We start from the raw sequence: 144,179 nt of genomic DNA, 5'->3' as shown, positions 1-144,179 counted from the left end.
TTTAATCACCCATTGAAATACACGGAGAGACAAATTATCCATTTGTTCATGGTAGGACAGGATGGCATGTAAGATTTCGGCTATTCCCAGAGGTAGTACAGAGAGCTCAGCTAGTTCCTGCAGCACATGTTGTGGGTTTACATTACAACGGACACAGGGTGCTTGCATCCCAGGGGTGGGAAGCAGTATTCGTGCTCCTCTGGAGAATCATCTTTTAAAGGAAAGGTTATTTTCAGTTTTGTGAATAAAAATAATTTGTTAACTTAGGTACTGTGAGCATTAATAGCAATATCTAATGAGTATTTGGATGAAAGATTCAATCAGTGGATTCTAAGCTGCATAGTCAGACACAGTATATCACGCGGATGTCAAGGTAGAAGGCTGGGATATTCTACTAGCCAATGCTTCCTTTAATAAAGCACCCTTTCTGTGTGTTGCAAAATGTGTGCACTCAAAGACCAAATTGATGTTGTACAATCAGTCAACTAGGTGGAGTGAATTGTCATGGTCATTAAAATTAACTCCAGGTGGTCACAGAACGGATTATTATTTTCTAAGATGATCTAATACTTACATCTCATTTTGATACTGCAGTTTTTGCTCTTTCTAAAAGGTGTTACTATTACCTAAAATAATGGTACTCAGAGGGTTGAAATGGCTAGCTGGCCTTGCTGGTATTAGAAGCCGTGACTGAGGGTGTGATATAGGCTCTAATTTTGAGTGTCCCGTTAAAATTCCTACTGTGCAGTTTTTACCATCCATACCTTCTTGTGGGTCTGGCTTTGCGACATTTGGCCCAGATTGCACAGCCTGTAGAGCATCAGACTGTTAATCTGAGGGCCCAGTGTTCAGGTCCCTATTCAGACGCCACATAAGCAATGGCCATTCATCAGCCGGCTTTGGTTTGGGCCCTGGTAAAAGTACTCAGCATACGGTGCTTGATGCTTTACTTAATAATAACCTCAGGCTTCAGAAATTACCTCCATTCCTGTCACCATCTACATTCCCTGGTAATTATGCTGTATATCCAGCTCAAAGCGGTACAAAAGGGGGTGGTGATGGACGGAGCATCAGAACCAATCAAACACTCACACCCAGTCAACAGATCTGGGTTTGATCCATCACCGTTCTTTAGCCCACTCTGCCACCCCAGTTCAGACATGGCCATATGCAAATCAGTCTGACCCTGTGCCTCATGGGAACAGTCCAGCCCGAACTGCCAAGCCATGCCTTCCCTGGACCGGAAACAAGCTTCCTAGGACCGGTTTCTGGCATTTCAGCCGTCTTCAGCCAGGCTTGTTTGAATCCAGTGGCAAAGTGAGCAATTGACTCACGTCTGAGCATACCCTGCCAACTTATGGCAAACAAAGCGGTACAAAAGGGGGTGGTGATGGACGGAGCATCAGAACCAATCAAACACTCACACCCAGTCAACAGATCTGGGTTTGATCCATCACCGTTCTTTAGCCCACTCTGCCACCCCACTTCAGACATGGCCATATGCAAATCAGTCTGACCCTGTGCCTCATGGGAACAGTCCAGCCCGAACTGCCAAGCCATGCCTTCCCGGGACCGGAAACAAGCTTCCTAGGACCGGTTTCTGGCATTTCAGCCGTCTTCAGCCAAGCTTTGGTATCGTATATCCAGCTCAGCCTGAGGACAAGGCCTCTCATTGTGGCCTACTGCAATTCCCACTGTTAGGAGAGGAGGAAGTGGCTGACCTATTGTTAAAAATCAAATCAGGCTCTCCTCTAGATCCCTGTCCACCGCATATATCACATTTGGTTTCAGGTGAGATAAGTATCCCACTGTCTTCCATATTAAACTAAATTATAGTTTCAGGAGTCTTCCCAACTATTTGGAAAAAAGCTTGTATCCGCCCTCTTCTAAAAAAACATACGTTGGATCCCTCAGACAAGAAAAACTACCGTCCCATCTCCTGTCTGCCGCTACCTGCCAAGGTTCTCGAGCAGGCTATGAACTCAGAATTAACAACATATCTAGAGACCAATGATATCCTTGATTCTACCCAACATGGCTTTAGATCATTACATTCTACTGAGTCAGCCTTAATTATGGCAGCAGAGGAAATACATAAGGTGATGGATGGTGGAGGAAGGGCTGTATTGGTCCTGCTTGATTTAACAGCAGCCTTCGACACCATGACACCATGAACACGGTATTAGTTCGAAGGCTACAGGAAGTAGGTATCAGTGAGTGGTACAGCTCTCGCCCTCCTCACCTCTTTCCTATCATCCAGGGAACAGATGATTCTTTGGGATGGCTATCAGTCTGAAGAGTTCATACTCCCCGGTGGAGTGCCACAAGGCTCGGCCTTGTCCCCTATGCTGTTTAATATATATGTAGCCCCTTTGGCTAGATTGAGAAAAAGCTACGGCTTTACGCTGGTGTCATATGCTGATGACACGCAGCTGGATGATACGGCAGCCCAATTTTGCAATTGCATTTCTGCCTTGATGGCCTGGAAGAGCTCTAATTTTTTTTAACTCAACGTAGATAAAACTTAGGTGGTAGAGTTTGGACAGAAAATCTCGGTCTGGAACCAACTATGGTGGCCAACTGCAGCTGGCATCTGTCCGACTCCGGTTAAAAAAGCTAGGAACCTCGGTCTTATGTTTGACAAAGACCTTACTTGGACTCCTCAGATTAATCAAGTCTCATCAGCCTGCTTCTTCATGTTAAAAGGCCTTCGGAAGATTCTTCCATTTATCCCTCTCTCTATGAGAAAAACAGTGGTAGGAGCCATGGTCCTATCTAGAATTGACTATTGCAATGCCCTCTATTTGGGAGCAGGTGCAGCTTAACTCTCCAAACTCCAGTCAATTCAAAACGCGGCAGCAAGAGTCCTGCTGGAACTACCTAAACACTATCCTACATCCACCAGCATAAAACAGCTTCATTGGCTTCCAGTGAGACGACGCATTGACTGCAAAACACTCTGCCTGGTGCACAAAGCCCTGTTTGGTGGCGGGCGAAGGATGTGCAATCCTTGTTTGCTCGATATGTACCATCACGATCTTTAACCCCTTCGCTGCGGCGCGAATTCCGCCGCAGCGCTGGGGGGGTTTGGGGTGAGCGCGGCGCCGCCATGCTCATGACGGAACCACGCCGTCATGAGTCACGGGCGAGCTGTGCTCATGACGGCGTGGTTCCGTCATGACTCCACCCACTTGCGCTGATCGCCCGCACAGGCGGGGAAACAGCGCTGCGTGGGCGGAGCGGCCGCCAACGGCCGCAGCATGACGGAACCACTCCGTCATGAGCACACGGCGCCCGTGGCTAATGACGGAGTGGTTCCGTCATGAGCATGCAAGGGGTTAAGATCGTCTTCCCTTGGTCTAGTACAACTTCCAAAGAAAAAGAAAGCAAGGTGTGGAGGAAAGCGCTTCTCCTTCTTAGCAGCTAAACTATGGAATTCACTGCCCACACGTCTAAGACTTCAACCCAGCAGATATGTGTTAGAAAGGAAATCAAAACATGGCTTTTTTCCCAACCCTGAACATGTTGGTCACTGTCTCTGCACATCACTTAGAGCCAAGACGCCTCAGCAGTAGTGCGCTCTGTAAATACACTCAGTCAGTCAGTTAGATGCTGCTCAAACAGGAATGAACCTCGTTCACCCCCTCTTATGATTAGCGGGGGTTCTGTGTATGTATTCTCTTTCTTGATTGGGCACTATGGTGCTCTTGGTGCATTTCCTATTTGGCATCAAGTTTGATCTGTTGTGGTTTCTGTGACTACTTACTGCTGCTGGCCAGGTTCAACCATCGGCTAAACCTAGAGGGGGTCAGTGGGTCCTGCTTCTCGATTTTCCTTATCGATGTCCCAAGTCTTTCAAGTAAGCTCTTTAGGACCTCATTCTGAAGTTGCCATAGAACTGAGAATCATCAGCCTGTGTGTCTCACAGGTGGCGGGCGGTGCCAGAGGTATGCCCTCCTGAGCGCAAGATCCTGGGCAGTTCAGTCCCAAACATCTGATTGGGCACCTTCAAAATAAGAGGAGGCCTTTCTGCAGTGGCTCCTTGACACACAGCTTATGATGGTGCCTGACAACATGGTTCTTGATACTCTCTAAAGTGCTCAAAGACTTCTTTGTAGGGGCTCCCAGTGCTTAATTTGTAAAAGAATAAGTTCCGAAGCTCAAAGCTTAGCTCAGCAGAAGTGCAATGTTCTCTGTCTGTGGCTCTGGACGGAAATTTGTTGAGGAAAAATACGACCGTCCCCACAATGAGTGCTGGTGGGTGTGGACTACTTCTGCAACCACCGGCTCAAATTAGGCACTGGCAACACAGTTTGTTGCCTTCTGCTAGGGCTCTAATTGAGTTTCGGGTTATCACTTTGAGGAATGAGTTCTGGCCTCAGCATTCAACCCCTTTATGAAAGTAGAGCGGTTGGCATATGCCACGATCCAACCCACCAGCTGCACAGGGTTTAGGTCAAAACAGAAAAGCAGTTCACAGAAATAAATGTATGGCTCCCAAACCAAACTACAAGTAATGTTTGTATTTAAATGTGTTTTATATTGCAGGGCACATATGTGATATTTTCAATGCACATTTTATTTTTCCTAAAACAAAATTTACATATCCTTTTGAAAATTAAATGAATGTGTTGAAGAACATTTTACCTGTAAAGCTATTAAAGACTGCCTCAGCTTTATAGCTACTTAATTAAAATAAAAACCAGTCCTGCATTTCCATTTTTTCATTGTTTTGGGATTGAAACATGGAAAACCAAAAGGTTCCGATTTCGATATCTTTACCCTTTTGGAAGATGGTACAAATGGCTTATTGTCTGTTATGATGTGCCTTTTATGAAAATACAGAGTACATTGGTCTTTCTCATCACAGCAGGTGGGTTTGTAAGCTAAAGCTTGGTTCCCCCAAACAGAAGGACCCCTGTGAAAGCCTGAATCACCCTCAGATTCCCTTGGACTAGTGGCACTAGAACCCTGCACACTTCAGGTAAAAAAACAACCACCCAGAACCAAAGGATTGCTGGCCATTGGGCTCTCCGAGGTACCATCCAAAGGTATATTGTCCAGTGCACTGTGGGAAACCGAGTCCTGCGTTCCGCAAGGTTTCTGGCCAGTGCTGTGTTCCCAAGGACATCCAAAAATCGAAGTACCTTTCTGCTGATCTAACTGCTACCAACGCTTGTTGGTGGCTAGCACAGCTACCTCCTAGTGGCGGTTCCTCCTATAGGGTGGAGGACTATCACCCACCTGCTGTGAGCGCTGTAGATACATGTAAATAAAAATTGGGCACTATGTAACTAAGGTGCATCCCATGGCTATGGTATCCTTAGAATGAGGAGGGGTTACTGGCCAGAAACAGGTAGTGGTCTCTTCTGAAATCCCAGTTGAATATCTGCCAGAGAATGATCTCGACAACTCAGCATGAGCTGAGGTAGAACTGAAAACCCATGCAGCCATGCTGGGAATCCCTGAGGTGGTGTGTATAAAAACCAAGCACAGGGTGAAAAATAAGTGTCGGAGTCTGGAAAAATGGCCCAACCTCCCAAGAGGAAAGGTAAGAAGACTAGGGAACCAGCTTCTGTACAAAAAAAAGCCCAGGACCCTCTCTTACGAGAGAGGAGGAGGGGAGGGGACTTGTCATCCCCAGAGGTAACTGAGCCTATGGAAACTTGAGCCTTAACAGGTTAAGCCTCTGGGCCAAGGGGTATGCTCTTGGGAAGAGCTGTGCTAAGGACAGAGGACCTGTCCTACTCTTGAAACCCTGCGACAGCAAGCTGCTGCACAGGAAAACAGAGACGTCAGCAGCTCCCACAGGACCTATTGAGAGGAGAGTAATCTCTCACGGTATTCTGCATCTTCATGTGTAATCCCTAGGCGGCATAATTATGAAAGAGTGGCACATGCAGCACAGCGAGCCGCCTTGCTGTGCTGCAGTGCATCACTGGGAAAGAGCAGGAATGTACTGTTTTTAAGACATAAGGCGCATTCCTGACTTTTGCCCCTAGGCTGGTGACAATGGGCTGCCTGGCACCAATGCAAGCACCCTTGCACCATGGGACAAGGGGGCCTGCGCTGCAGACAGGATGGTTTTGTGTACAAAGGGGAACCTTCCACATTTTTGTGCAGGAAGGGACAACCCTGAGAGGATTTTTCCTCTTTCTATGTGTGCTGCAGAATCTAGCACACATAGAAAGTGGAAAAAATGAAGAGAAATAAAGGTATTTCTCTTTGTTACACCTCTCCTAGGGAGGCTTACCTTTTTGGCACATTCCCAGGTATACCTGTTCTGGTAAATCTGGGAAAGCGTCAAAATCCATGGATGTTGCATGCGAACACTCAAGCAATAACCATGGAAATGCATCTCTGCTGCAGAGTAATGCAACGCAGCAATTTGCGCTACTCCCTATCAGCATCAGGAAGACAGTAACGCAGTCCCTGATCACCATCTGACTGAACTACGGTAGCGCACTCTATGCAGGTACATCACCGAACTCATGCAAAGATTCCAGAAGATGCAGAATGCAGCCGCCAGACTGATCCTCGACAGGCCCAAGAGAACCCACATCACCCAGCACCTAAAAGATCTCCACTGGCTCCCGGTCAAAAAGAGATGCCTTTTTAAGCTACAAAGCCCTCCACAACCAAGGACGAGCCCATATGAATCACCACCTGCATTTCCACCGACCCCCCATGAACCTCCACTTGGCGCACCTCCCCCTCGCACAGATCCCTCGTATACACCGCTGCCACGCCAGGGGATGCTCCTTCTCCCACCTCGCCGCCAAGGCCTGGAACACCCTCCCCCTCTGCACTGCACCCTCGCTGACCGACTTCAGACGGGGACTCAAGACCTGGGTCTTCGACTAAGACCTGCAGCTAGTGCCTGGATACCTCTCAGGTGACACGCCACGCTCTACAAGTACGACTTGATTGCTTGATTAAATTACTGAAGATTTATGAAGCCACGCAGGGCCTGCAAGGTGGCCTTGAATTACTTCATGAATCTGAGTTTCCATTTGCGCTGCTCTTGCACCACATTGCATAGTTTCAAAGCGTGGCACCCTGCCCGCTGGGCTATCCACAGCCTGCCCTAGGGGAGACTTATATGTATTAAAAAGGAAGATTTGGGCCTAGCAAAAGGTTTCTTTCCCCAGTGTGAAATGGCAGTTTAAAACTGCACACACTGGCTGCAAAGCCAGGCCTGAGACATGTTCAAAGTGCTACTCAAGTGGGTGGCACAAACACAGGCAATGGGGACAGGTAGCACTACTTTACTAGGGGCTAACAAGTAAATTAAATATGCCAGTTGGTTACGAGACAATTCTACCATTTTTTAAGGAGGGAGTACAAGCACTCTAGCACTGGCTAGCGATGGTAACGTTTGCAGAGTCCTAAAGCTAGCAAAAACGAAGTCAGCAAACAGGAGGGTTGAAGGCAAACAGTTAGGGTTGAACCAGGCCGAGGATGCCAGCTCTATTGCAAGTCTCGAGCTGTGTGACTCTCATGTCATGTGCACTGGAGTTTGGCGGAGATTCCGGCCGTGTCCATTAGATAAGTACTTGTAATCTTGGGTGACCTACCTGCTCTACTATTTCACTCAGAAATGTCAAGAAATGCATCTCATCCTACACTTAATTCACATATTTACATGAGTTGAGAGTGCTATAAAACAAGAGGATTTACAAAGATTACTGAGACGGAGCAATCAATCATGAAATGGTTACACAAAGCCAAAAAAGCAACAAAAAATGAAATGCTCAACAATAGAGAAACCATGGTCACAAGTATGATGGGAGAAACGTTTACAAAAGAAAATATGCAACAATCATAATAGTAGAACTATTTTAATTGCAAAGATAAACAAAATTAGAAAAGAGACTCATCTAATGTCCACAATCAGACATTATGGGTCTGATTCTGATGCGGTGAGGAAGGCCTCCTAACAGCATTTGACCGTCCAAATCGGATCGGGAACGTCTTTCCGACCTACTCGGAAAGGTTTCCGACCGACCGAGTACGATGCGAGTTAGGCATTAGGAATATCCCAATCCGAACCTGACGGCATTTGGAGTGGCCGAGCAGTACACAGCAGAATCGTACGTCTCTACGGGCCGTGTTTCCGAGTGACCGAGTACAATGCTGAATTTGGACAGCCTCTCTGAATCGTGCCGTCTGACTCAAATCGGCAGTCGGAATCAGACTGCACCTGGAGCCTTCCCAATTGGGCCCCTCGGGGTACCCATAGGTCCCCCTCACCAGCCGTGCACAGTGTGGCAAGCACCAGGGGGTGCCCGCCACATGGTGCCTGATTATCCCCAGCCACCCCTTTCTTCAATGGGACCCTATGTATTCGGTCGGAACAAAGGCTCCCATTGAAGTCAATGGGAGTCCAACCAAATCGTATCTGGAAGCATCCAGATGCATCGTTCTCGGTCGGTCGGTCAGAAACCATTCCCAAACCCCTTCGTTCAGGAAGCTTTCCAAACCGCATCAAAATCAGGCCCTCAGTGTGAAGGCATAGAGGAGGCGAATGACATGAGTAAAATCACTAACAATCATAATATTAGGCCTATTTTAATTTCAAAGATGAACAAAATTAGAAAAGAGACTCATCTAATTTCCATGATCAGACATTAAATGTTGAGGCACAGAGAAAGCAAATCACATGAGTAAAATCAGGAACAAATGAAACAAAGCAACGATTTCCTTAGAAGAAGCTGGCAGCTCAAGGAGGTCACGGCACTCAAATCGACACTAACATCAAAGGAGAAGACTTATCAGAACAATTGGCATAGATGGTCATGGTGGGGTCGACCCAGAATCCAAAGTCTCAGTTGCAACAAAGAAATATTTTTTTCTCTTCTGTCAAAGAGAGACAAGGGGGTATATTCACAAGGATGTGTGATAACTACCGCAAGAGTAGCATAACACAACTTCCAAAATCGCAGCCCATCGCAGGAAAATAACCCTGTGTCAACGTGGAATTCAGAACAAGGCGGTACCATGCGATGGGCCAAAGCGCGATGAGGAAATCAGCGATAAGCAGCGCCAGGCCTGCAACACACAACTGGCAGGCCGAAAAAATCACCATAAAAATAGAAAAAACACCCACACCCAAACTGACCTACACCTAAGCACCATGGAGTCAGCCGGAGCAGGCGCAGAGCACGAGCGCAACCCCACAAGCTACCCGGACAACCAGCCCGGGACATCAGGGACAGGGAAGGGCAAGGACAAGAAGACGAAGTTGAGTCTGCAGGCGAACAGGATCATAGTCACGGAGGTGATGGAACACCATCAACAACTCTTCGTCACCTCCAACGTGTCATTGGGCACCAAAAATGGAATATGACCGGACGTCGTCGACAAGTTGAATGCCGTCGGAGAGCACAAGCGTACAGTGGACGAGGTCAACAGGCGATGGAATGACATCAAGCGGAAGACCAAGGAGAAACTCTCCACAACCAAAAGGCAGCAACGCAGACCGGAGGTGGGGGCCCAGCGCCACAGCTCGTGCTGGATGACATGGAGGAGCTGGTGTTGACAGTCATTAGTGTGGATACTGTGGCCGGAGTCGGGGGACCGGACACTGCTCGACAGGACACAACACGATCACAACAGGGTGAGTGACCACCAGGTACTGGGGGGACGGGTGGAGATGGGCACGATGGCACACATGCACAATCAAGCAGGGCACAGTACACACCCACAATGACCCTGGCTCCTCGTCCAGACCCACAGACTGTCACAATGTACAATGCCATGATGTCAGAATGTCAACCTGTACCATGTGGCTACATACATGTGGACACATTGTAATACACCATCTCCCCTTCACATCGCGGGGGCATCGTCAACACCACATGCAGAGCAGTCCCAGCCACTCTTCACTGATGACGAGGAGGACAACACCAGCATCGATACACAAGCCCTCCTAGACATCATTGACCTCATCTGCAACTCACTTACAGGATCAGGGCAGCCCAGCTACATCGAGGAGACCCCACCCACCACCCAAACCACCCAGCAGGAGGCCCCCACAGCCCCGGCACCCTCCCAAGTTCCCAAGGAACAACAAATGGCCTTCCAACGCCATGTGCTGGAGGGCCAGAGGGAGACGGCTGAGCAGGTGCGGGTGGGGTTCAAACTCATGGCTGCCAAACTGGATGCCATCCTTGGGTGTATATTATGCCTCATGGTCTCCAAAGAGCCCTGACTGACATCGCTGGAGTCAGGAGGCGGAGAGTAGAACAGCTGTCCACTCAGAGGGGCTCCAGCGATACCAGCCATGAGCTGGCACACATGCGGAGGCTCATGGAGAACATGGTGCGTATGGAGGCGGAAAGGATGGCAGCCACCGCTGCACATCATCGAAATGCAGCTTGGATCTGTCATGCCCTGCAGACCTCCATCATGGCATTGCCTCCACAAGGCGTGGCGCTGATGAATGCTGCTGCCCCCACACCATCCACATCTCCGCCCCCTGGTGTGTCAGTGCCTCACAGTGCGGCAGACGTATCCACTCAGGCCCCTGATGTGTCAGTGGCACACAGTGCCGCAGCCGGTACTGCAATTCCCACAGGGGGGGGGGGGCAGGGCACACATCTGGGGACAAGGACGTGGATGGGTTTGTGATCAGGAGGTACTAGCATTCATTTCCGCCACCTGGCCAGTTTCTGCTTGGTGCCGCACATGGTCTCATGACCTTCCACTGACCCCCGATGCACTCACCTTGGACAGCGACATGGACTGCCACATCCTGTTCGACGACCAATGACACGGCGGACAGACTGTGGAATGTACCCTTCCTCTTCCACAGTACATGTGAACCCCGGATGGACTCTGGCTGGCCCTCCATGGGCCCATATTGTGTAGTGTGCTCGGCATTGCCTGTACCGCTCCAGCTGCATAAATGCACTGGATGTGCAAATTAACATCCAGTGACGCACTGCTGTGTCATGTCTTACATCATTCAGGTATGGATGAATGTGGGGATAGTGCCTTCCCTTGCATCAATGATGTTCATCCTGTTGGATGCGAGTCAGAGGGTGCCACATTGCATTTTGTGTACCTGGTCCCGTGAACACTACAACAGGGACACACCCAGCAGTCACTTCCTTGTCCGGACATGGACTGGACCATGCCCCAAGCCCACGAGTCATTGTGGCAAGCCCTGCGCTGGTCCGGCTTACGGCAGGCCAGACCACTCCGATGACGCACCGAGGGGGGGGTCATCATTGCTACCCTTCGCAGGCGTACTCGCTGGTGGTGTGCAGGTCACTGGTCTAGTCGTCAGCATGTCACAGAGGGCAGGTTTGCACACACACCACATCCATCCGACACAGACGTCACTGGCCATGTGACTCCGCCAACATAAGGGGCCGTCAACATCACATTACCTTCTTCCGGTGGTGACTGGATGACAGCCGCTCCACGCTTCTCATTCATAAAGGTACCATCAGTTGTTGCGCACAGGGTTGGTGGCATCCGAGGCCTGGCGCATGACACGGGCCTACCTCCACGTGGCGCAGACTGGGGTTGCACAGAGTTAGTGGCATCCGAGGCCTTGCGGACGGTACAGGCACCCCGCCATGGGACGGTGACTTTTGGTGCACTGAGTCAGTGGCACCTTAAGCTGCTGAGCGGGTGTGCAGCCTGCAATGATGCCCCGTCCCGGCGGTCCGGGTACCTCAGGTTTAGTGTGCCCTGCTGGACCGCAGTGTAGGCCAGAGCCAATGGGCAGCGCGGGCCTACCACCACGTGGCGTTGCTTCCGGGATCCCAAAGTTAATGGCACCCATTGGGCTGAGCAGGTGTGCAGCCCGCGATGGTGCTGGGTGCACTGGTATGTCCTCTGCCATGGAGTAATCAAGACCCAGCACCAAGCAGAGCGTGGCTGCATGGTGTGGAGGGTGCCATGTCCTCGGGCCCCGGGCTTGTGGCTTGAAGCGGCACGTGGTGGGACCTCCTGTCTACGCACTGGTGGCAGAAGGTAAGCAGTGAGGCCTGGGTGTGCATGGGTGAGCATGCTCCAATGGGCGGCAGGAGGGTTTGGGGTGCCTCTGCCTAGGTGTGCATGGGCGGGCAGGCGATGTTGTCTTGTGCAGGAGTGTGTACTGTGCCAGTCATGTATCTGGACTCTGTTTCAGCTGACAGCTCTGACTCAGATGTGTGACCTGGTGAACTGCGATACATACCGGCAAGTGGTTGGAGACACACCGGTGGCAGCAGGTGAGCAGTGTGGCCTGGGTGAGCAGCGGCGGCACTCTCTCTCTTTCTCCCCCTCTCTATCTCTCTCCCCCTCTCTTCTTCTCTCTCTCCCCCTCTCTTCTTCTCTCTCTCTCTCCCCCTCTCTCTCCCCTTCACTCTCTCTCTGCCCTTTGATGTGCGTAGGACACACCTTCTCATCATGTTTTTTGTCTTGCAGGCTGGGACCTACGGATTGTCCCGAGGGGAGCGGCCATGTGTCTTCATTTCATTTCAGTGCTCAGTTTAATAAAGTTGCATTTGTTGCTTCGAAAGTGAATGGGTGCTGCTCATTTCTGTGTCGACACATGCATGTTACCAGTTGTTATTGTGCGATGTCAGGCGGATTATTTTGTGCATGTTTAGGTGTAGCTGATGTGGCATGTCTTTGGTCGGGGGGTGCCAGGGACGGGTGGTGCTGGGGGTGGTGTCAGGGGCGTAACACAGGCCCCTGCAGCCCCCGCGTTGCGGGGGGGCCCCCTCACTCAGCAAGCAAGCCTCTTAGTCATGAATTAAATGGTGCGCATGACCAGCCCCTATTAAGAGGTCGGGCGTGCGCACCATTTAATTCATGAAGAGCCTCTAAGGCCCGGCCGGGGCCCAGGTGTGCGTGCGCACCATTTAATTCATGAAGAGCCTCTGAGGCCCGGCCGGGGCCCAGGCGTGCGTGCGCACCATTTAAATTATTAATAAATTAAATGGTGCACACGCCATTAATTAAATGGTGGGTGGGTGCGCGCCACGCGGAGTTGTCACTCTCTGCGTCTTCAGGGTGGGGCTGGTGACCAATGTCATTGAATTTACAGTCATGCGCACTGCAGAGCGCTTGCAATTAAAAGTGCGCGTGAGACTTGTGAGGTGATCCCAGCCACGCCAGACTGTCACAGGGAGCGGAGGCTGTGCTGCTGGCAGCTGGCACAGATGAGCAGTGGCAGAACTCAAAAGGGTGATTTTTTTCGGGTAAGCATTATCATTAGAATAGAGACGGTTGTGGGGGTGGTCGCTAAGTTGAATCGAGTGGCAGTAGTTGCCAAACTTGTGGGTAGAAGGCAAGGGGAGAGAGTAGAGGGTGTTTTTACTTTTTTCTTTGGTGACTACGCCTAATGAATGATTAAAAAAAACAAGGACATCACATGTTGAAAATTATTGGATATAAATTAGTCATTATTTTCAGAACAGAGAGCACCCATGCGTAAATCCTAAGAGTGCTCAAAAGATCGTGTTTTATTATGATTTATAAGAGTACGTTGACATTTTTTGCTGGTGTTCAAGTGCAGTCCGCTACCGATTTCCCTTCCCGTTCAGAAAAGATATTTCATTTACCATCATTTAGAATTGTGTACATTTAGAAGTGAAAATGATTGGGGAAGAGAGGATTTAGGCTGCCACCGGTGTGTGCCTTTGTAAGTGTTAAAGTAAACTGCAGTTCTGTTCGTTCATGCCTCACAGACAGGCACTACATCAAAGCTGATTACAACAGTTGGTAAGTTTATTTTCTATTTAGTGGAAAGGGTATGATCTTAAACATACCATCTTGTTCCTCTTTCAAGCTAAGTAGAACTCTAAGTGCAGTAGAATAGCCAGGCGAGTAAGGCAGCGAGTTTTCCTGAGAAGATCCTACAACAGACAGAGTCGCAGGTGCTTTTTGCTTTCAACTCAACCAGGAGGGAATCTTTTGGCCAGCTTCCAAAGGGATTGTGTGTTTTTTTCTTTTCTATCATATCCTGGAATCTCCTATGATTTCCCTAACTTAGTAAAACAAAGTCACTGGTTTTTCCAACAATACCCACATTTCTTCCTTTAGCATTTCTTTTTCAGGAGCTGTATGCTGGTAGCCGGCAGACACAGAGAGTGGACTGTCATGGTGGGCATCATTGGGATCCAGTTGGCGAGCCGTGTGTGTTATATGATACTGGATCTTTGAGAGGCACCTGGAAATGCACTCCGAACCATGTTCTTTGCGGTGTTGTTTCGTGCACACCACATTGTTGTGAACACATGTAGCATCGATCCCATGATCCCCAAAGCTCATGGGTGATAATGCTTGTCCCATGTATGTTAGCACAGATCATCTTACCCTCATTGGATGTAAGACGGCTGTTGGGAAGAGGGAGCGGTGACCCTGTGGCATAGCAAGCATAAGTGTGAGAGCAAGGGCCCAAGTTGTCTTATTGGAGTCCTTGTGTGGTAGTCAACCTGCTCCTGTGTTATTCTTACAGAGATCTTTTCCCTTTATCTTCTGCAAGAAAGTGGTTATTGCTTGTGGCATGCCAGACGAAGCTGTGCCTGGTGTAGGTCTTCCGTGGAGCTGATCCAAGTGCTTAATTTGTAAACCAATGAGTGCCGGGCCCACAGTTTTCCTCAGAAGCCTACAAATGGCGTGATCGAATGTTGGGGTATCGATTACCAAGGCTGCCTAGTCTTGATTCCATCTCATCCCGCTTTTATCCACCACTAAACACCATTGGCCCCTTTGTCTCACTGTAGTAGGATTTTTTTCATCGCTGTTTTCCCCCTTTGTCACTGTTTTTCTGTCTTTATCTAATTTCTTTCTTCGTTTTGTGTTTTTATCTCTCTTGCTCTGGGTGGAACTCTGATTAGGAAAAATAAGTGGCGGTCCCCAAAAAGGATTGCCGGCGAGCCCAATCTGCATCCACTGGCTCGAATTAAGCACTGGATGTTTCTGATACAACAACCCAAATCACAGTGGCTTCACCTAAGCCCTACAGCCCCTCCGTGGTGCGGGTGGCCCCCCTCAGCAAAAGTGGTATGTGGTGGGCCGGGGAGCAGGCCCCCCTCCATGTACTTTGCCCGGGGGACCCCTATAAGTTGTTTTACGCCACTGCCAAATCATGCCACTTGTCATTTACTATAATATTTTTCATACTACAATTTCAAGGTGTTCAGCCTTACCTACACCATGGAGTGTGTTCCAGGTGGAAAGTTCCCTGGGAATGTATCTCTGATCTTGCTATGTCAATTATGCCAGACCAACCACATACAATGTTGATTTCAAGTAACAATTTTTTTTATTGCTTGTGGCACTGGTTCCACTACATGTGAAACTACTATGAACTTGATTTAATACTCTTGATTGTAAAGCAGATAAAAAGCAGATTCGTTGTGATATGAAACATCAGTGTTTGATCCCAAACAACGCTGCAGGCCAAGAGAGTTAAAGCAAGTTTAGTTTGGTACAGACTTCTCAAGCATGTACAACAAGGGGCTTATGGGGCAAATGGGCAGGTGGTCCCCACTCATCAATCAATAACAACAAACACAGACTTCACAAGCACAATGAATGTTATTATTCTGCTGTATATTTATCAATATACAGGATATTTTGGGAAAAGGGAAACCTTTCCTACACAGAATAATTTCTTCTTCGAGGCTCGCATTAATCATATTGATGTCCATTTCTACAGTGAATAAAAGTGAGCTACCAAATATTGAAGCTGATAAAAAGTATTGTTTGGGCTTGGGTATATTCAGTGTCAAAAGAAACAAAAAAATAGAGTGGGAATCAGGAGGGGCCCCTCTTGATCCCTGACCCCAGAGTAATTAAACCTGACTTTGAAACGGCTTCCTACCTTGCCCTTCTCTACCTGGCCCTATTTTCATGTCCCTTGCAGCGAAAAAGCGGACCAATTTCTCCACAGCCATATTAAAAAAATAATTGGCAAAACCATTAAGGTAATCCATGTCAGTGAGGTAACTCTTGTTTCCATGTCACATGTTTTACTTCATTCACATTCTAGGACCATTTGTTGTTTCCAAGATTCTGTTCTTCTTTAGGGTTTTTTCATGTAGTGTATTAATATTGCATTACGCTTGCTTTGAACGGGGTAATCTTTTGGGGTCTGTGCAAGCTGAGGTTGTAGGTGAGTTTTTATAACGGGCCACGTTTGAGAGCCCTGGAGCAGAGGCGATCGAGAGATGAGGTGTGGAATATACGGTAAGATGTGGGAAGGAAAAGGGTGTAAGCTGCTCACAGAGGCTGCGGAGGTAAGTGACGCGAAGTGGAAAACAGGAGTGATTGGGACATTCTTAAGACTATCAGTCATTTTTAACTCACAGTCACATATTTTGGGAATTGAAAAGTTTGAAGATGTCGTTTGTCATATCCGTAACATTGGTACTCATGTATCTGATACCCCTAAGAAGCATTGGCAAGGCTTGTTTCAGGCACGTGTCTGCTTTGTGTGCCGAGTCTGGTGCAGTAACAGTGAGCTCTATGAGATGCATCTGAATACTAGGCAGATGTAGACCGTGCGAAGCACAGGATTTTAGTTTACATGTTTTAAGCAACACCCATAATTACATAGGCTGTACCTCTCAGAAAGGGCTCATAGTTATGCTTCTTTGGCCTTACCACATTTAGAGGTCCCCCCCAAACCTTTACCACCCCACATAAAGCCATGGTGGAAATCAAAATGATGTCTTGTCAAAGTGAGACAAACAATGCATGATCAGGGTAAGACAAATATTTTCAAGGTTGCTGGAATCGATGTTGTTTTCCATATGCTGATTACATACATGATTAGGAATACTTTGTTCCCAAAGACATGAGGGCATGATTACAATGTCAGGCGGACTATTGCGGTCTCAGGACCGACCGACCACCAGTTGCGGTCCCGATACCACAATTACAATGCGACCGCACATGGTGCATTCGCACACTCCCATTTCTCTATGTGAGCTTCCGAAAACCGGCCGTAGCACAAAGTCCCATGGAGCAATGTGAGCCTGTGTAAATCCCCACACCATCTGGCAGGCACCTCACGGTGTCTGCCACACAGTGCAGGGATTAACAGGGGGACACCAAAGGTGCCCTCAACCGGAGGGCCAAAGGGAAAGGGGGCCCTGCTAAGGGCCCCCAAAGGCACTTTCCGACAGCAAATCCCTGTCAGAAAGGCCGACATGGATTTGCTCTTAGAAACAGGGGCGTAATACGGTCCCCCACATCCCCCACAGTGTGGGGGGGCCCGAGTTGCAGGGGGCCCCCTCAGCACTGTAATCACGCCAGGGCGCTCCAGATTAAATCCGGAGCGGGGCCCCTCTGTGTACCTTGCAGGGGGGACCCTTCAACTTTCGTTACGCCACTGTGCTGCTGTTTATGGGCTGTGAGATCTTGCTTCAGTTCTGGGTGGACTGAACAATCGACATTGATGCACAGGAACCACACAGGAGAGGAAAGCAGGCAGAACAGGAAACAGAGCTGAATATGGTACAGGCGCTCCTGCTTGCCAAGCTTCAAGGATCAACCCAGCCTCAATAAATGGCAACAGTATCACATACACATTGATAAATTGTGTTTAATCATAAAGCAGGGAACGCAAAGGGTGGCTAGTTTGATTTTTTCTACAATAAGGGTGCATTCTACTGTTGATGCATCACTTTCGAGAAGAAATCAGATATTGGCAATTAAACTTTTACTCAAATCTGAGATGGGGGGAAGATGTGCCCTCGAGGCACAATGATGAAATGCACTCATTAAAAAGATTTCCAGGGATATAGGCGATCTCATAACAGATAATTCAGTCCCAGTCCGCTTGGCTTAAGATGACGTTATTTTTTTGTTCATCTTCACATATTTGGTTATTTTGACACCCTTAAGGTATTCCTGCAGCTTCACAGTTTCACTGTGAGATTTGGACCATATGTCAAGAGCTGTGTCTATTGCCCTTAGGAACAAATCCACCATTTCTTCTATTGTCATTACATTTCCTCCACTGCAAGGCAGCTCCTGAGATCTTCTAGTTCCTCCTTCGTGGCCCTTGTTTCTGGATCTTGTATTTCCCCAGCAGTTGTATGTGTTGTAGCTGGCCTAGCAAATGTTATTCCATTCTAAGAAGTTTACTGCTTGAAGGTGCTGTGTTGGACTATGTTGTCCTCTCTATTTTCTGCTCACATGATTTCTTGATCTTAGGAACATTTCCATAATGGTACATTTTGGAAACTGGTAAACCTGCCGTTCTTTCTAGATTTTGAAAATTAGTTCAAAGAGCAAAAAAATATTGTGAGGTAACATTTGATGCCTAGCATTTTTAAGGGAAACACAAACAGAGAAATGGCTGACAAAACAAAAAGAAAACACAGTGGTGGTCTAGAGTGTTTTGAAAATCAAGACTGGTGACCAATCTTTGAAATGAAAAAAAATGTCATGTTGTTTTCAAAAAACAATGTAGACAAAGGCAATGGTGTGATTCCAGTGCATAATGCCATTCGAATCATATTTTGTTTTGTAAATTTCAATGTATGAAATTTTCTTCAAAAGTGCATCTAATATTGCCTGCTCAATTTATAACTATCTAAATTATTAACTAAAATGCCTCATTCCAACTTAAATTTAAAAGTATCCTCTTTCCTGTAAACATCTTATAAAGAATATTATACAATGCGTATTAGATCTGTTTAAGGCTTCTAATCAGTTTCATAGTTACTTTTCACATATTCTTTCCATGTTTCCAGATGATGACTTTCACTATCAATAACTCGGAAATCTCAAAGAGTTTGGCTCAAATCATGATGCCACTTTCTATATAATCGTCCACCTGGTAAAACACGCCTTTGTTTGTAGTAAGGCGTGCACTGCAAGAATTTAGCAAAACATGATTTCATATAATTTGCAAACAATATAAATGATTTTGTTTTTGAGTAAGGTAATATCAAGGAATCTATAGTTAGAAGACTCATGTACAGGGAATTTTCCACAAACGGTTTAAATATTTCCTGAGGAATGTTTGCTTTCATCCATCTTGAAAGAGAAGAGTCCTTGTTTTGATAAGGTAAAGTGTGAAATTAGTAAACCCTCCTGATGCAGAACTAATTGTTTTATTAAGAATCTATTCAAGAAATGTAAACATAAACATTCTAACAGTTATCTGTGCCCATTGTTATCTGAACCTTGCATAGAACAACTTCACCAATCTCTCCCTAACATAGACAGGATATGTTAGTTCCACTGTGCAAATGATGATTTTTTTACTATATACTTAACTACATAATTGAGGGCACCATTACGATGCCGGTTGGACGAGCGTCCAACAGGAATCTTTCCGAAACAGGATCGCCTGACAAGGAGTCGGCAGTCATGATTCCCTAATTAGGATGCGACCGCCTTCACGGCAGTCAGAAAGTGTAGCATTCCTATTGCAGCTTACTCCCCACCATGTTTTCCTACACAGCCTTTTTAAATACACAATTGGTTAAGGTAAGCACTGGGCACGGCGAGGATATGAGTACCCCACCATCCTTTGTTTTTGTGTTTTTAGAGCCTTAAGTAACTTTTAACAGTTTTTTCAGTGAATATTCAGTTTTTTGTTTAATTATTTCCTGAATGAATCTGCTCTGTACCCATTCTGCACCGCTCGTGGACTCTGACACTGCGTAGGGTCGAACCTGTACCAAGGCCCTGCGGCCAGCAAACTGAGGATTGTACCTGGAAATGTATCCAAGCAAAGCTTCAATGGTTTTACCTATTTTAAAATAAATATCAACATTTTCAAGAAAATTGACAATTTCAGAACCCACAGTTTTTCTTAGAAATCCCAAATTTGGCAAGATGCTGCTGGCTTCTGAATCAAATTGGTAGTTCTGTTCAGATTTTTTTTTTTCCATTTTAGACTTAAATATTTGTTGTTATTTATCTAGTTGTTTTTTATCCTCATTTTATTTTTTGCCTGTCCAGCTGTAGAGCCCCTGGGGTTAGATCCCTTTCTTGGTGCTTCTTGGATACTGGGGAACCTTTGCCTAGCGCTGCACTCACGTTTGTGTCCAAAGTCAAGATATTTCGGATGGCAGCCGGTCTCATCTTAAATATTCAAATGACACTGACAGAAAATGCCATGTTTGGATATTGCAACTTTGATCATCAACAGAAATGTTGGTGCAAATCCATGTGGATCAAAGGTCTTGCAAATAAACCAGAGAACCTCCCAAATCCAAACAGGCCTCTTCAATAGAGAGTGCCGCTGAGCCATAAGTGCACAGTGGCAGCTGCCCCTGTACAAGATATATCCACTTACACAACAAGGTCACATTGAAGTCATGGCTAGCTCTGGCCTATCCCTTTAACAATCACAGTAAATGTGCAGTTATGGTTATGAATAAACCCCTATCCAGCAGGTATGGTTGGCTCCGCAATCCTTCCTCCCAGAGTAGCGCCACAAACCATAACTTGAACACTAAATGTAATGCCAGGCCCTGCACCCAAACCCTAGGCGACTGCTTGTAACCCGCTCCAACCGAGCCCTGCTCAGCATGCCTTTCTAGGGGCTGCACCCCCTTCCTCCATATATCACGAGACACTCTACGAAAAGACACAGTGACAACAGCCGGACGGTCCAAGAGCACAAGAGATGTACGCGGATTCTTGGGTGGGTTTGCAATAGTGTGGTGTGTGCAGGAAGGGTTGATAAGGGCTGTTGGAAATGGTTGGCCCCCAAGGGGCACACAGCCTGAATCAGACACCATGGGGTTCCTCCCAGGTCTGATGCAGAAGGGAGCAGGGTGCTGTCACGTGCTCCAGGGCGCTATTAACGGAGCGCTCTTGACCAAGACTTGGGCAGGCATCAGACAGAGGAGGACTCTGCAGAGGCCAGTGTCTGTGCTCCTTCTGGGATTCCTTCAGGGAAAGTGACCCACTGAGCCCTGGGGAGGAAATACTCGTTAGTTTCTTCTTGTGGCCATGTCTCGGGCTCATTGACTCCCTGGCCAATCCACTCGCCACTGCCTCCAGCTCGGGGGTATGCTTGGCTCCACGTGAGGGGTGAGCAGCTGACAGGAATGGGATGGGGCATGCCAGGTTGGGACCATATTTGAGGGGGCACACAAGATAAGCTTCCTTAGTACAGCCCCTCCAAAAACAGATGGAAATGGGTCCCCTAACTCATGTCCAGGGAGGAAAGCCCGCTCGTCTCCTCAGTGTAAAGGGTTAGCAGGGCTCGCCCTGGAAGGAGAACCCAGCCTGAACCCAAAGTGCAAAGCCAGCTTCAGACCTCTGTGCCCAGACCGGATGATGGACTCACTCTGATATTATGACAGCTTGATTACAATTCAGAGGACTGCGGCACAAGCTTCCTAACTATACGAAATGAGTACGAAAGTAAAAAGCATCAGTAAAAAACTGCACCAGCCACAGCCTTATTGGAAGCTGCCGACCAAATAAAATAAATAGGGCCCGATTATAGCGATGAGCAAAGAACAGGAAATAAGTGCAAGCTATGCATTGCAGGCGGCTTATGCTGCGGTGTTTGTACAAAATATTGAGTTTTAAATATGGAGATACCGAAATATCGGCAAAACTAAATTGTGATACAAAATATCGTAATGCAGAAATGTTGACAAGAATATGGATTTTCTAGGTTAGTAATATTGTTTTCAAGAATATCTGTGTTATTAATATCATTTTCAATAATGTAGTTGTAAAAAATATAGTTTTCTAATTATCTTATTTTTAGGTCATATATTAATTGTATATGTTATTTATTATTTGTATAATTGTTGACAATATTTTTTAATGTAGTTTGTAATTTTATCATTTTTTTTGTCAAACATCTGTTTATTGAAATTTTTTCCATCTTCATACATTCAGGCACTCGGCCTCACAAATTATCCCGCAAGCTTCCCCCCCAGCTAAAGAATGCACAGTGCCTTAAGAAGCGAGAATCAGAGAATACCTTTGCATTTTGCAGGCCAATGTCCTGTCAAAATTATATTTTCATAACTATGAAAACTCCCTCCCTTCCCTCCCCCCTCCCCTGTGGTGGAGAAGCTGTGATTAACGTAACCTTGCTCCTTGCTGAGCCCTGGTGCGCGAAGTGGAATCTTCCCACGTGCCCCCTAAACCATCCATTGCCAGCCATTGACGAGAGTGCAGCGGGAATATCCCTCCAAGTGTCCTAAAACTGAAATAGGTGTAGACCCCTCAATGCGGGAGGTCAGACCGCCAGCAGGAGGCCCCCTGTGAGGTATACCACCAAGGGTCCCCATTTATACTCAAAGTTCTTATAGTCATCTCTGAAGATGTCTGCCATCCATTCCAACGTAATTATTCTCCACAAACGGGAGTACCATTGTGCCAGCCGTGGTGCCTCCTTCTTCTTCCAATTTGCCGCTATAGCCTTCTTAGCCGCCCCTGTACATGCTCACATAATTGCCTTGTCTACCCTGGATTGGTGTTCTAGAGTGGCGTCTCTTAGACCTAGGCGGGTCACTCCTATTGAGCTCGGTAAGGGGTACTCCGGAATCTCTTTTATCTGGGCCAGAATCTCCTCCCAGAATGATTTAATGGATGGGCAATCCCACCAGATGTGGCAGAAGTCCCCCAACAGGCCACACCCCTCCAGCAAAGGTCTGAGGTGTGGGGAAAGATCCTTTTGAGTTTAGTAGGGTATAGATACCAATCAAACACCATTTTGTAGTGGGCTTCCCTTAGTTCTAGTGAGTGGTTATGTTAAGCGATATCAGACCATTAGTGTTTCCACTCTCCTTCCATCACTTCTCTACCCAGGGTCTGCTTCCAAAGGTGAATGTACCGCGGCCTCAGTGCAATCACTGTGGAGACCAGAAGGCCGTACAGATATGAGATTACCCCTCTTGTGGTGCCTTCCTTCCTCACAAGGGATTCTATAGGGGTCAGCTCTTGAGTTGCCGCCTCCCTTACTGGTGGATGGAGTGCCCAGCGCTTCAGCTGAAGGTAGCAGAAGAGTTCCATTGGTGGAATGGTAAAATCCCGCTGGCACTTTTCAAATGTAAGAATGTTGTAGTTATGAAACCGGTCTGAGAGAACCAAGCATCCCCCCTCCCATCCCCCCTCCCTCCAAGCATCAAAGCGGCCCGCCTTCGGCGGAGGTGGGAATTCTAGGTTAAAATGTATGGGGGTGTAGGGAGATGGGAAAGAGGTCCACCCCTGGCCTCGAGTCACCTCGTCCCATATCTTGAGAGTAGTTCTGGTGGGGGTACTTGAATAAGCATTGGGGGGGGGTCTGGTTTTTTTGGGCTTCCAAAGGACATCCCAGATTGTCCTACCCAAGATAGCCCGGTCCATGTGGAGCCAGTGCTTGTCTGATTCCCTCATGGACCATTCCAACACCACTCTCAATTGTGCCGCCTTATAGTAAAGCCCAAAGTCTGGTAGTGCCGCTACCCCTCTGTCAGTGGCTTCCATAGCACCTGAAAGGGTAAACGAGCTCTCCCATCTTGCCAGATGTAACGTAGGATCGTGGAGCATACCCCCGGCAAGAAGTCTTTTTCAAGGTCTATCGGGAGTGCTTGAAACAGATATAGCAGTGTCAGGAGGATGGTAATTTTGACGGCATTTATCTGCCCCAGCCAGGAAATGAACAGTGGTTTCCATGGCTTAAGCTCCTGCTGTACCAGGGTGAGTAAGGGTGGAAAATTCGCTTTAAACAGCCTGTCTATGCGGGGGGTGATCTGAATCCCCAAGTACGTTAGAGTATGCTTGGCCCAAGTCAACGGGGACTCTCCCTGAATCAATAACCTCTCCCCTTCTGGCAATGTCAGATTTAACACAGAGGATTTGGTCAAATCCACTCGGAAGCCCGTGGCGGCTTCAAATTTCTACAGTTCCCCCTTAAGTGTTCACAGTGAGGATCTGGGGGATGTAAGCGTCAATAGGACGTCGTCAGCAAAAAGCGAGACTTTATGTTCTTCTCCCTCATATCGAATCCCCTGGATGTCGGGTGTTGCCCGGAGCAGAGCCGCCAGCGGCTCGATGCTCAGGGCAAACAGTAATGGGGGTAAGAGGGCATCCCTGTCATCTGCCCCGGCCTAGTTCGAAAGGGCTCGAGCTCACTCCATTCACCTGGGCTTGCGTAGTTAGCTCTAATCATATTGATAAACTTGTCCCCGAAGCCAAAACGTTCCAGAGTGAGAAACAGAAAGCGCCAGTCCACCCGGTCGAATGCTTTCTCTGCATCCAGCCCTACTAATACTGCTGGGATTTTCAACTTGGACACCTTTTCTATAAGATGCAATGTCCTGAGTATATTGTTGTGTGTTTGTCTCCCTTTTATGAATCCGGATTGGTCTGGGCGAATTATGTTGGGCATTACATTTTCTAAGCGAGACGCCAGGATTGCCGAATAGAGTTTGGCATCTAGATTTAGTAGCGCTATTGGTCTGTAGGATGCACATTGTTGGGGATTCTTCTCGGGTTTTGGTATCACCGTGATTAGTGTCTCCACCATGGACAGTGTCACCTTTTGTCCAGACGCTTTGTCATTAAGTAATGCCGTAATATGTGGCATCAGGTCTGGTGCGTATGTCTTCTAGAAGTGTGCAGTCACAGTCCGTCAGACCCTGGTGACATATGGGGCTTTAAGGCCACGATGGCTTGTCCCTCCTCCTCAGATATTGGGGCATCTAACTGTTCCTTCCAGGCGGCCGAGATCTGTGGAAGTGCAAGTGGGGCCAGGAAGTCTGTCTGGGCTTTAGTGTCGGGGGGGGAGGGGGGCAGCCCTATAGAGCTCTTGGTAGAAGTTACCAAAGATGTTGGCCTTGGACTGGTCGTCATGTTCTGTCTCCCCGGCGCTCTGTTGATGCCCCCGATATACTCCTGTTCCCTTTTTTCCCAGAGCTGTCGCACCAGGTGGGTGCCTACTTTGTTGACCTGGGCATATGCATTGCACCAAAGCCGTAGAAGTGTGAATTCAGCTCCAATGGTGTATTTTGCAACTAGTTTCCCTTTCAATGCACTCAAAAGGTGCTTCAAAAGTTGTATCATTTTTATTTTAATTGTTAATAGTAATCTATAGTGTCTTAGGGGGTTGTGAGGTTTCTAGGGGTACAGGGTGTGAAGTTAATTAAGTAATAATGAATCATTATTAACATTTGTTTAATTGAATATTAATTATGTAAATTGTGTAATTATTATATTTTTTAGGTATATATTAGGTGCAGATTGTTGGGTTTATAGGGTAATAGGATGGGAGGTTAATTAAGTAATAACTGATTAATAATTAATTATTAATTTATTATTAACTAATTGGTTGCTAATTATTTAAATAGTGTAATAATTATATTTTTTAAATTATACATTAGATGCAGGTTGTTGGGTTTGCAGGGGTATAGGGTGGGAAGTTTATTTAATGATAATTAATGAACAAGTATTTATTAATTTATTAATTCATTATTGATTATGAATAGTGTTAATTGTGTTATTATTATATTTTTAAGCTATCTTAGGTATGGGCTGTTGATCTTGTTGGTAAGTTATGTAAGTAATAATTAAATAACAATTCATTATGTAATAATAATTATTTAATTGATTATTACATATGTGAATTGTGTCATCCTTATTTATTTTAGTTATATTTCAGGTGTGGGTTGCTCAGCTTGTGGTATTATAGTGTTGGAACATAATTAAATAATACATTAATAATATGTTTTAATTCATAATGAATTATTAAAGTTTAATAATCTTGTCAATGGTTTAATTACTTTTAACAAGTAATAGGTTTTTTAAAATATGTTATGTGTCTGTGCAACAGTAGTGAAAGTACTATATTTCAGACTGGAGTGGGAATAGTATATTTGAATACGTTCAACAAAAGGAAGGAGAGTAAAAAGTGGTGGGCTATTTTTAACGAGGTCCTACACATAGGCCCTAAGTAACTGTGTCAACAAGAGATGTGTAGTTCCTGCAGGACAGGAAGTCGACAGGGAATAAAGTATTCCAATTCAGACTTCAACCTAACGAAAGAAAGTGCACAAGGGAAGGGAATCCCTTCAGGGTGGAACTAAAACCCTCACACACCCAGCAAGCTAGGTGTCATGCTTCATCATCTGGGTTCTGCTCCTCGTCGGGTCGGCGGTGCAATACCCGACGGGCACCCATACAGGGGCTCTTTGTCGGAGATCTTTTGTTCCCTGCCGTATGGTGCATGCGTGTGAGGGCCCGGGAGTGTAGATGTAGGTGATTAAAAAGGTTGGTTAATCTGAAATTGAAGTTTATTGGCTCAGTCAACCACCTAGTTAAAAAGGGGAGTGAGTGGCGTAAAAGCTATATGTGCTCGTGGCGCTTCGTCAGGACACTATAGGTCCTGACGAAGCGCCACGAGATCCTCCTGACTCAATGCGCGTGAAACATGTTGACCATAAGAGTTGAGCGTAGCTAGCCACTCATCCGTTGTGAGCACATATAGCTTTTACGCCACTCACTCCCCTTTTTAACTAGGTGGTTGACTGAGCCAATAAACTTCAATTTCAGATTAACCAACCTTTTTAATCACCTACATCTACACTCCCGGGCCCTCACACGCATGCACCATACGGCAGGGAACAAAAGATCTCCGACAAAGAGCCCCTGTATGGGTGCCCGTCGGGTATTGCACCGCCGACCCGACGAGGAGCAGAACCCAGATGATGAAGCATGACACCTAGCTTGCTGGGTGTGTGAGGGTTTTAGTTCCACCCTGAAGGGATTCCCTTCCCTTGTGCACTTTCTTTCGTTAGGTTGAAGTCTGAATTGGAATACTTTATTCCCTGTCGACTTCCTGTCCTGCAGGAACTACACATCTCTTGTTGACACAATAGTATATTTGAACCCTTCGAAGTCCAACGCTTTCCCTACTGTAGAGCAGACTGGAGTGTGAATAGTAATTTTAAGCCCTCCAAAGTCTAACGCTTTCCTTACTGTTGTACAGACTGGAGTGGGAATGGTCAATTTTACTTCTCCGAAGTCTCATGGTTTCCCTACTGTTGTACAGACTGGAGTGGGAATAGTAAGTCTTATCGCTCCAAAGTTTAACGCTTTACCTACTGTTGCACAGACCGGAGTGGAAATAGTACATTTTACCGCTGCAAATTCCAGTGCTTTCCCTACTGGTTCACAGACTTCAGTGGGAATAGTGAATTTAATGCCTCTGAAGTCCAACACTTTCTCAACTGTTGCACAGACTCGAGTGGGAATAGTAAAATGTACCCCTCCGAATTACAATGCTTTCCCTACTGTTGTGCAGACTGGAGTGGGAATAGTACATTTTACCCCCTCTGAATTCCAACACTTTCCCAGCTGTTGTACAGGCTGGACTGGGAATTCTAAATGTTACCCCTTCAAAGTCCAACACTTTCCTTACTGTTACACAGACTGGAGTGGGAAAAGTAAATTATAACCCTTCGAAGTCCAACACTTTCCCTACTGTAGAGCAGAATGGAGTGGAAATAGTACATTTTAACCCTCTGAATTACAATGCTTTCACTAAAGACTAGAGTGGGAATAGGAAATCTTTACCCTTCAAAGTCTAACGCTTTCCCTACTGCAGAGCAGTCTGGAGTAGTAATAGTAAATGTAACCCCTCCAAAGTCTAACGCTTTCTCTATTGTTGTACAGGCTGTAGTGGGAATGGCAAATTTTACCTCTGAAGTCTGACGGTTTCTCTACTATTGCACAGACTGGAGTGGCAATAGTAAATTTTAACGCTCTGAATTCCTATGCTTTCCCTACTGTTGTGCAGACTGGACTGGGAATTCAAAATGTTACCCCTTCAAAGTCCAGCGCTTTCCCTACTGTAGAGCAGACTGGAGTGTGAATAGTGAATTTTAACCCTCTGAAGTCCAACGGGCTCCATAGTGTTGCACAGGCTGGAGTGGAAATAGTAAATTTTACTACTCTGGATTGCAATGCTTTCCCCACTGTTGTGCAGACTGGAGTAGGAATAGTACATTTTACCACACCGAAATCCAGCGGTTTTTCAACTGTTGCACAGAGTGGAGTGGGAATGGTAAATGTTACCCCTCTGAATTCCAACACTTTCCCAACTGTTGTACAGGCTGGACTGGGAATTATAAATTCTACCCTCCAATGTCCAATGCTTCCCCTACTGTTAAACAGCCTGGAGAGGAATAGTACATTTTAACCTACTAAAGTTCAATGCTTTCCCTACTGTAGAGCAGACTGGAGTGTGAATAGAAAATGTAAACCCTCCGAACTTTAATGCTTTCCCTACTGTTGCACAGATTGGAGTAGAAATTGTATATCTATCATTCCCAGACTTTAATACTTTTTTAATATTGTTTAAATATATGTAATATTATTTAAGTTTATATATATATATATATTCACTTAAAAAACCATAGGTTTCACACATGTTATAGTTAGGTGGATATTTCACTCGTAAAAAACCAATGAAATTCCACCGTTATAGTTAGTTCAGATAACTATAACTCGCGCACCCGCAATCCTCTGCTCATGACGTCACATATTACATCACTCATGACATGGTCAGTGGCATCACTCTTGACATCACTGATGACATCATCCTTGTGATAGAGTGGCGGTCGCGCGAGTTATAGTTATCTGAACTAACTATAACGGTGGAATTTCATTGATTTTTTACGAGTGAAATATCCACCTAACTATAACATGTGTGAAACCTATGTTTTTTTAAGTGAATTTGCAAGGTTTTTTAAATGCTAATTCCTAACTATAACGTGTGTGAAACCTATGGTTTTTTCAGTGAATTTGTACATTTTTTTAAATGGTAAGTTATGTATGTATTATTATTTTTTATATATATTTATTTTTCAATAAACTACGTATTAAATTTTTTTTTTAATGGTTTTTCACCATGCGCGCAAATTTAAATATTTTTTTCTGCCTTCGGGGTCCTTCAGGGACCCCCTGACAAAGGCTAGGGGGTCAGGAACTCTCTACCCTGCCCCCTTTTCACGTTCGCCACCTTCCTTTTCCACTCTTGCACTGAAAACAAACAAAATGGCGGCCGACACTTCCTGATTTCTACTGATTCAAACGTTGACTGACATGTAACAACCAATCAGAATTACACTCGCGCACGTTAGGGTGCGCGCACGGTGCACGCACGGTGCGCGGCTATAGATATGTATGTGCTTTTAACTGCAATTTTCTCAGGAACTACTGAACAGATTGACTCCATATATTCAAAAGGCACATCCCTGACCTGAGGACTACCTCTCTGCCAAATTTCAAGTAATTCTGTTCAGCCGTTTGGGCTGTACCTTCGACTAAAGGTCCTATGGGAAAATGCATGGGGAAAACGCGTTTTGGGACCCCCCTTTTTTCTCGCCCCCCACTTGACGAATTCCCCCGAGGCTTTCAGGGTAGGAGCTGAGCGGAGCGCCCCATTTGTTTTGAAAATTTCGCGAAGATTCGTCAACCGGCGCCAAAGTTATTCAAAATAAAATTTTCAGATTTCCTATGGAAACACGGTCCTAACTATAACTATCTACTGGCGACCGCCAGTAGATTATATCTATATATATATATATATATATATATTACCTACTGGCGGTCGCCAGTAGGTAGTTATAGTTAGGACCCCTTTTCCATAGGAAATCCGCAACATTCTATTTTGAATAACTTTGGCGCCGGTCGACGAATCCTCGCGAATTTCTCAAAATAGGTGGGGCGCTACGCTCCGCTCCTACCCTGAAAGTCTCGGGAGGATTCGTCAAGCGGGGGCTGAGATAAAAGGGGGGTCCCAAAACGCGTTTTTCCCATGCATTTTTCCATAGGACCTTTAGACAGGGCTACAGCCTGAACGGCTGAACAGAATTACTTGAAATTTGGCAGAGAGGTAGTCCTCAGGTCAAGGAAGTGCCTTTTGTAGGTTTGGTGTAAATCTGTTCAGTAGATTCTGAGAAAATAGCCTTTAAATCAATATATATATCTGAGCCAGCTTACGGTACGCTTACCGTAAGCTTACCGTACGCGTACGGTGGCGTGCGCGAGCGCGATTCTGATTGGCTCTTAGATCTTAGTAAACATTCGAATCGGCCGAAACCAGGAAGCGGCGGCCGCCATTTTCTCTCTCGCACTGAGAGTTAGCTTGTTAAATTAAACCAATACACATGTAAAGGAGCTGTTTTGACAGCTCACACACACATAGCCATGATGAGGGAGTCCCCCTAGACCCCCCAAGACCAAAAATGAAATTTTTATTTTTTCGCTAATTTCGCCGATTACGCTTACCGTACGCGTACGGTTAAAAATGAAAAAAAAAAACCACTATCCACACTCTCCCCACCCCCTGTGCTTTCGGTGGCCGCAGGCCACCAAATGTGCAAGGCTTATCAGTGCTGTGAAAAACCACAATATTTTTACCAAAAATCATAAAAGAAAAAATTATCCACACTCTCTCCACCCCGTGTGCAAATGGTGCCCAAAGGGCACCATTTGTGCATGGCTTATAAGCACCGTAAGCACAGTAAGCACCGCGTGCTTACTATGCGCGCACGGTGCGCGAAGCGCACCGTGCGCGCACGGAACGAACTGCGTTAAGTGGGCGCGCACGCCACGAATGGCGTAAAGTAACTTAGCATTTAAAAAACCGTACAAATTCACTGAAAAAACCATAGGTTTCACACACGTTATAGTTAGGAATTAGCATTTAAAAAATCTTGCAAATTCACTGAAAAAACCATAGGTTTCACACATGTTATAGTTAGCGGAAATTTTACTGATAAAAAACCAGTGAAATTCCCCCGTTATAGTTAGTGCAGGCAACTATAACTCACGCGACCGCAATCTTCTGCTGATGACATATGTGTCTTTATGAAAAAAAAATATTTGTAATATATGTATAGCTAAAAATGTATGGAAGAAGACATGGGCAAATAAGTGTCTAAATACAGTATTAGCATCAGCAGAGGATTGCGGTCGCGTGAGTTATAGTTGTCTGCACTAACTATAACGGGGGAATTTCACTGGTTTTTTATCAGTAAAATTTCCGCTAACTATAACATGTGTGAAACCTATGGTTTTTTCAGTGAATTATATATATATATATATATATATATATATATATATATATATATATATATATATATATTTTATATATATATATATATTCACTGAAAAAAACATAGGTTTCAGGGGCGTTATAGTTAGCTGGATTTTTCACTCGTACAAAACCATTGGAATTCGCCCGTTATACTTAGTTCAGCTAACTATAACTCGCGCGCCCGCAATGCACTGCTGATGACGTCACATATTACATCACTCATGACATGGTCAGTGACATCACTCATAACATCTCAAATGACATCACTGATGACATCACTGATGACATCATCCAGTGAATGTGTGTTTTTCTGAAAATTACATATGTTTTATATATGTATATCTCAAGGTCGATGGAAGAATAAATGAGTATATCAGTGTCTAAATGGATGATTTGTTTTTGAAAAATTGATTGGCTAACTGACTGATTAAGTGTATCTTAGTGAATACATGGCTTAGTGAGTAATGTTTAAATATGTAAATATCTGTATCAGTCTCTCACTTTGTGTATAAGTGGCTGCATGGGTTGGTGAGTAGCTACATGAGTGTCTATATAGGTTATTAGTTGGTTTTTTATTGAGTATCAGTATGAGGGTCTGAGTGTCTGTATTGTTCGGTGGGGGGTATTACGTAGTGCATAGGTGCATGAATGAGTGACTCACTGTTTGTATGTGTTGAAGAAAGCATGTGTGCAGGACTGTATGGGTGGATGAGAGTGTGCATGGGTGTGTTAGTGAGTGAATGACTGTCTCAATAGGGTCTTTATTAGTAACTACATATGTTTTAAACTAGTATATGTGACTATTGTTGTATATAAGTGAGTATATGTGAGAGTGAGAGATTGAAAGAGTTCCTGTATGAATAAGTATGTGTTTCTATAAGTGATTGTTTAAAAGACTAAGTATGTGTACGTTTCTGTAGAAGTTAGTGTGGTGGTGTGTGTATAACTATATATGCAAGTAAATGGATGTTTGATTCTTTATTAGCATGAGTGACTATGTGTGTGAGTAACTCTATGGATGAGTGGCGTTGAATAACTGGATGAATAGGTGTATGAGTACATATGATAAGTGAGTACATGTATGAGTGATTGTATAGGACTGTTGGTGAATGAGTGGATGTGTATGTGGATCTTAGAATACTGGATAGGTTGTTGTAACTGGTATTGGTATGTCCATTGTTTTGAAAATTTTAGTTTCTATTTTTGAATGTGTGTATCAAAGGTTATATTAGGGGGAGAGGATGTCTGCCACTCTATCACAAGGATGATGTCATCAGTGATGCCATCAGTGATGTAATTTGAGATGTCATCAGTGATGTCATGAGTGATGTCAATGACCATGTCATGAGTGATGTAATATGTGATGTCATCAGCAGTGCATTGTGGGAGCGCGAGTTATAGTTAGCTGAACTAACTATAATGGGGAATTTCAATGGTTTTGTACGAGTGAAAAGTCCAGCTAACTATAACGCCCCTGAAACCTATGTTTTTTTCAGTGAATTTCTAAGGTTTTTGAAATGCTAATTCCTAACTATAACATGCCTGAAACCTATGGTTTTTTCAGTGAATTTCAAAGGTTTTTAAAATGCTAATTTTTAACTATGCCTACAGAGATAGGACATGTGAAGAAAGAAGAAAAAACGCACAGAAAGAAAAAAAAGAAATGCAGAAAGAAGCAACAGAAGTCCTCAAAGACGAAGAAAAGTGCAGGAAGAAGGATAACGTGCAGAAAGAACAAACAGAAGAACAGAAAGAAGCCTTGTTGCAAAATCATCCTGTACCCTCAACGTTTTCAGACGGATACTGGTGTTAACTGAGTCTGACTAACCAGTCCTAGAGCCAGTGCTATGTTAAAAGACACTCAGAATACAGTGAAAACACCTACATACACTAGGGAACACTATGCGTTGGGGTCCCCCTGTGATTAGCATGACCTCCTCTGTAAGCTCCTAGTATGTAATAGGGTAGGGGATTAAAACTACCTCTTAAAAGGCGCCACAGGGCGTGTTTGCACACGTCACCTCAGGCCCCGTCCCCTCCCTACTGTGGAAACACGCCCTGTGGCTGTTTTTAGGTCTCACCTAGGTAGCGCTTGCGCTGTCTCATTGAGACATGCAGTATACACTATAGTGTATACAAGCTCCACCCACTCTCCACCCACTCTCCACCAATCATTTTTCTCCACCAATCATTTTCATTGGTTGGTGTCGTAAATGGTGCCTTCCAATTGGCTGTAGGCTTGTTAGTCCTTCCTTTGTGTCCTTCCACGGCTATTGGCCTGTTTACTGCACAGACTACTTTCTTACGATGCCTTCTCACCCCCATATGATTGCATTGCCAATGCTTGTTTTATTAGTTTCTCCCGTCCCCACTCTCATCTGATTTGCCAATGATTGTATTGCATTGCCAATGCTTGTTTTACTTGGTTCTCCCCACAATGCTTGTTTTATTTGTCTCTCGCAACTCTCATCTGAGATCTCTGTTTAATTATTTCTGATTAATACAGCCCACGCCGCGGACCTTTTTATTTATAATTAATACAGCACAAGCCGAGGATCGAACTCTGCTCTTCAGCTCCAACGTCGGCAGCCTTATGTGATACGCCACCTCTCCTGGCTTCAAGACAAGCCCCTTAAAGGGGTTTATCTCTGTTTCCATTGCGTGCACTTTACAGTGCCCCTGGGGCACAAGCAGGGACCTACTACAGTGCTTCTCTATCAGAATGCACTTTGCGCGGTCCCCCCGGGGCACAAGCAGGCATCCACTTCAGCATGCCTAAGCAAGCGTGTGATGAGTGGAAGCGTGTGTGTGTGTGTGTGAGTGCGCACGCGAGGCTGCAGGAGTGGACGGATGTCGAATTTCACAATCGCAAGGCAACCCAGGATGTTTTACTTTTCTGCTGTCCGGGGGTCAGACACCAGAGCCGGGGGCCCTGACGTCAGCCAGGAATGAGGGAGATAGCCAGGGAGGGGGCAGTAAGTAGGGAACCCAGTTCGAGTCTCGCATCGGCTCAGCATCCTAAAGTCCTGGGCAATTTATTTAATATCACAATGCCTAAAAATACACACAAATGAATTTGTTCTTGTGTGATGCAAGCAAGTAGTGCTCATATAAATTTCCAAACCTCCAGGTCGAGTTCGCGCTACATAGCCTAGCCCTTCCTTTATTTCTTTTACCAATTAAATTTATTTTCCCAGAACGAGGCGTGGAACGCACTTCTCCTCCCGTGTAACGTGTCTGCCAGCTAGCTACAAGAGCATGCACTGCGGGTCTTTTTGCTTATGCGCAATTGTAGGGCCATTTGGAGCGTTAATATTGGACAACATCTAACATTATCTTCAAAACAAGAAAGTGCCGCTGGTGTACTTTGAACGAGACTGTCCGAACATAATGCAAGCAGCTTATTGCAAACCCAGAGACTGTAAGTAATGTTTTTTTTCCCACAGCTGCTATAGTCTACAACAGATGTGGATTCAGTGTGCCTAAATGTGTTATTTTTCAGTCACGTTTTAATGTATTCATTCAAAAATATGGAACTGTTGTTTAGAAACAGAGCAGGGCAGGCACTCCCCAGATCTACACTTCAAAAGTTATATTGTTCGTAATTTGCTCTGCCAATCCATGCCTGCGTCTGATGTTGCAGTGTGGCTTTTATCATTTCCATGTTCTGTCTTTTTGTGTGACTACACGGTGTGCCTTTTTCTGGCGTTTGAGAAGATTCGCACTCATGGGACCCGTGCTAAGGAGTCGAACGGACCTAAGTACTTCAGAGATGGCATTGCTACAAATGGCCATGCTGGGATACTGAGCTGGACAGCTAGGGGCTATTTTTGGGAGCGTGGGCTTACCGGGGCTGGGTGGTGCTGTATGGCAGTGGTATGAGGCACCTACGAAAAGGAAGGGGATTAAACCGAGTTAAAACTTCACAGGGGCTCCTGTTCGGTTGTTATCACATGTTATATGTATGCAAAGAATGCGTTACGTAAGGGAAAAAGGCAGACACTTTCCCAGAGGAATACACACTTGGGCTGGTGTGTGTCATTTGCTGCAGCCCTCTGACACCGGTGTCATTGCTGTTCGTGGTTTTATTATGTCTTGCTATACACTTAAACATGACGCCGGTGTGAGACCAGATTGGCGAAATTCTGAACCCATTGTAAAAACCTTTGAAGGAAGAATCCGAAAATTACTCGATAGCGTCTCAAAAGGGACTGCGTGACATTCTGCGCTCCTGAGAATTTCCCTGGTGCCCTTTGGGAGTTCCATTTAAAAGTGCATGTATTTTAAATACACTTAGGTTCGCACAGTGTAATATGCTAATAATTAACTAAAACCAGGATGCAAGCCCTTACATGTGCAGCTTGGTACAATCATAGCGAAGAGAACTCAGTAGTTTCCTTATATAAAGCAATTGTTACATGCAGTTTCTGAGGCAGTAAAGTGTTTTTCTGGCAAATTTCAGTGGTTTGAGCCAGACCATAGCTCTGTTTTTAAAAATAATTTCCAGTGAGAGCGAGAGAGAGGTTGGAAGCCGTTGGTTTAAATCCACTCGGCCATCTCAACCTCTCACCCCTTTGTGGCAGATGGAAAGTGTCCCACTCAGTTTGTGGCGCTGTAATTAAATGTTTAGGGGGGCATTCATTTCGTGGTGTGCAGTAGCAACTGCAGGTATTATGGTTGCACTTATTTACAGGTTTGTAGAGAGATGATGTGCACAGACCATAGAAACACGTAACAGAGAAACCTGGGTTGGATACTTTGCCCACCTGTCGGGCCGAGGTAGGGTGTTATGCAGGGCTTTAGATAGGATAAAAAACTGGGGGGGTGTCTCTCAAAGGGGCGTGGTCGATGTAATTAAGGACGTGGCTTGAAAACCTATATTTAGCTTAGTGTGGCGCCTGACTGGTATTTTTCTGCTTCTGTCATTGTATCCAGATATATGATACAACAAGTGACATTACACCTACAACAAGCCAGGGATTTGGCTTTGCCAATGGTTGTTAGTTGCATAAGATAAATAAGCAACCACTATGGCTTCATTGTATAGCATATTGAAAACGCTTCCGTTTTTAAATGGTGAGACTGTGAAAGAACTGTAACGAGTCTCTCTGGGTCTAAGTGTTCTCGTTTATTTGGAAACTTTTCATCTGTGCGAGCTAAAATTAGTTTTTGTTGACATTTTCAAGTTAGTAAATGGAGGGTTATGTGTCAATGTGGTAAATCCATTATCCATAATTATGCGGAAAATGCTGCATTTACAAAATTACATAATTCCATTGGCGCTGGTTGTAACCTACTTGTTTTTGGCTTTTCTTGCCGCATAATTTAGTCAACCCTGATGCATGCTTTGTTGCTCATAATGAAGGCAAAAGTAGGATGTCCCGTCTGGAGCAGCATTCGCCCTATGCAGCTCATTAACACTACATGCCAACCCAGCTACACAGTGGCACACCAACATCCCAACTGAGTTATTTACAGTGGCTTTGCATGGGTGTTCTAATGGCGCAAAGCGACAAAAAGCATTTAGTCGATTTACTGACCATTAAAAAGGCCTAAAAATGCAGCGTTCGTTGTGTATCAGCCCACAAGTGCTTGCGCAATCCTAGTAAATCTAGGCGCATGACCTAAGAAGCTTGGCCGAGCAGAACAAGAAAGGCATGGGAGGGACAGGTGATTATACTGCACCTACTCACCTGTGAACGGACAGCTTTGCAATTAGGAATGCAAACCTGTTTGCTATATGGTAGTAAGACATCACAGCTTTAGTCTTCTAACGTGACTGATGACGGACTGTGTTCTTTCATAGCACCATGTTGTATGTTTAAGGCTTTCAATGGTCTTAAGCACATAGCTACGTGTGAGGTTATGTCAGCACTGTGGACGTCAGTGTAATAACCTAGTGTTGAATTTTCAGCAGTGGCATAGCAAGGGGTCAATGGGTCCTCCTGCAACAGGGAAAATACTCCCTCCAACCACCCGCTCTGCACAGTTTGTAGTAACACAGCCCTAGTTGGGCTCAATATCCAACATTCCTGGTCTCCGGTGCCACTGCACCTGCTGCACTGTTCGTAGATGCGCCCCAGATTCTTAGCTCAATCAAGGTAAGAATGGTGGAAGGGAAGCTAAGCCGGACATTTCAAGCACAAAAATTGGATCAAATTAGTGAGTGAGTATTAAAACCCAGCCCTGTCACTATGCTGCATAGTTAAATACGTATAAGATCCTAATGGCGAGACCGATTGGCATTGCCAATGCTTGTTTAAGTTGGGAGATTAAGTCCCCTTGAATCCTGAGGGTCCCTAGGGGCAAAATAGCCCACTAGGTACGTCCAGTAAGCGCCATTGCAGAGAGGTGTAAAAAGGGGCACGGCCTGCACCACCTCTCTGCAACGCAGAGCAGTGGCGCTTACTGGAAGCACCTGGTGGGCTAGTTGGCCCCCAGGGTTCCTCAGGATTGAAAGGGAATTATTTCCCCAACTTAAAACGCGCAACAGGGTGTGTTTGCACACGCCACCTCAGGCCCCGGCCCCTCCCTTCACCACTGTGTAAACGCGCCCTGTGGCCGTTCTAAGTTGAGAGATTAAGTCCCCTTGAATCCTAAGGGTCCCTAGGGTCAAACTAGCCCACTAGGTACCTCCAGTAAGCACCACAGAGCTGCGTTGCATAGAGGTGTAAAAAGGGGCGTGGCCTCAGAACACCTGTCTGCAACGCAGCTCCCTGGAGCATACTGGAGATACCTGTTGGGCTAGTTGGCCCTCAGGGACCCTCAGTATTGAAGGGAAATTAATTCCCCAACTTACAACTGGCCAGGGGGCGCATTTGCAGAGTGCTGCAAGGTGGGGGCGTGGCCTCCGGCGCGATGCCGGTCTTTTACTTTTTTTATTTTTTTAAGAAGGAGGGCTGTGTGGCCCCCCTTGTTTTTCTAATTTATTGGCCCTGGGGACCCCATCCCCCAGGGCCTGTACCCTCATTTGTTTTGTTGAAAAAAATGAATTTGGCCCTCCCAAGGACTTAATCGGCCCTGGGGACCCCAACCCCCGGGTCATGGCCTTTTTTTTTTTTATTCTTTAGGAGGTTGGCTGCGTTGCCCCCCTCCTCAGGCCACTTATGACCCCGGGGGACCCCATCCCCCAGGGCCGGCCTTTGTTTTTTATTATTTAAAAAAATATATATATTGATAGAAATACTTAGGACATGCTGGACTGACCGTATGTACCTATAATCATGACGATTTGCGGGATATTCATTAAAAGGCTACTATGCATACAATGAATCCACGTGGAATGTATTTACACCGCTAGTGAAGCTCTGACGTGTCTGACGCCCTACCGTGCCTAATCCCGGCGCCCCCTCCGGTGGGTACTCTCCAATTAGACACCCTTGTCGTTTATTTATACAAACATGGGTAGCTATTGACGGGCACATTTAATACACACGCACACCAAGCCATTCAAAGGGCATTCGACAAAAATTCGACCAAACTATGCAGGAAACCCCCCTCACGGTTAATAAAACACACATCCACCGCCGGATGTGTAATACTTTTTATTTTACTCTCTGGAAAGGAGACAAACCTCACTTGAGAGTCACAGCGTGCTCCTGGCTGAGCCCAATGCTGTGTTACACCCAGCAGTGCCCGCCGAGTGCCACACACCTCTGTGTTGTATTCCACCAGCTAGTGCGTATGCTATGACACTCTCTAGCCCATGTGCACTGTAACACCACCCCGTGAATATGTCATGCCACACTTGCCTTCGCACGGGTTATATTGCCCCATCTAACGTGCCTTCCTCGATGCCTATGTTATAACGCACAGCGAAATGCCATACATATTACAATCTGCGATCCATATCTTTGTCACAGTGCATATGCAACGTTACACTCCCCAGCACATATTTTATATTACAACTTTAGAGACTAGTTAGGTTACACAGCACTGCCCTGTGCATATTACACTCCAAGGCGCATATCGCATAGCACGCGCTAGTGCCTGTGCTATCTCGCGCTCTCCAATGAATCTGTCATTGCGCACAATGTATTGCATATTATATTTCACGCCCCGGTTCATCTTATATCACACTTTTTGGTGCATAGTTTATACCATATACTACATCTAGTTTTCATTTTCAATCGTGCTCTCAGGACTATGTTCTATATAACACTGCGTCCAACTACCCTTTTCACGGGCATTACATTTTGCGATGGGGGTGGAGGGTCAGGGTTTTTTTCTGCCAAGTGAGCCCGGAGTCACAGTCACAAACGTCCTCTTCTTCCTGAATAAAAGTGAGATTATGCTGTATACTTGTTCATATTTTAAGTAGTTCGCACAGACACGAATTTTAAAAACAATAAAGTTCCTAATACCCACCTTCTCTGAACAGTTAGCTTGCTGCCCCAATCACCTCCTCCCTATCCTCTGTTTTCTGAATCCATGGACTAGCCTCCTCCCTCCTGCAATGCATGGTCTGATGTGCTGCCATTACCCTCCATTTAGCATGATGTACCAGTCCACTCCTCCTGCCCTCCATTGCCCAATTCTATGGCCCATCATTGACCTCCTGCTTAGCCTCTGTGCTTAGCTTGCTGCCCCTATTCTCCTTCCCCCTGCCCTCCGATGTCTTTGTGCATGCCCCTGCTCCATCCATTTTTCCAACCATGTTCCATGGACCTGCCACTCCTATCTACTCTGAGTGTTCTGTTGAGCTGCCTCTCCCCTCCCACCTGCCTTGCATTGTCAGATGACTGTAACCTGTCCCTGCCACCTCCACCCTGCCTGTCCACATGCCATGCCCCTATCCCCTTCCTCCTGTCCTCCATGGTCCATTTTACTGCCACACCCTTCTGCCCTCCCTGGTTTGTTGTGCTGCAACTGCTCCTCCTGCCTGCCCCGCGCGGTCTGTTGTGAGGCCCCTTCCCATGAACTCTCTTGTCTGTGCCCAGGTCCTGACCCTCCCTTCTATCCTCCATGGTCCTTTGTGCATGCCCCTGCACCCTCCTTCTTGCCCATCATAGCCATTGTGCTGCCACTAACCCTCCCGCTTGCCATGCATGGTCTTCTGTGCTGCCATGGCCCCTCCCACCTTCCCTGTGTGGTCAGCTAGCTGCCACTGACCCCCTCCCACCTTCCCTCCATGGTCTATGTGTATTCCATCATAGTCTCACTGTTGCTCTCCATGGTGTGTCTTGTTTCTAGTGCCCATCCTGCCTGACCTCCATGGTCATCTTGCTGCTCCTGCCCTGCCCCATTGCCCCCAGCCCTCTGTTTCCATGTGCAGACCCCTATTCCCTCCCTCCTGGCTTGTCTGTTCCATTGTAATGCCCCTGATCCGTCCCTCCTGCTCTTTATGGTCTGTTATGCTGCAGCTTTCTCTCCTGTCTGTCCATTATGGTCAGCTAGCTACCATTGCCTCTTTCCCCTCTGTTGTCTGTTGTCCATGTGCAGGGTCCTGTCCCCTCCCTATTGCTTTCTATGGATTGTTGTGCTACACTCCCGTCCCGCATGCCCTGTGTGATGTATTGTGCTGCTGCAAACCCTGATGCCTGCCCTGCAGGGTCAGTTTGGTGCACCTCTCCATGTCCCTCCTGTCCTCTGTTATCCGAGTCCATGTCCCTACCCCAATTCCTCCTGCCTACCATGATCCAATGTACCATACTTGCGAACATTTTGAACTTGGTAAGAGGGAGATTTTGAAAAAAACTGGGGTATTGATTTTCCCCTTTGAGTTACATTGAAAAAGAGGAGATTGTAGACAGGAGACAGATCAAATAAAGCCCATTTGAGCTTAAAAAATTGGACGTTTCCTGGCTGAAACGGGTCTGTTGGCATGTATGGTTGTACTACCACTGCCTCTTCCTTCTGCCCACAATGGTCTATTATATTGCCACAGCCTCTCTTGCCAGTCCTGTATCGTTGGTTTGTTGCCCCTGCCCCCCTTTCCACTGCCCTCCATAGTCTGTTGTGCTGCCACTGCCCTTCCTGCCTGCCCAGTGTGGTCAAATTTGTTGCCTCTGCACTCTCCTACCTGCCTTCAATTTTCAGAATCCGTGCCCCTGGCCTCTGCCTCTCAACAGTATCCCAATGAACAACTAGATTGCTAACATTCTATATTTATTACAAAAGTGTGGAACGCCTGATGTCATCTTGATGTAATCAAAACTGTAATACCTAGAGCATTTCCTTTAGAAATTACATACATGAGAGGGTCTTATTTGCATCAAAATTATGGTTAGTGCTCTAAAAAACTAAAATGAGGACATATTTTCTGAGTTTTCAAATAGCGACAAAGAACTTTTAAATTATTTGTAATCTTTATGTTTTTTTATCCAGTTGACCACTTGATTAAATGTTGCACCTTGGCGAGAGGATGTGGTGTTACTTCCAGAGCTGCAGATTTTGCAACTGGGGAACCAGGTTGGAGTTTCTGCTTCAGCTCAACATTCTGTGATTGTGGTCAAATCACTTAATCTCCCCATGTCTACCACCAAAATGAATTTGATCTTGTGTGATGTAACCAATGCTCATGTAAAGCATTCCAATACCTGACAAGTCTGCACTATATAAAACTGCAAATACACAAAAAATAAGTGTTTTGCACACTTCTGTCATTGGGCTACATGTGGGCTACATCTGGGTGATATTTGTGCTGCATTTAGGCTCTTTTGTGTCTGGTGGCCATCTTGGGAGATTTATTTGTTATGAAGTTTCCTAATTTCCTCATTTACTGCAGTCTCCTCAGTAGGAAATGCTTTCAGTTTTTTACTTTGATTCCATCAAGAAGGTATTCAGATATGTCACACATTTGCCATAAATTCTGAATGTTAGCACTCTAGTTGCTCATTAGATCACTGTAGTAAAGCTACTGCTCACCACGGAAGTCTGCTGCTGGTATTAAAAGTGCATGTTTCAGTCTGCATATCAGAATTTTTTAATGAAATAGAAGAGGATTTGAGAAGTCACTCAAAATGTGCCCTAATTTTTCTTTCTTCAGCACTAATGATAATTTCTATGGCAAAATGAACCCCCTCATTTTGTTCCTTTTTAAATTAAATGTTTTAAGAATTACCACTTTATTCCAACCAAGATGGCTTCAGGTGTGCCACACGTTTGTCATAAGTAAGACTGTTAGCGCTCTAGTTGTTCGTTAGAACACTCTGGGACATTCTGTCATTGGGCTATACTTGGGCTACATCTGGGTGATATTTGGGCTACATTTGGGCTCTTTTGTCTCTGGTGGCCATCTTGGGAGATTTATTTGTTATGAAGTTTCCTAATTTCCTCATTTACTGCAGTCTCCTCAGTAGGAAATGCTTTCAGTTTTTTACTTGGTTCCATCAAGAAGGCATTCAGATGTGTCACACATTTGCCATAAATTCTGAATGTTAGCACTGTAGTTGCTCATTAGATCACCGTAGTAAAGCTACTGCTCACCAGGGAAGTCTGCTGCTGGTATTCAAAGTGCATGTTTCAGTCTGCATGTCAGAATTTTTTTATGACATAGAGGATTTGAGAAGTCAAAATGTGCCCTAATTTTTCTTTCTGCAGCACTAATCATAATTTCTATGGCAAAATGAATCCCCTCATTGTGTTCCTTTGTAAATTAAATGTTTTAAGTGTTACCACTTTATTCCATTCAAGATGGCTTCAGGTGTGCCATACTTTTGTCATAAGTAAGACTGTTAGCGCTCTAGTGGTTCGTTAGAACACTCTGGGACATTCTGTCATTGGGCTATACTTGGGCTACACCTGGGTGATATTTGGGCTACATTTGGGCTCTTTTGTCTCTGGTGGCCATTTTGTAAGACTTATTTGTTATGATGTTTCCTAATTTCCTCATTTACTACAGTCTCCTCAGTAGGAAATACTTTCAGTTTTTTACTTTGATTCCATCAAGAAGGCATTCAGATGTGTAACAAATTTGCCATAAATTCAGAATGTTAGCACTCTAGTTGCTTATTAGATCACTTTAGTAAAGCTACTGCTCACCAGGGAAGTCTGCTGCTGGTATTGAAAGTGCATGTTTCAGTCTGCATGTCAGAATTTTTTAATGAAATAGAAGAGGATTTGAGAAGTCACTCAAAATGTGCCCTAATTTTTCTTTCTGCAGCACTAATCATACTTTCTATGGCAAAATGAACCCCCTCATTTTGTTCCTTTTTAAATTAAATGTTTTAAGAATTACCACTTTATTCCAACCAAGATGACTTCAGGTGTGCCATACGTCATAAGTAGGACTGTTAGCGCTCTAGTTGTTCTTTAAAACACTCTGGGAAGCTGCAGTAGTCACAAAGGAATCAACTGACAGTCGCTGCCCTTGTTGGATGTACATGTTTTACTGAGAATGTCAGACTTCATTCTCACATGACTGAGAAAGATAATGTGAATTTACAGAAAATATGCTCTCAGTTAGCTTATAGATCACCTCTGTGGGAAAAGCATGAGAAAATAGTTTTCTCTCAAACATGATTCATGATATCACAGCAGAAGGCTTTTTCACATGGTAAAATCACCTTAGAACACACCACAATTCCTAAAATGAGTATGGTACCATCAACAAATGATTTATAATGTAACTAAAGTCTTAAAACCTTCTATTAACTGCAATGCTTTCTAATGAGGTGCTATCATGTATATTGGTCCCAAGATGGCTGCCAACACTTCTTGGATGAAGTGCTGACAGCCAATCAGATCTCACGATGAGATGTGTGGTTAGGCTGCGCCCAGATATATTTGTGATTTTACTTTTGATTTTCTCAGGAACTACTGAACGGATTTACACCATTTAAGCAAAAGGCACATGCCTGACCTGAGGACTACATCTTTGCCAAATTTCAAGTAATTCTGTTCAGCCGTTCGGGCTGTACCTTCGACTAAAGGTCCTATGGGAAAATGCATGGGGAAAACGCGTTTTGGGGCCCCCCTTTTTTCTCAGACCCCGCTTGACGAATCTCCCCGAGACTTTCAGGGTAGGAGCTGAGCGGAGCGCCCCATTAGTTTTGAAAATTTCACGAAGATAAGTCAACCGGTGCCAAAGTTATTCAAAATAGAATTTTCAGATTTCCTATGGGAACTCGGTCCTAACTATAACTATCTACTGGCGACCGCCAGTAGATAATATATATATATCAACAAGGTGCCTTGGAGCATTCGGGAGGGCACACAACTTGAAGTCCACCATCCGGTCTGCATTTCTGGCTCCCCAGTGTCCCTCAGTTACCTATTGTGCCTGACGCGTTTCAATGCATGGCGCATCTCATCAGAGGCTTGCTTGTCACATTAGCAGTGGAATCGGCCCTCTTTTATTTTTATTATCGGCACACAGGTGGTTTCATCTACCCGAAGTGGGTGTATGCTTTATGCAAAGTTTCTGTTGCATGCTGGGAACTGGAGTTCCTGTGAAGGGACACTGAAGTTCCTTAGAGAACCAAAACAATATTCCCTGAGTGGGTTTCCACTGAAAATGTCATTAAAAATCTTTCAGTTGTCCTTGGTAGGATTCGGGACACCATGGAGAGTTAGCACAGTGCAAAATAGCCTAGCGTAGCGTAGCTGGCATTTTTTGCTCGCTCGCGGTCCTCAATGTCAAGTTGGCGACCGCGAACGAGCAAAATGACATCCCGGCGAGACTTTTTCCTCGCTCGCAATCAGCAACATCAAGTTGCCGATCGCGAGTGTGGAAAATAAACCTCCCGGCGAGATTCTCAACGCGGGGAGGTCAGGTTTCTCATTGTGAGTGGTCATGTATGCTTGCGACCCCTCATGATGAGAAACTACCAGTCCGCGTTGAGAAAGCTGCCGCACGAGTAAAAATCTACTCGAGCGGCAGAAAACGTCAGCTCGCACAGTGCAAGATGCCGTTTTCAATGATTGCAAAGTGCGGACAAGCATCCGGCACTGTGCAATCATCGCAAACAGCGCACTACGCAGTTTGCGTAATGCTACGCTTATCTCGCATAGTGCAAAGTGCACTTCGCGTAGCTACACGTAGCGCTACTACGTGAACTATGACCAGGGTTAGTTTCATCTACCCTGAGTGGGTGTATGCTTTATGTAAAGTTTCTGTTGTATGGGGGAACTGGAGTTCCTTTGAAGGGACACTGAAGTTCCTTAGAGAGCCAAAACAATATTTCCTGAGTGGGTTTCCACTGAAAATGTCATTAAAAAGCTTTCGGTTGTCCTTGGTAGGATTCGGGACACCATGGAGAGCTATATGATCCGTACTTCAACCGCTGTCATGCCAAACACCAGTTCGATGGCACAGCCTCTCTTTAATCCATCGTAGACATGGTGCTACTTCCACGACGGGGCCGCCACTAGAAATACAAATCAACAAGGTGCCTTGGAGCATTCGGGAGGGCACACGACTTGAAGTCCACCATCCGGTCTGCATTTCTGGCTCCCTCAGTTACCTATTGTACCTGACGCATTTCTATCCATAGCGCATCTCATCAGAGGCTTGCTTGTCACATTAGCAGTGGAATCGGCCCTCTTATTATCGGCACACAGGTGGTTTCATCTACCCTAAGTGGGTGTATGCTTTATTAATATACAAATATTCATTTGAGATGTCATCAGTGATGTTACTGACCATGTCAAGAAAGATGTAATATGTGACATCATCAGCAGTACATTGTGGGGTGCGAGTTATAGTTAGATGAACTAACTATAACGGCTGAATTTCTCTGGTTTTGTATGTCCAACTAACTATAACATCCCTGTGGTTTTTTCAGTGAATTTCTAAGGTTTTTAAAATGCTAATTTCTAACTATAACGTCCCTGAACCCTGTGGTGTTTTCAGTGAATTTCAAAGGTTTTTTAAATGCTAATTCTAACTAAGCCTACAAAGGTAGGACGTGCAGAAAGAGGAAGAAAGGCGCAGAAAGATGCAAGAGAAATGCAGAAAGAGGCAACAGAAGTCCAGAAAGTGGAAGAAAGGTGCAGAAAGAAGAAAGAGATGTGCACAAAGTACCAACAGAGGAGCAGAAAGAGGCCTTGTCACAAAGTCATCCTGTGCCCCCAACTTTTTGCTGACTGGTACTGGTGGTAACTGACTCTGACTAACCAGGCACGACCAAGTGCTATGCTGAAAGACACTTAGAATACAGTGAAAACACCTACATACACTAGGGAACACTATGGGTTGGGGTACCCCTGTGATTGGCATGATCTCCCCTGTATGGCCCTAGCACATCATAATAGGGAAGGGGGATTAAAACTACCTCTACCTAGGTAGTGCTGAAAAAGGCAAGAGAGGTGCAGAAAAAAGCAAGTGAAGTGCAGAAAGAGGCAAGTGAGGTGCAGAAAGAAGCAAGAGCAGTGCAGAAAGAACCGACAGATGTGTAAAAAGAGGCAAAAGGGGTACAGAAAGGGATAGGAGAGGCGCACCAAGAGGCAAGAGAAGTACAGAAAGAGGCAGGAGGGGTGCAAAAAGAAGGAAGAGAAGTACAGAAAGAGGCAAGAGAATTGCTGAATGAAGCAACAGAGGTGTAGAAAGAAGCAAGAGAAGTGCAGAAAGAGGCAAGTAAGGTGCAGAAAGAAGCAAGAGCCGTGCAGAAAGAACCAACAGAGGGGCAGAAAGAGGGAAGAGGGATGGAGAGAGAGGCAAGAGGGATGGAGAAAAGGTAGGATGGGTGCACAAAGAGGCAAGAGAGGTACAGAATAAGGCAGAGGGGGTGCAGAAAGAAGGAAGAGAAGTGCAGAAAAAGCCAAGAAAAGTGCAGAAATAGGCAAAAGAGGCACATAAAGAGACAACAGGGATGCAGAAAGAAGCAAGACTGGTGCAGAAAGAAGCATGAAAAGTGCAGAATGAAGCAACAGGGGTGGAGAAAGAGACAAGAGAAGTGTAGAAAGGAGCAAGTGAGGTGCAGAAAGATCCAACAGAGGGGCAAAAAGAAGCAAGAGAGGTGCAAAAACAGGCAAGAGAAGTGCAGAAAGAGGCAAGAGAATTGCAGAAAGAAGCAACAGAGGTATAGAAAGAAGCAAGAAAAGTGCAGAAAGAGGCAAGTGAGATGCAAAAACAGGCAGGAAAGGAACAGAAAGAGGGAAGACAAGTGCAGAAAGAGACAACAGGAGTGCAGAAAGAAGCACATGAGGTGCAGAAAGAGACAACAATTGTGCAGAAAGAGGGAAGAAAACTGCAGAAAAAGGCATGAAAAGTACAGAAAGAGGCAAAAGAGGTACATAAAGAGACAACAGGGGTGCAGAAAGAAGCAAGACAGGTGCAGAAAGAAGCATGGAAAGTGCAGAATGAAGCAACAGGGACGCAGAAAGAGGCAAGAGGAGTGTAGAAAGGAGAAAGTGAGGTGCAGAAAGAGCCAACAGAGGTGTAAAAAGAGGCAAGAGAGGTGCAGAAACAGGCGAGAGAAGTGCAGAAAGAGGCAAGAGAATTGCTGAAAGAAGCAAGAAAAGTGCAGAAAAAGGAAAGTGAGATGCAAAAACATGCAGGAAAGGTACAGAAAGAGGGAAGACGAGTGCAGAAAGAAACAACAGGGGTGCAGAAAGAGGGAAGAGAGGTGCAGAAAAAGGCAAGTAAAGTGCAAAAGAGGTACAAAAAGAGACAACAGCGGTGCAGAAAGAAGCAAGACAGGTGCAGAAAGAAGCATGGAAAGTGCAGAATGAAGCAACAGGGGTGTAGAAAGAGGCAAGAGAAGTGCAGAAACAGGCAAGGGGAGTGCACAAAGAGGCAAGAGAATTGCTGAAAGAAGCAACAGAGGTGTAGAAAGAAGCAACAAAGGTGCAGAAAGAAGCAAGTGAGATGCAAAAACAGGATGGAAAGGTACAGAAAGAGGGAAGACGAGTGCAGAAAGAGACAACAGGGGTGCAGAAAGAAGCAAATGAGGTGCAGAAAGAGGCAACAGAGGTGTAGAAAGAAGCAACAAAGGTGCAGAAAGAAGCAAGTGAGATGCAAAAACAGGATGGAAAGGTACAGAAAGAGGGAAGACGAGTGCAGAAAGAGACAACAGGGGTGCAGAAAGAAGCAAATGAGGTGCAGAAAGAAGCAACAGAAATACAGAAAGAGGCAAGAGAGGCGCAGAGGGAAGCAAGAGTGGCTTGCACACCCTAATACGCCAACTCTGAGCAACATTTAGAGACACATTGGCTCCATTAATTAGCAGATCCCCCGAAAGAGATTGCAAGTGGGGTTATGGATACGGTGTGATTGAGCTGGGCTATACAGCGTATTGCAGTGGCTCTCTCGTTGAAACAGCACCCCTGCTGAAGTTACCAGAAGGTATATACCAGAGGTGATCTGCATCAAGTAACTGAAGGCCTGGGCACGGCACACAGGTGGTGCAGGGGCTGAGGTAGGAATCGCGAAGGTGGTCATCGGCGCCCTCCCCCCCTCGCCCATTGCCTGCTCTCACCTTGCGGGGGTCCACACTAAATCCCTCTTTGTGGGTTATAGCGGTTGTGCATACTGCCTGTAAGCTAATGAAGAACACGAGGCGCGGAAGTGCCAACACCCTACTTCACTGAGGCCCTGTTAGTAGTAGTGCAAGTTACTTGCTGTGCGGCGGCTGGGCTCTATTTGCCTGGGGTAATTGATGCTTGCTTGGCGCACAGTTGTTGGACGGCTGCCCACTGGACTCCAGCATTGAAAAACGCAAACTAGACTGTGTTGACACGAGTCCTGCCACAAGGCGCCACCGCCTAAGCCAACACAAAAAGTTGAAGGGTCTTGACTTACGAGACGTGACTCCTCAGTACAGCTCTTAGCTGACAGCAGTGCTGCAACAATGGAGAAAACAAATAGGAACCAGCCCAAACTCCATTTCGAGCAGGCAAAGAAGGTGACTGACAACAGCGCGGAAGACCAGTCTTCAACTCAGACACCCACGGCGGATGCAAACTGCGCTACTACTGTTGATTTTCAATCCATGTTCATGACGATTCAGGCAATGCTGACTAACATAGATGTGAAAATTGACACTCTGACCTTTAGAGTGGACCGTATGTCTGAACGCCTGGACAGACACACGGAGCGGATAGATATGGCGGTGAGACGGATCTCGGACACAGAAGACGCGCAGCGTCAAATAGAAACAAAACATGAGAAAACCGAAAAATCTCTTGCAGCTATAATGGCGAAGTCAGAGGACTTTGAGGCGAGATCCCGCCGTAATAACCTATGCTTTATGGGCATAGCAGAGTCAACGAACACAGGCAATATGGAGTGCTACATTGAGAACTTGCTGGTGACACTATTCCGCAAAGACACTTTTTCAGATGTCTTTATTATTGAGTGGGCGCACAGATCGCTTGCTATGCCACCTCCACCAGGGGCAAGACCACGCCCGATCATAGCAAAACTATTGATCTATAGGGATTGCAACGCGGCACTCCGAAAGGCCAGAGAATTAGGAAACCTAACGCACAAAGGGATGACCATTTCCATTTATCCAGACTTCACACCTCAGGTTAAAATGCACCACAGGGCGCGTTTACACACTTCTCACATCAGGCCCCGCCCCCTCCCTGCACCACTGTGCAAATGCACCCTGTTGTGAATTTTAAATTGGAAGATTAATTCCCCTTCAATCCTGAGGGTCCCTGGGAGCCAACTAGCCCACCAGGTACCTCCAGTAAGCGCCACAGGGCTGCGTTGCAGAGAGGTGGTCCGAGCCACGCCCCTTTTACACCTCTCTGATAATAATAATAATAATAAGGCAATTATGGCCCCGGGGACACCATCCCCTGGGGCCGGCCGGCCTGCCTTTTATTTATTTTTTTGTTTTTTTAGGGGATGGGGCCTGGGGACCCCATCCCCCGGGGTCTGGCCTTTCCGTTGGGGACCGTGGGGGGAGCCACAATCCCCCCATGGTCCTGCCGGCGCCCCGCCTCCTGCAGGAGCTGGCATTGCTTTTCCACACGGGGAGCTGCTGCCATGCAGCTGCCCTTGTGGAAAAGCAATCTGCTTTGGATTTTGGAAGAGAGAGCAGGTTTCCCTGCTTTCGCTTCCAAAATCCAAAACAAGTTTGCTATGACGGGGCAGGAGCCGCATGGGTCCCGCCCTGCCAAAGCAAACAGCAGTGTCCCGGGGTGACACTGCAGGAGCCGGCCCTGGTGGGTGGCAGCCCCCAGGGCCACCAAGGGCTCAAGGAGGGGGTCCGTGTGGCCCCCCTCCGAATGTGATTAAAGCCCCGGGGAGGTGGTGGTCCCTGTGGGTCGGGGGTCCGTGACGGACCCGCATTTACATTTTTAGTGCCCTAGGGAGGTGGCTGTCCCTGGGGCGTGTGGGGGGGCTCGAGCCCCCCCCCCACAGGTTTATTTATTTTTAAAAAGCCCCAAGGGTGGCAGTCCCTGGGACAGCGGGGGGCCATGTGCCCCCGTGAATAATTAAGAAAAGCCTGGGCGGTGGCAGTCCCTGGGGGGCCTTGGAGGCCCCCCACACATAAAAACTCAAGCCCCGGGGGGTGACGGTCCCTGGGGCTGCGGGAGGGCCATGTGCCCTCCTGCATAGTATTTAAAACAGGCCCTGGGGGTGGCAGTTCCTGGGGCTGCGGGGTCCCACACGGGACCCCGCTACATAAATAAATGCCCCTGGGACTTGGCCCACCCGGGGGCTTTGAAAACGAAGCGTGGGAGACCACGTTTCACTTTTTACAATTTTCGGACGGATTCATGCACCAGCGCGACCCCACCTGAAATCTTTTTTTTTTTTAAAATGCTTTTTTTGGGCCTGGGGTCCCTGTGGGACCCCCTGAGCAGGCCTGGGGGGTCAGGGTGTTTTTTTTTACCCTGCCCCCTTTTATTATTTTTTTATCTTTTTCCTCACCTTTTCTTTCTCCCTCGTCGGAGCACAAGATGGCTGCCAACACTTCCTGGTTTGAAGTGTTGGTAGCCAATTAGAGCCAAGCTCATGCTCGTGGGTTAGGCTCTGCCCAGATATCAAAACTTTTTATTTTTTTAATATCTCAGGAACAACTGAACGGATTTACACCATTTAACAAAAAGGGCTCTTTCTGAACCAAGGGCTACCTTTTTGCCAAATTTGTTGTAATTTCATTCAGCAGTTCCGGCTGTAGCCTTGTCTAAAGTTTCCTATGGAAAATAACATGGGGAAAACACGTTTTTGGACCCCCCTTTTTTCTCGGCCCCCGCTTGGCGAATCACCCCGAAACTTTCAAGACAGTAGCTGACCGGAGCGGGCCACTAGTTTTGAAAATTTCGCGGAGATTTGTCAACTAGCGCCAAAGTTATTGGGAAAACAAAAAACGCTTTTCTATGGAAACTAGGTCCTAACTATAACTACCTACTGGTGACCGCCAGTAGGTAATATATATATATATATATATATATATATATATATATATATCAACCACCAAGTCCTATCTTCCACAAAAGAGAGGACACCGACACCAACGACTTTTGCTGGATTCACAGATTTATTGTTATCACTCCATTGCTACGCGTTTCGGCATCACCTGCCTTAATCATGCAATCAATATATATATATTATCTACTGGCGGTCGCCAGTAGATAGTTATAGTTAGGACCGTGTTTCCATAGGAAATCCGCAACATTCTATTTGGAATAACTTTGGCGCCGATTGACGAATCCTCGCGAAATTTTCAAAATAGGTGGGGCGCTCCGCTCCGCTCCTTCCCTGAAAGTCTCAGGGGGATTCGTCAAGCGGGGGCTGAGAAAAAGGGGGGGTCCCAAAACGCGTTTTCCCCATGCATTTTTCCATAGGACCTTTAGTCCAAGCTACAGCCCGAATGGCTGAACAGAATTACTTGAAATTTTGCAGAGAGGTAGTCCTCAGTTCAGGGATGTGCCTTTTGCAGGTCTGGTGTAAATCTGTTCATTAGTTCCTGAGAAAATTGCAGTTAAAAGCATATATATATATCTATAGGCGCGCACCGTGCGCGTACGGTAAGCATACCGTACGCGCACGGTGACGTGCGCGAGCGCAATTCTGATTGGTTGTTAGATGTCAGTAAACATTCGAATCGGTCGAAATCAGGAAGTGTCGGCCGCCATTTTGTCTCTCGCAGTCTGAGGCAATGAAAAACAAAGGGGGGAAACGTGAGAAGGGGGCAGGATGGACAGGTCCTGACCCCCTAGCCTTTGTCAGGGGTCACTGAAGGACCCCCAAGGGTAAAAAAAGAAATCGTTTTTTTTGCGAAAAATCGCGGGGTGCGTGCACCGTACGCGCACGGCACGACCAACGCATCGTGGGCGCTTGGTGCGCGAAGCGCACCAAGTACCCGCATCGTGCGCGTACGGTACGCGCACGGTGAAAAAACTTTAAAAAAAACAAGAAAAAAACATAACTTAGCATTTAAAAAACCATACAAATTCACTGAAAAAACCATAGGTTTCACACACGTTATAGTTAGGAATTAGCATTTAAAAAACCTTGCAAATTTACTTAAAAAACCATAGGTTTCACACACGTTATAGTTACGAATTAGCATTTACAAAACCTTGCAAATTCACTTAAAAAACCATAGGTTTCACACATGTTATAGTTAGCTGGACATTTCACTCGTAAAAAACCAATGAAATTCCCCTGTTATAGTTAGTGCAGGCAACTATAACTCACGCGACCGCAATCCTCTGCTGATGACGTCAGATATTACATCACTGATGACATATGTGTCTTTCTGCAAAAAAAATATTTGTAATATATGTATAGCTAAAAATTAATGGAAGAAGACATGGGTAAATAAGTGTCTAAATACAGTGATGTAATATCTGACGTCATCAGCAGAGGATTGCGGTCGCGTGAGTTATAGTTGCCTGCACTAACTATAACGGGGGAATTTCAATGGTTTTTCACGAGTGAAATGTCCAGCTAACTATAACATGTGTGAAACCTATGGTTTTTTAAGTGAATTTGCAAGGTTTTTTAAATGCTAATTCCTAACTATAACGTGTGTGAAACCTATGGTTTTTTCAGTGAATATATATATATATATATATACACATACATTTAAACAAATGCTGATTTCCTTCTAAAACAGCACGCTGAAGACCAAATCGTTGCAGCAGCGTTATTTTATTTCACGCTTTTGTCAAGACCCAACACGTTTCGGGGACAACCCAAGATATATCAATATATAAACAACGAAGAAGTCCCGGCCTGTCAATACTCACGACGGGACTACCCAGGTACGGACCACAGAGCACGAAGAAACACGGCAAACTCTAAATGTTGATTTCCAAGCAGTGATTTATTCTCCATGAATAGAACTCCCCTTTGTTACAGGAATAGTGCCTGCCATGATGCGTTTTGATCGCTAACTGCGATCTTGATCACATGATTCGCCACATGACAGCTGCCCTTTTAAACTAACAACGTGCACTATCTGATGCAAACAATGGCCCAGCCAGTTAATAAAAAGTGAAACTAGACTATGGACAAAAACAATGACACTGCTAAAATATACATACAATTCATGTACAAATACAATAAATATGGTGTATACAAGCAGGAAAGACAATAGAGCCTCATAGTGATTAGACCTATATATATTGCATAGACTGTAATCAGTCCTATGGGTAAGAATATATTAATTCCTAATATATAGAAAGATTCCCCTCAATGGAATCTGGCTGATAATTTAAAAAACGTCCAAATAGTCACTAAATTGAAATATTAATGTGCAAATAGCAAAAACCCTTATCCTAGTGCAAAAATGACAAAAATAGCAGCATAAATTTGAGAAGCCTTCACAAGATCAGCATAATAGGACTTGACCAGACATATAATAAAGTACAAATGCTAAATATAAACACGAATAAAGTGCTAGTGCTAGAAATTGTTATTCATGTAGGTCAAATAGGAAAACTATAACAAGAAATGCTGCACAGATGAATAAGATCGAAATCAGTTCAGAGAGACACTGGACAGGAAAAACTGGAAACAGGAAAAATCATCGGTCAGATCATTAATAACAGCATGGGCGGGTGCAACTAGATGGAATTATGTTGAGCATAGACAAACAGGCAAGTACAGTATGGAAATTCAGAGGAAGTTGTGCATGTCTTCACCCGTATTAACGCCATCCGGAATCTTTGTGTCTAGAGCCAAGATAAAATGAGAGTCTAATTGTCGCAGGCTCTTTTCACAATTGCCACCCCGTTTAGACACTGGTAAAGCCCCCAATACTGAATAATGTAAATCATTGAGGTTGTTGTGATGGATCAACTTAAAATGTCTCGCTACGGGATAGCTAGAATCAGAATTCACGATGGCCCGTATATGCTGTAAAATACGTTTGTGAACGGGGAGCTTGGTACTGCTAATGTATTTGAGCCCACAAGTGCATTGTAGGATGTAAATGGCAAATTCAGTTTAACAAGTTAAATGCTCTTTGATGGGAATTGGATTGGCACTGAATGCTGTTGAATATTCTCTGAGATTCTTGCCAAATTTACATGCACATAATGAATTACATTTAAAAAAACAAGGCTTAGCTGACCATGTGGACTTAACAATGACCTCTGGATTGGTTCTGACTAGCGCATCCCTCATCGAGGGAGCCCTTCTGAATGTAATGGCAGGCAAGGGAGGCAACAAAGGTTTTAGCGTGATGTCAGTTAACACTATTGGCCATTGGGAGTATGTTATCTGGAGTATTTTCTTTTCCTGTTTACTAAATGCAGTGATTAATCTGACATTGCGTGTATCATTACTGTTACCTTCACTTAAGGATGACTTATTTTTATCTTGTTGCTTTCTAGGAATTATTGTTTCCTCCCTAGAACGAATGTTGGCTTTACTAAGTGCTCTGTTGAGGACTGCCTTATTGTACCCTCGACTCAGGAAACGATCAAAAGCATCTTTCTCACACGTTTTCAAATCTGTATCTGAAATACAGATACGACGAATGCGCAAGAATTTGCTGTAACGTATGCTTTGAATCAGATGGCGGGGATGCGAACTATCCGTGTGTAATATAGAATTACCAGCAGTCTTCTTACGATGTAATTTGGTGTAATGCACCCCTCACTGACGTAAATACCAACATCGAGGAATTCAACAGTGTTGTTGCTGATAGTAGCCATAAATTTCAAGTTTAGTACATTATTGTTGACAATAGAAATAAAACCATCAGCTTCTTCCCTGGTCCCTTGCATATATCAAAAACACATCATCTATGTATCTCCAAAAATGGCTGATATGTTTCTTCCAGATATCACTGTGTTGAGTCATGAGGACATGCTTCTCCCACCAGCCAACATGCAAACATGCATAGCTGGGGGAGAAGCATGCCCCCATTGCCACCCCTCTCAACTGTTGGTAAACATTGTTGTTAAACAGAAAGTAATTATTCAACAAGCAAAGTTCAATCATATTGACAATCATGTCATTGTGTTCGCCATAATGGATGGGTCTGCTGCCAAGAAAATGTTTTACAGCCGCCAGACCATCCAGATGGTTGATGCTGGTATATAATGACTCAATATCCATTACTATCAACAAGAATTCAGATCTCCATTCAACACCATTGATTTTCAAAAGAAAGTCCCCAGTATCTTTAACAAAAGAAGGCAAATTGGCAAAAAAATGCTGTAAAAAGAAATCCACTTATTTTGAAATCATTTCCATGAGACTTTTCCTAGCCGATATAATGGGCCTAACAGGAACTAGAACAACGTCTTTATGAATTTTGGGAATGAAATAGAGCACTTGGGTTACCGGATACTCTATTTTTAAGAAGTTGAATTCATCCTTGGTCAACAGACCTTGTCTTTTCCACTGATCTTTAGGCATGAGAGGAAGGAAAGTAGAAGATGGGCAAAAAGGACTGGACACCGGTTTGTTGATAACTATGCCCAAAGGAGGAATTGCTGATTGTGTGGTCATAGTTGAGGCACTGGCATCATTGGAAAGGGAATGTAGTAGCAATAGAGTCGGAATGTCGTTGACACATAAGGCATTGCTGGGAAAATCATTCAATTGGAAAAATGTCGTCAATTTCAATTTGTGGATACATTTGAATACATCAATTCTGGATTGACGATAGGAGAAATTGCTTTCAGGACTATACGTTAGGCGTAACTATAATAGTTGGACTTCTGCTGATGTTAGTACTGTATCAATGTGATTAATTACAGTATTGGTGCTGCAAGTAATACTCGATTGTACTAGCGTCTCCACTTTTTGTTCGCCGAACCTCTGCTTGTAGTGCTCCCGATGTGGACGGATAAAATGTTGTTCTTCAGCTGGAGTTAGACTGGACATACCAGTAGGGTGACTCTCTGATGTACTAGATCTTTCAACATCAGAGTCGCTGCTAGTCATCAAAGAACTGCTGTCAGATTCAGATTGTATGGAAACACATACAGTAGCACTAGAGATTGCTGGCTCAGATACTTTGTTGGCCATCGCTTGTCTTTTAAAATTATCAAATTTTTTGGAAAACTTAAATATTCTTCCAGAGGCATAATAATTTTTGTTCTGTGCAAATTTCCAAATTTGTTCGAGCTTTAATAGTGTCTTCATGTTTTTGTAGCCTTATGTCAATGTCAACTCGACCTTTGGTCACCACATCTGATTGTCCTGTAGCTTCCAACAACTCATTAGTGCGTTATATTTCTGTTAATATGCTGGCACGATCGATTTCAGCATATTTTATCAGAATATAAGCCATGTTCATAGATGCTTGGAGATTATTGTCCGCCCATTCCTTCAACATGGTGGGGTTAGGATTTTCGAATGTAGGTGCGATTAGTACTTGAAGACCTCTCGGAACCCGGCTTGCTTCACGGTACTTTTCAAGCGATTTTTTTCCCACCACTTTGCCAATTCTGTTCTGAGTAATTTCTCTAATGTTTTGAGTAAAGTCTTAACGTCGTTGGTGGCCACATTGCTTTGTTGACCCTTTTGTGCCTTACTAATGTCTGGTACATTTAAAAATAAAGCCTCCGATGTGGCTTCTCGATCACGTAGCGCGTCACTGGATGACATGATGGAGTATAGGTAGAACTGCTGAATATAAGTAGCCGATGCTGTGTCAAAAATGCTGGACACTGCAATATTGTCGTGCAATCCTTCAACCCACAAACATACACAGATGCGAAAAATTCTCAAGTCAATGATGCAACGGTGTAACATACTCACGTAGAGCTCCCGGTCCCACGAGTCTTTCGACCATTGAAGTTGCGGGGGTCCACAGCTGAGAAACACAGTCCGATGCAACAGACATTCGCTCAATGCGGGGGGCACAGCCAACACGTACTCCTTCCAGATCAAGTTGAGCGCAAACGCGCAATTGGCTGAAAATGGCTCTTCCACAAACAGAACAAGGGTCCGTAAATCCGGAATCAGCCTTGCTCCGGATGAAATGAATAAACAACGAAGAAGTCCCGGCTCATCATTACCCACAAAGGGACTGCCCAGGTACAGACCAAAGCGCACGAAGAAACACGGCAAACTACAAATGTTGATTTCCAAGCAGTGATTTATTCTCAATGAATAGAACTCCCATGTGTTTCAGGCATAGTGCCTGCCGTGACGCGTTTCGATCGCTAACTGCGATCTTGATCACATGACTCGCCACACGACAGCTGCCCTTATAAACTAACAACGTGCACTATCTTAAACACAAAAGGTTCAGCACTATTCAATAAATTTTAAAAATCCAAAGGCAATATTTCAAAAGACAGTAAGCACACAGAATGATGTATAAGTCCAAGCTGTTAGTGTCGTAAAAGGATTTCTCTTTATTTCATATTTTCATTAAAATAGAAGATCATAGCCGACGCGTTTCGTCTCAAAGAGACTTCTTCAGGGCTATTGAAAAAACATACAAGTGTAGTTTAAGAAAGTGTTTATGTACATACGCTAAAACACTAACACTACATTTAAAAACAAACATAAATATTTACAATAATTACTAGGGAATCACCATCCTTATAAAAATACAAAGTGCATTGCTGAACACAGTGAAAAGGGCCTATATACATTGTACATTAGATTGTAACGAGGACAATTTTATATAAAAAAGTTCTCTAGTGCAATTTATAAAGCAATAACCAACTCTATGGTTTACACGATTAATATCATTGTAAATTAACAATCAATGATGACTTGTATCGTACCTTCACAGAGTGACAAAAAGTTATTCTCATGGACGTTAATACGATTCAACCAAGTAACTTCAGATCCAGATTTGCATATAAAACTTCTACGTGGTTGGCATTATCTAAAGCAATAAATATACTGATTTATGAAACGGCAATTGTTACTATTCATTAGATTTTATATACATATTAGATAGACTAACATTTTCAACTGTATGTGCCCATTATTCCACAGCCAAATAACCTCACAATTATACAATTTCTATCATATGCCATTTTGCATTTGACGATCAAGAAGAAAAAATTGTTAGCTATGTTGCATATTGTATTATATTTAAGGGAGCAACGAGAGCAAAAACTAAACAGACCTATACAGATCACTGTATAGTGTTTTTGAAAGCACCAAAGGTTATATCAACAATATTAAGCTAAATGGCTTGTGTTTCAATAAATACTAGCAGAGACGAAAGCAGATGGTTTTATCTAGCATAGGCTATCCAAATTGATTCGGGGGCACCACCTATAGTAAAATGTATATTCTCAAATATTATAACTGACGTCACACTGGTAAATACAAGTGCACCATCATCCCTATAATATTTATAATTAAGATCACAGAGAGGACTCATTATAGTAACATGACTCTTATGTATTTTCCTCATGTGCCAAGCAAAACACTGTGTACATGGCACTGATGTATATAGCCAACCGATGATAGCACCCTACTGCACTATCTGATGCAAACAATGGCCCAGCCAGTTAATAAAAAGTGAAAATAGACTATGGACAAAACAATGATACTGCTAAAATATACATACAATTAATGTACAAATACAATAAATATTCTATATAAAAGCAGGAAAGACAATACATTTTTAGTAAATTTTGGAATCGCCAGGAATAGATTTAACTGATCTCATTGTGTGTGACAGGTGTTAAACCGACCTATCGATTCAAAGGGACAAATGTAATCATATATAAGATACAAGTTATAAAATACAGAATTAAAAATAGTGTATAATAGAGCCTCATAGTGATATTGCATAGAATGTAATCAGTCCTATGGGCAAGAATATAGTAATTCCTAATATATAGAAAGATTCCCTCAATACATATATACATGTATATATATATATATATATAAACATTTTTTAGTAGTTCATTTAAAAAAAAAGACTAAACATTTTAAATATAAATATGGATATATAAACATACACATATTTATGTGTATATTCATGTAAGTATATACATATATTTTTTTTTTTTTTTTGGTTCCTTTTTTTTTTTTTAATTTGTTTATTCAGGTCAGCAAGTAAATGACAATACAGTTAAAGGTGCTTCAAGCATCCGCTGCTGCGGGCTATGTCCGAACAGATCAAGCACTGTAAATCAATGTGAATGCAATATTCAGTTTTCATATAACACCCAAATACACTTTTACAGAACCAAAACTAACACGAACTCCGGTACAGATGGAAATCAGCAGCGCACAAACAGTATACAGATGGCAATTCAGGAGTGAAGTCTACAAAGGGGGCACCCCATATCAAGTGGCACACAGCAGCGACGAACCTTAGTATGTATCGGACCAAGGTATGGCGCGGCCCACGTGGTCCCAGCCCTATCCCCCACTGACCCATTGTCCGGCTCGGCAGGGCGAAACACCCTGCCCCTACCACCTCCCCGTCTCAGAGCATGCACACCTAGTCAACCATCGGCAGCTGTAAAGTAGGCTAGAGCCCAGCATGCTAGGCCAACTCCACCCGCCCCCCAGCCCCCTCAACCCATGTCGTCTGAAACTGCCCCCGCCTGAGAACGTGGAGAGTCGGGGGAACCCGCCCCCTCCCGGGTCCACTGCAGAAAGGGCTCCCAGATGTCCCTCGGACGGGAAGCGGTCGGCATCGTCTCCCAGTAATATTCTAGCTGTGCATTGCCATACGTAACATCTCTCACCCATTCTGTAAATTTAGGCACGGAGTTACGGCCCCAGCGCACCGCCACTTGCCTTTTAGCATAGAGGAGCAGTAGCGCGTGTAGTTTCCTGGTCTTTGGTGGGGTAGCCTGGACACATCCCAACAGCCCCAGAAGTGGCGTCGGCGCGTCAGTTCTGTGAAGGATTTGATTTATGGCCGTGAAGACCTTCACCCAGTATTCCTCCAGCGCGGGCAGCTCCATGCCACATGCAGGAAAGAGGCCCGCTCGGCCCCACACTTCCAGCAGTTGTCATCCTCCCTCAGGCCCATACGGTGCAGCGAATGCGGTGTGCGATAGTACCTGTGTAAGAACTTGAAATGCACCAGGCGCAACCTGTAGTTAGGGGATAGTTCCTTCAATTGCCCACAACAAAAGGCCCACTGCTCTTCAGACAAAGGGGTCTCTAGATCCTCGTTCCACACAGTGAGCGAGGTAGGTACCACCACAGGGGCCTGCTCTTGCATACAGTTATAGAGCCGGGACACCAGTTTTTTGGGGGAAGCTCTCGAGAGTAAGTTCTGTAATGCCTGAAGTTGTGGGGGCTCCTCCGGGAATTGAGGCCACAGCGTTTTGCAGGATTCTCGTAGCTGGTGTAGGGTAAAGAGATCACTAAAGGTCTCCTGCGAGTCAGACTCTCCTACCGTTGGAACCCCAAAGGTGCCATCCGGGTAAATATCAGCAAAAGTGCGCAGCGTTTTTCCTCTGACCACCACAGGCCCCCCTCTGTCAAGCAGGCAGGGAAGCAAAGGGTTGCCCCTCAGGGGGGCGGCCGGTGCATACAGGAGGGGAAGTCGCACCCGCCGTCTCAGCTCCCGCCATGTCCAGCGAAGCAGGGCTACCGTGTCCACATCCCCGGAGGGGCGGGACGGCTTTCCGTATACTGCCACACTCAGGGGTAAAGGAGCAGCGGCCGCCGTCTCCACTGCAATATGCGGTTGGTAAGGTGTGGGGAACACCCAGAAGTGCAGAAACTGCGCCTGCGCGCAGAGCGCATATAATGCCATGTCTGGGGCCCCCAGTCCGCCTTGTCGCAACGGGAGAGTAAGCAGCGCCCAGGAGGATCGAGCCTGGCTCCCAGCCCAAACCAGCGTCAACAGAAGTGACCGCACCCGTGTGTGGAAATGCGTCGTCAGGGGCAAGGGTACATTCACGAATAGGTATAGAAACTTAGGGAGGACCACCATTTTTACGAGGGCAATCCGCGCAACCAGAGACAGGGGGAGCTTATTCCAGAGTTCAACTTTCCCTTCCAGCCAGTCTACCGCCCTGCCAAAATTCAGCAACCACAGGTCGTTCAGGCTACGGCTAATCCAGACCCCCAAGTATTTGACCGAGTCAGTTTCCCAGCGCAGGGGATAATCTGAAGTTACCTCCAGCGTGGCATCCGTTAGGGGGAACGCGACCGACTTGGACCAGTTAATCGCCACACCGGCCAGTCCCTCGAACCGCACGAATTCCCTCAGAAGCGGGCTCAGGTTCTCGGCTGGATTGGTGACATATAACGTCACATCGTCTGCGTACAGGGAGATCAGCAGGCTGCGAGAGCTGAAGCCTATACCCCGGGCGGTATGATGTTGGCGGACCCGAGCCGCTAGAGGCTCCATGGCAATGGCAAAAAGTAGAGGGGACAACGGGCACCCCTGCCTGGTCCCGCGTGATATGCCAAAAGGCTGTGAGATCAGCCCATTCACCCGCACCCGTGCTCTTGGAGCGGCATACAGGGGCCGTATCAGGTTTATGAAGAGGGGACTAAATCCCATTCTCCCAAGAATCCTAAAAAGGTAGGGCCACTCTAGCGAGTCAAACGCTTTCGTTGCGTCTAGGAAAACGACCGCCGCCTGTACAGAGGGGTGTAGGTGATGTAGGATGGAGAATATCATTCTCAAATTGTGGGACGTGGCGCGGCCGGGGATAAACCCCGATTGATCGGGCAGCGCCACCATCGGTAACAGGGGTTGCAGCCTGTCTGCTATCAGTTTAGCGTAGATTTTGACGTCCACGTTAATAAGGGAGAGCGGACGGTACGAGTCCAGCAGTTGGCCATCCTTGTCTGGTTTCAGCAGCGTGATTATGAGTGCCTCTCGCATCGAGTCCGGCAGGGAGCCAGTCTCCTGGGCCTCCGCAAATACCGAAAGGAGCCTAGGGGCAAGTTCATCAACGTATGTTTTATAGAAGGTGGTGGTCAGGCCGTCTGGGCCAGGAGCTTTATGCGCGGGCATGCTCTTTATTACTTGCGCCACATCACGGGCGGTGAACGGGACATCCATGTAGCGGCGGTGGTGGTCGCTAAACCATACAAGGGCGATCGAGTCGAGGAAGGCGTCTAGGGACCCAGGAACCGTAGTCTGTTTAGAAGTGTACAGGGATGAGTAGAACTGGGCAAAAGCAGTCAGGACTGCGTCGTGCCCGAGCCGGAGCTCACCCCCATGTCCTGTATGGAGGCGATAAAGTGGGACTGCGCGCGCGGGGAAATCAGCTGCGCCAGGGTCCTGCTAGGCCTATCTCCCTCCCCGTACCGACGGGCCTCCACCTGCTTACCCAGGAATTTTACCTCACGCTGCGCCTCGGTTTCGAACTCTAGGAGCTTGGCCTTCATTTGGGCCGCCAGTGAAGGCGACGGGTCAGCACAGAATCGTACCTCTAAGTCCCGTAGCTCCCTCTCCAATCTGCTCAGGATCCCACGGATGGCCTTGAGAACCCCGGCCTGTCTGGAAATACACTGACCTCGAATCACCGCCTTAAATGCGTCCCAGAGGGACACCTCGGTAGCCACTGACCCCGTGTTGGTTTCAAAATACTTCACAATGTCCTCCCTAATTTCTTCTGTGAAAGCAGAGTCTGTGAGTGCGTGTTGGGGTAGTCGCCAGGAGAACGCGCGGGTAGGGGCATCAGGTACGCGGATCCCCAGCAAGCAGGGGGCGTGATCCGATAGTGACCGTGCTTGAATGTCCACCTCAACACCCCAGGTCGCCACCTCCGGCGAGACCAACCAGTAATCCAGTCGGGACCATGCCGCATGCTGGCTCGTTATGCAAGTCCCCACAGCATCAGCGGGGTGCCTATCTCTCCATATATCCGACAGCAGACCCTCGGCCATGATATCAGAAAGGACTTGTCGCGCTCTGATGTGGGTCGGTCCACCCGCCCCCCGACGGTCCATTGCGTCCACCAGTGCCACATTAAAATCCCCGCCTAGAATGATAGTGGAACAATCCCGTAACACAATCTGAGCCCACAGTTCCCTGAAGAAGACGGGATCATCAATGTTAGGTCCGTACACTGCAGCCAATACAATCTCCCTCCCCTGCAGCACCCCGTGTGTGATAACATAGCGGCCTTCCTTGTCCAATACAGTGTGATGTTCCTTCCAATCCAGCCCGGCCCGTATGAGTATGGCCACCCCTCTAGCATAGTTCGAATAGACAGCGGAGTACACCCCTGCCCACCGTGAGTGTTTCAGCCTGTGTGAGGGAGAGGAGCAAAGGTGCGTCTCCTGCAGAAAGCAGATATCTATCTTGTGTCGGGCGAGATACCCCTGCATTAGCCAAGCTTTTTTGTAGTCCCCAAGCCCTCTAACGTTCCACGTCAATAACCTAACGGTCGTCATCCCATCAGTCATGTGATGTCTCTACGCCCTCGCCCCTGCACTGTATCGCCAACCCAGTGTATAGTCCGTGCCCTGTGTGTGTCCTCAGTGTGTTAAAATGCCAAAAATCATATCCATCGTACCATAACATGTTAAACTGTAACGAACCCAACTTCCCCCGCCGCCCTCCACCCTCACCAACCCCCCAAACAGGTTGTGACCGATCCCCAACATGTACACGCAAAACACATGTGCACATGTTACCCACAAACAATGGGAGATACCCCATGGGGCGTGGTGCACCAAACGTACTCCCCCGCTTTCACAGGGTGGCTGCAACATAAGCAACCCAGAACACATCCGAGTCCCTTGTCCTGTCGAGGAGTCCCAGTTCTGGAGTTAAATCGCACATACCAGGGATAGGCCTCACTCGGCACCCCGGAACCCCGAATCTGACCCACCGGAGCGGTCACCGGCGGGAAGAGAACAACCCATCTCGCAAAACCCACATTGAACAGCATGGGTGGCCCTGGCCGCCTACTCACGTCCCGGTCAGTCATTGTCACTCAGGCGATCGTCTACCAGCTCCGCACGCGGCGACGTGCGTCTAGCCGCAGCTCCACCGAGCCGCTTACCGAACTTCAGCGCCTCCTTTGCCTCGGTGAAGTAGTGAGTTGTGCCTTCATATGTCACCTTCAGCTTGGCTGGATATAACAGTGCATATGGGATGGTAGCCTGTAGGAGCAGCTTTTTGGCGGGCAGAAATTCTTTCCGGGCAGCCTGCACCAGAGGAGTGAAATCCGGGTAAAAGGAGATGTGGTTACCTTTATGTTCGATTTTCCCCTTTTCACGTGCAAGGCGTAAGATAAGGTCTCTGTCTTGAAAGTTCAGGATCTTAGCCAAGATCGGGCGCGGCGCCGCCCCCACTGGTGGCTTCTTCCCCAGCGACCGGTGTGCCCTCTCGACCGAGAACATCGGGGAAAGCGCCGGATCAAAGAGCTCGTGGAGCAGTTCCGACACGTAGAGCTCCATCTTGCCCATGCTCGTCGTCTCCGGGATGCCAGTGATGCGAATGTTGGATCTGCGGGACCTGGCCTCTAAATCATCAGTCTTGGCCCTGAGGAATGCCAGTTCCTTATCAACAAACGTGAGGTGTTGTTTGGTCTCCTGTCTGAACTCACAGCATTCAGTGCGTTCGTTTTCCAGGCTGTCAAGCCGTGATTCGTGCGAGTCCACCTGCTGCTTGACTGATTCTAGCTGTGAGGCCATGGCGTCCAGTTTTGCATCAATACTCTTCAGGCTCGACCTCACCTCAAGCATCAGCGCGCGGTATTCACCTTCAGGCCCCGACCCCTGCGAGGAAGATTCCGCCGCCTCTTGGTCCGCCGCCTGCTGCTTGGCCTGGCGTTTGTGTTCAAATGTGAGCCGGGACTGTTTCGCCTCGTTTTTCCCTCCCATGGCGACTGGCCTGTCACAGTCCCCCGCAAGGAGGTGTCCACTGGGGCAGTCCGGTATGGCAGCGTTTCCCGGTCAGCGCCTCTCGCTCCGGGGTCCACCTTCGGGGTGCTGCCTCCCCGCCTCCTCCGCACCCCTATGGCCTCAGATCGGTTGGAGCACAGTGAGTAAGCACGCCCGCCAGCCAGTTCCCGTCTGCCCCCTCCTCGCCGTGCAGCGCGGGTGTGGTGCGATGGGCCCCGTGCAGTCCAACTGTCGCTCACCTGTGGCGCCGCATATAGTCACTCTGCCGTCCCCTCCGTTTCCGCAGGTGTCCACAGGAGCTCGACCGTCCCGGCCCAGCCGCCCTCAGCGCGATCAGGCCGCGTCCTCAAGCCGCCAGTCTCCAGGCCCAGCACAGGAACGATGCAGTAGGTAAAGGCTGCCCAGCGGCCCCTCGCGGCTCCAATCGCCCCCGGGCCGCTCTCAGCAGAGCCAACGACAGCCTGTTGCGTGTGTCCAGCAGTCGCCACACCGCCAGCCCAATTCGCAGGCTATCCAGCACAGGCCGTCGCCCACCCCCTCAGCAGGTGTGTAGGGGCGCGGGCCAAGCTGTCGACCAGTGACCACCAGGCGCCGCTCAGGTCAGTCTCTCAGCTGCCTCCTCCGGTGTTCCCAAGATGGCGCCCGCGCCGCCCGGGTAATCTCCTTCCACGGCCGGGCGCAGGCCGGCCCGGCAGCGCTCCACACAGCGCGGCAGACGGGGCACAGCGGCCGGGACCCCAGATGGTTCCGCTCCCGCGGCGACAGACTCCTCACTTCTACTCTCTCCCGGTCCGTGGGAGCAGCCGGCCGCTTCACCCCAGGCCCGCACAGCCCCGGCCTCGCGCAGCCGCAGCCAGCCGTCTCTAACCTTCTCAGCAGCGGGCTCTCGCCAGAGGATCCACGCGGGCGGGGAAGACAGGGGCACAGCTCGACTCCGCGGCCTCCAGCTGCCCTCAGACGCTCGACGGCAGCGCTGCTCGATGTGCGACACCCTCCGGTTCAGAATACGGGACTTTTCACGTATTTGGGTAGGATTATTTCAGGATTTAATAGTGCAGCCGGCGGAGCTCGCTCACAGAGCGGCCATTTCGCTGCCCGGTTGGCCACGCCCCCAAGTATATACATATATTTAGTATTAAGTATTACATAAATTAAAATTATATAGTGAAATGTTGAAGACTTGCTACTGTAAACTATAAATTAAAAATATATATTTTTGTATGTTTTTTTCAACAATAATAGTGTGAAAGAATATCTTTTTTTCGATATTTTTGTTCTTACCATTATAATTAGGGAAACAATATATTGCCATCAATATTTTGACGCAATATTTGTGCATCACGATATTGTTGTAATCAATATCATGTCAGTGATCCTATGCTGCATATCATCAAAACACAGATTAGAGGGGGGTGTTTAGAGACCGACGTGTATGTCTTCCGTTTAAATCACAACAACGATACATGTGGTCCGGGGGTATTACAACCACTCTCACTTGTTCATTATTGTCTTTGTACCTATTAGTTCATTCCTATCTTTGGGCTGGGAACCCTCACGCTTGCTTCATTATAGGGTTTCTCCTCACATCTCTTGCAAAAAAGCTTGTGGTGTGGACTACAACCTCCCCCGTGAGGAAAGGAGCTCTTCATAGTGGTCCTTATATAAGCTAAAGTGTGGGCCGGTGGCGGAGAGCACAGATATGCGACAATAAACTACTTCATGGTAGACAAAAGAGCAGTTTTATTCTGTGTCCTCCAGGGGTAGGATTAAAACAAGCGTGAAGTAGGACCTTCAACTCAATTGCTGAACAGGCCCCAATATGCTTCTGCCTAATTATAACCCTTTAAGGAAGACGTGAGGCATTCCTCAGGACCATATATTGTAGTCACTCTGCCAATGATTGAGAAAAGGATGTCTAATGTGAAAGCACAAATGTAAGATGAGCACAACAAGTGTTCCATGGAACTGTAGAGGTATCCACTGTTGCCTCTATTTGTAAACATATTAGTGATCACAAGACCAAAAAAAAGAAAAAAACAAAAGTCTTTATAAACCATCATCATGGAGAGTCAGTAAAGGTGTAGCATTAGTGTGTAAAAAGATGTAGTGGGCATGGATCAGATGGTCACTGCAAAAGAAAACAGGTGAAAAAGTGTCTTAAAGACTAATATATACACTAGTCAATCAATCAATCTTTTTTTTATTGTTATAAGTTAATAAAAACCGTCATAATATTTTCAAGTAATGCAAATGAAAAACTGTTATAAATAAATACTTCATATTTGCTTCCCTAGTTTGTCCATTTCTTAAACGTTCAAATGTTTTTGCGACAATACAAAATAATAAACTCATTTTGCCACTAATATGTTGCTGTTTTATTTCCTTTTCTTAAGGGGGCCCTGACCTTTCAATTAAGTTCCTAGAAGGTGCAGTTTGTGCGTAGAAATGACTGGTTAAACTGTATTTCAATTGTATAAGAAATACCAGAACCTCATATATAGTCATGTCACTGTCTTCAACTCACTATGAACTGTTTATTTTAATATTACAGGGAACCACTTTCTTCTACTGGGGCTGTACTCTCAGCACATGTTTTAGAACTTTATCGTGGAGTTGCAAGAATTTCAACAGTTTACAATTTAGCTGAGGGTCTGTGGAATTAAGGTTCCTCCTTATTGCCGTTCGGCAGGTACGTATCCCCCTCTCATTGAATGATCATCTTAATAGTGTGAGACGAGCTTGCTGTAATGTGGGACATAGACAAACCAAGAGTATAAAATCCTCTTTGGTAGCACCACATAGCCTGCATATTTTACATGGAAGAGATGTGGTGCAGCGGCCAGGGCGACTGACTCTGGAACACGGGGGCCCACGGTTTGATCCCCGGCGCTGGCGGCAGATCGGGTAATTGTTCGCACTTTACAAATACTGGACATGATTTTGGGCCTGTGTATCCCCAAGGGGGTTTGCCTGCTAAAGACAGCAGTATACCTATGCGAATAGCCAGTAGCTATACACTAGTCACATAGAAGCATACCCAAATTTTTAGATACAGACCTCAACTCAAGCCACTCAGGCACAGCCATACAGGGCTACGACTGATAGGCTCATGACATACAGATGAACAAAGACATCTACTGGAAACATCCAAAATTCCAGAGAAAACGGATTCCCACCTAGTAGGGAAGAAACTTGGCGACAGGGATTATCATATGCTAAATGGAAACATCATAAAACAATTAGAGAGAAAACATGTAATGTTATGTAGTTCCTATAGTACCCTTGCAGGACCTGAGCGTTTGGATAACATACACTGTGGTATTGGTGGCAGACTAACTCTGAGCATCCCCACCGAGTGTGTTAGCCTGTTTGCAATTAGCTAGCTCACAGTTCCACTATAATCTCCTCCTATAGGGAGAGAAATAGTTTTTGGCAATCTTAGAACATGACAACCCTGATCCCTCAGATCGTGGAAACAATGTACTACTTTTTGCTCAGTCACTCGTGCTTTCTTTTCAGGTCTCAGAGAAACACACAGAATAAGCAGGCTGGGCGTTTCAATAAAGTATTTATTGAACAGTTGTTTTCCTTGTGTAAAATATATGAGCGGCGACAACTGTTAGACAGTAGCAGAGATATATGGTCAGCAGTACGATGAATAAAAATAGATAGTACAATTCTACCATTTTGCCATAAGCATGATTACATACATGAATATAAAATCCAATGATAAAAGTGTGCGTACTCCTATGATGCCTATCTAGATGTACCTAAGTGTACCTAGCATGTGAGTAGGTCTATTGCCAAGAATCCCTCTAGGATTTTAGTCGAACCCCATTACCTGAAGTGAGAATGTAGAGAGCCCCTCTTGGTCTCGAGTTGGACACCCCACAAGGAATGTTCAGACCACTGTCAGCTGGAGCGTCTGCATGGTCAGTGTGTCGGACTGGAAGTCTCGGTTTCCTCTGCCTAGAGATAGCACGACGTGCTATATTTATGCAGAAAGTATCTTAGGGCTCCTTTGTCCCTTGTCTCATGTATCAGCCATTGTTGGATTTGAAGATGATGTATGAGATGAACCTTGTGGTTAGATATGGTGGGAAAGGTGGTGTAGCCCCTGTCCTGATTCCAAGGATCCTCATGAATATTCATGCACTCAGTATGACTTCATGATGGACTTATAGTACACTCTTGTTCAGGGAAAAACCCTCCTTCTGCACCAAGGGCTCGAACTAGATAAAGGTTCAATCCTTATAAGGCTTGTTACTGTGTAATATGGGGAGGCAATGTATGTTACAGTGTATTGATATTACCCGGGCCTATATTGGGGTACGTATATGAAACACCCACTCCCCTTCCGAAAGGGCAACAATGAGCATGGCTAATTATTTATATATGATATGGGGTCATAGGGCATAATCATGTTTATAAAAAGCATTATCATTAAAAACAAATTATTCCTTTAACAAAGCGTTTTAAAATTCATTTAAAAAACAGTCAAAATTTTGTGTAAAAACAGTCTAAAATAGTGAAAGTCATTTTGGAATTTGGAAAAGTTACTCGTGAGCCAGAGTCTTACTTGAGTTCGTTCATACAAGATGAAATGCTACAAGCGATAGAAGTCCATGATTTCTCCGTGAAAGTGTCCATTTGATGGAATGTTCCAAATTTAGATTTATTATGAAAAATAATTGAAAAAGAAAAAATGCTGAGTTTTTCCCCAGCACACGATGAGTCAATTGTGGATTATGATTCCTGGCTGGGAGACAAAACATCATCGCTGCTTGCTGCTGCAGGGGACGGTCCTTGTAACACCTCTCAGAGGACGTCGATGGAGCACAGATGATATTCAGGACTGCCAACAGCTGGTGTTGCGAAAGTTGGTGCTGTAGTAGATACCTGAATGTGTGACATTGTTCTGCATTCTGTCCCTCAATAGTTCTTGTTGCATTTGTCACCCGGAGTGGGATGGGTATGCTAAGACGTGAGTCCCGTGCTCTCCATGCCACTGGAATCAAGCTATACCGGCTGAAGAGGGGTGAAACCCCGAAACCGGTCCTAGGATGCTTGTTTCCAGTCCATGAAGGACCTTGCCTGGCAGTTTGGGCTGGGCTGTTCCCCTGAGGCACAGGGTCAAGACTGATTTGCATATGGCTGGGTCCAAACTGAAATGGCATGGTGAGCAAAAAAACTATGGATTTAGGCCCAGATCTCTGTACTGGGGTGAATGTATGACATTGTTCTGCATTCTGTCCATCAATAGTTCTTTTTGCATTTGTCACCCCGAGTGGGACGGCTATGCTCAGACGTGAGTCCCGTGCTCTCCATGCCACTGGAATCAAGCTATCCTGGCTGAAGAGGGGTGAGACCCCGAAACCGGCCCTAGGATGCTTGTTTCCAGTCCAGGGAAGATCTGGCCTGGCAGTTCGGGCTGGACTGTTCCCATTGGGCACAGGGTCAAGACTGATTTGCATATGGCTGGGTTCAAACTGGGATGGTATGGTGATCAAAAAAACGATGGATTTAGGCCCAGATCTCTGTACTGGGGTGAATGTATGACATTGTTCTGCATCCTGTCCATCAATAGTTCTTTTTGCAGTAGTAGATACCTGCGCACTAGTGGTGCTAGTTGTACTAGTGCTTAATGCTTAATCTTGTTGTTAATGGCACCTGCGGATTTTCGAGGAATGCAATCACCAGTATTGGAATATGCTGGGGACACACATGAACGTGGTACCGCACGTGTTCCAGCCTGTCAGATATATCTGCAGGCTTGTCCGTCTCAAATGTCAGACAGAGGTCCAACATGCATTCTTCACCGCAGAACAGGCATCGTAGTACAGGTAAGATGCAGTTCATCCAGACCGGTCTAAAGGAGAGGAACCAAGATGCATCCAGTTCCCGTAAGCGAGGTGTGCCGAGATGCTGTACCATGTGTTCACAGTATTTACGCTCCAGGAGCGCTTTTGCCATCTCGTTGGTGATAGGGCCGTCCATTGCGTAGCAAATAGATGACAATCAGGATTCCAGCTACAACCAGCAGGATTAGAGGTAGACCTCCAAAAATGCTTCCAAATACGCAGTGTATGGAATTTGGTATAACTCTGAAATCCGCTTAAGAATCTTGACCCTATGGACTTAAATAGGCGTACAATACCACTCGTATCAGACATATTAAAGATATAAACCACCATTTCTACTAAATGAATGGGGCAGTTTTACTTATGAGGGCCTGTATCTCACTCGAGGTCCTTGCAATTTGAAGATCAAAGGTCTCTCGGGCGGAGGTTAGGGGTACAGATTGATGTAAAAGCATGGCTTTCAGTCTGCTCAAAGAATCAAATTGTATAAAGGAAACATTCAATGAAGGCCATAACGGCGTCTCCCTGACTGTATTTGTTGGTGGAAACAGTACTTGAATACAGCAAGTGACCCAGGCGTTAACAGTGACCAGATAGGTGATGCCCGGGAGCATCCTGAAGCTACCTTGATCATTCAGCATCAAGTAACTTCCATTCGAGAGCAGCCGAATACTGGTGTGATCACGGTAGCTGGAGTTCCTTTCATGTGGCAAGATAAGTTTGCTACCGAACCATTACAAGCTCTGTGCAATGAAATGTCATGGCACATGAGAGAACCACTTAAAGCGTTCTTGCAGTTTGTGCCGCTAAGAAATACTTCACAGTCCTCACTCCGGCATCGAAATCTGTATGGTAATTCCCATGATTCCTTAATGTATTCTTTACCCATTTTCTCATATTTACCAGCCTGCCTTTGCTCAAGGCAATATTGAACCTGAAAAGTAATGGCCGGTAGATTTATATGGCTATTATAAGCCATTCAGTAGATGGTGACTCGGCTATCGTAAAGTGTAACCTATCCAGTTTTTCAATACACATCATTGTATATTTGGCTCCCCTATGTGCCATTTCCATATGTTTATCTGTTAGATTGTATTCAGCAAACAGAGACGTATTGTTGATATAACGCCAAGGCACATAACCTGCACGCAAAGATTGCAGCGTCCATCTCAATAACATAACAGAGCGTTACTGAGATTGGCCATGTTGTAGTAAGGTCAAATCCTGTTCTAGTATGTCTATAGCGGAAGATACAATGTTGCCTACCGAATAAATCCTGGAGGTCAAAGTTGTTAACCCATTATCCAGTACTGCGAGTGCCTTTTCTAAGTTAATACGGTCTTTTCACGTATTCTCTCAGCGGCCTCCATTTGGGATATTTTCCAGTTTTCATTATAGGCAGCATAAATGCCAGCATATAAGAAACGTTTTGGATGTGATTTCCTAGGGCCTAGGAAAAAATCCCTAAGATCCATGTCTTGTGTGAGTAAAGTTAAGTGTTGCTTCAGTTCTGTGAGTGTTGAGGTCTCTAGCCAATCAAGGCACAACTTGTCACTACCCCTGGGTGTTCTCATTGTACATAACGGGGGTCCGGCCTATGGATAGAAAACCCTTCAGTTCTATCCCAGAAACTTTCCTGACATCTATTAGTGTCTAAGGGCCAAACCAACCATTTCTTCCAATGAGGGTCTGATCTCTTATACTGTCAAATGTCAGTCATTTCCATTCCTGTTGTGTTATAGAATTTTGCCCCGCCCCCTCCATCTGTGATGGTGTTGGTGACCGAGGTGTGTTCAGGTCCTTATTCTTGGCTAATCCAAGACAGGATGTTTGTTGCACAGTGTCGTTGAGAAATATAATCTGTTGTGGAATGAGGCATGCTCTAAATAGCGCTTCTGTTCCCTGGAATTGGCAGTCCCTTGAACCCCAGACTGATTTTGTGTCTATTGTGTCCTACCAAAGGTCAAAACCCTGTTCAGACAGTTGGGCAATAAAGGATGCAGAATAAATATGTCTGCTGTTTGTTTGCATAATTTTCAGTAATGATGTTGCTGTTGTTTTATAATAAAGTGTCATCGAGTCAGAAATGTTAAACCTTGAAAAGTATGAAAATATCTGTGCAAATGTTGTGAACTACTCTTTATTGTTGGTACACTGGGGAAAGAGCGGCAGATGGTCTGCCGAAAGGACGATTGGAAGAAAGCCAAATCACCGTCTCCATGCTGCAGTGGGAGAATGTAGCCTGACAGCTGACGTGGTCAGAGCATTATCGGATGCTTGGCACGCGGTCACTGTACTGCGTCCCCGGATTCGGACTATATTCTCTTTACCAACAGCAAGATTTGGCTAACATCCTGCTACATACAGGGATTTTAACCCGTTGTGCCATAAAGGGGACAAACGCACAAGAGGCGGAGTGAGTACTGTCTTAAACCCGCAGTCCTCTTTCTATAACCACAAGCATCCTCCAATGGGAGTTGATGGGCGAACTTTCGAGTTTTTAAATCCCTGAACGCGCTTCTCTGTCACACCAAGCTGGCATTGAGGAAGGCAACCAAGCCGAAACGCGTCTGCCAGGTGATACAGTTATGGCGAACTTTTAACCAAGCATGATGTGCCTTGATGGTGAAAATAAAGCTTTCCAGAATCGTACCCGAGCATGTGTCAGCCCGTTTTTATGGAAGCGGGATTGGTGGAATACTCTTTATTGGTGTAGGGCAATGTTCCCACTGGTGGTACTCAAACACTTTTCTAGGTGATAACGATTTGTGTAAAAAATGATGACCATAGTGTTGAAAACAGTACAGTTTGTCATAATCAGAATTACTTTCTAACATTTCAATATTAGGAAATGCTGCAGATTTTTCTAAATCAGACAACATGTTGTTTACAGTTTCAGTATCCCAGTCATCAGAAAAAGTGCTAGAGGTAATGATATCACTTAATGAAATTTTAAATACTTGATTAATTTTCAAAAGTTCTTTGGTCCGAAAATTTCATAATCAACTTTGTCCCATACTATACCGTCAGGTATAGGAACTGCTGTGATGTTCACTGATGACAAGTCTCTTTGTTTACGGTGGATGATTGATCTGGTTGTAAAATCAATGTAACTTCTTGGGCTGTAGAGCTTCATTGGAGGTATCGACCATCAATCAGGACGCTAAAAGATATAACTAGGCGTAGCCAGAAAAGGAAAGTTAAAAGTCCAGTTATTGTCCACAATTCTATCCAAGGCCAAACAAGGTAATGTTTACGTACAAAGTTCAGAAAGTTCTTTATTTCTTGCTTGTGTGATATTTTGGCTGGCTTTCGGCTCACTTGGGTCCAAGGAAAACGTATCAAAGTTCATGAAGTAGCCAGAAGCAGTTCGATCAATGGTAGGATTTGCATCGGGATTTGTTGAAACCGCATTTTGCTCTCGTCGAGGCATGTTGATGTAGACATCAGTATTAGGTCTTATTGTCATTTGTAGACGATTTTGAATCAAATCTTCTTGTTGATTTTGGATTTCGATTTCTGGTTCAAGAGGAACAAGTTCCATAGCATTGTGGCTTAGTCCTTCATTCCTTACAGGAGTCTCTTCAAACATGATGAGTCTTTCTCTTTAAACTTCTTTTATTGTAGCGAGAGGAGGGCGTATGCTACTATGGAGTCCACAAGGCCTACTGCTCAGTATTGACCACATAGTGTGGTTTGACTAGGTCATTTGAGACAAATCTTTTCTCCTTTTTTCCGGCAAGATGCGACAGTAGAACTGTTCTTGTTCCTTGAATTGCTAGGACAGGTACAGGTTTTCTGTAGGAAGGTCCAAATTCTTTTTTGTCCGCTATTTTCTCTCTGACTAGATCCCTGACTTTTGGGATCCAGACAGGTCTTGCTGTTATTTCCTTGACTTCACCAGTGCCGGTCTGGTTTTGGACAATATTACTGTGCTTGGTCCTAGATTCATTCAGATCCTGTAAAACAGCCAAACGATCATTGATATCAAATGGTTTCTCATCCGCCACTGTGCCTTCACAATCAAGATCAGGTACCCACATTCTCGTCCCAAATAGGACCTCCTATGGAGTGACATCCCCTAGACAATTTCTTGGCCGGTTATTTAAAGCGCGCAGGACTCCATAAAGATGATCGACCCAACTACTGCCCTTGCCTAATACCCTAGCTGTTAAAGATTGCTTTAGGTCCTGGTTTTTCCTCTCCACAACGGAATTTCCCTCAGGATGGTACAGAGAGAAGTACCGCAATGCTACGCCCAAACCTTCCATGGCTTCTTTGTAAGCCCGAGAGCTAAATGCAGGGCCGCGGTCAGAATGTAACGTGCTAATTGCTTATGTACCGATAAAGACTGAGCACTGAGGCCAAACCCATAGGAATCTGGAGCATTAATCCACTGCACCCTTTACCTTGTAAGGGGCTGCAGTGGTTCAGACAAACGCACACGGATGGACAGCCTGATGCTGTCTAACAATGGGACCTGTGCTGGACGAGTTACAGTGGAACCTTTCTTCTGCAGGCAGGTATCGCATTTCCAGACATACTCTCTAGACTGCCGTCTCATCCCTGGCCACAAATAGCGTTGTTTCAATAGTGAAACAGCTGCGGAAAATCCAGCATGTACAGAACCTGTCCCTTCATGCGATGCTATAATTAACCCTAGCCTATGATCCATATTTGGTATTACTCTATCCCCCGCTCCAGGAATCTGAGCATATGGAATGTTTTGTGCATCTAACTTGTAGGAGTACTCTTGAGTGGAAATTTCTTTGGTACTGCTATGCTGCCCTTGCGCGAAGCAATGATAGTCACCATAATTTCACCATCTGTCCTCTTTTGAACGAGTGATTGCAGCTACGGAAGCCATGCGTACAGCCCCCTTTGCGGCTTCATTAGCCAATGAATTCTCTTCAACGTGAACGCCATCACTCTGATGACTCAGTGTATGTATCACGTGAGCCCCTGGTAGTTCATTTTTCAACTCCACTACCTGTTCCCATAGCATTATGTGCTTAATCGTGCCATCTTTTGCATCTTTTAACCCGTTTTGTTGCCAATTATGTAGCTACTCATTGTATGACTGTATACAGTAATAGGAATCACACACAATTAGTGTGGGGAATTTGTGATCCGTATATACAAGGGCCAGTAATAGTGCTTTTAATTCTACCAACTGTGCCGTGCAGTCTCCTAGAGATTGCGCCCTGGTGCAACTTGGAAGGAACTTTCCGTCCCGCATGCGACCTTTAATGATTGCACACGCTGCACTGTATTGTTGCTTACTCCCTATGGCCGGTTGAGCAGATCCGTCAGTATAAATAATATATTCATACTGTTCTAGAGGCAAGATTTCATTAGGTAGAGGATATTCTTGCTCGTATTGCAGGAATGCTTGTGTCTTTAGACTTGGATCAAATCTGTATTCAACGTCCGTTGCAGTAAGAGAATTAGCCCATTGTATCCATCTCGGATGTAAGGCTTTTGTATTTGGAATGCTTGCTTTGGTAACCGCTTCTAAAGCCAGAGTCAAGATAATTATGGGAAGCACAAGAGGAGTGGCCATTATTATTAGAAATAACTCAGGAATCAGGGTGGTAAAATATGAAATATGAAACAGATGATACAGGGAGGTGGATAGTGGTCAATATTTTGGTACAGGATAATCCCTTGATATGTGCAGCGTATTATGGGCCTAATGTGGATAACCAGGGGCCCTTAGCAAAGCTTGAAGCGTGTCTACTTGAAACAGAAGCTCCTATAATTCTAGGAAGAGATTTTAACTCGGTCTTAAACAAAGATCTAGATAGAACATCAAGGGTAAAATATGTTGTTCCCCCCAAAAGCATTTGCCAAACTGAAAAACATGATAAAATAATTTAATTTGGTAGATATTTGGCACAGTAAGAATGGAGAGACAAGAGAATTCACGTATTACAGCAAAAAATATAGACATCACTCTCGCATTGATTACTTTCTCGTAGACCAAGCTTTCTACGCAGATATAGAAACAGTATCGCATTCCCCTGTAATTCTATCTGACCATTCGGCAGTGGTAATGTCTCTGAACATCCATCAAAGTGAGGGGCAAAGGAGATGGACGTTAGATAGGACGATTCTATTAGATGAAGATGCTATAAGAGATTTGAAGGAGAAAACTGAAGAATATTTTTGGTGAATATAGGCTCTACAAATGAGCAAGTGGTCTGGGATGCCTTTAAAGCATATCTAAGAGGAATTTTGAGGTCTATAATGGGGGGAAAAGAAAGATTGCAAAACAGAATGAAGATAGTAGAACTAGGGAGATCCAGATGAAAGAGAAATCTTTACAGAAAGCCTCCCTGGAAGGCACAAATAATATCCCTACCCTGGATAAGGATCTAGAGGATCTACAGGCCAAATTCCAGGCCCAGCTGGGTAAAAAAACTTCAACATTTTGCTTATGGTGAAAAATGTAGTTCTCTGTTGGCCTGGAAAAGTAAAGTAGACAGAGCAAGAAACATAATAAAGAGTTTAAAAAGTAGGGAATCAGGGGAGGAGCTTTGTGCGAATGTGGACATACTGAGGGAAGCAAGAGGGGTTATGAGTGAACTGTATCAAGAAACTATATTTCCAGACCCACAGAGTATCAATGAATGGTTAATGCAGGAAAACCTCCCACAGTTAGCTGAAGAACAGAAAAGATCTCTAGGAAAGGAGATAACATAAGAGAAGGTGAAAAAACAGTGTAGAAAAATGGCTAGGGGGAAGGCTGCAGGGCCAGATGGCATACCGATGGAGGTATACATATCCCTGCTAGATATAGTAGTACCTATATTTGTGTCATTATGTAATAGATTATATATCTCGGGAGAGAACATCCCTAGCTCATGGTCAGGAGCCACAATAACCTTAATACTTAAACCCCATAAAGATCCACAGAAAGTCAATTCCTATAGACCGATATCTCTTTTAAACGTTGACTATAAGATCTATTTGGGTATCCTAGCAGAACGTGTGGCCAAGGTGATGAAATGGGTTGTGCATCTTGATCAAAGGGGCTTTATTCCAGGTAGGCAATTAAACGAGTTTACATTCCAGATGATAGGAGCTATTAATATTGCTGTAGTACGAAAAATACCCTTGACAGTAGTAGCAGTAGATGCTGCTAAAGCATTAGATCAAGTTAATTGGAGCTATATGTGGGAAGTTCTCAATGGGTTTCATTTCCCAGATAATTTGGTGAGGGCGGTGAAAAACTTATATCAGAGCCACAGAGCCAAGGTATTGACTAATGGTGAATGATCAAATTGGTTCAGCATAACAAGAGGCACAAGAAAGGGATGCCCCTGGCTAATTCCATTAGAGCAGACACCACGATTTGCCCCTTTTCGTTTAATGGGTTTAATGTGAAATTGGGACTTGACAAAGATGATTTGATTTTATACACAACTAACCCAAAATAGGCAATACCTAATCTGATGAGAAAAGCTGAGGGTTTTGGCTTAATCTCAGGATATAAAGTCAATATAGATAAAACTGAGATTAGGCCGTGGAATCAGGAAACAGACATTCAGGGAGCAAAAACAATAATGCGATATTTGAGGGTAATTATTACACAGAAATTGGAAGATATTCCAAGAGAGAATTGGAAGAAAGTAAGTCAGGAGATTTCATCTACACTGTTGAGGTGGGCGAACCTGCCATTAAACATCTATGGTAGGGTAAACCTTATAAAAATGGTTATACTTCCAAAATTTACGTTTCTTTTTAATTCAATCCCTTTTGTCTTTTAAAAAAGAAGATATAGCTAAATTACAGGGGGAAATTGGCAGTTTTGTTTGGGCATCTAAGGGTTCAAGGATAGGGTGGAAGAAATTGAGGAGGAAACTGGGGGCTGGGGGTTGGCGTTACCAGATCTGCTTGAGTACTGTTACGCTTTCCATTTCAAAAATATCCGTATGTTAGCATTTAAATATGGGGACCCAAAAAATTTCAAAAAGGTTAGATTAAAGATTCTGAGTACGGCATTAGGAACATGGCTGTATGTTCGGAAACAATGAAAAATCCTTACTATTCTATGAGGGCACCAATTTGGGAATCACCGGGAACCCCTACATGTTTGAAAAATCAATTGAGTCAACCGTTAAAGATGGGGGTATTCACTATTGGGCAGACCTTGTGAAAGAGGAAAGTCTAGTGAGCAGGGAGACGCTTAGTAATCTGACTAAGGGAAAGCTTACAAGGTTTAAATATTACCAATTGGGCTCCTGGTGGGCTGCACAAGATTGGGATTGAGGAGCTTAATGAGGAGGAAGAGTAGAACAGCTGTCCGCTCAGAGTGGCTCCAGTGATACCAGCCGTGAACTTTTAAAAAGCATCATAGTAACAAGTGAATCAGATAGGGCCTGTGACCCAGGGAGTAGAGATAAGGTCAGGACTTTATTGATGGAACGGAAAGAAAAAACAAGCGGGTCCAATGATTAAGCCAACTTGCTGGCGGCTCTGAAGTTCCCAGTGTCTTATCTTAAGGGTGGTACAGAGAAATGGGGACGGGTATAATGTAGTTCTCTTTCCTCTCTCTGATGGTCATCACAATCAGTATAGAGAGATAGGAAGAGTCTCAACATGAGAGCTGGCAATATGAGGACATTAAAGAAAAAAAAAAGATAATTATGCGTTTTCCCTGAGCCAGTGCTCTTTCTGTTGCTAAAGCGGTCTGAACTGCTGTTAGGATTTTTTCAGTTTAAGTAAAACGTATTTCAGCATTCCTGTAAAGATGTGATTTGTATGCGATTGGTACTGTTTCGCCTTTATTAAAGGTTAAGTATGTGTACCCGCACTGACCAGCTATAACGTGGATCACCAGGTTGCGCACGTTTACGCGTGTCTGTAAATGTTTTGAAGCTATCATGTCTTCTTGTAGTGAACGTAGGATGTTTGAGTGTTCCTGTGTCCAATGTTTGACTGAAAAGTCAGGTTTTATTAAGTCGTAAAAAGGTTTTACTCTTTCTGCGTAATCCAAAATATATGTTCCGCTGAAATTTAGGAATCCCAATACAGATTGTACATTTTTTTATGTTTTAGGAGGTTGGAGCAGCTCACACTTTTTTAAAAGCCGCCAGTTCGAGTTCACAATTTTAATAAACTCGCTAAGCATATTGATTAGATTGGTGTTGCTGTGTGGTGTCTCAGTTTATGCGATGCCCGTGAAATGTTACTTTTTAAATGGTAGCTTATTTTAGAAGCTTCACTTCACATTTCTTTTAAACAATGTTATCCATGTATAATACATTTGAGTGTGATTACTCAGAGTCATAATGCTATCAGGCAACCACCGTTATAAGCATGGGTGGGAGTGCCCGTACATTGACAATTTGTGGAGTGATACTCTGTCATTTTTATTAATTGTTCTATGAAGGGCACACCACTTAGCACTTCACTGTTTTGCTGTTTGTTAACCCTTCTATAGTTTCCTCTTCAAGAGCAACGGGCTCTATTACTTTGCAACCGAACATTGACTCGGTAGGGTGACTTTTCCCACTACTCCTGGATTTGAAGGAGGTCGGGTAAGCACCAGAGGGATCACAGTGTTGAGAGTCCTGAAGAAAGCCGGGGTAGTATATTCTGCCGGCTGAAACATGTCAACATTTTTTCAGAGTGGAGGGGTTGGCGTCTCATTATAAGCTCCCCAACCCAGCATCCACAGTTCTCTTGTTATAAATCTGGACAGGGTGCCCTATATTAAAATTGTATAGGGGACTCCCTGATACCAGTTTTACATCACTTTTTCTGCACTTTTTTCTCAGTTGTGATCATTACACTGCATGTTGTATTGTCTTCCCCCACCCTATTGCTCCACCTCCAGCGTTGGTCTGCGCGGAGGTGTGTTAGCAGCCATATGATGAAGCATGACACACCTTGCTGTGTGTGAGGGCAGTTTTATTCACTTGGTATATTCCCCCAACATTCACTCTCCACTACGTAGATTCATTATCTCTCTTCTATTCATGTGATAAAGATATTAAGCGGGAGCTCGAAGAGGGACGTTTGTCCTCTCACCCCTCATCTCTTGTATTTTTCAGCAAAAACTGGACCCCAAGAGGTACAATCCGCCAATTGTGTTGTCCCCATGGGCAAGCACATTGGTAACATTCTGTGTTTTTCTTACGGGGTAGTATTTGGGAATACTGCCTTGAACTGAGTAATTTTCTGCGCTACCCAGCATGGTATTTGTTCACGCTTCGTGGGCAGTTTGCCCATTACTGCATGTAATGTTTTATTAGTTATTTTAGTTGCTGTACCCTGGTATTGTGCTCTATTTATTGCAACTAGTTTTGGTTGGACTGTCAGGGTCCTCATGATGTATTGACTTATGTTTCTGTAAATTTTAATTACATTTTGGTGTTGAAGCAGTAAGCCTGGGAATGGCATTGTCTCAATGTCAGGGTGCGGTGTGTAAGCCGCTAGTATTGACCATGTGGCCCCGCCTGCTCCCAGCAGGCCGAATCTTACTCTACTTCTTATGTGGGGTAGGGCGCCTTTAAACCAGAACTTATGTTCCTGGTAAGGTAGAGGAATCTCTATATCCTCAAAAGGAAAATATTCCAGTGGTGCATCTCCCTCTGTGTAAGAGTGAAATAACTGTGTTCTTGCATCTGCTGCTGGAAATGTAACACACGAATAGAACACCTGTTTTGTTAGATTCGTGTGCCTCAATCACGAATACTACAGCACCACCCCTTGATTGTAAACCATATTCTAGTAGTTTCAGGATGATAGTACGCCTGAAATTTGGTGCAATTTCAATTGCATTTGGATCCTTGTCTTCTGAGAGGATTGGCTGATTTGCTTGTGGGTTTGGAACCACATCTGCTGCAGTAGTAGTCATTTTGTGTTATAAACTCAAACTAACTTTGGAGACAAAGATAAGGTTTATTTGCACAATATTTGGGAACTAAAAATGACCTTTAAGCTTGAATAACCAATAGCCAATAAATAGGATTTTTGCCTACTTAGATGTGGGGGATTTTGTGCCCACAAACTCCAAACGTCTCTGGAATATGTGAGATGGGGTCTCTGAGATTAGCACGTCTGAACTACTCAGATTCTACTGTTAAATTAGGGCCTAACCAACGTTGGTGGCGCCATGTCGTGTAGTTCCTATAGTACCCTTGCAGGACCTGCACGTTTGGATAACATGCACTGTGGTATTGGTGGCAGACTAACTCTTAGCACCTGCACGTGTTAGCCTGTTTGCAATTAGCTAGCTCACAGTGCCACTATAATCTCCTCTTATAAACAGGTTGGGCGTTTCAATAAAGTATTTATTGAACAGTTGTTTTTCTCGTGTACAATATATGAGCTGCGACAACCGTTGGACAGTAGCAGAGATATATGGTCAGCAGTACGTTGAATAAAAACAGATAGTACAATTCTACCATTTTGCCATAAGCATGATTACATACATGAATACAAAATGCAATCATAAAAGTTTGCGTACTCCTATGATGCCTATCTAGATGTACCTAAGTGTACCTCTGTTCGTAGGTCTATAGCCAAGAATCCCTTTAGTTCTTTAGTCGAACCCCATTACCTGAAGTGAGAAAGTAGAGAGCCCCTCTTGGTCCCGAGTTGGACACCCCTCAAGGGATGTTCAGACCACTGTCAGCTGGAGCGTCTGCATGCAGGATCCTCCGCGTCTCTGGTCCGTGTGTCAGCCTGGAAGTCTTGGTTCCCTCTGCCTAGAGATAGCACGACGTGCTATATTTATGCAGAAAGTATCTTAGGGCTCCTTTGTCCCTTGTCTCATGTATAAGCCATTGTTGGATTTGAGGATGACGTATGAGATGAACCTTGTGGTTAGATATGGTGGGGAAGGTGGTGTAGGCCCTGTCCTGATTCCAAGGATCCTCATGAACATTCATGCACTCAGTATGACTTCATGATGGTGTTATAGTGGGCTATTGTTCAGGGAAAAACCCACCTTCTGCACCCAGGGCTTGAATTAGATAAAGGTTCAATCCTTATAAGGCTCGTTATTGTGTAATATGGGGAGGCAATGTATGTTACGGTGTATTGATATTACCCGGGCCTATATTGGGGTACCTACATGAAATATAACAGTAATAGTTTGTGGGGGAAAAGGATGAAGGCATTGGGCTGTGTTGTGAAGGTTATCAACAGATGCAGAGACGATAGATCCAGGGAGTGTTTGTCGTACCCTCAGGCCACATGTATCTTTGTTGTTGTGCTTATGTTGCATAACTAGGTTGTCATTATGTCAATCAGTATGTTTTAAACATTGCCTCGTCTGTTGTTAATGACTTCGTCTTATGTTCTGTTTTGTTTCCTAAGGAGTGAATAGGGTTTTTGTTTAATTTAAAATTTGCGGTGTTATTTTATTGAAATGCGCAACACTGATTTTTCTGTTATAAGTTGATTGCAAATAATGAGTTAATTGCCTCATTTAGTTTCAAAATGACAGGGTTTGTTTTATTTGCAATTTCCATTATTTGCATTAGCTCTTTGGCGGATCACAAAGTTCTTGCCCATTCCAGTGAACCCGGGGCTCACTATTTGAAGACCTGGTATTACATATAGGGTTTCAACTTTTATCAGTGGTATTTTTTACATGACATAATTTCTGTTGCTGAATTAACTAAGTGAAGTGATTTATTTGTCATTATTTATGGTGATTTTGATTAAATTCATGCTAACCTCTTTGATAAGCCACAATTTCATTCATAACAAAATAAAAAACATAATTTCTTCAACATCCTACTTTCAACAGTCAACAGCCTTCTGGCTTTTGTATCTGGGGACTGTCAGAATGCTGTTTTGTGACCATGTTTATTTACGACTGTCTAACCCCAGCGGGAATATAATTGAATTTGAAGAATCATGAATAACTCAACCAAACATTTGGCCAGCATTGATTTTGGGGCTCCCGAATGAATGTGGTTTAAAATGGTGTTGCACTGGAAAAGGTCTTGTACAACCACTCCCACCACATGACAGTACCCACCTCAGTTGTGAAAGTAGTAGAATTAGTATGTATTTCTGTCCATGTGTCCTCTGGTGTCTAGCAAGACGTGCTTTCACAATGAAGCCTTTATCACAAGCTGAGAATTGATTAAGGCTTCTCATTTGTGTGTACTTTCTTGTGAATTTTAAAGCTTCCTCTATCAGTGAAGCTTTTCCTACAATCTGAGCATTGATAGGGCTTTTTGCATGAATGTCTTTTATGGTGTATGGTAAGACTTGTTTTCCTACTGAACCCTTTCCCACATTCTTCGCAATGTTAAGGAGTCTCTCCTGTATGAGTTCTAAGGTGGATAGCAAAAACATTCGAATGACTGAAATGTGTTCCACATTCAGTGCATTTATATGGTTTCTCACCTGTGTGTATTCTCTGGTGCTCAGTAAGGCTTCCTTTGTAACGAAAGCAACCCACACATTCAGTGCACTGAAAAAGGCTTCTCACCAGTATGTACTCTATGGTGAATAGTAAGATTCCCTTTCATTTGAAAGCTTTTTCCACATTCAGTGCACTGATAAGGATTCTCACCTGTGTGTACTCTCTGGTGGATAGAGAGTTGTCCTTTCAGACGGAACCTTTTCTGACATTCAGCACATTGAAATGGTTTCTCTCCTGTATTTCTTCTCTGGTGCCGAATAAGACATCCTTTAAAACTAAATTTAATTCTACATTCTATGCATTGATGAGGTTTTTCACCTGTGTGTGTTCTTCGGTGACTATTAAGAGATCCTTTCTGACGGAATCTTTTCCCACATTCTGTGCATTGCTAAGGTTTCTCTCCTGTATGTATTGTCTGGTGCTTAACAAGATTTCTTTTTATATTGAACATTTTACCACATTCATTGCACTGATAAGGTTTCTCACCTGTGTGTATTCTCTGGTGAACAGTAAGGCTTCCTTTCTCACTGAAACTTTTCCCACATTCAGTACACAGAAAAGGTTTCTCCCCAGTATGTCTTCTCTGGTGACGAATAAGACATCCTTTTTCACTAAAACGAACCCCACATTCAGTGCACTGATAAGGTTTCACTCCAGTGTGTACTCTCTGGTGAGTTTTGAGATGTGCTCCACAACTGAATCTTTTCCCACATTCACTGCATTGGTAAGGTTTTTCACCTGTATGGATTCTATGGTGAATAGTAAGGGTCTGCAGGTAGCTGAAGCCTGCCCCGCACTCAATGCACTGATATGGTTTCTCACCAGTATGTACTCTCTGGTGAATTGCAAGTTTTCCCTTTCTCTTAAACCTTTTACTACATTCAGTGCACTGATAAGGTTTATCACCTGTGTGTGTTCTTCGGTGGCTATTAAGAGATCCTTTCTGGCTGAATCTTTTCCCACATTCTGTGCATTGATAAGGTTTCTCTCCTGTATGAGTTCTAAGGTGGCCAGCTAGGATATTTGGGCAACTGAAGTGGGTTCCACATTCAGTGCATTGATAAGGTTTTTCACCTGTATGTATTGTCTGGTGCTTAGTAAGGCTTCTTTTGTCACGAAGGTTAGCACCACAATCAGTGCACTGATAAGGTTTCTCACCAGTATGTACTCTCTGGTGAATAGCAAGATTTATTTTTATATTAAACCTTTTACCACATTCAGTGCACTGATAAGGTTTCTCACCTGTGTGTATTCTCTGGTGAACAGTAAGGCTTCCTTTTTGACTGAAACTTTTCCCACATTCAATGCACTGATAAGGTTTCTCACCTGTGTGTATTCTCTGGTGAACAGTAAGGTGTCCTTTCTCTCTGAAACCTTTCCCACATTCAGCGCACAGAAAAGGTTTCTCTCCTGTATGCCTTCTCTGGTGACGAATAAGACATCCTTTATCACTAAAGTAAATCCCACATTCAGTGCACTGATGCGTTTTCACTCCAGTGTGTACTCTATGGTGAGTTTTAAGATTTGCTCCACTATTGAATCTTTTCCCACATTCGCTGCATTGGTAAGGTTTATCACCCGTATGTATTGTCTGGTGCTTAGTAAGGCTTCTTTTGTCATGAAGGTTAGCCCCACAATCAGTGCACTGATAAGGTTTCTCACCAGTATGTACTCTCTGGTGAACAGCAAGATCTCTTTTTATATTAAACCTTTTACCACATTCAGTGCACTGATGAGGTTTCACACCTGTGTGTATTCTCTGGTGAACAGTAAGGCTTCCTTTCTGACTGAAACTTTTCCCACATTCAGTGCACTGATAAGGTTTCTCACCTATGTGTATTCTCTGGTGAGTTTTAAGATTTGCTCCACTATTGAATCTTTTCCCACATTCGCTGCATTGGTAAGGTTTCTCACCTGTATGGGTTCTATGGTGAATAGTAAGGTTTTGCATGCTTGCCCCACACTCAATGAATGAATGAGGTTTTTCACCTGTATGTCTTTTCTGATACTGAGTAAGATTACCTTTGATACTAAAGGCAGCAGCACACTAAGTGCACTGATGCGGTTTCCCTCCTGTGTGTACTCTCTGATGAATAATAACATGTGCTTTATGACTAAAACTTTTCCTACATTGTGAGCACTGATAAGCTTTATCCACTGTATGTGTCCGATGGTGTAAAATGAGATTTCCTTTGTTAATGAACCGTTTATCACATTCAATGCATTTCATAGGGTTTCTCACCCGTGTGTGCTTGCTTGTGAATTGTAAGATTACCTTGCCTACTAAACTCTTTCTCACAGTCTGAGCACTGATAAAGTTTCTCGCCCGAGAGTGATCTCTGGTGAAGAGAAGACTTATTTTCACTTTGAACCTTTTCCCATTTCCTTAACATAGATAAGGTTTCTCACCAGTGTGTGCTCTCTGGTGGATAGGTTTCTAACCTGTACCAGTTCCTTGTTAGAGGGTAAGAGATTGCATGCTGTCCCACATTCAGTACATTAATCAAGTTTCCCACAGGAATGTCTTCTATTATGCTTAGTAGGATTTATTTTCTCTTGCAAGATCCTGGCACACGGATGAAAGTTTCCTCTTGAGAGTGTTCTTTGGTGACTGGTAAAACCTTCAGATAAACCCCCTCCCATAATCCTTGTATCAATAAGGTTCTCATCTATATATGCTCTCCTTCTCACTAAACCTGGTTCATGTTTCGCACCAGTAAATTTTCCTGTTTGAAAGAAGCATTTCCCACATTCAGTGCACTGATAAAGTTTCTTTTCAGATTGGAATGTGATATAGGGTGTTTAGTATCAAGTCCTTCCTTGATGAAGCTCTTATTACACTTGAAGCATTGATATACGAGTTCATAGATGCCTATCACACTTCCACATCCTTTAAAGTTATTTTCACATTCAGTGCATTGATAAAGTTTCTCTGATATACAGCTTCTTTTGTTGACACAAAGTCATTCTATGTGAATGAAGCTTTTCAAGATTTTTTAAATTAAACTCGTCTTAGATTTGATATACGTGTGCTAGATCTCTGTGAATAATAATCCTTTCCATATGATCCATACTTTAACAATTTTCTCTGGTTTTCCTTTGTTTTGTCTGATATGAAAGATGTTGTACTCTATTGATTACGTGCCACAGAGAATAGATAATGTCCCATTTTCCATTAATTAATCTGTCGGAAGTTCTAGCAAATTAACAAATTTAGCAGAATTTCAGTTGTTGTCTTTCACGCATTGATTACCTATTGAAATAAACAGAAAGTAATATTATTAGCTTTTGTCATGTTCCCACAACAAAATATACAAGACACAAACTATTTATCAGAGATTTTGCTGAGAGTCCCCTTTTCAATAGTCTAACTAGTATGACTTAAAATTCCTATAGCGTCTGAATGACTGCATCAAAGGGAAGACATGATAGCATACTTCGGACCACCAGACAACCATAATTTAAAAGTAATAAAGAACAAGCAGAACAAGCATTGGCAAATCCAATAGGTCTCACGTATGTTGAGCTATTGGCTTTGGTAATGTGTTTTAGCCATGTTGAACCTATACCAATGTTTTTCCCCTGGACTTGTTATTGACATCCAATCTTTCACTATGTGGATGCTTAATTATCAACCTAAAAACAATAAATGTAACTTTGATATCAAAATTAACCAATTATGCTCCAACCACAATATTTAGAATCTCATAAATATTGAATAAAGTAAGCCTAAAATACTATAGCCATTTGTTGATATAATTCATCATCCATTGGACTAGATACATCATTCAAAACGCTTAGTCCACAAATTACATAAAAAACAACTGTATACAATCAAAGTACTAAAACAAGGTTACTGTGTCGACCCAGCATTTCGGTGGCTTCTTTATCTTTATCCAACCTTCTTCAAGACTAATAACTGACTTAAATCTCAAAGAAAACATAATATATATATCTCCATAAAAACAGTTGATAACAGATATGTAAACACATACGGTTGGGCATACAATATAGTTCTTACAATGGTTCTTTTATACATACCACATATTAACACAAATAAGGCATAAATACCAACATTATGTATATTTATATTATATATCAGGCATCAATAAACATGATTTTTTTATATTATTCCATGCCATATCTAATTTCATACATATTTCATCATCATCAAATCTTTATTTCGGTCACGAAGGACCATAAAAGATACAGAGAAAAAAAAATGCAGTATCAATTTAGCAATAAGACTAAGACAATAGTAAAATCATGAACCGATCTTAAAAAGTGTATTATTATCTAGACATAAAACGGTTACGAATAAACCATGCTGCAGTTAGAAATTTGGCTACTGCACATACAGTGGAGGCAGACAGATCAGATTTTAGAACTCTAAATGCAGGACGGTGTTCCCTAAAGCCTAGGTTCCTAAGAAGTGGCACGAGCCAATATTTACGTGGAGTGTTGTATGCAGGGCAGAAAAAAATCATATGTAAATCATCTTCTCGCTTAAGAGGGCATACTTGGCAATTTGGAGTGGTCACCGTTTTATGCCAATGCTCCGTATGAGCCCTCAAAGGGAGTGTTCCATAGCGCCACTGCAGATACAATTTCCGTGTTAGTGGTGGGCTAACATCATCAAGGACCAGTTCCAGATGGTAAAGATCTTTGATAGCAAGGAAATGTCTGGACAGCGAATCTTGGCAGGGGGATTCGATTGCTGCCTGTAGCTTATACTCGCGGTATGCCTCCGCCAGCGATCTACGAGAGATCCTGGGACAAGCACTCCGCGGGTCGTGCCACAGCTCCGATTTCCCCATCCTTTCAAAAGTGTTCATGATGTACTTAAACCAGGATATTTGCAGCACCTTTGGGGGGCGCTAGATTTCTTCTAATTCTGCTCTATAGCTAGATAGCTCTACAGAACTCCATATTCTACGCCAGTAGGTCAGGGGCTTGAGTCCCAGCTCTTCAGTGATTGATCTTAGGCCGAGGTCCAGTCTCAGCGGGAGCAGCGGGGTGCTTGATGGTAAAGCGGTCAATTGCCTGATAAAGTTGTTCTCGGTTATCTGCAACTTCTGACACGCAGCATGTCCCCATATCTCACCCCCGTAGGTTACTGCACCTCTAGCCTGGGTTTTATAAATATGAAGAGGTGGGCCAAGAGGCTTGTAGGAGGACCTAGATAACATCCTAGATATGCCACCTGTGAGTTGGGCGAGTTTCAAGTTTGCTCTCATAATGTGAGCGTCCCAGGTCAAAGATTGGTTCAGGGTGACACCTAGGTATTCAAATGTGGAAACCCGGTCTAGTCTTTCATGTCCTATCGTAGGGTTTGGGCGGGTTGAAGAGGATGGGTTAAAGGTCATGAACTTGGTTTTAGTCGCGTTCACTTCCAAACCACGAAGCTCACAAAAATTCATAAATCTGCCCAAAATTCTCTGAAGGCCCAATGGGGGATTTTGAAAGCAGGAGGGTATCATCCGCAAACATAATTGCGGGTACCCTCCTGCCATTCAACACTGGGGCATCAATGTTGCCTATCCCTGTCAGGAAGTCTATGACACCGTTCACGAAGAGGCAGAACAGGGTCGGTGCCAACACACAACCCTGTCTTACCCCTGTGTCCACAGGAAAACCCTCTGTAAGAACACCTCCCCTGCCACACCTCACTTTGGCATAGTTGCCCCGATGAAGCCTCATCAGCATGGATAGGATGTCACCCGGTACATCTAGATCTTTAAGTACTGCCCATAGTTTGGCGCGGGGCACCAAGTCGAATGCTGCTCGCAGGTCGACAAAGACCGTATACAGCGTTCCTCTGCCCATAGTCACAGTTTTCCAATATAAATTGTTGAATCGGAAAATCTGGTCTATTGTAGAGACACCCTCTCTGAACCCAGCTTGATATGGGCTCAGTATGTCCTTCTCTGCAATCCATACTTGGAGACGGTTCAGTAATAGTCTCCCAAACAGCTTTTGTGGGACATCTATTAAGCTTATTGGTCTATAATTGGAAGGGAGCAGAGGAGATTCCTTTTTGAATATTGGGACGATCTCTGCTCCCAACCAAGTTTTTGGGACCTCCATACCACCCAAAATGGAGTTAAATAGGCACAGCAAGTATGGAGCCCAGACGGCTGGCTCATGTTTAAATAGATCACCAGGCAGGCCATCTAGGCCAGATGCCTTGCCAGGAGCTAGACTATCTATCACCTCGTGTACTTCCTTTAGAGTGAAGGGGTGCCCTTTAATTTCGTCAATTTTTTAAAAATTGGTTAACTTCGATGAACCAGGTGTACTATATAGGGATTTACAATGATTTTGCCATGCAGTGGCTGAGATATTTGGTTCAATAGCATCAGGTTGTGTTTCCGTCCCTGTATTTACAAGGCGCCAAAATAAGCGGGAGTCTACACGTGCTAATGTGGTTTTAAGTTTCTCCCACTTGTTGTGCTCCCATTCCTTTTGTGCATGGCCTATCATACATTTATAAGCTGAACGCCTAGCCCTAATAACCTCGATCCCTAAGCCCTCTTTAATTGCCGCCAGGAGGTTCGATTTGGCCTTCCGGCATGCACAATTGTACCAGGTGGGACTGGGTGGACGTTTGGTAGGTCCTTGCAGTGTTGTAAAGAAGATATCAGACAGAGCCAGAATTAAGTCTGTGTGGAGTGTTCCCCACTCTGTCCGGTTATCAGGGCAATCATCTTGATCAGTTAATTCCAGAGCTTTTGTCAGTATGGGAATTACCCGGGCATAAAGACTGGGAAGATTTTCTAGGTTTAAAAGTAGTCTTTCCCATCTCACTCTCCGTCTATTATTAGCTAGTGTTAGACCCGTCCGAAGGGACGAGGTCTGAGCCCTCATGGCCTCACTAACGGGAAGGATGTATTCTGCTTCCAAGGCGTGATGATCACTATCCACACCTGGCAAGACCCTAAAGTCTTTGATAGAAGGCCAGGCTGCCAAGGGAACGAGAATATAGTCCAATTTTGATTCCCTCCCACCCCGGCTATATGTATATTTTGGTGGGATATCTGATTTTTTCCGGCCATTGCAGGCCCGCAAACCAAATTTTAGGGTTAGTGTTGTAATTTGGACCGCAAGAGGTGTCCATGCTCTAGGGCCGGGAGCCTCCAGAGGGGGTATAGACCAAAGCGCATCCTCCTCGTCGGCCAGTCCGTCTAGTGGGCCATAGAGGGGCTCATAATGACAATTAAGATCACCCCCAATTAAATAGGGAGTATCCACAGGAATTTCGCTTAGAACTGAGGCGAGATCATCTATAGTACGTGATTCGAGCCCATTAGTTACTGGTCGGGAATAGACATTTACCAACATAAGTCTATTAAAGTTTGGTCATTCCAGTAATACCACAAGAATATCTTCCGTGGAGGTTGGATGTAAAACAGCGCTGCATCCCAAGTCTGCTGCTAACCCTATTGCAAGTCCGCCCGAAGGACGTCCTTTCCCTCCCCATTTCGCCTGCATGGAAAATGACGCGTATCCTGGATACGTCACCTCGTCACAGGCCCAGGTTTCCTGGAACATACAAATGTCTTTACTCCTGACAAATGTGTTCCATTCTGGGGAATGCAGCTTGTTAACGAGGCCCGCCACATTCCATGAGAGCACTTTTAGAACAGGGGAGTTAATACTACCAGTGAATTCTTCTACAACTGGGGTACAGCACAGCTCGTGCATTGGGGATGTACTCGTAGCAAGAATAGGGGGTATGGGAGGCACCGCCTCACATGGCGGGATATCGAGATTTACAGGGTAATTAGCTATCAAGTTCTTGATCTCAACCTTCGCGGAATTGGATTCCTTTATTAGGGAAAGTGGGATGCATTCGTCTTTACTGCTAGTCCAGAGCAGTCAGTCCTCCCAAGCTAAACTCCCAAATCTATTCTGCGTGGGGAAATAATCAAGATGTGATAAATCGTTCATATAATGAATACCCCTTTTCTCCTGGCTCCGCCTGCAGCCACGGCCGCGTACAAGTTCCCAATCACCCTCACCCTGCACTTGTAGTACGGATGGATAGAAGAAAGATAGTGGTAGGGCTTGGATTGTAGTTCCCCTGTCACAGTAGGGCCAGTTGGTTATGTGGGAGACTGTCCTAGGGTCTCTGAAATTGACCAAGACACAATCTCCCTGGATGGATTTCTTTGCACCGCCCAGCCATGAAACTCTTCTTACCATCAGAACCTGGCTGCTTATACCATCGGGAAGAGGTCTGTTAATTGTGAGCCAATTGATAACCTTGTTTTTGAGCGATTCAACTGGCTCTTGCATTAATTCTTTTAAGGCAGGGACACCTGCTAAAATTACTGTGAATGGGCTAGCCTCAGGCGGTAAATTAATAATCGTTTGTTTCCCAAAATTGCAGTTGATCGAGCCCTTGATGCCAGGCACAGACGGGTTCTCTTTTGAACTTCTATTTAGTGTCTGGTCTGTGACTGGTAATTTAGATTGGAGAGGGGGAATGTGGGGTTTTGGGGAAATAGTAGGGGGATTCAAGTTTATAGCTGGAAGGGATATTTTATTCGTCACACCACTCAAGTTAATACCTGGGGCTGTGGCATCTTTTGCACAAGAAGATGTTATGTGTGCCAACTCCTTTGCAATGCAGTTTAGGGTGGTTTCAATTTTCCCCAGGCGTGCTTCCAGTGGTTTAAGCAACAGCCTCATCATTTTGTGAATATCCGATAATGTGATATCCTCCTCCCCAGAAGTTGGTCCTGTATTATCAGATTTCTGAGATGATACCTTAGGTGGCAAGAACCCTTTAGATTGTAGTGGGGTTCGACGTTTGTTGGTTGTCTCAGGTTTCTGGCTCTGTGGTGCAGATAATAATTTGGTGTTTTTACATTTTTTCCCCCGGGGCGTCTGGGGCTTCTTACTATTTTTGGGGATAGCTCCATCTCTCGCTCCTGCCCTGTTAAGATCTAACGACTTAGCCCCTGAACTGTTTTCCTCCCTACCATGTACGATAGTGTTGGGGCTGGGATTAGGATGAGGGGGCTTAGGTGAGGGAAGGGACAATATGCTAAAATCTACCTGGGATGGAATGGAACAATCAATATTAGAGGCGCCTACTGTAGTGAGACAAGATAATCTGGCTGTTTCAGACATTTCAATTGAGCCCTCTCCCCCCGCCATTGATTGACTGCCATCAAGTCTCTGGACCGGAGACCTTGCGGAGGCTAGGGGGCCCAACGATGATCTCCTTACCCATTCAATCTCTTGGGAGATGCGTCGTTCGAGTGAAGTAATGTCCTCAATTAATAAAGAACCTGCTTTGGCGAAATAGCTGTCCAAAGTACATTGGGGCTTCCCAGCGGCCATCAGAGTCTTACTCCGTGTCTCCCTCAAGGCCATTTTCCCAGGGCTGCCTTAGAAACAGGAATCGGGGGGCACGAGAGGGCACAGTGGCAGGGGGGCTGGCCAAGACCGATCTCGACCGTCCTCGAACGGCCCGCTCTTTGCCCGGTCTTCCCCCCGGTCTGCGTCCCTGGCGCGTCCTGCTGGCGCGTATGGGCGGAGTCCCCAAACAAAAGGAGGGGTCCAAAAGGGGGGCGTGGCCGGGAAGAGTAACTAGGTGTGCCGGCTAAGTTAGTCCCCAAGCACCCTGGGACTCGCTGTCCCGGGTTCAGCAGCCTCCGTAGCGGGCCCTCCTCATTCAGCGCAGCGTCCCCTCAGGCTGGGCAGGACAGCAGGACAGAAACCAGCTTCACCAGTTCTCGGTGAGTAAAAATGTAGCGAGCGGCACCCGCGGAGCGGGGGCCGCGAGAGGTGATAACAGCGATGGGGGCGTGGCCGGGAAGAGTAACCAGGTGTGCCGGCTAAGTTAGTCCCCAAGCACCCTGGGACTCGCAGTCCCGGGTTCAGCAGCCTCCGTAGCGGGCCCTCCTCATTCAGCGCGGCGTCCCCTCAGGCTGGGCAGGACAGCAGGACAGAAACCAGCTTCACCAGTTCTCGGTGAATAAAAATGTAGCGAGCGGCTCCCGCGGAGCGGGGGCCGCGAGAGGTGATAACAGCGATGGGGGCGTGGCCGGGAAGAGTAACCAGGTGTGCCGGCTAAGTTAGTCCCCAAGCACCCTGGGACTCGCAGTCCCGGATTCAGCAGCCTCCGTAGCGGGCCCTCCTCATTCAGCGCGGCGTCCCCTCAGGCTGGGCAGGACAGCAGGACAGAAACCAGCTTCACCAGTTCTCGGTGAGTAAAAATGTAGTGAGCGGCACCCAGCAGTTGTACTTTATGCTGTAGTCGATGGTCCCCAATTTCAAGTCCGTGGTCTTGTTACTGATATTGTTGCAAAGTGTTCTGTTCAAGCACGATTCTTTGGTGATACGTAGAACGTCTCCTTGCCACAAGTGCTATGCGTCAGGCCCAAACGCCGGTTCATTGCCATTGTTGACGCTCCTGTAGCTACTTCCAGGGTCCCGTGAGACAAATCAAATTCCTCTGAATCCTCTTCAGGGCCATAGCCGCCCGAACACACCGGCCGCAGCGGCTCTCTTAGGTTCCGCGGGGAGCGATGTAAAGAGGTGCGAGGAATGATACTCTGGAAGAGGCTGAACAGAACACGGGACAAAAAAAGAAAACGCGCGTCGAGTCAGGCAACTAGAGAGCACCTTCTTCTACTGACAGGAACCTAAGTAATACACTTAACTGGCAGCGTATATTATCACCATGAGTATCCAATAAATCCTAAGGAATATCCTTAATTTCCTTCCTTTATATTTAACTTATAATAACATTATTCTTACTCATGAATACTTTCCAGGATTTTATATCATGTGCTATACTTTTATTGTCCTTCACCAATACCAATATGCACAGTCTGTTTCTTTACCAATGAGATTTAAAAAAACTATAGGAATAAAGGGCTTTTTTCATTCTTTTATAATGACAATAATATGTTATTGGTTATCTATATATATAACTCAAAGTCTTAGCTAGTATTTAAGGTTTTGGGCTTGATTTAGATCTTGGCAGGCTGATTACTCCGTCATAACAGAATCGGATATCCCGTCCACTGAAATATGAGGATATATTGAGATTTATATTTCAGCGAACTGAATATCTGGCACCGTTGTGACGGAGTAGCCCATCCGCCAAGATCTAAATCAGGCCCTTTATTATTTTAAAACAAATAGCTCAGATTTCAGGTGAGTAAACAAGCTGTAGCAAGTCTACTCTTGCTTTTCTGCCCGAGCAACACTGCTGCTATGAAAATGCACATCTCAGCAGTGAATTGCAGCATGTGTTATGCGCTGAACCTCTTTTTTGTACCCTGTTTTAAAAATTGTACTTTTTGTGTTATCCTCTAATTTTAGAACTGCCACTGTTATAGACCACAGTTGGATAGGGAGTACGTTTTTTATGAACAGCAATTGGTAATAGCGGAAATTAAATTTGAACTGTGAATTTGCACTACTCGCTCCTAAACTACTCTTACTTTTGCAGTCCGCCTCCCCCGAGCTGGTTGAGGGAGTTTGGTGGGGGTCCTCTTGCCTGCCGTCTCGAGTGTATGGTGGGTGGCTGCCATTTCTCCTCCAGGGACAGCTAGAGTGGCCATTATGCTAGTGCGCGCTCTAGCTTTTCTAACCAGGCTGATGCATTTAAACTGGGCCACTGCGCAGACGCGCCACCAGCGTGCCAAAGGCAAGCCCGTCTGCGCATGTCAGTGCCCCGGAAGCGACCAGCGTTGGCCATTATGCCCAAACGAGCAAATTGGGTAAGCCCCGCCTTACTTAAACCTCCGGACAACTTCCTTCCTTTGATGTTATCCCCAGCTGTACACCACTGAGCTTGGACACCCTAGTTCTCTCTGTGAACAGATGCACCTCCTGCAATATTTCCATCAAAAATATTAAAACCGGCCCCGATACTACTCAGAGCAGGCTCCGTCACTAAATGCGACACTTATAAATGCACGCTCCCTACCTAAGCATGCCATTGATATATATCCTTGGGGAGGAAGACCTGAATGCTCTGTTTGTAACAAAGACCTGGCTTACGGACTCTTCGGGCCCCGATATTTGGACAGCTATCCCTGAGGGCTATACAATTGTACGGAGAAATAAAAATGGGGGCAGGGGTAGTAGGATAGATATTATATTTAAAGACTGCTAAATCCTGACCCAGCTGCCCCACAATGAACCTGGCGATGGCAGAGATACTGAGTTTTATCCTAGCTTTTTCTTCCAAAGAATCAATATCTGGGGGTCTCATATATAGTCCACCAGGCACAGCGGCTGGATACGTCTCAGCTCTTTGTGAAATGGTATCCCCTTTAAGGTTTAAGGGATTTATAAAGTGCATGGCTACCCACAGGCATCCCAGCGCTACCGAGAGGAGCAAACAGTATGTGAGGTCTTAGGGGAACAGCCATGTTTTGAGTTTTTCCTGAAGCACTGTTCATTCTTGGTTAGCCTTAGTTCTAGATCCATACTATTCCAGAGTCTAGGGGCTAGGTGTGAAAAGGATCTTCCCCCCCATCTTGCTCTCTTGACTTTCGATGTGTTCATCAGGAAGCTGGCTCCTGACCTAAGGCATCTGTGGGGGGAGCACTGGGAGACTAAGGATCGTAGCATAGTAGGGCCTCTCCAGTGCATGGCCTTGAGGGCCAGGCAGAGGGTCTTGAATTTAACCCTGGCCTGAATTGGCAGCCAATGGAGCTTCATCAGAGATGACCTGACTGACTGATGTCTGGGGATCTTGAGAAGCAGTCTGGCTGCTGCGTTCTGAACCACCTGCAACCTGTCTGTGACATATTTGGTGGAACCGAGGTACAAAGAATTGCCATAGTTTAATCACGAGACTATCAAGGCCTGGAACACCATCTTTCTCGATTTTTCAGGGATTAAGCTCAAGATGTTTCAGATCATCCAAAGGAAGCCAAAGCAGCTCCCAGCAAGTTTTTTGGTTTGTGTTTCCATGGTTAGGTTTTGGTCCAACAACATCCCCAGGTTCTCTATGGAGGTTTTAGGAATGGGTGGAGGTCCCCATTTTCCAGGCCAGTTGATCTCAGGGCGTGGCCCGGATCATTGCCTAAAAGCATGAACTCTGTTTTGTCTCCATTTAGTTTGAGGCTGCAGTTGGCCATCCAGGCTCCGATTTTTTTCCAGGTAAGGAACTAGTTGCCGGTGGTTGGAGTTGGGGGTTTCTGCCACCGAGACCACCAGTTGTGTGTCATCCGCGTATGAAACAATGGACAGACCAAATTCCTGCACCAGGTGTGCTAGTGGTCTCAAGTATATGTTAAAAAGAGTCGGACTCAAGGACGAGCCCTGAGGTACACAGCGTGGGGCTGTAAAGGTATCCGACAGGATACCTGCTTCCATGCATTGGAAGGATCTTTTGTTTAGGAACGAGGCCACCCATTGGTTGGCTGTGTCTTTAATCCCAATCTCAGACAGACAAAAGTACTTTATTCGGTTAATTAAAACCATAAAAGCATACTATACACAGGATTAAAGTTAAAAAATATTAGTTAGCAGCAGAGGTTTTTACACAGACCTAACATTAAATAGTCAAGGACAAACAATCTATAATAAAACATTTGTAAACAACCATGATACATGGACTGTCAATTAATATAAACTGAAGCATAGAAATCAATCTCAGTGTTATCCCCCATGTCCTATAGCATTAATTGTCAACAGAGATATTACACAATTTAATTTTTAAAAATGATTCGAGAAAGACAACCTAGAGTATAACATCATAAGATCCTTAATTCGTTAAAATCAGTTAACATGGTCAGGGTCATAAAAATCCCTCATTTTTTCTTTCTTTCTTTATTTTTTTAATTTTTTTTCCTAGTTGCTGCGATAAGAAAACTTGCTATGCTGAAAATCTCCCAGACATTAGATAGCAACTGTAAATACATAAGTGCCGGTTTTACTTGTAAAAAGCCTTTATCTTTTAGGATTGGGAGAATAAAACTCTTCCGAATGAGCAAAAAGTGTTCACAAAAAAAGATAAAATGTATTGTGTCAAGAATTCCTGTCATGCGAGGGGAGGAAAACGGTAACCAGCGAAAACGGACTACATCTCCCAGGATGCTTAGCGGTTGAGAGGTTATGTAAACAGGAGAGCTGTTACATAACTCAAGGAAAACACGCCCTTATGTAAACAGGAGAGCTCTTACATAACTCAAGGAAAACACGCCCTTATGTAAACAGGAGAGCTGTTACATAACTCAAGGAAAACACGCCCTATAAAGGGAGGAACCGGGAGGTACAACGCTGTCGGATATTGTGTTTACACCGACGTACCTGCTTAGTGAAGAGCAGTGTTCCGGAGTGGTGCTCCAGTAAGGCAAGAACGGAGGTAGGTCGAGTCGTTACTCCCTGGGCCGTGTCTTGCCCCATCGTCACCTGTGAAGGACCCGGAAGCTCTACCGGATAACCATTGAGCTTCGCTTTTTGACTCGGCTGAGTCAAAGCGCAGTGGCGCTTTTGCTGGTTGGAGTCGTAACTCCCAGCCCGACCAGAGATACAGGGACTGCCAGCTGTAACGCACACCAGGAGGTGTTTGCCGCGTTACAGACTCGGAAGTCCACAGGATCGATCGAGCGGCTGCTCCCGGTTCAGTCTTCTTTGCTTGTGATTGGGGTATCGGTGATGCATCACCAGGAGGTGACTCCGCGTCCCGGTGCAGTCTGAGGAAGAGGTTGAGCGGCTGCTCCCTTCAGGTAGAGACCCCGGCTGGGTGTTTCCCTGACTCCTCGATTCTCCCCAACACTCTTCGTGCCCCTCACAGCCTACCGATTGGCATTGTCGGCCATTTCATTTCTGCCCTCTGTTGGCATACGCCGGGATCGGCGTATATGCAGAGGACGGTTAGGACCATCCGTGCTGTGGGCTGGTAACGTACTTAGCCTGGAGGATTCCAGTGACTATAACCTTTGTTTATTCCTTGTATTATTTTTGCCTTCATTAAAATAACTAAACCTTCACAAGTGGTTGCGTTCTCATTATCGTGTCTGTTAAACGATCCTGAGACGTTCAGGGCGTTACATATTGTGTCCTGCACAGAAAAGTTATCACATGAGCATACACCCAGGTCCTCCACCTTTCTCCAACCCGGAGAGTCAGCAAGAAGGAAGTGTAGCTGATTTAACCTAAACCTTGTCAAAAGGAAACGGTGGTTAGGGTTAGTTACCACAATCAGGTATGGTTCCATTGCAGGAGATGTTTTTAATAATTGGTGGGCACGTACTGTTGGTTTTATCAACTCCCTTTCTTCTCTCTCCATGGTAACCATATGTAGAAAGGAGAGCTTTACCCACAGCAAGTCACCCTTAACTAATTTAGCTGGCGAGTTAAGTAACTCTGGCCGACCCAGTTTCACCGCCAACCTTTTAACATGGCTCAACCAAGGGATGCGGCTAACTTGATCTAAGGCCAGGCAATCACTAAATACCTCACGGTTCAGTTCTAGTTCGGGGTCTAACCAGATTGTGATCCATTTCAAGAGAGGTGCCAATACAATTCGGTCCTCCACAAAACCAATTCCAAGCTCTTGGTGGATTATATATATAGGTGAGGATTGTGGTACCGCTAACAAATTCCTTAGAAATTTGCTCTCTACAACTTGAATTTCTCTAGACTCTCTGAAACCCCATATATTCGCACCATAAGTTGCAATGAAGATACATTTTGCTCCATATATTGCATTGGTTTGCCCCTAACGTACGTGCGAAAGCTAAAACTGCGGATGTAGATCTTGCCAAGACATTCCTCTTCGCCTGTAGTTGTGGGATCCATGTGCCTCGTTTATCAAATAGAACGCCCAAATAGGAGAAAGTTGTGACCCTAGTTATCGCGTTACCCTCACAATTAAGTGTTTTGACCCTTTTAGGCTTAATGCCAGTTATCATTGTGTGTGATTTTGAAAAGTTAACGCTTAAGTCCAAGGATTTCATAAATGTGGCAAAAGAGTTTAAAAGAAGTTGTAGGCCAACCGCCGTTCTTGCCAGGAGTGCAGCATCGTCCGCGTATAGGAGTGCCTGAATCAATCGCGCCTCCACACGCGGGATGTCTTTGCTGGCTTGCCCTAAAACTTGCTCCAGGTTATTAATGTAAAGAGTAAAAAGTAGGGGGGCCAAAATACACCCCTGCCTCACACCATTTGCGATACATAATCTCTGGGTGCAATTCCCCCTTTGATCGTTCCTCACAGTAGCAGTCAGGTCCCAATCTCTTTGAGCCTTTGGATGAGAATCTCGTGGTCTACTGTGTCGAAAGCCGCACTTAGGTCTAAGAGCAAGTTTGCGGCTGCTCTTACTTGATGGGAGTATGAATTTTAATTTTTCTGTGACCACTAGAAGTGCTGACCTCTGGGTAGGTCGCCCCCCCATCCTCACAGCGCCACCTGTGCATCCAGCTCCCTGCTGTTGCTGAATCTGAGGCCCTCCTCCACCCACAGGCTACCACCTGCGCCTCATCCCTGGTGGCCAGTGGTAGGCCGTAGGTAGGTTCTTGTCGTTGTGAGCATCACTGTTACTGTCTTGCCCCTCTGTATTTGTGCCCCCACTGTTCTCCACTGTTTTGCCCTTCCGTTCTGTGCCCCCACTGCTGTTTACTGTTTTTGCCCTTACGTTCTGTGCCCCCACTGCTGCTTACTGTTCTCGTTCTGTGCCCCCACTGTTTTCGCCCTTCCATTCTGTGCCCCCATTGCTGCTTACTGTCTTCATCTGTGCCCCCACTGTTTTCCACTTTTTTTGCCCTTCCGTTCTGTGCCCCCACTGCTGTGCACTGTTTTCGTTCTGTGCCCCCACTGTTTTTCCACAGTTTTTGCCCTTCCATTCTGTGCACTGTTTTTTGTTCTGTGCCCCCTGTACCCCTTCTGATTTCTGTACCCCTTCGCCCTCCTGTTTCCCGCCGATGTGTCCCCTGCGGCCCCGCCCCCTCGCTGACCATTCGCTGCCCCTGCCTCCCAGCTGCTCCTCCCTCCCACCTCCCCATATATGGCGGCCGCTGCGCGGTGAGGTGAGTGACCCTTGACCTCTGGGTAGGTCGCCCCCCCATCCGCACAGCGCCACCTGTGCGTCCAGCTCCCTGCTGCTGCTGAATCTGAGGCCCTCCTCCACCCACAGGCTACCACCTGCGCCTCATCCCTGGTGGCCAGTGGTAGGCCGTAGGTAGGTTCTTGCCATTGTGAGCATCACTGTTACTGTCTTGCCCCTCTGTATTTGTGCCCCCACTGTTCACTGTTTTGCCCTTCCGTTCTGTGCCCCCACTGCTGTTTACTGTTTTCGCCCTTACGTTCTGTGCCCCCACTGCTGCTTACTGTTCTCGTTCCGTGCCCCCAATGTTTTCCACTGTTTTTGCCCTTCCATTCTGTTCCCCCACTGCTGCTTACTGTCTTCGTTCTGTGCCCCCACTGTTTTCCACAGTTTTTTCCCTTCCGTTCTGTGCCCCCACTGCTGTGCACTGTTTTCGTTCTATGCCCCCACTGTTTTTCCACAGTTTTTGCCCTCCCATTCAGTGCCCCCACTGCTGTGCACTGTTTTTCGTTCTTTGCCCCCCTGTGCCCCTTCTGATTTCTGTACCCCTTCGCCTTCCCGTTTCCCGCCGCTGTGTCCCCTGCGGCCCCACCCCCCTCGCTTACCATTCGCTGCCCCTTCCTCCCACCTCCCAGCTACTCCTCCCTCCCACCTCCCCATATATGGTGGCCGCTGAGTGGCTGCGCGCGGCAACCGCGCCGGATGCACGCCTAAGGCAAGCCCGTCTGCGCCCATCCGTGCCTAGACTGTGCTCAGCACCAGAACCCCTGGCCCCCGCATCGCCACGAAGAACGCCTCTGATACGACACCAGCAGCCTCATCGCTCTCAACCCAGGACGGACCTCCACCTGCTTCAAAGCCACCCCGAAACGCACCCATGGTCCCTTCACCTGCCGGAACTGCAGATTCACCTGCCTCGGAGACCCAGAGACTCCTGCCAAGAAGGACCTCAACCATCTCCGGTGCATCCTACTAATCACCCGCTCCGCACGCAAACATGCCGTCGAGCTCTGGGACCAACTCGACACCTCATCACCGGACGTCGCCTTCCTGACAGAGACCTGGATGAACGAATCCTCCGCACCCGACATTGCCATAGCCATCCCCGACAGCTACAAGATCACCCGCAGAGACCGCACCAACGGAATCGGAGGAGGAATCGCCATCGTCCACAAAGACACCATCAGGGTCTCGACCAGCACAGACGACACTCTCAGCACCACCGAACACATGCACTTCCAGATCCACACGGATCCCAACACCACCGTAAGAGGCACCCTCATCTACAGACCCCCTGGACCCCGACCCCAGTTCAGCGACTCCATCGCCGACTTCATCAGCATGCACGCCCTGACCTCCACCGACTACATCCTCCTCGGAGACCTGAACTTTCACTTGGAGAACAACAACAACAGCAACTCCTCCACCCTGATCGACAATCTCGCCAACCTCGGACTGAAACAGCTCATCACGACGCCAACCCACATCGCCGGACATACGCTTGACGCCATCTTCTCCTCAAGCTCCCACGTCTCCTTCAGCCACACCTCCGAACTCACCTGGACCGACCACCACTGCATCCACTTCACCTTCCGGAAACCCGCCGCACACCAATGCACCCTACAGATCCCCCATAGATGCTGGAGCAAAGTCACCGTAGACCAACTCCAGACAAACCTCGCACTCAGCCCACCCACCGACCCCTCCAACGCCGTCCGAATCTCAGACGGTGGATGGACTGCGTCAACACCTTTTGCTCCGCTGAAAAAAACAACCTACAAAAACACCAGCAAGAGAGCCCGCTGGTTCACCCCGGAACTCCTAGCATCCATGCGCACCTGCCGGAAACTGGAGAACAAATGGCACAGCGAGAAAACGCCGGACAGCCGCACAGCCCACAAAGACGCCATCTGCAACCACCATCACCTCATCAAGACTGCTAAGAGGACCTCCTTCAAAGACCGCCTCGACAACAAAGCACACAACAGCAAGGAGCTCTTTAGCATCATGAAGGAACTCTCCAACCCCTGCTCCAATGCCAACGACATCCCGCCGACGCAAGCCCTGTGTGATTCCCTCGCCACATTCTTCCACCGCAAGATCGCAGACATCCACGACAGCTTTGACTCCAGGATGAACCCAACAGGCCCGACACATCAGACCCGCTGCACCCCATCGACCACGACCCCCTGACAGCCTGGGTCAACGTGAACACCAAGGACACAATGAAGACCATGGGCTCAATCCACTCCGGCTCCCCATCAGACCCTTTTCCACACCACATCTTCAACAAAGCCGGCAGCTCACCTGCGCAACATCATCAACCTCTCCTTCGAGACCGCGACCTTCCCACAGAGCTGGAAACACGCCGAGATCAATGCCCTACTCAAAAAACCCAAGGTGGACCCGAGCAACCTCAAGAACTTCCAGCCCATCTCCCTGCTTCCATTCCCAGCTAAGGTCATCGAGAAGATCGTCAACAGACAGCTCACCCGCTACCTCGAAGATAACAGCATCCTGGACCCTCCCAGTCAGGATTCCGCAGCAACCACAGCACCGAGACCGCCCTCATCGCCACCACAGACGACATCAGGATCCTCCTGGACCTCTCCGCCGCCTTCGACACTGTCTGCCACCGCACACTACGCACACAGGGGCAGGAACGGCGAAAGGAAACAGAAGGCAAAAGGGGCACAGGGCACAGAAAATAAGCAGGGAACAAGGGGGGAGGAACAAATAAACAGGAACAGATAGACAATACTACGGAGGCAGTATAATTAATAATTAAGGCGAAAACGGGGACAGGGACGGCGAGAGGAGACATAAGGCAAAAGGGCACATGGCACAGAAAATAAGCAGGCAACAAGGGGGAAAGAACAACAGACAAATACAGCAGAGGCAATACAATTAGAGCAAAGAGAAACCTACGGCCTACCACTGGCCACCAGGGATGAGGCGCAGGTGGTAGCCTGCGGGTGGGTGAGGGCCTCGAACTCCGACAGCAGCAGAGGCAGCTGGGCTAAGGGCACGGGCACACAGGTGGTGCTGTGAGGCGTGGGGAGCGACCTGCCTAAAAAGGGTCAATGGTCACCTGTAGATGAGGCTGCCCTAGAAGGAGGATATGCGGGAGAGGGACAGTCTAAGTTCAATGGCCTCGCAATTGGCAATGTTAAGGGGTTGGTGGAGCAGCTCAGATGTGATTTACAAATGATGGCAATGCCGCCTCCCACTTTACCCACCCTGTCAACTCAATGTATCTCATCATAGCCTAGGGGGAGGGTGCCTATGATGCCTGGCGAAGAGCTCTCTTTGAGCCACGTTTCAGTGAGAAACAATACATTAAGGTCTTCTTCCTCTATAAGCATCCCTATCTCGATTTTATGCCCTAGGAGGGATCTACAGTTGATTAGACCCATCTTCCAGTGTTTTAGGCTATTGCTCATTGACTCTTTGCGACTGCCAATCGGTAGCCGGGTGCCTGACGAAAAGCAGCATGTTTGGCAGCTCAGAGGGTTGTTAGCATGGAGTGAGTGCATGCAGAGTGGGGACATAACAGGCCTGAGTGATTCAAATTCTTCTTTAGAGAACTTGATTATATTTGCAGGTCAGGGTAGAATTGGGCAGAGTTTATGGCCCCTGGTCCCGGACGGGCTTGCCTTTGGTGCGCAAAAGGCCATCCCACTGCGCGTGTCTGCACAGCTGCCGCTATAAGTAGGTGTGCCACTTGAATCTAGCCCGCTAACACACCCACTCCGAGACCGAGGGGAGGTGCAATCCTCTCTATGGTCTGAGAAGGTGAAGCGGCTTCCCTCCTTCACGCTAAGGGGCTCCTGAAGACTTCGCGTGCAATGCCTACTTATCTGACTTAAAGCCATGGGCCTTATGCCTTCCACTAATGCCCAGACTCATTCGGCCGGACATACGTTGGACCAAATATTTACGTCAATTCCCCTTGATGTTGACCCTCCCGTGCCTTTGGTCTGATCATTTTCTCCTTAGGTTCAGGTGGCCAAAATTCAGTAATAATTCTCTTAAAGAAAGCAATTCTCCCCGTACAGTCAGTCCTCTCGGCAAAATTAAATCGGACCTACTGATAAATAAGCTTGATGACACTAGTCCTTCCCTAACTGGCAAGATAAGCATTGATGTAGGCCTGGTTGAGGACTGGGTTGAGTTCGCTTGTCACTCTCTGACTTCGGAAAGCGGCCTCAAACAGTTTCAGTCAAAAGTGCCTAGTCCTTGGTTCACCCCATCATTAAAAAAATTTCAACTGGTATGTAAACGCAAAGAGAGGCTATGGAGGACAAACTATTGTCCAGCGGCCAAAGCAGACTATAAAGCAGAGCTAGGTAACTATTATAAAGAACTTAAAATAGCAAAAAAGAATTATTTCGAGGCCAGAATCCTAAAGGCAGGCAACCACTCGAGAGAGATCTTTAAAATTGTGAAGTACTTGTCCGCGCCAGAAGTTGGCTCAAATGTGGAACCACCCTCTGAGGAATGGTGTGAGACGCTGTCCTCTATTTTCTAAGAAAAAATTGTGGCTATCCAGGCCAGCCTCCCTCCACCCGCGGTGGAATCATGGTATATCAGGGCCAGCCTTAGAGGGGGCCAATATTCAAGAAATTCTTAATGACATTGTACCCTCTACTATGGAAGTATGTTCCTTGAACTCTTTCGACCCCATCTCTTTAGAAGACTCTTTAAGGGCTCTAAAATGCCTGAAATCTGGCTCTCCATTGGATCTGGCCCCCGTCTCTATTCTGGCATTAGGAGCGGAAGCAAATAATCCACACATGAATCAGCTATTGAATGCCTCCCTTTCATATGCCAGGGTCCCCACTAAATGAAAACAGGCTAAGGTCATTCCACTGTAAAAAAAAAAGGCCCAGGCTAATCCCTCTGATCCGGCCAATTACAGGCCAATCTCCCTGCTTCCAGCCTTCTCGAAGCTTCTGGAAAAACATGTGAACCAGCAGCTGCCATCCTTTCTGGAAAAGAACGGCCTACTTCACCCCAGCCAGTTGGGCTTTCACCCTAACCACATAATGGAAACAGCTTTGTTAAAAGTGGTGGATTTCATCCGGCTGAGTCAGGAGGCAGGCGAGAAGTCGTTGCTGATCCTGTTAGATCTTTCAGCCACCTTCGATACGGTGTCGCACCAGATGCTCCCTAACCGGCTCCACGAAATTTGCTTTAGGGGTTTGGCATGGAAATGGCTGGCATCTTTTCTAGAGGGGAGGGGGCAGGAGGTCTGGTGCCATCCCTTTTCAGCTTCTTCTTGCTCACTGAAGGTAGGAGTCCCACCGGGTTCGGCTTTGAGCCCGACCCTGTTTAACATCTACCTCACACCTTTTGCTGCGATGGCCGAATCACTGGGGGCCAAAATTGTGTCCTAGGCAGACGGCACACAGCTATTGTTTACATGGAAGGCTAACGAGCCTTGTCCGGGTACGTTAATCAGCTCTTGCCTTTCAGCTGTCTTCGGTTGGCTGGACTCGAACCAGCTGAAATGTAATGCTGGTAGGACAGAGCTACTCTTTTTTGGCAAGGCTGCGGAGATTCTTCGACAGGTCTTCTGGCCAGCGGACGCTCCCGCCCCCTCAGACAACAACCTGGTGGTGAAAAATCTGGGGTTTAAATTGGACAACCAGCTCCTATTCCGCGCTCTAGTGGGCACCCGTTTTGCTCTGTTTCGCCTTCTGCTGAAATTTTTGTCTTTTCTGTCCAGAGCTGCCAGACAACAGGTGATTCAAGCTCTAATCATATCCAGGCTGAATTATGGGAACAGACTCTATCTCGGCATGCCAAGCTTTTTGCTGGACAGGCTTCAACTTGTCCAGAATGCAGTGGCCCATACCATCTTTGAGCTCTCTCGGAATGTGCGCGTGTCCCACCTTCTGAGGAGCCTGCAGTGGGTCCCTGTAAGGAAAAGAATCATTTTTAAAATTCTGCTCGTCACGCAGAAAGCCCTATACGGGGAAGGACCAGGTTACCTTAAACATAGGATTTCTTTCTACACCCCTCGTAGAAATCTTCGCTCCTCCAATCTGCTGTCGGCCAATGTCCCCTTTATAAAAAGTCTAGGTTGGGAAAACCTGGCTTTTCTCTTGCCTCTAAACTTTCTTCCTTGCTGCTACTGCCCAGCTTTAGCGCCAGGACACTCTTTGGAGTAACAGTGCGCTCTACAAGTATCCCCACATAGACAGAGACATAGAATAATCTGCTCCTTAAAATAGCATTTTCAATTACCTGCACAACGTAAAAATCCATTTTATAACAACTTATATTACACATAATCTGTTTTTAATGTACTCTCTACAGTAAAAGCGCCATTAATGTTCTTATTTAAAGCTCATCACTAAAAATCTCACCTCATCTGATGCTTTTCACTCAGCTTATTATATGCTGGTTTATGAATCGAGAAAAATCCTTTCAGGCTGTCAATACGTTGCCCCGTGTTTCTAAAAACACATGCGAGCATGTTTAGTTTAATACTATGTTAAAACCTATTTGGATATCATTTTTGCCTAATTAGAGCGCACCTCATTGAATTCAGGGTTCAAAAGAGACACAAACCACCATTCCTTTTAAAAGAAAAAAAACAGGACCTATTGCTATAACTGATTTATACAGAAGGATAGTTTCCCATTGATAACTTATGTCTCCCATCAGTATCCTTATCGTTTTAGCCTTCCTGCTCTTTTGCCTGCAGTTTCCCATTGGTCTCTTATCTAGCAAATCTGTACCATGATCGTTTAGTCTAAGAATAATGTTTTAATACGTTAAAATGTGAAGGAAGTAAATTAACAATGTCCCTAAGGATTTCTTTTGGGATACTCATGGTGATAATCTATGCTGAGCGTGTTAACTAAATATGTATGGAATTAAATGAATATTTAAAAATCATGTCTATTACATCAATATACATCATGTTGATAATTATACCTTTAGAATCTTAGAAAGAACAACATTGTATGCCCAACCATATATGTTTAGATATCTGTTTAATGACTGTTTTTATGGAGATATATATTTTATGGTTTCTCCCAGTTTTTAGTCAATTATTGGTCCTGAAGAAGGTGGGATAAAGGTCAAGAGGCCATTGCAAAGCTGCGTCAACACAATAACTTTATTTAGTACTTTGAATGTTTTTTTATGTAATATTAGCATCAAACATTTTAGATGATATATCTAGTCCAACGGATGATGAATTATATTAACAAATGTTAGTCATATTTTAAGTGTGTTTTATTAAATATTTATGAGATTCTAAATATTGTGGTTGGTGCGTAATTGGTTACTTTTCTTATCAAAGTTATACCTGTTGTTCCTAGGTTGATAATTGAGCATCCAACTAGAGAAATATTGGATTTTAATAACAAGTCCAGGGGCAAAACGTTTGCATTGGTTTGGCTGAACCTTATCCCCTGTGCCTTTCTAAAAGGGGTTACTCTCTACATTGTTGTTGTTTTACCAATTTTATACACCAGTGTGGCCGCTCTTCAGCATTGCTAAAAGTGTATAGAGGGGAGTGGAGTAGATTAAAGTGGGGTAGGTTGGGGTAGATTGGTGTGGGAAAGATTGGGGTATGGTAGATTAGGTTGGGGTAGATTAGGGTGGGAAAGACTGGGGCGGGGTAGATTGGGGCGGGTAGATTGGGGTGGGGGATAGACGGGTGGGGCTGGACAAGGTGGGGATAAACTGGGATAGGAAAGATCAGAGCAGAATGGGTGGGTTATGTTGGGGTAGACTAGGGCAGACTGGGGAAGGTTGGGGTAAATTGGGGTGATGTAGATTGGAGTGGGATAGATTGGGGTGGGTTGGATGGGGAAGATTGGTAAATAGAAGTGGGGTAGAGAGGCATAGGTTGGAATGCGGTAGATTAGAGTGGAGTAGGCTGCGGCAGATTGGAGAGGTGTAGATTCGAGTAGGGTAGATTCGAGTAGTTAGAATGGGTTTGATTAGGATAAACTGGAGTGTGGTAGATAGGAGTAGGTTGGAGTAGGGTAGAGTGTGGTAGAAGACTGGGGTAGATTTGAGTGTGGTGAATTGGGGTCGACTGGAGTGGGGTAGGTTGGGGAAAACTGGAGTGGGGTAGACTGAAGTGGGGTAGATTTAGGTGGGATAGATTGGGGTAGATTTGAGTGGGGTAGGAAGATTGGAATAGACTGGAGTGGGTACATTGGGGTAAACAAGGGCAGATTGGGGTAATTTGGAGCAGGGTAGTTTGCGGTTGATTGTAGTGCAGGCCTCAAAAAATCTACTAGCCCATTCACAATTGCGTGTAAAAATTTGTTCAGGTCGGGCTATTTTTAGCACCTACAAGTCCCATCTGGCGAGTAAACTTAGGCTGGAAAGGAACATGTGTTCTGTTCAATCAGAAAGTGAATGAGCAATAAAGATGCCATTAAAGCTTGTTTTTATCTTGACACTTTTGCTGTCTGTTCAAGGAAGGAGGACACATGTCAGTTTGTCTTTTAACTAATCGCTGCTTGGAAAGGGAGGTTTACTTTTCTCTCTTACTAGACTTAGAGGTTTTTGTCAAATGAGCTGTCTGAAGATGTCAGTTATTTTTCTCTAACACATAAAAATTATATAAATAGCCTGTAAATTAATATTACAAATATTTCAAAATATATCAGGAATTACAAAAGCATTTTTTTTGTAATCAAGTGTGGTGCTAACAAAGAGGTAAATAGGAGCAAAACAAATCAGAACACTTTACTTGGTGATGTGCTAATGACACATATTTGAAGAAACTCTATTTCCAAATATTATTGTCTGTACACTATATAGTTTTATCAGTAAAGCCACATGTCAGTGGGAATGCTTGAGGCTATTTGAATGTAATCTGCTGATTGCACATGACTGCGTGCTACCACTTCATGCTTAGTTATGTATTTATTAAAAGTGATTTGAAAAACATTCCTGCCCCCGCCCTGATGACAATGCAGTTAATGAACTAAGAAGCAAGTCAGGGGTCATGTGTATCCTATATGCGGCTAGAGTTATATTATATATGTAAAAAAAAAGGTTTAGTCTATTAACACAAACAAAAGAGTTTTTTGTACAGCAGACATGCTGAGAACTCGCACATTTGAAGGTGCTCTCATATGTGATAATGAAGAGAATGGAGTTAGTGAATTAAATGATTTGCCTATGATCACATCCTTTGAAACCAGTTTATGGGTCAAGAGCATCAAAATTAGGTCGAGTAGATTATTTAAGTCACTAGACCCGCAGGTCTAGTAACATTTTTATGCTTTTTCGAGGCCTGTAGTAGGGTAGATTGTAGTGGAGTAAATTGGGTAGACTGGAGTAGTTGGAGTAGGGTAGACTGATTAGACTAGAGTTGGTAGATTGGGGGAAGATTGTTGGGGTAGACTTTGGTAAATTGGAGTGGGGCAGGTTGGGGTACATCGGAGTGGGGTAGATTGAGAAAGATTGTATTGGGGTAGACTGGAGTAAGGTAGACTGGGGTAGATTGTAGTGGGGTTGATTGAGGTATGTTGGCGTGTGGTAGATTTGAGTGAGGAAGATGGGATTAGGTACATTGGGTTGGGGTATATTTGGATGGGGTAGATTGATAAATTGGAGTGGAGCAGGTTGGGGTGGGTAGATTGGGGTAGTGTAGAGTAGATTAGAGTGTGATATATTGGGGTGGAGGAGACTACGGTAGATTGGCCTGGGGTAGGTTGGGGTAGATTGGGGTGGGCATATTGAGGTAAACTGCGGTGCAGTAGATTGAGGCAGTGTAGATTAGGGCAAACTGGTGTAGATCAGGGGAAGATTGTGGGGGATTGATTTGGGTGGAGTATATTGGAGTGGGTGGGTTCAGGTAGACTGGAGTGTGGTAGAGGGGTAAATTGGGATAGACTGGGGAGGAGTAGATAGGAGTGGTGTAGATTAGGGTAGATTGGAATGGAATAGATTGGAATGGGGAAGGGGGTTAATGGGAGTGAGATACATTACAGTGGGGTATAAAGGGGTAAATAGGGATAGATTGCAGTGGGTTAGATTGGGGTGGATTGAGGTGGGGTAGATATGAGTGGGGTACACTGGAGTGGGGTAGATTGATGTGAGGTAGATTAGGGTGGCAGGCTGAGGTGGACTGGGGTGGAGTAAATTGGGGTGGTGTAGAGTGTGGCAGATTTGGGTGGGTATTTTGGAGTGTGGTAGGTAGGGGAACATTAGAATGGAGAGAAGTAGATTCAGGTAGCCTAGAGTGGGGTAGAGAGGGGTAGATGTGGACAGACTGGAGTTGGGTAGGTTATGGTAGTTTGCAATAGGGTAGATTGGGACACAATAGAAATGGGGTAGATTGGAGTGGGGTAGATTGCAGTGGGGTATAGAAGGGTAGATCGGGATAGACTGGAGTGGGGTAGAATGCTGTGGATTGGAGTGGGGTAGATTTAAGCAGGGTAGAGTGGAGTGGGGTAGATTTGGGTGCTGTAAATTGGAGTGGGGTAGAGTGGAGTGGGTTATATTAGATTGGGATAGATTGGGATAGATTGTAGTGAGGTAGGTTGAGGTAGATTGGGGTACGGTAGACTGGGTACACTGGAGTAGCTGGAGTAGGGTGGATTGGGGTAGATTGGAGTAGGATAGATTGGGGTAGAACACAGTGGGGAACATTGGGGTATATAGGACTTTTATAGATAGGGGTATACTGGAGTGGTGTAGATTGAAGTGGGGTAGATTGGAGTGGGGAAGATTGGAGTGGCGTAGATGGGGTAGATTTGGGTGGGGTAAATTGTGGAAGATTGGGGTAGACTGAGTGGGGTATGTTGAGGTAGACTGGAGTGGGGTAGACGGGAGTGGTAGGAGTGGGGTATATTGGGGTAGGCTAGAGTGGGGTAGATTTGGGTATAGTGGAGTGGTGTAGATTGTGGTATACAGGAGTGCTGTAGATTGGGGTAGATTGGAGTGGGGTAGAATGGTGTAGAGTAGATTAGAGTGGGGTAGATTGGGGAAAATTGGTGTGGGGTAGATTGGAGCAGGCAGATAAGGTAGACTAGAGTGTGGTTGATTGGGGTAGATTGGGTTGTGTAGACTGGGGTAGATTGGAGTGGGGTACATTGGAGTCGGTTGGGTATGGTATATTGGAGCGAAGGAGATTGGGGTAGAGTGGAGTGGGGTAGACATGAGTGGGTTGCATTGGAGAAGCGAATGGACCTTTATGGAAAGTGTTGGTTTTAGTCCGAGTGACTCGAGTGATCGGCCTATGTCCTCTGCTGTTTCTTAGTTAAGAATGTGGACTAATTATGCATTTGTCCGTTGAAAACAGACCTTTTTTTGCGATGTGTCTAGCTGGGGATTTTGTGGCTCTCACCAGGTTATTTTACAGAGAATCGCTTACATACCTTAAACTTTGCCGAAAAAAACACATTTTCCTCACATTTCTGTGATGGAAAGTTCTGGAATCAGCGGGGAGCCACAAACTTCCACCCACCCAGAATTCCTCCAAGTCTCCCGATAAAAACGGTACCTCATTTGTGTAGGAAGGCCCATCAGGAAATGGCCCAAAACGTACTGTGGAGAATTCAAAATTATCAATCAAAAAAAGACCTGGTTTTGAGAGAGAGTCACGTGTGTTTTTTGTTCGTGGGCTCAGCGAGCATCTAGGGAAACCTACCAAACCCAGACATTTCTGAAACTAGGCACCCAGGGTACTCCAGGGAGGTATGGCTTAGTGGATCCCCCAACATTTTCCTACCCAGAATTCCCTGAAAACCTCAAATTTAGCTAAATAAAATCACATTTTCCTCAGATTTCTGTGTGGGAAATTTGTGGGATCACCGAGCCGACACAAATTTCCTACCACCCAGCGTTCCCCCAGGTCTCCTGATAAAAATGCTATCTCACTTGTTTGGTGGGACAAGTACTAGCAACAGGGAAGGGCCCAAAACGTATTGTGGAAACATCAAAATGACCTATTACAAAACTACCTGGTTTTGCAAGGGGGCACCTAAATCTTTGGTCCCGGGATCACTGGCCATCTAGGGAAACCTACGAAACCCAGACATTTCTGAAAACTAGACACCCGGGTGAGTCCAGGGAGATGTGGTTTGCGTGGATTCCCCAAAGTTTTTCTATCCAGAATCCCCTGCAAACCTCAAATTTAGCTAAAAAATCAAAATATCCTTAAATTTCTGTCTGAGATCACCGTGCCGGAACAAATATCCAACCACCCGGAGTTCCCGTTGGTCTACAGATAAAAATGATACCTCACTTATCTGGATGTCCAATGCAGAATCAGCCTAAAAATGTATATAAAAACAATATAGTGCTTAGAGCTCGCTGTGCTATCCCCTTAATATATAAGTTTTTGGCTTTTCCCAGTCGCAGGGCCTTTGCCCACCCACACAAGGGAGGCATCATTTTACTCTGGAGTCCGAGGGGAATGCTGGGTGGTAGGAAATTTGTGTCGGCGCAGTGAACCCACACAGAAATGTGAAAATGTGATTTTGTGAAATGTGAAGCTCTCCCCCCAACTCCCGAGGTTCAAAAGCAAAAAAGGAAATTCTTCTGCACACGAGCACCTCAGCTCAGGGCGGAACCGTTCCGTCCTGAGTATGCAACAGGTTAAAAATTAAAATCGTGCTTCAATATATTTTGCAAACAGTACAGTATACAATGCTTTTCCTTAAGACCAGATCAATATATTCCAATCTTTGAGAAAGATGGTCAATGTAACTGAAATTCTGACTCGCACCTGTATGTGTTCCCTAATAACGCCATAAGTTAAAGCTCACCTCCTCTATGAAACGGCACAACGCAGAATTGTCAGTGCTTCTGACCATTCATGATTCTTTCCTAGTCAGTAAAATAGCACTGCTCCTCTCCCAACATGAGCACAACGACTTCCAAAGATTTGAAAGATTTGGCTAAGCTAACGCTGCAAATTTAAAATTAGAAAAGCGGCGCAGCTCTATAATGTTCATGGTACCGCTCAAGTTAATATATAACTCACTGTTTCAATAATTAATGACAGCTGTAACCAAAAAACCCATACAGAGGTTTCTGTTCCCATTTAATAAAGCTCAGCTATTTCTTGCTGCAGTCAGGGACGGCTTACTTTGACTTGCATTAGAAGGCAGGGTGGGGTGAAGCCGGCATGCATGCTCACAACAGTTGAGGACTGACCACAGAGATTCTGCCAGCTCCATATCCTTGCTCACACTGACCTCTAGGCATAGTGAGTGACAAGGGGGTTGTACGTTCTCCTACTGGAGGTGTGATATAAGCAGGGAAAGAAAAACAAGGAGGGGAGTAGAGAGGTTCCACTCAACGAGTGGTGGAGGTGGATACTTCCTCCCAATAAAGCGTACATAAACAAAGGGATCCACCCGCAAGTACAATAGATCAAGAGACTCCCGTTCATACCATGTGTGTCCCACGGTCGTGGAGAATACACATCAGTTGTTAAAATACCCCTCACACACCAAAAGGGCCCTTGGTGTCATGCTTCATCATAGGGGTCTTCCCGCCCCTCTACGGGACGGGGCGTGCTACGACCAACGTATACGTGGGAGCACTGTTCTTAATGAGACTACTATGTGTAGTGCAAGGGTGTGCAAGGAAGGGTCAGGAGTGAATGGAGAGTGATTTAAAAAATACCTGGCTCACTGGACTAGGAAAATTTTTTTTTATTCTGCCATCTAAGCTGGTATTAGTAAAAAGGTGGGGGTGGAGGGTGTATGCCTCAATGAGCTTGACCTCCTGGTGTCGACATGTTTCGAAGCTTTCCCAAGCCACCCCGCTATTTGGGCAGGACACTGATCCTTGGAGGCGTAGCCTATTTTGGCACTCCAACCACTCGGTTAAAAGGAGTATGTAAGACCCATTGGGGCGTTACCAACTTTTGGAGGCTATTTACCTCCTCTTTGATTTTTTCACCTATTATTTTTTACCACATCACAGTGCGTCGTTGGAAGGGATCTTTTAGGTCCTGACGAAGAAGCTTGGGGAAGCTTCGAAACATGTCGACACCAGGAGGTCAAGCTCATTGAGGCATACACCCTCCACCCCCACCTTTTTACTAATACCAGCTTAGATGGCAGAATAAAAAAAAAAATTCCTAGTCCAGTGAGCCAGGTATTTTTTAAATCACTCTCCATTCACTCCTGACCCTTCCTTGCACACCCTTGCACTACACATAGTAGTCTCATTAAGAACAGTGCTCCCACGTATACGTTGGTCGTAGCACGCCCCGTCCCGTAGAGGGGCGGGAAGACCCCTATGATGAAGCATGACACCAAGGGCCCTTTTGGTGTGTGAGGGGTATTTTAACAACTGATGTGTATTCTCCACGACCGTGGGACACACATGGTATGAACGGGAGTCTTGTGATATAAGCAGTACAGAGCCATGGCCCGCAAACAGTAGTACACATGATTGGAAAGAAACCTGAATAAACAAAGTGTGGTAATGTGTATGTTTAAATAGTGCTGTTAGGTGCCTTGCAGGAACTGCCATAGAGCCTCAATTGAATTGCTGCCATTGTCATTTAGTAGAGTTTACACTCTCCACGGTCAAAGCCCCGCTGCTTCTGACTACGAACTCCAGGAACCACCTGTAGTTACTGAAAACGAGCAACACTTACAGCCCCAGGTATGCGTCATTCATAAGGGTCATCGTTTGGTGATATAAGCAGCCCAGGACAAAAAATGAAGATGTTTTTACAAAGAAAAAACATTTTGAGCAGCTTTTTGCAGAATGGAGTGCACAATAAATAGAGTACTGCCCACTGGAGGTCCAGCTGCCTGCAGGTGTCTGTAGTGTCATCAAAACAATAATGATGGGGCTCTGCGGCCCCGAATTGGATAAAAAGTGGAGAAGATGAGGTGTCTCATGATGTCTTTGTTTCACCCCTCCAATTGCCTAAAAAATACCTTATTACCCCATAAAGGGTCTGCAATGGGGGGTCTTTCCCCCTGTTGATTTAGCAAATACACAAGGGATAAAGGGTTAAAGGTTTACCATCACAAAATTGTGATGAATTTTTAAGGTGTTTCATAATAAGCCAAATGTGACATTTCTAAATGACACATAGGCAGATGACATATGAACTATGAGGCAATCGGAAGAGAGTACCAAGCAGTGACTGAGGGGTAGAGAGTGGGAGAAGTTGACGGTGAACCTAAGGTCTCTCGCGGCTCCCTCTGAGCCACAAAGATGAAACACCTAACCAACGATGAGCTAAGAGGCATCTGCTACAGCAGAACCAGTCATTCCAACCGTGTTCACTATTGATCCAATAAGATTTATGCTGAGGTCTGTAAGAGCAGTGCAGGGCTTGCTTCTTCAAAAGCCCCGACAGCTCTGTCTTCTACTTCTACTCTCCACTCTCTGGTGGTTGACACTCTAAGGAAACCATCTTCAGCAATATTGTCATTGAAGCTCTGAGAATCCAACCTGCTGGAAGGGAGACAATGACCCCAGAGAGGATATTGATCACTTTTTTGGGGGGTTATCATGGTTCCTTCATCTCTCGCAAGTACTTAAAACTCTATTTTTCCACTCTAGACAAAAAGTTGCTGAGGCAGAGAAGAGGTTCAAGGAAAAGAAAGACCCTTAGATGACTTTGATCAAAGTGCACAGAAAAACATCAAGGCACTTTTGCAAGGTCTTGCCACCTAAGCAAGTTCAAGGCAAGCAAAAAAGTCACCAAAAGAAGGCGATAGGAATTGGTCTAGAGGAAGGGCTACTAGTTCATCATAGTAATGGCTTTGTGGGCTTGTAAATCTTTGAAATGTATTCAAATCACATTAACATAATGTTTAAACTTCAATCCCACTTTTGTCTATGTTGCTTATAACGGTATAGCTGGGCATCCCTCCAAAATATTTAAAAAACAATCCACTTTAGCAGACGACATATGTCCACCCTCTAGGTCCGGCTAGACGCTAAGCCTCTGTCAACAGTGTGTGAAATTAACAATGCAGGTAATAGGAAGGGCTTCAAGTGTTTACAAACTCTGTGATAGAAGTTTAGTTTCAAGCTTCCAAAATGTACAAAGATATAGAATATATATCATATCTGAGAGGCTCTTTTGGTAATGCCCTTGACTGCCCGAAACAGTAGATCTTTCGCTCCTCATTTCAAAAGTCGTAGACGCTAGATGGTACCTAAGGAACCCAAAGTCAGCACAATGATTCCCCCATTTATTTCCTTCTTTGCAAACAAAGGCCCAAGAGGCTGAATGATTAATGAGCTTGAGAACCGCTTATGCGCAGCTCTCAGGTCTAGCTTTAGGGCTCAAATGAAACAACACATATCATGGTTGGGACAGTGCACGGCAGTCTAGTACTGGAGCATAGTCCAGTCCAGTACTGCAGCATAGTCCAGTACTGCAGCATAGTCCAGTCCAGTACTGCAGCATAGTCCAGTCCAGTACCGCAGCATAGTCCAGTCCAGGACTGCGGCATAGTCCAGTCCAGTACCGCAGCATAGTCCAGTCCAGGACTGCGGCATAGTCCAGTCCAGTACTGCCGCATAGTCCAGTCCAGTGTACTGCTTCAGTTACCAAGCACCGTCCATAGATCTCAAAGGATCCTCGATAATCCCATATTGATCACATATTGTTTAAAACACAAACAACTTTGCCTCTGCACCTCATAAAATATCTATGTTGAAAAGGCATTAATATAGAAAACGGCTTAACTTACGTCAGAATAAAAATCGACTCTCATTGCAGCTGGGAACATGTGTCGTCTAGTGCTACCCCCAATACAGGTCAGGCCTTTGTTCAGTTTCGATGTCTATTTCTGAAAAACATATTTCCAAAAGCACAGATTTTAAAAAATGAGCTATAACTGATATGTCATGAAATGTAAACACACAAAAAATGTTTTTTATGTAGATAGAAAAGATTAAATACATAAAGTTCACTAATAATATATACATTCCTTATTGAAGATGGACTCATCAAATGAAAGAAGACTCATCTAACAAGTGCCACTATCAGACTATTATGCTATCTGCTCAAAGACTCGTTTTACACATATTCTCCTTGCTCACCATATGAATTACATTTTAATTTTTTCTGTCTTTCTGCAAATCCAATCCGGTGTCCTTTCTTCCTGGTATCTATGCCATACTCCTTAACATTGGTCTAAATCAACGAGTTCTTATCATGCATGTGAAAGTAAATGCATTTTATCTTCAAAACCATGAACATTTGAATACAATTTTGAGAGTCTCCGCCCCAAACACTTGTAAATTTGCTGGAAAGCTAGGTGTATCCTAGCTATATGTACCCGGAATATCAGAAGATATTTCCCAGAAAACAAACAGAATTTACGATCTAATCATGGCTCACTACTAGCTACAGACTTAAAGCTCAAATATGAGAGACCAGGTATATATTAGAAGATTGTATTCAGATCCTTACAATTACATTTGCCAATATCAAGAATTTATTATAGCAATAAAACGATAATGTACTTTTAAAGAGTCAGATAACATCTCATTCAATGTAACTTGAATAAATATTCAACCCCAAGATACAATATGATTTATCGCAATCAATTAATTCCTGTTAGGCTCCTTGTAAAATACATGCAGACCGAATTGGTCCACATTCTTAAATAGAAAAATAGCAGAGGACATAGGGCGATCACTCGATTCACGCGGACTAAAACCAACACTTTCCTTAAAAAGTCCATGCGTGTTAATTTTGGTGAGCTGGATATCTTATGGAAAAAAAAAGAAAATAAGTGTGACAATCAGAGCTTTTGCGGTTACCCGCAGTTCAGCTCCATAGTGTCCGCAAATGCAACATTTTGTTCTAAATGTCTGCGGAGGGTATTAGAGGGAATGCCATGGGTAAGACACCCATTTCATATTACAAGCTAAGAAAGCCCAAGCTGGGCCCTTTTCCGCACTTGCCATACAGAGTTGTCTGCTTGCAAAACACACAAGGAGTTTGGGGAATGGCATTACAGAGAATTCCACGTGACCAGATCTCAAATAAGATATCATCATTTCAAAACATTCCTACCTTTACTTTCAGCTCCCTGAGGCTTAAAAGACCCGCGGAGAGCGCCTATTTTACCTACTATTCATCCAGAGATCTGTATTTATTTGTGCTTTCTTATATAACGCTTCTCAGTACACTGCAGGGTGTCGAAATGCTTTACAGTACACAAGCGAATAGAACAATGCAGTACCAGCGGCGGTTCCTCCTTTAGGGCGGAGGAGTGTCGCCCGCCTGCTAGAGGCTCATCTGCCTTAAAGGAGGAACAAATACATTAACATTATTAAAATGACCTCAAACGTTCTCATCTTGCTACAGCGAGTGCGGGGGGTGGGTGATTACTGCTGTTTGACAGCAGCAGGGATGACATGACAAGTGCGGAGTGCACATGTCAGATTGGCTGTTCGTCTTGTGCGGCCAACCTGACCTGCTCACTTCTGTCCGCACCCATAGCAGCTGTGTTAAACAGCCAGGGGATTGCACAGGCAGGTTCCCAGTCTCGAAAAGTGCGCTGGCTTAGCGTGCTCCGTGCATTCCTGCAGCTTCTCTCATGCTGAACAGCTTTAGAGAAGCTGCAGGACTGGTTAGGTTAGAGTTGGAGAAAACAGACATTTCATCCAACTTCGTCCAGAGTCTGCAATCTCAGAGCAAGGTTGATCCGCCGCGGAACAAAGGATCAATTAACACACAATTCAGTGAATTTCACTTGTTTTATATACATCCAGAAAATAATCTTATTTCCCTTAAAAGAAGGAAGAACTCCAACCATATTTAAGGTGTTTGCACTAGAATGTCAAGTGAGTGTGCAGCAAATCAGGATAGGAGATATTAGGTTTTGTTGTAGAAGAAATGTAAGCTCCCAGAGGTGATTCCGTTTGCACTGTGCGGTATACCAGAAAATGAAAAAGTATTAGAGCTCAAAAATCGAGAGTAGTTTTCTGGTCTGCATTAGCTTAACCAAAGCTGCTTCCCTGCCAGCATATCGGCTTGCCCCTGAATCCAATGGGAAGAAAAGAAGCTTTTGTTCGCCGCCCATGCAGGAATCCATCCTTGGATCTAACAGGGATGTGACCTCGTGTTCCCTAAGTCTCAGTTATGATCCCTCGCACTCATGGTGTTAGCACGAGGCGTGAAAACCACCAGCTAAGGAAACAGCATCCATCATTAAACGATCTATTCATTTTTTCCAGCCATGTTGACTACTATGATATAGGACGCACCTGTTGATGCATATAATGTCAACAGGCCACTAAGTCCGGGTCCGAAGCTGAAGGTCACCCAGGCTCCGAAAGCGATCAGGCTCATTCTGACAGGAATCACTGCGCTATACAATTAACACGACTAACCAAGATTCACGCATCCATTCTTTGCAAAAAACAACTCGAATCTGCCCTCAAACTCAAAAATACAACAGCAAATGAATACACCTCATACAGGGCCAGGTGAGGTGGCATCTCCATCTGCCAAAACTAAAAAAAAGGCACATTCTCACCTTTTTCCTCCAATGGAAAAAAATTATATTTTTGAAGACATCTGATTTATACAGATGCAATTTATTTTTAGGTCTGGACTAGAGGCGGCGTTAGCTGTCTGGCCAGCCCGTGTAATTAAATGAATTCATTAATAAACAAAATACTTGTATGTATGCTTACAAAGAGGAGGTCTAGGTCCCACATTTTCATCCACTGGCCTGTTCAACTGTCATCGCATTATGCACCCACCCATGCAGCACGGGCAACAGGTCAACACACTTAAGCCATTGTTGTTTTCAGTGTTGACAGCTAGGCTCCTCTTCCAGAAGCCGTGAGAGTGGCACAAGCAGACAAGCTGTGCATTAAAGATTGACTATACGGACTGGGTAATTTGTTCATAAAGAACATAAGGCAGGCCTAAGGTTTGATCCACTCCGATACAGTGACCTCTTGACCCACCATAGCCAGACTCCCATACTAATATTTCTTTGAATGGCAGACTTTTTTGTGGGTATGTTATTGCAGATATGAGGAATGAGCAGGGCGGTAACTTAGCTACACAGCCAAGGCGCGTTCTTGGAAGGGGCCTGAATGGGGCAGGCCCCCACCAGCTCTCTACCATGTCATGCAGGCCGCTCTCTGCCGATATCAGCCCCTATGACCTCTTTGTCTGGATTCACTACTACGGGTCATGGGACACGTGGGTGTCAGCGGAGGGTGAGGAGGAGACTGTGGGGTGGAGAAGCATCAACTGTGCCCACAAAGCGCCCGTCTTCCTGCCATGGCACTAGATCTACCTGCTTCTTTGGGAAGGAGAACTACAGATGGTGTCCAGAGATGAGAACTTTACCATCCCATACTGGGACTGGGAGACACCCAGGGATACGATGTCTGCACCGACCAGGTGATGGGGGACCGGAACCCCACAGTACGCTGCCTGCTAAACCCGACTTGCTTCTTCTCCTCCTGACAGGTAAGAACTAGAGTCAAACGTGTGCTTTCATGGCCATATTGCTAATAATTCCTGCTATGTAGCAATTTCCCATATCTTGATGTGTAGTATCTGCAGATAGACGTGGGATTTTTGAAAACATCTTGCCTTCTATAATTTTTCATTCACTTATAACTGTCCAATTCAAACCAAACTACAAGTCCCAACATGCAAAGTGTTGTTCATGCAAAAGCCAGGTCTAGTCTCAAGTTATGACGTGGGGCTCTGACAGGCCTCTTGGATGATTCTTTATAGCCATGCTATGTCTTATTTCACAACACTCTACTATGCAGTATCCCTCACAGCTGTCTTTAGCATGGCCTTCCAATCACCATACTGTGCTGAATCCCTTACTGCTGCATTTAGCATATCCATTGAACCCTATACTGCACTGTATCCCTCACAGCTGCCTTAAGCATGGCCTTCATCGCTATACTGGAAGAGGTGTGGCGCAGCGGGCAGGGTGCTTGACTCCGGACCATGGGTTTCAAAGTTCGATCCCCAGTGCCAGTGGCAGGTTAGCCCAGCACAATGTGACTATGGGCAATAGCTCGCTTAATCTTCCCGACGGCCCCCAGAGCCGGAACACCTCTCCGGAGGTAGCTGTGCGCTTTACAAATACTGGTATTATTTCATACTGTGCCTTATCACATGAAACTACCTTTTTTCATGGACTTCCACCACCATACTGTGCCTTTTCTGTTACAGCTGCCGTTAGCATGGTTTACCTTTACCTTACTGTTCGTCAGCCCTCTCCACTGCCTTTAGCAAAGTCTTCTGCCAGGAGCTTTGAGGGGCAGAGAAGGAGCTACCTTAGGCTTAAGATCCGTGTGCCTCTTAGGACAGTCGGCCTCCCGCGCTACGCTCCCTCTCCATAGGGCACTGTCAAATGTCATCAGCTGCCACTGTGCAGTACGTAAATCTATGAAACAAGTACAGCGACTTAGCTCATCACTTAGAGAAAAGTAGAGATATTATGTCATGTTGTAGGTAGAAACATATGTGCAAAGACCGAGGTAACTCCAAATGTGTGCTGCAGGGCTGAGCCTGGTGGAGACAGGGGTCAGGATAGCCCCATCTCTCAGCAGCAGGTGTCCTAGACAAGGCTTCTACAAAGAGTAGCTCGCGAGCTACTGGTAGCTCTCCAGCTACCCTTAAGTAGCTCTCCTGCTTTGCAGCCTTAGTGAAACATATTAGAAGTGTTTGCTTGGTTGCATTGATACACGTATACCAAACTTTAAAAGTGTATATTCAAGATGTAAATGTGTATATTTTGAGAGCTCTTAATCTGATGTTTGGAGAAAATTGGTGGGATTTCCAAAATATACTTATAGCTATTCATTGATTTACTGCATCTATGTCCCTTATGTATTGCCCACATAAAGACACTGAACATTGTCAACAGTATTTTTTACATTCCTGCTGGTAGCGGCGCCCGATGAAGGAAGAGATCCCTAGTAACAATTTGGCATATGGCGGCCACTAGTAACCTTGTCTGTACAAACACTAATAACAATAGAATTGTGATGATTTTCATTGAGCCTAAGTAGCTCTTACTACAGAAAAGGTTGGAGACCCCTGGTCGAGGCCTTGCCTGTGGGAAGGGGTCAGGATAGCCCCATCTCTCAGCAGCAGGTGCTCAAGGCCCTGTCTTTGGGAAAGAGTCAGGGGTCAGGATAGTCTCATCTCTCAGCACCCGGTGCTCTAGGCCCTGCCTGTGGGAAGGGGTCAGGATAGCCCCTTCTCTCAGCAGTAGGTGTTCGAGGCTATGTCTGTGGGAAGGAGTCAGGGGTCAGGATTGCCCCATCTCTCAGCAGCAGGTGCTCGAGGCTATGTCTGGGGGAAGGAGTCAGGGGTCAGGATTGCCCCATCTCTCAGCAGCAGGTGCTCGAGGCCCTGTCTTTGGGAAGGAGTCAGGGGTCAGGATTGCCCCATCTCTCAGCAGCAGGTGCTCTAGGCCCTCTCTGTGGCAAGGAGACCGGGTCAACGTGAAGAGATTCTTCCAAGGACCAGGAACCTCCGCCACAGCCGGAACTCACCGCCTCCTGCTGGGACATCTGTCTCCATGGAGTGACACGGGATCTCTCACGGGGATCCGGTGCTGAGGATTCGGCAGGAGGAGGGTCACTGCTTAGGGATCCACCTGGGGGACCTCACGACCTCCTCCTGGGTGCAGGATAGGAACTAAGACTCGCCATAAAGCTACTGCGCATGCGCAGAGGCCAAATACTACTCAGGGGGGACTGGAGACAAACAGCGTGCCACAGAAACGTACTGCGCACGTGCTTAGACAAAACACTAATCGCGTGGGACCGGAGGTAGGACAGTGCTGACCGCTTAAGAGCTACGCATGCCCAGAACTAAAACACTACTTATCGGGAATCTGCGCTAAGGCGCCAACACCTACGAAACATACTGCGCCTGCTCAGAATATGCGTGTGGGACTTCTGGGTCCTGCCCTGGCTCAGCGTGGCCTACCAGTGCTGCGCAGCCTCAGAGGAGGAGATACTGATCACCAAGGCCAGCGCGACATAGGGCTCCCAAAGATAAGTACTGCGCATGCTCATTGGGTGAAATACTAAGCACTGGGGTTGCTGCTTAGAACTTAAGATAAAACATGGTGAGGCATGATCAGAAATGCGAAATTAATCTCACGGGCAGAGCTGAACGCCGAGACAGTTGTGTATTTTCCTGTTTTTATGGCAGCTTTAGTGTTTTCATAAGGAAGGGGCAGAGTGAACATACGGGCAAGCAAAGCTGCAAAACATGTCGGGTAAGACTCCGCGAGGACTCCCATTGTCCAAGTTTGATCTGTTCCTTTCGCAGGTACAAGGGTGGTGTAACGTTTTTATGAGGAGCCACACATTCCAGCAGCCAAGAGCAACACATTCCTCCAGCCAAGAGCCACACATTCCACCAGCCAAGAGCAACACATTCCACCAGCCAAGAGCCACACATTCCAGCAGCCAAGAGCCACACATTCCACCAGCCAAGAGCCACACATGCCAACAGCCACACATTCCAGCAGCCAAGAGCCACACGTTCCAACAGCCAAGAGCCACACATTCCAACAGCCAACAGCCACACATTCCAACAGCCACACATTCCAGCAGCCAAGAGCCACACATTCCAACAGCCAAGAGCAACACATTCCTCCAGCCAAGAGCAACACATTCCACCAGCCAAGAGCCACACATTCCAGCAGCCAAGAGCCACACATTCCACCAGCCAAGAGCCACACATTCCACCAGCCAAGAGCCACACATTCCAGCAGCCAACAGCCACACATTCCACCAGCCAAGAGCCACACATTCCAGCAGCCAAGAGCAACACTTTCCTCCAGCCAAGAGCCATACATTCCAACAGCCACACATTCCACCAGCCAAGAGCCACACATTCCACCAGCCAAGAGCCACACATTCCAACAGCCAAGAGCAACACATTCCTCCAGCCAAGAGCAACACATTCCTCCAGCCAAGAGCCACACATTCCACCAGCCAAGAGCCACACATTCCACCAGCCAAGATCCACACATTCCTCCAGCCAAGAGCCACACATTCCACTAGCCAAGAGCCACACATTCCAACAGTCACACATTCCACCAGCCAAGAGCCACGCATTCCACCAGCCAAGAGCCATACATTCCATCCAAGAGCCACACATTCCAACAGCCACACATTCCACCAGCCAAGAGCCACACATTCCACCAGCCAAGAGCCACACATTCCATCCAAGAGCCACACATTCCAACAGCCACACATTCCACCAGCCAAGAGCCACACATTCCAACAGCCACACATTCCACCAGCCAAGAGCCACACATTCCACTAGCCAAGAGCCACACATTCCATCCAAGAGCCATACATTCCAACAGCCACACATTCCACCAGCCAAGAGCCACACATTCCACCAGCCAAAAGCCACACATTCCACAAGCCAAGAGCCACACATTCCACCAGCCAAGAGCCACACATTCCAACAGCCACACATTGCACCAGCCAAGAGCCACATATTCCACCAGCCAAGAGCCACACATTCCTCCAGCCAAGAGCCACACATTCCAACAGCCACACATTCTAACAGCCAAGGGCCACACATTCCAACAGCCACACATTCCAAGAGCCACACATTCCAACAGCAAAGAGCCACCCATTCCAACAGCCAAGAGCAACACATTCCAACAGCCAAGAACCACACATTCCACCAGCCAAGAGCCACACATTCCAACAGCCACACATTCCAACAGCAAAGAGCCACCCATGCCAACAGCCACACATTCCACCAGCCAACAGCCACACATTCCTCCAGCCAAGAGCCACATATTTCACCAGGGAAGAGCCACACATTCCACCAGCTAAGAGCCACACACTCCACCAGCCAACAGCCACACATTCCAACAGCCAAGAGCCACACATTCCAACAGCCACAGATTCCAACAGCCAAGAGCCACACATTCCAACAGCCACACATTCCACCAGTCAAGAGCCACGCATTCCTCCAGCCAAGAGCCACACATTCCACCGGGTAAGAGCCACACATTCCATTTGCCGAGAGCCACACATTCCACCAGCTATCAGCCAAGAGCCACACATTCCTCCAGCCAAGAGCCACACATTCCACCAGCCAAGAGCCACACATTCCACCAGGGAAGAGCCACACATTCTATCAGCCAACAGCCACACATTCCACCAGCCAACAGCCACACATTCTAACAGCCAAGAGCCACACATTCCACCAGCCAAGAGCCACACATTCCACCAGCCAAGAGCTACACATTCCACCAGAGAAGAGGCACACATTCGCCACAACACATACTACTAGCCACTGCTGGGATACAGCCTAGACCACATTTTTTAGTTAAAGTTGAACATCTGCCTTCTAATTACACATGATCTCCATATTAAAACAAACCTAGGCTAAGTTTTGACTACCTGTTCATGTCCACCTCATGCCGAGTCCTAATACCGCCAGGGTGCCAGTTGCACCTTTACCAATGCCTCACCGTGGAAACCTGCAGAGGCTCTGAAAGCTTTTATTTCATGTACTCACTGCACTACATCCAGCTCCTTCCAATGTGTGTGCAGTGACTTCTGGACCTGCACTCAGCTGCACGCTGCTTCTGGAACCCTGGCATCATTATGTGAGGGTTCCACAGGTAGGGTGGTTGAGAACAGGCAGCTGGAGATGGACGGTGCTGCTATTAGCAGCTCGCTGTTATTAGCTAATAAACAGCTTACTTATCCTTACCTGCAGTCTCCTTCCTTCTTGATGTACAACAGTTTTCTTGGTTACGAGTTGTGTGTGAGCTGCTGACACGATCTTACAGGCCTTACCAGAGGTGTTTCCTGTTCATGAATGACTCCTGGGGTTGACCAAACCAAGGTACTGTACAGGGGCATGTTTATGTAGCCATGACTGGGGGACGGCTTTGGAGTGTTGCACTGCACTATCCCAGACATTGTGTGTGGCCAGGAGTGCGCAGTGAAAAAGTTGAAGCACAAGCATCCGCCTCTGAAACGTACCGACGATCATAGCTGTGACACGGAAGCGTAAGCTTGAAACGCAGCGTCAAGTAGTGTAGCGTGAATGTGGAGCGGCCATTTTAAAAAGGGAAAGCAAGCGGAGGAAAACAACTATACTGCACGCCAGACACTTTCACGTGCATGAGACGCAGCGTCAATGCGCATCAATCAGACGCAGAGTGTCCATTCTCTTGTGAAGCATTTTGGAGTCAGCGCCTTAATCAAGGGCCAGCTGTGAAGAACGTCGCTTTGTCATGAGGAGTTGATAGCCTGCACAGGGAGAGTGGTATCGCTGACACGCACAGCTTACTTCTGATCATGAGTGTCGCTTAAGCAGCAGTGATTCGGTTGAATCAGCACTCGCTGACACGCACAGCTTGCAGGTACTTTGGCATTCCTGGAGTAATTGTTTAAAGGGGACACAGCATTGCTGACGTGCACAGGTTGATTGCATGTCTTTGTTAATTTAAGTGAAGTGTACACTCGCTGACATGCACAGCACAGCTCACTGCACTGTTTAGCAGCAATTTACCACAGGAGATTGTGTGCCACTCAGTTTTAATTTAACAATACCAAGTCCTAGTACATTCAGGCACAGCTCTGTGGAACACAGTTCCTGTTGTGTATAGCATGTCCAGATGCTGATGTGCACTCCATCCACATAAAGTTGTGTGACCTTCTTTGGGAACAACTATATTTTCTGTTTCATTAGCCAGTGAATATTATAGTTAGTGTCAGTACTACACCGCTGTGTAGGGTGACCAACTGGCATGGGTGCAAATTCAGGACAGTGAGTGTAAAAATTCAGGACAAAGGGTCAAAATTCAGGACAAAAATTCAGGACAGGAAGTCAAAACTTCGGGACAAAAGGTACATTTTACAGACACATCAGAGGAGGTTGCGTAATAGTATATAAGTAATCCCATCTATATCCAAACATATTCATCCATTTGTAAACCTATCCATCATGTATCCTTCCATCCATCATTTCACTCATCCATCCCTCCATCCACAATTTCACTCATCCATCCCTCCACCCTTTCACCCTATCCATCCGTACACTCATCCATCCACCCTTCCACCACCCATCCATCCATCCATTTACCCTTTCACCCATACAGCCATCCTTTCACTTACTCATCCATTCACCCAGTCACTCATCCTTCCACCCATTCACCTTGTCAGTCATCCATCCATCCTCCCTTTCTCTCTCCATTGACCCTTTCACTTAGCCATCCTTCCTTCCATCCATCCACCCATCCTTCTAATCATCCACTCATGAATCCATCCATTGACCCTATCACTCATCTATCATTTCACTCATCCATCCACCCATTCACTCGCCCATCATCCACCCTTTCACTCATCCATCCATCCTTTTACCCATCCATCTACCCTCCCCCTTCCATCCATCTATTTACCTTTTCTCTCATCCATCCATCTACTCACTCATCCATCCATCCTTTCGCTCATTATCCATCCATTCATCAATTCACCCTTTCTTTAATCCATCCAGCCATCACCCATCCCTTCACTTACTCACTCGCCCACCTTTTCATATTAATAATGAGCTGATCCTTCGTCTGCAGATTTGCAGACAGAAGAGGCTCATCAAGAATTTCACCCTCGCTGTAGTTCCTAAAGCAAGGGGTAGGGTGGGGTTAGGGTTCACTATGCTACTGCACACAGGCAGTTTGAAAAAGTAGAAGTCATGTGTCATGTATTATGCACAGTGCTGTGCCATGAGGTGACGGGAACATGGTGTTGTTTCCAGGGCTTTAAGCGGGATGAAAAAAGGGGGGGTCTCTCCAAAGGGGGTGTTCGATGTAATTAAGGGCATGGCTTAAAACACCTAAGCTAAAAATCTGGGGTTAGCATAGTGTGCCGCCGGACTGGTATTTTGCCTCTTCTGTCATTGCATCCAGATATATGATATAAGTAACGTTACACCTACAACAAGCCAGAACTATTGGCTTTGTCAATGGTTGTTAGTTGCATATAATAAAAATGCAGCAACCATGGCTTCTTTGAATATAATATTGAAAATGCACTTTTCTAAAATGATGAGACTGAAAGAACTCTTGCCCCTGCTTTTTAACTTGTTTCACCAGCTTATTTTCATGAACTGGATTCTGTAGCAGCATTGGCGTGTTTGCGCATTTTTTTTATTTCTATGCAGATTTATATAGCGCAAACTCGACCCAAAGGTATTGGAGCGCTTTACGTGAGCACCGGTTACATTCCGCAAGGACACATTCAGGCACGGGGAGATTAAGTGATTTGCCCAGAATCACAGGATGTGGACGCGACCCCAAGGCTCGAACCCTGGTTTCCAGCACCAAAGTTGGCAATCTAGCCATCAGACTACATCCTCTCCCCTCAATTCGAGGACATCCCCTTCAATGAGGGTATCAAAAATACAAGATTAGAGCAAGGAACCCATTAGCATCATCAGCACGACCTTAATTAAACTAAAGAAACAGGTGCACCTACCAACTCTGCGAACATTATCCCTAGTGCAATGAAATTCTTACATACTGCATGCAACCCGTAACGTGCTACATCAAACCAAAAGTCTGTGACCTACTACCCCCTCCAGCCCAAAATGAATCCTCATGAAAGAAAACAAAACAGTGGCCGTGAAACCCACCTTTATATAATAAGATAACAATTCCAGAAAAGACAGGGTTAACCGGTGCGTGAAAATCTCTTACGACTGCTTATTTGCAAGTGACACCCTGTGACTCAGACAAGACAGCCCATTAAACCAATATCCAATAATGTACTCACCGAATCTTTAGCTTCACTAACCTCGTGACTCAAAGTGGAGCGATACAACAAAGTTCAGTCTCATTCCTTCCAGAATGCGCTGCCCTGGCCCGTGGCAGGAGGAGGCCACTGCATGCAGTAACACTCCAAACTAGCCCATTATCATTCTGTATGTGGCAATCAGCCGCAGACAGAATGACAATGGGCAGGGTGGGGCTGCTCTTGTGCTCCCAGGAAGAGTGCGAGGTAGCCCCATTAGGGTGCTGAGGCTTCATGCAGGGAACAGTGCTGTTCCCTGCAATACCCAAAATTACGGACAAAAGGCGTCTGTAAAAGGGATCCTCACGGACAACGGACGTGAGGTCCAAATTACGGACGGTGCGTGAAATTTACGGACGGTTGGTCACTCTACCGCTGTGTCAGTATGTGTGTTTGACCAGTTCAGATTTGTTTATTTACCTCATAGGTTGTAACTTGTCACTAATTAAAGGGCCTAGGGTTCGATCTAGTACAGTTTAAGTTGGTAATTGCATATCTCTCACCATTAGTATTTCACCCAGTTTCAAGCTGTATGTCCTCCTCATTTCTTACAAACATCAGGTGATCCACCAGTAGCCTAGAAACAATGGTTTGAAGCCTTTGAAAAATACTTAGGGTCCATTGGAGGTCCATGCTTTTTGCCACAAGGCAGTGGCAGCTCCCCCATTGGGGTGTGGGGGCGTTGCCCCACTGCTTTCTCGCAGTGCGAGAAGGCAGAAACATAAATGGTAAATGTAGGAAGGTGGAATCTGACTATATAGTTGCCCCCACTATTTTCCTGGTGTTTTGATGGTTTTTGACTTAGTTTGGCTGGGAATCTGCTATTCATGACCCCAGCCTATCTGCTTTCTCTGATAAATTGATTCCATGTACTTTAGATACACTCCAGATTGGATTCTGGGTACCCTTGTGAGTCCCTAGTATATGGTATACAATGTACCCAGGGAATAGCTACCCCAGAGGCTACCAGAGGCTGAAGCATGTATTGTGCCACCCCTGGAAAGCCCTCCAAAATGACACCACAGGTCTGCTACTGCAGCCTGGGTAAGGTGGTGCATGCACCCCTTACTGAGGTATAGGTTCACTATACCACACCTATCACTGCACATAGTAACCTATCAGTCACCCCTATGGCAGGCCTTATTAATCCTGAAAGCACGGTGCTTGGTTATATGTGAGAGGGTGCACAGGCATGAGCTGAGCCCCTCTGCAGCCTTCGGAATCTCTTCTCCGGGGTTGTCAGTGATGCAGCCTGGACATATACTCTTAAGTGCAGTATATCTTAAACGGTTAATGCTAACTTTGAACTGGCTGCACGGAAACATGTCGTGTTTGGTGTCAAACACCTTGGAATCATACCCCCACATCAATTCCTGATATGAGAATATGATCCCATCCCACCCTTCTAGAGAGAGAGATATGGCAGTACTGATATACCCGGTAGAAACTTAACAGAGCCCTGGCATCACAAAATGGATGCTGCAGCCACAGACAAGGGTCTGGCCTCCTGCTGCTGCCCGAAACTCCGGCAGGGGAGGCCTGGACAATAGGTTTCCTGTCACAGGGAGGTGTAGCCACCTCCCAGACAGGCTGATGTGTATTGGGGCTGGGTGGGAGCACTCTCAGAGTGCTTTGAGGTCCTGCGCTGGGGGCTCATTTGGGGTCCCTGTGCATAGTCCAGCTCAAACCGGTTCAGGGGCTTCCACCCCCTGCTTTGGTTCGAAACTGGACAAATAAATGGGTGTAGCCACCCCTCTTTCCAAACCCTCCCATAGGTGGGTCCCCAGAGTAAGTCCAACCCCTTCCTTAGGTATAAGTAAGGAACCTCTGTAACCAGAACTTTAGATATCCCTGGACGAAACTCTGAAGCTGAATCCTGGAACTTCGACGCTCTACTAAAGACTAGAGGACTGAAGAAATCTCCCTTGGGGTCAAGGAGCGACTCCCCTGCTTGGCAGGCACCAACGAAGCATTTTGCCGGTCTGCATCTCCGAAGCTCCTGCCCGACTCCGAAGTATTTGCAGCCCAGGAAGAGGATTTCCAGACATCTCAGAGGCCGACCCGAGTCCCCAGCAAAGCTGAGACCCGCAGCCCTCGTGAGTAGCGTGGAACCGGAACTCCTGGTCACCGTGCACTTTTGCAAGTGCATTGACTTCTCGATGTCTCTTGAAGTCGTGCTTGGGGTTACTTATAGCCCACACCTCGAGCAGAGAATCCACTGAAGATTGTTGGCCTAGTCACCCTGAGTGACCCGTGGGCCGCCATTTTGTGTTGCCTCTTGAGGCTCCTTCGCGATCCCTGGTCCATCGACTGGGGGGGCCCCGAAAAGGCAACTTTGATTTTCCTTGGGCTTCCCTGGTTGCTCCAGATGTTCCCTGACTCCCCACCAAGTCTGCACCGAAGCATCTTTCTCCTTTATGTGTGGGTTGCTGTTGCCAAGGCTTGTTGTGTCCAATCCCGGCACCAACACTGCAGCACTCGACATCCTTCGTGGGACAGCTCAAATCCAGCTCCTGGTTGTCCTGGATGCCTCCTAGTCCTCGTGGCTGAAGAGTCAAGCTTCACCTCCTTCACCTGAAATCACCCGACTTCGGTGGGCATTCGCCTATCATGCCCCTGGTCACTGGCAAGTGACCCAGACTCTGTCCCCTCTTCTTCCAGGTTCTTCTCGACTTAGGTCCAGGCTTGGATCTCTTCGGACACTTCTCATCTTCCCGGCAGCAGCACTTCTTTGCCAGCTCCCATTGAAAACGACGACGCGACCCGACACCATTTGACACCTATGCACCCGACTTCCCTGGGTGAGGTAAAACGAGTACTCCAGTGCTCCCATGGGTGTTGACCTAGAACTTCCTAAGTCCCAAAGGGTTTGGTCCTGACTCATTTCTAAGTGTCCCTAATCTTTAAAAATCTAACCGCGACTTTCCCCATAGAAGCAATCGGGAGCTCACGGCTGTGTTCTCACACTGCACACGGCCCCCATGGGTCCCCTGTGTCACTACCTTGGGTGGTTCCTTGGGGTCCCAGCGATTCTACAGGCTCTAGGCCTTGTGTCTAGTTAAGTTGGGGTTCTTATACCACTATTTTAGTATATGGTTTGGCTTGTCCCTAGGGTCTGATGTGTATTTGTGCTATTTTACTGTAATATTTGAAGTGTAACTTATGTGTTTTGACCTCTAGCCTCATAAAGAGACTAGGAGGATGTGTTTAGAAATAAATACATATATTTTGAATATATACCTGGTGTGGTTGTCCTTTCATTTGATCATTCAAGAGATTATAGTCTGGTAAAACAAGCTGCTTTACATTCCTTCAAGACTTAGCCTGAAGGCTGCTCTCCATAGCTACCACTAGGATAGCTTTCAATAAAGGTTGTCTTTAACCTAATCATCAATAAGGGGTTGTTTGGACTGATACAAGGTGCCCACTAGAACTAGTGGACAGCATATATCAGGCCACCTTCTCACATTGGTGGCAGCAGTGGGATTCCAGCTTGCTATTGTTTTACCAGATAATCTCAATTGAATTGATCAACTGAAAACCACTAAAGGTACCTGAGGTACATATAATATCAAGTTTAGCTACAGTAAGTTCTACTGAACTTAGAGTTGTGTGTTAAGGTATAGCACACCTTTTCTACAACTCAAGAGAGTTTAGTAGGCCACACTAGTGTAGGTAGTGCAATACACCACAACACATTAGTAATGTCTAGTCAGCCAGGAACCAGTGGGTCCCTACCAGGAACCAGTGAGCTCCTTCCCTATAAATACGAGGATCTCTCCTTTGCTCAGCTTAGGGCCTTCTGTTCCATTAGGAAGCTGAAGACAGGCAAAAGCCAAACCACCCAGCAGCTCATAAAGATACTTAAGCTGGATGATATCACAGGGCCTAGTGGGCCTGATGGGATAGACAGTGTGGGTGGGGCAGCAGGTGAGGGTGGACCTAGGGGGGTAAACTCCCCTGACCCTACCTCTAATGCTGACCAGACTGGTGACAATGACCAGACTCTGGTGAACCCAGATCTCCTGGATGAGGATGAGGAGGATGACAATAATGCTCCTTCCTTTATTCCTCCAGGTAGACCTGAAAATAGGGCTAGAAGGGATAGATCTCTGTCAAGGGGATCTGTCTAGTCTAACTCCTCTATAGGGACCTCTGTCTCTTCTCACAGAGGGAGGGAAACCTCCCAGGAGAGTAGAGAGAGACTGCTGAAGTATGAGCAAGACAAGTTAAACCTCAGAGAGCACACAATGGCTTTAGATAGGGAAGCCCTAGAGCTCTACAGAGCTAGTAAAAAGGAGGGACTAGAGTCCCATGGTGGCAGCAATTTCCCTAGAGATAGGGAGAGGTCTTATGACCATAGAAACCTAAGTAAAATTGTCCCTCCCTACCAGAGTGGGGATGACATCCACAAATGAATAACTGCCTTGGAGAGGGCCTGTAAAGTACAGAAGGTCCCTCAAGGTCAGTGGGCAGCAATCTTGTGGCTCTCCTTTGCAGATAAAGGTAGAGATAAGCTCCTCACTGTAAGAGAAGAGGATGCTGATGATTACCAGGTCTTGAAAAGTGCACTAATAGATGGGTTTGGCCTAACCACTGAACAATACAGGTTAAAGTTCAGAGACACCCAAAAAGCACAAAATCAAGACTGGGTTGACTTTGTTGACTGTGCTGCTAAGGCTCTGTAAGGTTGGTTATTGGGCAGTAAAGTGTGTGACTTCAAAGGATTGTACAATCTGATAATGAGGGAGCAGATTCTTAATAACTGTCAAAATCAGCTGTTGCACCAGTACCTGGTAGACTCTGATCTGACCTCTTTCCAAGAATTGGGAAAGAAGGCAGACAAATGGTACATAACCAGGGTGAGGCAGAAGGTACAGAGCAAGGTGGTGACCCAAAGAAGCAGGATTCTAAGAACTCTGGCAACTGTGGGGACAAGGGTAAAGACCAGAAGTCTTCTCAAGGGCCCCAACAATCTTCTTCTAATGGGGAGTCACAGTCAAGTAAGGGTAAAGGCCAAAAGAAACCTTGGTGCAAAATCTGTAAGCAGAAAACTCACTGAACCAGTGACTGCACCAAGGCCAAAGAGAATACTCCAGCCCCCACCAATGCCCCTAAGGCACCTGTTCCCCCTAGTGCAGTTACAATTGGTGGTGGGAATACACAGAATAAGGGTGTAGTAGGGTTGACCCTGGGTTCTGAGATGGACTCTGGCCTAGTCAGAGTACCAACTCAGGCTGTGCTTGTCAGTGATGGGGGCATGGATATGTCCCCCTTTGTGAGTCCCAGTAACTTGGGCAAATACAGAGAGCAGCCTTTAATAAATGGAGTAGAAGCTTTGGCATTCAGGGACACAGGAGCAAGTGTCACAATGGTGACAAAAGATCTTGTGGATCCTGGGCAGATTATACTTGGTGAAATGTACCAAGCAACCAATGCTAGCAATGTCAGAACAGACCATTCCCTGGCAGTTGTTAACTTCTCCTGGGGAGGGGTAACTGGCCTTAAGAAGGTTGTGGTAAGTGCAGACCTACCAGTACAGTGCTTGCTTGGCAATGATCTAGAGACTTCAGCTTGGGCTGAAGTGGAGCTCAGGCCACATGCAGAAATGTTAGGGATCCCTGCTCATGTCTTTGCTGTGACTAGGTCACAGGCCAAAATGTCTAAAGCTGGTCAGGCCCTGGATTCTGGAATAATGGACCAGGTGCCTCACAAGAGGTGGAGCAGTAGGGTTAAGGCAGCGCCTTCCCACCTGACTCAGAATGCTGATCAGTCTCCTCAGGGAGATGATCTTGAGCCTGAAGAAGGAACTGTCCCAGAGGAGCTTGAACCTGACCAGGTTGAGTTCTTGGGGACAGGCGGCCCTTCCAGGTTTGATCTGAGCCAGTAGCAGAAAACCTGCCCCTCTCTTGAACCCCTAAGAAAGCAAGCTGCTGATGAGGCTGCTGGGAATGCTAGTGGCACCCATAAAGTTTATTGGGATGATGGACCCCTTTACTCAGAGAGTGGAGACCCCAAATCTGGTGCATCCAGGAGTTTGGTTATACCTCTGAAGTTTAGGGGCTTCCTATTGACACTAGCCCATGATATTTCCCTAGCAGGACACCTAGGCCAGAACAAGACTTGGGACAGAATTGTCCCTCACTTTCACTGGCCCCACATGTCTGAAGACACAAAGGACTATTGTCGCTCCTGTGTAACCTGCCAAGCCAGTGGCAAAGCAGGTGGCACTACAAAGGCCCCCCTGATACCACTACCTGTGGTGAGGGTGTTAATGCTTACAGGGATCTGTTAGCATGAGCTGAAAGCCATTTTGTACTTGGCAGCCTTTTTAGTTAGCTATGTGCTGGCCATTTGCTTTTTCCCTCGTCCAGAACCTCGCACATGCTTAGAAGGGCCTAGCTAGTAGAATGCGCCTGCTCCTAGTATAGAACTGTCAGGCTGTTCTAACTGATGTCAGCAACTCATTACTCCTCCTACTTGTTGACTGCATTTTCTGTATGACCATCTATGTGTGTAGCTCTTCTCATGTGTACTTGTACCGCCTTCTTTTTAACCCCTGTGTGGGTATGTAAGGCCACTGTTCTCTGTACTCCTTAGGATGCCTCCTACAGTGACTTGAGGGTACTGTGTGACGCAATCTCCCTAATCTTAGGTTTAATAAATGCATTGTTTTTATATTACAGCTTCTGTGCCAATCTCTTCTTTGTTGGTTTAAAAGGACCAGGTGTATCAGTGAAACCCCTGAGAAGGTTTTGATTTCTTCAGGGGTGCCCTTTGAAAGGGTAGGGATTGACATTGTTGGTCCCATGGATCCCCAAACAGCATCTGGGCACAGATTTATACTGGTGGTGGTGGATCATGCCATCTGGTACCCAGAAGCAATTCCCCTAAGGACCACTACAGCACCTGTAGTGGCAAGAGCTCTCCTGAGTGTATTCTCAAGAGTAGGCTTTCCTAAGGAGGTAGTATCTGACAGGTGTGCAAACTTCATGTCTAGTTACTTGACTGCTATGTGGAAGGAGTGTGGAGTGATCTACAAGTTCACCACACCCTATCACCCACAATGCAATGGTTTAGTTGAAATGTTTAACAAAACCTTAAAGGGCATGATTAAAGGACTCCCAGAGAAGCTTAGGCGAAAATGGGACCTACTCTTGCCCTGCCTTATATCTGCATACAGGGAGGCACCTCAAAAGGGGGTTGGCTACAGCCCATTTTAACTTTTGTTTGGTCACCCTGTCAGGGGTCCATTGTGTTTGGTTAAGGAAGGATGGGAGGTACCTCTCAAGCCCCCCAAACAGGACACAGTGGACTATGTACTTGGTCTCCACTCCAGGATGGCTGAATACATGAAAAAGGTAAACAAAAACCTTGAGGCTTGCCAGGAACTGCAAAAAGCCTGGCATGACCCAAAAGGCTGTACTAACTGTTTGCCAGCCAGGTCAGAAAGTGTGGGTGTTGGAGCCTGTGGCCCCAGTAGCCCTCCAGGACAAATGGGGTGGCCCCCATACAATTGTTGAGCAGAAAGGGGAGGTTACCTACTTGGTAGACCATGGAACCCCTAGGAGTCCCCATAGGGTACTTCATGTCAACAGACTAAAACCATATGTTGACAGGGCAGACATGGGCCTGCTCATGGCAACTGATAAAGGACAGGAGGAAGAGAGTGACCCACTCCCTGACCTGCTTTCTCAGAACCCTGATGATGGGTCAGTAGATGGTGTAGCCTTGGGAGGCAGCCTCACTGCCCAGCAGCAAAGTGTCTGAAGAAATAGTCTCAGCCAGTTCAGACATATGTTTTCTCTGACTCCAAGTCAGACCTCCTGGGGCACTCATGAAGTGGACACTGGGGACAGTCTACCTATGAAGAATAAGATCTACAGGCAACTTGACCATGTCAGGGACTGTATAAGGACAGAAGTCCAAAAGATGTTGGATTTGGGTGTGATTGAACCCTCAGTTAGCCCTTAAGATCTCCCTAAATATATGCCTCTTGTTTTGATCAACTGCCTAGGGCCCACTGATTAAAATAGTATTTTTTGTATCCCAGGGACCCTTAGGACAGCTTTTTTAACATTCACTAACTTCTTTTAACTGCACTTTCACGGCACAATACCAGCTCCGCTGTATCCAGGCGTTGTAGCACACCCAAGGTGCACTTAGTGCCTTGGGTGGGGCCTGATAATGAAGCATGTCACCAACTAGGTTGGGGTATTACTATAAACATAATGTGTTTTCTTTCCAAAAAAAACACACGCTAGAAGCACCCACTCCAGAGCTAGTTCTCTGATAAAACATATATACCAGGGAAAGTGAACTGGCTCCAGTACCTATCCTCCCTCTCCTTTGGATTCTTAATATTATAATAAATGGCCTGAAGTGAAGTTTGAAGGGGAGGTAGAATAAAAAAATTGCTAGCATTCGCGCCAAGAATTTTCAATTCTATTAAGGACACGGAGGCGAGGATTATGCTTTCTCTTTCTTTTACTGAAAATATACAGCAGCCAATAAAAACGTTTTTAACATATAAACAAAAACGACATTTCCCAAAATGCCATGGTACTGCATCAATAACCATAGAGACTAGCCCTATAAATGACGCTCTTCATAGAGCACTTCCTCTTTCTTTGCCCAACGAGCATTGTCCATGAGTTAATTGTCCTTGTCCAAGAAACTAGAACTTGTCGAAAAACAGCAAACAGTAATGTCATTGACTCAATTGCAGACTCCGCAGGTGACAACTATACAACATGCCTTCCAAGAAGACCAAAGCGAATGTTTATTCGCCTTTCATTTCTGAACCTGAAATAGGAACCGTACTCATAATAACTGTGATAAACAATGATCTCGGTGGGTAAAAAACATGACAGTTATCACCAACAAATGTACCCTGGGCGGGATAATCCTTGCCTCTGTGTCCTTAATAGAATTGAAAATTCTTGGCACGAATGCTAGCACATTTTTTATTCTATTACAGGACAGGAGGCTTCGGATTATGCTAGTTTAACGCTTATCTAGAACCACAGAATCAACATCGCCCACAGGTTTATAATAAAATTGTTTAAATGTAGAGCTAGACGACCAATAAGCTGCTCTCATTATATCTTGTATACTGGTACCTAACATAAAGGATTTTGAAGCTATAGCACCTCTTACGGGGTGCGTTCCAAACATTTCAGTGTCAATGTCTGCCTCTGTCATGATATATCTGAGCGACCTGGCAATAGTAGTAGAGGTAACTGTCTTAAAGGGCTTTTGTAAAGCAATTAATCTTGAACAACTGACTGGTCTTATAGGTCGGTTACATTCCTCATAAACTTTGAGACATTTTACAATGCACAATTTATCATTCATCGGAAAAGCATTGTAATCAATGGACTGCGAAAAGGTCTTGGTCCATGCAGAAATTACAAATGACACCCCCTCAGGAGAGAATATTCTACCATCTAAATCCAAGACTCTAACATCAGAAACACGTCAACATGCAGACAAACAAGGAAGCATAGCTAATTTAGCAGACAGTTGTTTCCTGGAGAGCAAATCATTTTTATGCCAAGTATCGAATAAGTTTAGAACCTTAGATACATCCCATAAAGAAGAATACTTAGCCTTAGGTGGATTCGCCACATGTATTCCTTCTGAGAGTTCACACACCACCGGATGCATACCTACAGCTCTCCCGTCTATCTGCGCATGACCAGCCGAGATAGCGGATCGGAAATTTTTAACCGGTCTATAGTAAAAACCTTCAGCAGCTTTCTTGGATCGAAAATTCACAATTTGTGGGAGGTCCACCTCCACGGGATCCACGTGCTTTTCCAAGCACCAACCCAACCATGCTCGCCATGTTGAACAGTATCGTTTTCTAGTAGAGGGAGCCCAGGCCTGTTGGATGAAGTTTGAAGCCTCTTTCAAAATTCCTGGAAACGACCACTGTTGCCTGAAAGCCTCCAGGCCATCAGGGACAGCTGCCCCGCGAGGACAAGAGGGTGCAATTCTCCCTGAGGGCCCTGGAGCATCATCTAGGACCACCGAAGGTATGAAGGGAAGTCGCACGTCAGCTCCAGCAGAACTGGGAACCAGGGTTGGGCTTTCCAAACTGGGGTGATTAGTACAATCTCCGCTTTCTGCTGAACAATTTGATTCACTACTCTGCGGATTAGAACAAATGGAGGAAAGGCATAATTCAACGTCTTCGAACAATCCTGCGTGAAGGCATCCGTGGCTTTTGCCAGAGGATCTGGTCTCTAACTGAACAATGTCTCTAGCTGGTGATTTAGCCTGGAGGCTAAGAGGTCCATGTGGTAAGGGCCCCAAATCGCCTGAGTCATTTGGAAGAGAGGCGGATGGAGCTTCCAGTCGCTGTAATCCTTCAAGTGATAAGAGTTCCAACCCGCTATTGTGTTGTCTTTCCCCGGAAGGTATTCCGCTATCACCGTTATTTGGTGAGCCAGGCAGTAATGCCAAAAGTCCTTGGTGATCTCCAGCAACATCTGGGATCTTGTCCCCCCAGCTTGTTTATATATCTCACCGCAAAGATGTTGTCCACCCTCAAGATGATGCAACAATATTCCTTCCTGGGCGAGAGAGTGCAAATCGCAAATGATCCACCAGGATCTCGAGACAGTTGATGTGTAACGACAATTCCTGGAGAGACCATCCGCCCCTGTGGCAATCTCCCCACATCGTGCTCCCCAACCCGACCTGCTGACATCAGATTCTATGACTACCTCCAGGTGAGAACCAAAAATTGCTTGCCTGTTCCATGCATCCATGTGGGCTATCCACCATTTGATTTCTTCCCGGACTTCGTCTGTGAGGGGAACTTGATCTGAATATTAAAGACCGTTCTGCAGGTGTTGGATTTTCAGACGTTGAAGGGCCCAGTAATGTATTATCCCTGGAAGGATTGCTTGCATTGATGAGGCTAGAAGGCCTACTAAACACGCAATCGCCCTCAGGGACATGACTTGTTTGGCTAGAGTCGCCTTCAATTCCTTCTTCAGATCTCTCAGTTTTGCTTTGGGCAACTGGAGTTGAGTTGTCTGAGAATTTATTACAAAACCTAAGAACTCCAGTGATTGCGCTGGGACCAGAACTGATTTTGCCTTGTTTATCACAAAACCCAGATTCTCTAACAGGTGCATTGTCATCTGAAGATGTTGGACTGCTAGGGAAACGGAGGGAACCATTATCAGTATGTCGTCCATATAAATTATTAGAAGAATACCTGCTCCCGGAGATGTGCAGTCACTAGCTTTGTTAAAACACCAAGCAGCTGAGGAAAGACCGAAAGGCAGGACCAAATATTCCAGCCGTCTGCCTCACCATTGGAACTGCAAGAAGAGCAGGTGAGGGGGAAAGATAGGGAGTATTAGGTAGGCATCCTTGAGGTCTAGATGGACCATCCGGTCCCCTTGCCTCAAAATGTCTGTTAGCAAATGTATCTCCTCCATTTTGAAATGCCTGTACAGGACGAACTGGGGAACAACCTTTACAACGCAACTTTTACAACGCACTACCATTACAACGAAACTGTTACAACGCGAGTGCATTGACAACGCAGGACATTACAACGCAAGTCTTTACATTGACTTGCACTAGATGGCGTGCTAACATTAAAAATAGTGTAGTTTACTATCCCAACACTTTCCCTACTGTTACATGGACTGGAGTTGGAATAGTAAATTACACTTTTTTAATGTTAGCACGCCATCTAGTGCAAGTCGATGTAAAGACTTGCGTTGTAATGTCCTGCGTTGTCAATGCACTCGCGTTGTAAAACTTTCGTTGTAACAGCATGCGTTGTAACAGCATGCGTTGTAACGTCATACATCCGGATGAACTGGTTGAAATCTTTCAGGTTTGGAACCAGTCTGTGGCCCCCGACTCTCTTCTGAATTAGGGAGACGTTGCTGCAGAAACCTTCGGGTTTGTCGTCGCAATAAGCTACCGTGCATTTCTCCAGCAAGTCTCCTACTTCTTGATCTATAAAAATTTCGTCTGGTTGGGAAAAAGATAAAGGAGGGGGAGTAACATTTTGCATAAGTGTTTGAAAGAAATCTTTGTGAAACCCCTGTACGATTTGTAAAAACCTAAGCATCGTGGGAAATGACTGACCAATGGTCCCGAAAATGTCAAATGCGACCCCCCCAGAGGACATAGAAATAGAGTCATTGTTCTTACCTGATGTAATCTGGGGTTGAAAGTTTCCCCTCTGTCGTCCACGGTGGAACCGGCGACGACTAAATCGTCTCATCAGGTAGAACGTGCTGCCTCTGGTGCTGTCTTGGTACTCTCCTCTACCCCGACCGTATCCTCGTCTGGGAGGGCACTGATAGTATTGGCAGCCTGGCGAGCGGCCCCTGCCTCACCCGGCCCGACCAAAAAGGCCTGCTTGGAAGACTTTTTAAATATTTGATTGGGCCTTGTCCAGTGAGGTGAAGGTCCCGACGTACTTGGAGACTTCTTTGACGAACCTGTCGCCGAAAAGTAGTCCCTCCGCCAGGGGGCCTGGCTCCGCAGAAGCCAGCTCAGTGAGGTTGTTGTCCATCCTCATGAGAAGAGATTTCCTACGCTCTCTAGAAATGGCGCAGTTAGCGTTTCCCAGGAAACAAATGGCGCGCTGTGTCCATCCTGCGAGAATGTCTGGATCTATCGGACACCAGTGTCCTTGGCTACTATGCCATCTTCAAATTCTTCACTAAGGGGCCAGTGATGTCCAGGAGCCTATCCTGGCAACCGCGCCACACACGGTCAATGCACTTTTTGGGGTCCTTGGCGAACTTTTTTTTAAAAAGGTTGGCATGTTGGGGTCGATGTCTGGCATATCTGCTCCTTTATCCAGGACGTCCGGACGAGGACATTCGGGCCTCAACCTACTACGAACCTTCTTGTCAAAATTCTTCCTCAGATTTTGATGTAAGTAATCCGCTACCTCCGGGGGCGGGGCCCAGTCCGAGGATCTCCGGTGGACAATTTCCTGCGTATCAAAATCGAACGGAGTTGTAGCTTGGAATAAGGAGGGTGTCTGCAGATTTAAATGCACCCTCTTAGCTTTTTTCTTCTTAGGGGATGAGGTATGTCCCGTAGAGTCTGTGTCAGTGCCTGTGTCAGTGTCTTGGGCCTTCTTGGATGATGGAATCGGGTCTGGCGGTACCGAATACTGATGATCCCCAGAAGAAGCTGGGGGTAACTTAGCCAGAGCCTGCGCTTGCGGCAGGTTTGAGGACTTGGCTTTACCTGAAACCTTTCCCCCTGAGGTGGCCGCGGCTGATCCTACCGACTCCTTGGGTTGCATACCATGCCTCTTCACAAAATTTTCAAGTTGCGCCGTGATGGGCTTGAGGGCGGCTACTAGCGCTTTTCTGACCATCTGGGGAACCGCCGTCTCTACCACCTTACTGACGGATTGTTGAACTGATGCATCCAGGACATCAACCAGTTTGTCTTCGAGGAGAGGGCCCTGCTCTTCCTCGTAGTACCCGTACTCGTCCTCCTCAAAATAGGCCCAGTCTTCCATCGCTAATAAATCACAGTGATCTAGACAATTTTCTGCAAAGTCCAAAAATTCCAAAGGAATTGGTCAAGGGGGAGCAACCCTTAGTGCCAAGTTAATACCAGTGCTCCTCAGCCCCACTGTAATCTATATTGTTGCAGCCCACCAGAGGGCGTCTAAGAGCCACCTTGTAAGAAGCCTGCACCAAGATTGGGCCTTCCTTATTCTGCAGCCCATGAAAGGTGTGCACACAGAAGCAATAATAAGCGACCTGTGTGCTGTTCAAAAACGGTGCGGAACGAGGAGGAATCCGTATTGTTTGTCGCGAAGTCCAAAACTAGCCCAATTGGGCTACGCAACGTCTGGCTCTAAATAGGCGTGGGCCCGATGAGGGTAGGTGCCGCGGAACACTTCAGCATAGCAGTCAACTGGGCAGTAACATTTGAGGAAGAAGGCACTCTGGTGGGGGCGACCAGTGAGCGAGAACCGCCTGTCGCGCTCGCCACCACCCAATCACCGATA

General features: G+C 45.8%; 1 protein-coding gene across 1 annotated transcript; it reads right to left on the bottom strand.

The window, feature by feature from the left end:
- Positions 1-83,404: 83,404 nt before the first annotated feature.
- On the bottom strand, positions 83,405-124,061 carry LOC146813532 (uncharacterized). Its single transcript, XM_085620300.1, has 3 exons — positions 123,866-124,061; positions 118,054-118,152; positions 83,405-87,609 (listed from the first exon to the last, which is right to left on the bottom strand). The coding sequence occupies exon 3, from the start codon at positions 86,305-86,307 to the stop codon at positions 84,745-84,747; it is 1,563 nt and encodes a 520-aa protein (XP_085476426.1). The 5' UTR covers positions 86,308-87,609; positions 118,054-118,152; positions 123,866-124,061; the 3' UTR covers positions 83,405-84,744.
- Between the last annotated feature and the right edge of the window lie 20,118 nt (positions 124,062-144,179).

Source organism: Triturus cristatus, chromosome 7 (assembly GCF_964204655.1).
Source record: "Triturus cristatus chromosome 7, aTriCri1.1, whole genome shotgun sequence".
In the NCBI taxonomy this organism is placed as follows: Eukaryota; Metazoa; Chordata; class Amphibia; order Caudata; family Salamandridae; genus Triturus; species Triturus cristatus.
The sequence above is the reverse complement of the archived record's forward strand: the minus strand, read 5'-3'. Positions and strand labels throughout refer to the sequence as shown.

Coding starts and splice junctions, on each gene's coding strand:
- LOC146813532 (XM_085620300.1), bottom strand. CDS start 86,307: ATGCAAAACCTTACTATTCACCATAGAACCCATACAGGTGAGAAACCT.